Source organism: Leuciscus leuciscus (assembly GCF_965113295.1).
Source record: "Leuciscus leuciscus genome assembly, chromosome: 18".
Lineage (NCBI taxonomy): Eukaryota > Metazoa > Chordata > Actinopteri > Cypriniformes > Leuciscidae > Leuciscus > Leuciscus leuciscus.
This window is the reverse complement of record NC_138742.1, coordinates 10940451-11084629: the sequence shown is the minus strand read 5'-3', so window position 1 is coordinate 11084629 and position 144179 is coordinate 10940451. Positions and strand designations below refer to the sequence as shown.

The 144179-nt window shown below is 36.5% G+C and overlaps 5 protein-coding genes across 11 annotated transcripts; 2 read left to right on the top strand and 3 right to left on the bottom strand.

Annotated features, from left to right (window-relative positions):
- Positions 1-888: 888 nt before the first annotated feature.
- tmdd1 (transmembrane and death domain 1) lies at positions 889-17196 on the top strand. 2 transcript variants are annotated; one of them, XM_082145445.1, is made up of 5 exons: positions 889-4847; positions 6816-6992; positions 7363-7482; positions 10933-11079; positions 13692-14049. In XM_082145445.1, exons 1-5 carry the CDS (start codon positions 4700-4702, stop codon positions 13991-13993), a joined length of 894 nt encoding a protein of 297 aa, XP_082001571.1. In that variant the 5' UTR covers positions 889-4699; the 3' UTR covers positions 13994-14049. The 2 variants fall into 2 exon arrangements, with proteins under 2 accessions (XP_082001571.1, XP_082001572.1); XM_082145446.1 differs by lacking the exon at positions 13692-14049 and adding an exon at positions 17129-17196 and having other exon boundaries at positions 895-4847.
- Positions 17197-26162: 8966 nt separating this feature from the next.
- Positions 26163-34138, bottom strand: LOC309481344 (chitinase-like protein 3). 3 transcript variants are annotated; one of them, XR_014199987.1, is made up of 12 exons: positions 33934-34138; positions 33073-33118; positions 32062-32094; positions 31674-31842; positions 30288-30335; positions 29654-29819; positions 29439-29548; positions 29285-29342; positions 27399-27587; positions 27214-27294; positions 26473-27112; positions 26163-26373 (listed from the first exon to the last, which is right to left on the bottom strand). XR_014199987.1 is itself a non-coding variant. In XM_082146242.1 (11 exons), exons 2-11 carry the CDS (start codon positions 33086-33088, stop codon positions 26744-26746), a joined length of 1239 nt encoding a protein of 412 aa, XP_082002368.1. In that variant the 5' UTR covers positions 33089-33132; positions 33934-34138; the 3' UTR covers positions 26163-26743. The 3 variants fall into 3 exon arrangements, 2 of the variants coding, with proteins under 2 accessions (XP_082002368.1, XP_082002367.1); XM_082146242.1 differs by having other exon boundaries at positions 26163-27112; positions 33073-33132; XM_082146241.1 differs by having other exon boundaries at positions 26163-27112.
- An 832-nt stretch (positions 34139-34970) lies between these two features.
- On the bottom strand, positions 34971-40542 carry slc48a1a (solute carrier family 48 member 1a). The gene is made up of 3 exons (XM_082146303.1): positions 40309-40542; positions 39419-39586; positions 34971-39288 (listed from the first exon to the last, which is right to left on the bottom strand). Exons 1-3 carry the CDS (start codon positions 40436-40438, stop codon positions 39152-39154), a joined length of 435 nt encoding a protein of 144 aa, XP_082002429.1. The 5' UTR covers positions 40439-40542; the 3' UTR covers positions 34971-39151.
- Positions 40543-43246: 2704 nt separating this feature from the next.
- Positions 43247-88783, top strand: rapgef3 (Rap guanine nucleotide exchange factor (GEF) 3). 4 transcript variants are annotated; one of them, XM_082146180.1, is made up of 28 exons: positions 43247-43433; positions 50827-50897; positions 57732-57776; positions 68174-68280; positions 68506-68627; positions 68854-69034; positions 69719-69803; positions 69897-69957; positions 72490-72566; positions 72699-72845; positions 72926-73038; positions 75100-75182; positions 75478-75556; positions 78301-78451; positions 78664-78746; positions 80373-80403; positions 81727-81805; positions 81947-82084; positions 82240-82337; positions 83543-83668; positions 85065-85246; positions 86246-86336; positions 86746-86796; positions 86878-86965; positions 87063-87127; positions 87234-87288; positions 87698-87769; positions 87853-88783. In XM_082146180.1, the coding sequence occupies exons 1-28, from the start codon at positions 43403-43405 to the stop codon at positions 87969-87971; spliced, it is 2631 nt and encodes an 876-aa protein (XP_082002306.1). In that variant the 5' UTR covers positions 43247-43402; the 3' UTR covers positions 87972-88783. The 4 variants fall into 4 exon arrangements, 3 of the variants coding, with proteins under 3 accessions (XP_082002306.1, XP_082002305.1, XP_082002307.1); XM_082146179.1 differs by lacking the exon at positions 43247-43433 and adding an exon at positions 46282-47004; XM_082146181.1 differs by lacking the exons at positions 43247-43433; positions 50827-50897 and adding an exon at positions 51966-52798.
- A 151-nt stretch (positions 88784-88934) lies between these two features.
- Positions 88935-141086, bottom strand: itga5 (integrin, alpha 5 (fibronectin receptor, alpha polypeptide)). The gene is made up of 30 exons (XM_082146177.1): positions 140688-141086; positions 125331-125461; positions 119865-119965; positions 119262-119385; positions 119110-119171; positions 118960-119005; positions 118099-118227; positions 117933-117977; positions 117468-117511; positions 117222-117275; positions 116256-116308; positions 115963-116171; positions 114925-115125; positions 114788-114833; positions 114358-114471; positions 112472-112527; positions 111295-111452; positions 109972-110109; positions 106372-106439; positions 104108-104255; positions 103314-103406; positions 101558-101637; positions 100745-100825; positions 100515-100620; positions 99635-99793; positions 97557-97664; positions 93567-93680; positions 92285-92386; positions 92068-92190; positions 88935-91063 (listed from the first exon to the last, which is right to left on the bottom strand). The coding sequence occupies exons 1-30, from the start codon at positions 140882-140884 to the stop codon at positions 90983-90985; spliced, it is 3171 nt and encodes a 1056-aa protein (XP_082002303.1). The 5' UTR covers positions 140885-141086; the 3' UTR covers positions 88935-90982.
- Between the last annotated feature and the right edge of the window lie 3093 nt (positions 141087-144179).

Sequence of the window (144179 nt, the reverse complement as noted above, 5' to 3'; positions counted from 1 at the left end):
TTATAAATGTCGATCAACTGAATGCATCCTTGCTGAACAAAAGGACAAATTCAAATTAAACTTATAAGTAATTATGCTCGTAAGTGCTCGGAGACACTCACAGAGACAGTGCTGAGAGTAACACACGCAATGGAGAGATCTTATCTGACAGGATTTCAAACCTCACCCTCTGGTGTAGAGTTCCTGGGGTTAAGAAGAGACAGAAAGAGAAAGAATGGGTGGACACTGCATGCTCAGACAGCTCTGCTGACTCCTCATACAGATTCAGAATGTACAAAAATTGCCTCAGAACATCTAATGAAGTGAAATAAGTTCAATAGCTTCTATTTTCTTTGTAGAAGTGGTCGACATTAAACATGAACCTAGCTTTACTAGTAGCCAAAACAGAAAACTAATTGACATCCTGCAATACCTCAAATGTGGTGTCATACCGCATTATATAGAGTGGACTGGGTCAAACTATTGAGTGCCACATCCTCTATTTTTGCAGGCCTTTGCAAAGTGTGTCTTAGTACACTTTTTATTGACGTCACCATTTTCAGAAGCTGCCCTAATTAACTTTATCATATCATCGTATCATCTTGCATTTTTGTCAGATTACACAAGATGAGCGAGACAAAATCCTACAAAATAAACACAGCTCTCAAAATGTGCCACATGAAATCATGTTCCCAGGTGATTGTGAGAATTCGAGCTCAGGAATTCCATCAGATTTGTAATCAGTCAAACCCCCGCTGCTTCCTACCCACATGCCCATTGTCTTGTTCCGAATGCCTATAGAAATCAACAGGAGGGGTGGGGCATTCCTGCTCCTGTTCAGACTTGAGCTCATGGCACATTGTAAAAAAAAAACAAAAAAAAACATGCTGTTTTAAACACGATTTTTTGCTACAATGTGTATGGAAGTTACAGTCATAAAGACCAAAGTCTGTGGATATTTGTCATGTCAGCACAGGTAATGGTACTATTTTTTGTTTTTGTGGTCATTTTACAGAAAAAAACGATTGAATATATATGCAAAAGCCAACCATTAAACAACGAACGCAAATCGACAAATCTATTTGAGATGAATCTGCATATAAGTTGTGTGCAGTAAAATATCTATTAAGTTAAAGTATCGAACTTAAATTCTATTATAAATTAACATTACACTTAGTGAGTTAGTGGCACTAGGTGTGGTTCAGATTTATGATACGAAGGGGTGCGGTTTACCCGAAAAGGCTAATTCCCATTGGTCGCTGGCTGCTGGTGTAGCAGCGCTACCTGAAGCAGGTAGGCAAATAAAGAGACCTGAGAAAGAGGATCACACTGCTGCTCACCGCGATGGGACTCACACGCACATTGGGACCAACTAAAAAGTTCAAGTACTTCATACTAAAGGTTTAGGCCTTTTTTATTTTTGACAGAAAACAAATGTTTGTTGTTTGTTTAGCACCAAGTTGGATCTAACACCATGCACAAGGTAAGTGTGTGTTTAAAATCAAGGTGGGTAACATTTATCATTCAACATTGCCTTAAGAAACTGACTTTTGTATTGTATTATAAATATTGTGTTGAATTGTTTTTTTCAAGTTGACCTAAAGTCTTTCTACATTCTGGTTGGCTGCGATGATGTAAAAAAAAAAAACTAAAAAAGTACTTTTGAACAAAGTTTAAAATATGTATGTACATACATAAATTACAACTTCAGTAATAAGAACTGATGATTGTGTGCATGTAAGAGGGTAAATCAGTACAGATCCATATCAAAACACTTGGAAACCCCCTTATCAAGCACACAAGCATGTTCGCAGGGGGGGTGGGGGTTTAGGGTTGGGTTACACTGTGTTGGGAGTCAAAATGTACGGGGTTTTTTTTGTGGTTGGCAAAGCAAACAGGCCTCGTACCTGTATGACCTACAGGCATGAAGGGAGAGACAGGTTTGGGCTCGCTGAAGGGAGAGGCCAAGTCACAGGACACTTTCTCAATGCAACAACAGCCTTGAGCAGGGAACATCCTGAACCTGCACAACAAATAATCAGTTAGATTTAGAATTTTAAGTTTACATTTTCTAAACTTTTTGCAGTTAGAATGAGTACAGTGTTTCGAATGGTCTGTAATCCCTGTGATTGATTTATTGACAGTGTGCTTATGTTGTGTCATACTTCACACAGGTATGGAAGAGCTGCGGAAGCCGTAAAGATGTTTTATCTGCTCTGTGAATTCTATCCTTCATTCCACCGGAGTCTGTGTAGATGTCCAATCAGATTTCAGTGGTGTGAAGTGTAGGAGACATGGAAAGATCTCATCACCTTCCACAACCTGCGAAGGCCTGTCTCGTGTTAACAGGGTGGGAAAAAACAGCACAGATACGAGGCGAAACACATGTCAAGAGTACATGTAGCTTAATAAAGCATGCTAGTTTTCAGTAGTAGTATATTTTGACATGTGCTTCATGCTTGCACGGATTAATGCAGGTCATGAAAGTTATATGCTAAACGCTGTGAATGTTAAGCCCCGGCTGTCCTATTATGCAATGAACGCTTTTAAGTTCAGCATATCTAAACATCTATGTAAAGCAACGTACCTCACCCTGCCCTTTAGCGCACCGTAGCTCCGCAAAACATGGCATGTTTGTTCATCTGCTGTTGTTTAGAGAGCTGAGGCGGGCTAAGTACACACACACACACACACACACACACACACAAGCAAGATTCACAAAGCTTGCCAAGATGTATTTATGTATGCTGGTTCAGCCTTCATTCTCTCAACCCACACTAATAAACTCACTTTACAAAATGTGTTTGTGTGAATTGCTTAATCCTGACAATAAACTACTATAATAAAACAAGCCCTTACTCACTGCCCTGGCATTTGTAGTATGAATGTTGTGGTTTATGAATTTCAATTAGTCCACCAAATGTGCTCCAAATATGTGACCTGCTCTTTGCATTCATGCGGTGGAGGCTGAGATGATGTTAATCTTGGAAATGATTTCACAAAAAGCCAAGCTGAGGTGAAGCGAGTTCAAAGCAAGGCAAGTGTACTGCAAGACACCCCCATCTGTACAGAGGGCTTTAAAGTTCATCAACATGCAATGCAAAAAAAAAGAAAAAAAGAAGCTGTTTGGTTGATTCCCCTTGTCGACAGACATGTTCCTTGAAAATGAAAAATAAATGCAAAGTTAGAGTTATGCCTCAAGGTTACGCCTGTGGCTTCGCATGCACAACAAAACTGTTTTCACTGTTAAATCATGTTTTGACATGATCAAACCCTATACATGTGTCTAGATAACAGCAATGAAAATGCATGTTCAGCCAAATGTAAAGCACTAAGGATCTTCGTACAAAACAATGCTATATACATCACATATAATTGGTCATTTTCGAACATAGCTTTGCTAATAACGCCATTAAAGAGAGTTATGTAAGAGATAATGTTAGGCTGGTCATTATCACAAATTAAACCTTGATGCAAAGCAAAGAGGTCTTCCATCACACTGAAGGGGTTTATTTCGTGATAATGACAGACTGACTATATATTATACCTTACATAACACCTGCAAATCCATTTATGTGTTAAAAATAGCATAAACAAAAAAATTCCGCTTACACTGTAGAGCCCTACACTACCAATGCCAGGTTCGATTCCCAAGGAATGCATGAACTGATCAAATATATACCTTAAGTGAAATGTAAGTCGCTTTGAATAAGTGTCTGCCAAATGCATAAATGTAATAATATATAAATAAACAGATACACAGTACAAGGACATGCAATACTGATTTGGGTTTAAATTATTTTAATAATTGAGATATTTGAACACTGAATGCCACGAAAGACCAATTAAAATGAAGTATTCCAGACACCAAGCTGGGTCTGTGAGAAATGTATGAAAAGGGGGAACATTGTTATTGAATTAAAAATGTTTCTGATCACATTTTGAGGTCCTTGAAATCACAAATATATAGAAAAAAAAATCCTGTTGTAGAGGGCCGCTGTTGAAACAATCTAAGATCAATGCACAGCACTGTGCTTTCCTATTTTGCATTGATGTGAACCTTGGCAACATCACATTTTAAAAAAGCTGGAACTGCATCAAGGCAGTGTTTGAAGTACAATGACTTAATTTGCTGTGATTTTTGGTTTTTGCCTGCCAGACAGCTTGCCAAACACCACAGTTAAATAGTTCAATATCCCCATTACATGCAAACAGCCTTTTTAAACATAAAACATGCACGATTGATCTCAGATATTGTTCAAAAGAACTATATTTCACTAAAACTGCTCAAATTAACAGGAGGGTGTAGCAAGAAACAAGCCCTGTTCCACTATTCTATTCACTATTCTAAACCACTCTACAATATATTTACATATATACACAGGGTCAATTATTGAGGGGGTTTAATCACTGGACGGTTGCGGGGATGTACGTGGAAATGCTGTGAAAAATGTATCATGTCTCGAGCAAATATTAATCTTTTGGCTGAAAATATTGCTTGGTGCTAAATTCACAATCATGGTGTTTATTAATTTAAATCCTCCAGGAGAAGAAACTATGAGAATAAGGAGAAATGGAAGGCGTCCTTGTCGAGGACCTTGACTATTTCAGGCCGGGGTGATAATAGCTTCCAGCACTGGCTGTTCCTTTAGCCGAAACCGGCCAAATAGAGCCATTTGTCCACAGAACAGCACAGACTGTTTAGTTTCAAATTCCACGCATGATGACTCATGATTCCGGACGATTTGAAAATAAAGACAGACTCACAGATGTAACTGCCATCTCAAAGATTTCAGTTACAATGCAAGGATTGGTGCTCAGCTTCTTCCTCCTCCTTTTCCTCAGCCCAAGTCTTGCCGACGATACAGGTAAGTGGAGATGGCTTACAGCAGATGCAAATAATGAATAGACACAAGGTTCTGTGTGACTGATCCACCTGCTGTGCGGTATTGACATGAGAGGATGGCTTATTCACTGAAGGTGACAGTGATAGAGAGGGAAATGTGTCTCCTATCACACATCCCATTAATTGATTATACCTCTTCCCCACAATGTCACGCGTCCGCCGTTCCCGTGATTTTCACAGCTGTTCTATACATTCCTCAAAGGATGGTATCAGCTGCCATCATAACTGCTGCCATAAAGCGTGATAACTGTTACAGGTACACCTAGAATCATGGTAGAGGCACAACTGTATGTATACATTGTGTGTGTGTGTGTGTGTGTGTGTGTGTGTGTGTGTGTGTGTGTGTGTGTGTGTGTGTGTGTGTTGGAGAGAGAGAAAGGTGTTACATGATTACAAATTATTAAACTGCACCTCAAGAAATGAACTGATCCATTGAATAAAATCACGAAAACGCAGGGCAAATAAGAAACAAATCAGAAAATGGAGAACATATTAAAAAGTCATCATAAATGTCATGTTATTAATATGGCTAGTTAAAAGAATTCTTAAAAAAATAAACACTTGTGCTGTAAAATGTATTACATTTCATTCAGTTGCAATACAGCTGTGTGAGGTTTGAAGAACGTGTCTAGCGTGTGTGCTCCTCCTCCAGAGCGTTCATTACTGGTATAACCAATCACAAAATAAAAATAAAAAAGATTATAGAAATAGTCATTTTTTTAACTAAAATAAAAAAAATTACAAATGTACTACAGAAATGTCCTTAAAAAATATATATATATATATAGCAAGAATGCTTTAATTAGACTGAAAGTGACAGTAAAGACTTTTACATAGTAACAAAGATTTATAAAACGGATAGTTCCGGTCCTTGATTCTGATTGGTTGAGCCACGTTCGATTGTGACTGCATTACATTAGTATTACTGCGCAACTGCCGTTTGTGATTCTTTGTTGCTGCATGTGTTGCTTGGCAACCTCTTTGGAACAACATTGCTTGGCAAGGAAATAAATGTGTTATAACGTCATATTTTTTGTTGCTGGTGTTTATTTAACGAATAAAATAAATATTAAAATGAATAGTTTTATTGAGCAATCATTTAATAAAAGCAATAAGCCCATTGAAGCGGTGTTTTACAGTGAATTTAGAACAGCTAAGGGGCGTTGTTAGGCACGACGCGGAACGGATAAGCAATAAAGCTTATTGCTTTTATAAAATGGTTACTAAATAGAGAACACGCAAAAGCATTGAAATATATTTTTTCCTCCCATGATTTTAGATTTTTTACAACACCATGTCCCTAGGAACTACGTACTTCATCAAAGAATCATGAACAAAAGTATCACGGTCCCTACAAAAATATCAGGCAGCACAACTGTTTTCAACATTGATAATAAAAAATGTTTCTTGAGCAGCAAATCAGCATATTAGAATGATTTCTAAAGGATCATGTGACACTGAAGACTGGAGTAATGATGCTGAAAATTCAGCTTTTACATCACAGGATTTACACTTTAAAAAACAATAAAATAGAAAACAATTTAAACTGTAATAATATTTCAACATTCTACTATTTTACTGAATTTATCATAAATGCAGCTTTGAGAGACTTCTTTTAATCTTATTAAGTGACCCCAAAGTTCTGATAACATCCAACATTTCAAACAGACCACCCATTCATATTCATAACCAAGTGTAGATTAGAATATGACATATCGATTTACATATCAAAAACTTGGGGGAGGCGTAGTCACTCATTTCACACACAAAACGATTATTCAGTCACAAAAGAATAATTTACATATAGAACAGTGGTCATGTTAAACTAAATTACAACTTTCTAGTCCCAATAACCTTGACTAACTTCATAAGTGGGGGGGGAAGGAAACAAAATATTGAAATGTGTCTGTTTTTTCCTCTTCTGCCACAGTGGCCGAGGACATTGGACCTCACCAGCTGAAGCGTCTGGTGGAGCTACTGACAGATAGCGAGTGTGAGGAGTTCATCTCGGCCATGACTCAACCTGAGGACAACATCTTCACACACTTGGACCGACTATCTGCAGAAAGGAACCAGTTACTGCAGTCAAGAAGACGTAGACACACAGGTAACCGTGATAAACACAAGCGTAGTCTAAATCAGCTCTAATAAATTGATACTTATTTGTTTTATGCTAATGAAACCCAGCAGTGCGATGTGTGACGAGACACATCCGGCAGTAAATGAAGAGGTCATGAGCAACCAAATGTATTTGTTTATCTCCACTGCACACATCAATCTGCCGTTGAGTGGCCCACTCGAGAGACATCTCAACCAGACGAATTGTTGATAAAATACCTTTTCATCAGAAATGAAATCTATCGAGGTAGTGGGACATGATTGAATTGTTTAATTGCCTGAACAACTGAAGAGCTGGCTGCTTTCCTTCTGCCTGTCTGGAGCACGTTTGATATTTTGCATGTGTGTGTGATTGTCAGACCAGAAGCCCCCCTGTCGTTCGGCGCTGAAGGACTGGCTGCAGATTCACGGCAAGCAGATATACTACGACAGGCTGTCTCGTGCACTGCAACAGATCGGCAGGACTGACATCGCCATAGGTCAGCTGACAACAACACTCACACACATACATACATACATGCACTGCACCACCACACTCAGTAAACAATCAAACTGATACTACAATAATTTGTACACTATTGAGAAGAGATACACAATATATCATTACCATAATGGTTTTTGGCTGATATTAGAGATTCTTTAATTTAGCAGTATTTTTGATAATGTATGTGTGAATTGATTCATCATCTAATTTTATTTTTATTTTATATCATTTAGACTACCTTTGTTAAGTGTGTCGCACACATCCTGAAAAGTAAAGCCGAAACAATTCAAACGCCCCCTGGTGGCTGGCTGCAGTATCGGTCATAAACCCCGCCCTCTCCATGTAATCAAATGGGACGCAAGCCAAACTAAAAAATCCAATTACACTTTTCTGTCATTTTAGGTCGTTTTTAATCACACTGACGTAAGTTTGGTTTTAGTTCGTTATTAGATGCTATAAAAATGGAGTGTAACGTCATGATTGACAGCTGTGCTTGCGATTGAGCCAGTGGGAGCGGGAGTATGTGCGGGACCTTGATACCGCGGCTCCACCACAGGATCACTGCGAATACTCGGGCTCCAAATGATGTCACCGCAATGACTGTTTCTGGGATATTTTGGCTTCATTTGGTGGAAGGGAGTCGAGATGCGTTGTCCATTTTTTTTTTACATTCTATGCCTCCAACTCTCACTTAAAGTTGATAATTATAAAAAATTATAACTTAAAAACACTGAAATGTAATCTATATCAAAAGGATATCCATTTTCCATACTGATCATTATAACGGGATGCTTAAAGTCACTTGTTAAATGATTAAAATTATTGATTTTAGTTTTTAATGTTTTATGTTTTAGTGTTATATTTTTCATTTTATTTACACAAAATAGTATAGAATAGCTGAGTTGTATTGTTGTTCCTAAGTGCTCTACTATTCACTTTCCAAAATACAGAGTCGTAAATATTTCTCTACATTTTATTTTATTTTTATTTTTTTTATATATTATCAAATGCTCTACTTTGCAGAAGATAGAACAACTACCTTACTATTAATAAGCAGTTATTAGGAGTTTATTGAGGCAAAAGTTGTTGTTAATAGTGAGAATTGGACCCTAAACTAAAGTGTGACCGATTTTTCTAGTCGACTAGTAGTCGTTCATACAAGCCATTAGTCGACTAGTCGCACATTAATGATATTAATTTATTTACTTACATATCTGGGAGAGTGGCATGGGAAAATGGCTTGAGTTTCAGGGCTAAAAAAAAATATTATATGTAACATTGCTAACATTGTTCTACAATACAGAAAGAAAAATAAAACATATTAAAGAGCCTTTAACATTTAAATGAAGCGCTCAAGTGTACACATAAAGCTTACCGCAGATGCTGACTGATCGTCTCAACGGGATAGTGGATGTGCCGACTGAAATGCATGTTAATTTAAACATGTCAAGCAGTAAGCAAGGTACTAATTTAGCTTCCATACTCCACACGAACACTTGGATATGCGCCTAATTATAGCGCACAATTATCGTCAATGTTAGAGCAAGAGACCATGTGAACTTAGGCTACTACTTACATGCTTCAAATGATAAGCCATGATTGAGACCGAATAATAATAATAGGCAAACATTTGGATTTCCTACCCGACATACTATAATTACAACATGGAACAGACGTGTTAACAATCGGTAACACTTTATTTTACAGTGTCCTTGTTATTTGTAGTTACTGTAGATTATAAATCTATAAATGATGCGTAATTACATGCAACTAACCCTAAACCAACCCCTATTCCTAACCCTAGTGCGTGTAGTTAATTACTATTACTCAGTACTTAAATGTATATTTACACTATAACATGGACACCTTAAAGGAACACTCCACTTTTTTTGGAAATAGGCTCATTTTTACCGTTTGAGTTTTACCGTTTACAATTTCCAACGTGACCGGCACTAAGTTTGTGTAGTTACCTAGCTGGGGACTATTTTCAGGCGCTGCGTCATATCATTACGCCTGCTGCACTCATGGTACGGCAGCAAAGTTCCTTGATTATTACGCAGGAATGAGAGTATAGTTCCTAGCCATATCGACCTAGAAAATCGCAACTTCTCATTTTCCGTCGGTCTTAGTACACGATGTAACTACAGAAGAGTCAAGTTTTAAATAGGAAAAATATTGAAACTCTTTGGTCATTTTTTTGAGAGAGATGCTAACGGTCGAATCAGATTCAAAGATCTACGCTAAGCTATGCTAAAAGTGGTACCGCCAGACCCAAAGATCGGCTGAATGGATTCGAAAACGGTAAAACTCAACTGTTTAACTCTAGGGGAGTTAGAATGAGCCTATTTCCAAAAAAAAGTGGAGTGTTCCTTTAAAATAAAGTGTAACCTAACAATCTGTTCATTGTGGATTTAAAATGTATCGACTAATCAATCAATCGACTAATGTTTGGTTGACTACTAAAGGGCAGTCCTAATTTTAACATAGTAAAACTACATACTTCACCTTTAAGGACCCCTTCAAAGCCACATCTAACATGATATTCATTTACCAACAATAAAGTTTGTCAAAAACTTTCAAAAAAGTTTTTCCATCTCCTTTTCTTTTGTTTTTGCACGCCACTAATGCAACGAGCACCGAGCTAATTCACAGTCATTCATCTTACATGCCAAAAGATGAAACTCAGCAGACTGCATAATGTTATTTTTATACATTTCTGATAGAACGCACTTTGCACCCTGTCACTCAGGGTGATTGTGGTCCGGCGTACAGGCGACTCCACAGCCGAATGGCATCGGATATGAGAAGGTGCAAACGATTTGACAGCAGGCTCGCTAGAGCTGACACCAGATTCACTACACGCCATCTGTTCCTTTCATCATCTCCGTTAAAGGGAGAAAGGGATAAACAGAGAAGAAGAGGGGGGGAAAAAATGACAGGCTCGACAGCCCAAGAACATCCTTCAGTCAAAAGCGGTGCACTGCAGAAAATAAAGCAAACACAGAAACTGATGCGTATGGGAAATGCACAATGCCGCAATTACAAGAGCTTTAATTGGCGGGCTGTAAATGGGCTATGATGAGCAGTAACCACTCAGCGACAGCACCTTGGATAAACTGCATACTTATGTTCCGGCATGTGTGTCTTCTTCAGTTGTTCTTGCTTCATTATACTTAGTACATTTATTGGGCCCTGCACACTTAGTTAATCTCATTTCAAGACGTTCATGGAGGCTATTACTCTGTGTTTGATTTCCTAATGTGCTGCAAGAATTGCTTGTGTCTTGTACGAATATGAAATGACAAATAAACAGCTGCTAGAGCTGCCTCCAGCATAATTGTCATCAAGTAATGAAGTGAATTCATGTTAAAACCCTATGAGTAAAGGCAACGGTCACCGCTAGACAACTGGACTGGAAGTAATGCATGTGCTTTTTATCTAACAGAGGTGGGTAAGAACATCAACCAGGACAAAACTCTTGCTATACAGAGATATGTGGAAGGCTACCATGAACTTGTTAGCCAAATGGAGAAGCATCAACCAGAAGATCATGATCATCATGAGGAGGTTCTGCAGTACTCTGCAAAACAGGGTGAGATGCCTCAGAAGGTTTACAAATTATAGAAAGACTGATGTGTTTTAATTCATTTGAGTGGTATTCTTGGGTCTCTATTTCTAACCCATAAAATATGTTATTATGCAAGTACATTTTAAAGGGGTAAAGTCTTTTGTAATATTATATAACTCCTGCAGAGTTCAGCTCCAACCCCAATTAAACACACCTGAGCTATTCAAGCTCTTACTAGGCATACTAGACACTTTCAGGAAGGTGTGATGAAGCAAGTTTGAGCTAAACTCTGCAGGACAGTGGCCCTCCAGGAGCAGGTTTGGACACCTCTGGTCAAGAAGGAGCCATGTTTCTAAGCACTGATTAGGCATTGTTGTTGAATAAACATTGAGGTCATGTGTTAATATTTTGGGTCTTTGACATCAAAAACCTGACAATCTCAGAACAAGCTATTTTGTCTGCTTAGTGTCAGTTTCTGCTGAACTGGCCCCACCATTATTAAAAAAAAAAGATATATATATTATTATATGTTCATATGTTTGCGGTTGGCCACCCCGGTTTCACAGACAAGGCTTAAGACTAGTCCCAGACTAAAATGCATGTTTGAGCTGTTTTAACTGAAAGCTACTTACACTGTAAAATAAAGCGGCAACCTTCCGGTCTCTCTTTTGAATCCAACACGGAAGTGACTTAAACTGCAATTCATCGACTGTCCGCTAGAGACAGGCTCCAAATGAGAGTCAATCCCATAGTTAATATGGCCAACTTTACAGTAGGAAAAAAAATATGTTTACAGCCTGGTACAAAAAGTGGTTTTGGTCTATATAGCTAATTTTGCCCTTCATAACAACTGTGAGGGGGGTGATTTTTTTTTATAACTCATCCGTTTAAATTATATTAAGCCTTAAAGTTCTGCATAATTAAGGGGCGTGGCCACTTGAGTGACAGGTGGATTGCCGCTGCTGTCACTGCTAGCCGTTTGTCTTCTGTCTGTTAGCTGTCACGTCACCTCAGCTAATCCCGCCTCTTTGCCCATTTTCGGTTATCCGGGAATGACACACAGTGACGCACTGTCAAGATGGCGACGGCTGGCTCCGCCCACCTACGGGTGACGTCACAGACACTATGTCAATATTTTTTTATAGTCTATCCTTAAAATACGTCACTGCCTTTTTCACACCAGTAATATTTTTTCTAAGGCATGTTTATAAAAGCTATCTATATGTCCTAATTGAACTAAGGCCTAATCCTGGCTTAATATAAACCCTGTCTGTGAAACCAGGCCTTAGTGATTTGTAATTTTTTTGAAAGAAGCTTCTTATTCTAAGAAAGGCTACATTTATTTGATCAAAATACAGTGAAAACAGTAATATATTATTGTGAAATATTAGTACAATTTAAAGTAACTGATTTATATTTTAATATATCTTAAAGGGTTAGTTCACCCAAAAATGAAAATTCTGTCAGTAATTACTCACCCTCATGTTGTTCCAACCCCGTAAGACCTTCGTTCATCTTCTGAACACAAATTAAGATATTTTTTATTAAATCTGAGAGCTGGATCACTTCTCCATAGGCTTCTAAGGCATTATAACTTGCTGGCCCAGAAAATGTATTAAAGACATCGTTAATATAGTCCAAGTGACTACAGTGGCTCAATCTTAAGTTTATAAAGCGACGAGAATACTTTTTGTGCGCAAAAAAACAACAAAAATAACGACTTTATTCCACTATTCATTTCCTTCTCTCTGGGCCACGAGTTTTTTCACGTAGGATAACTGCGCAGCGCTTCTGTGTTGCACGTCACACATAGGCTCACTATTGGCCGACGCTGGTCATGTGTATGATGCGTGTGACGTACAACACAGAAGCGCTGCGCAGTTATACTACGTGAAAAAACTCGAGGCCCAGAGAGAAGGAAATGAATAGTGGAATAAAGTCGTTATTTTTGTGTTTTTTTGCGCACAAAAAGTATTCTCGTCGCTTTATAAACTTAAGATTGAGCCACTGTAGTCACTTGGACTATATTAACGATGTCTTTAATAACTTTTCTGGGCCAGCAAGTTATAATGCCTTAGAAGCCTATCGAGGAGTGATCCAGCTCTCAGATTTAATAAAAAATATCTTAATTTGTGTTCCGAAGATGAACGAAGGTCTTACAGGGTTGGAACAACATGAGGGTGAGTAATTACAGACAGAATTTTCATTTTTGGGTGAACTAACCCTTTAACATGTAATTTATTTCTGTGAAGGCAAAGCTGAATTTTCAGCATCATTACTCCAGTCTTCAGTGTCACATGATCCTTCAGAAATCATTCTAATATATGATTTACTGCTCAAGAAACATTTATTAATGTTGAAAATGCTTGTACTGCTTAACATTTTTGGTGAAACCGTAATCAATTTTGATGGATAGAAAATTAAAGAAAACAGCATTTATTTAAATATCATTTTTTGTTACAATGTAAAAGTCTTTACCGTCACTTTTGATCAGATTGCGTCAATGCGTCCTTGCTGAATAAAAGTTTTAATATCTTTAAAAAAAACTTACTAAACATATTTGTCTGTAAGCAACTGTAACTTATCTGAAAATCAATGACTCATGTTAACAACTCTTGCCACTGATTGCTTCACAGCCAGAGGGTTCACCTGGAAAGACTTGGACTTGGTGGTGAAAAGGCAACCAGTGTCACCTTATCAGCACCATCTGCTAGACAGAACATGGCCTCTACTTTACGGCCTCCTGTCTGGATTTGCCATCGCACTGCTCATGAGTGTGGCCATCTTTCTTATTAGCATATATGTATCCCATGGCAACCAAACCAAATCCAGGTCTGAGCATCAACCCTGTTGCTGTCCCCTCCTCAGTGTTGTGACATCATCAGAGAAAAGTCACCCAGAGGACACACGCAGACCGAGTAATGGATGTTCAGGATAATATTGAAGTTCATCAGTATGTTCATCAGTATGAAATTCATTATTAAACGATGGCTGATTATGACCCATGCTACTAGTCTCAAAGTGCCTTCTTATTGGATGTTATTTCATATAGTGTGCTATTTAAACTATAGTTAGACCGCCTATACAGACACCTTCAGCGCAGAGAGTTCCCACTGCCTCTCATAAAGACATTTCTGCAATAAAGCAGCTGACAGAACATAATGACAGCAATCTGTTACCTCCATCGGGACTGCTGCCATTGTCCTGTCAGTGATTTGATGGTGTGTAGGGGAGGCTGCGCTGGAATGCTGTTGCCTTGACAATCTTAGCACTTCCTGTTTCCAGTCCGCGACAGTGGCGGTGTGCTCGTCTGGCATTGAGGAAAAACTAATTATCCAGCCTGGCTTCTTCTCCCCTGAGCTTGCACATGCCCCCTGAAGCAATCCACAAGGCTAATAACAATGACAATGCCTGCAGACAATGCAGTCAGTACATCAACCTCAGAGAGACAGGATAGACTGGGAGAGTGTGGCAATGAAAACACACGGGAGAGAGCGCTGAATGGTTTGGAATGGAGTACAGAAGGAACTAATTCACCAAGATGAGCAATGCAGCAGGAAATGAGCTCACACGCAAGCAAAGTATCTCTCGCGCACACTGGGATCGTCTCTCTTATCATTTAAGTGCTTCTCTTGTTCTAAAAAAAAAACATGCCCCTTCCTCATCCTCGTCCTTTTTCTTTCCTTTTATTTCTTCTATAATTGAACTAATTACTTCATTATACAAATCCAGACTAATGTGCTCCTGGAACCACACATCATGGATTAATAGTGGTGCTAAGCAGCAATTATAGGCAATTAGTTCATAAATCAACATCTAAACAAATTATAGTGCCGGGGAGGGGAGGTGTTGTATATTCAAAACACCGCGAGGGCCAAAAGGTCACATACTCAAACTTTAAGGTCCTAATTACTCCTGGTATTAAGATGAGGGAGACACATTCCTGTTTACACCTGGTGTTTTAATCCGTCTCTTTTGTCCACTTTCAACCACTTCTGTCCTTATTTCTTCGAGGTGGGGGTCTATGGGCGGGTAAATGTATGGGCTTTTTCGGATCTTTCGAAGAAATGGATGAAATAAGCTCACGCAATTTACAGATGAACACGACCGGAGACTACGGAAAAACATACGGAGAGCAGCAGCAAAACTACGCCGAACACTGTGAGTGTGTGTTAGAAGTATCAGGAATGGTGAGAGAACATTGTGCTTGGTATGTTTTTCGTCAAACCAAACTTGGGTCTTTATCCGACAAAGTTTAAATCCCGTCTGGCTAGCGCACTTCCTAAAATGTTTATGCATTAGGTCAGTAGGAGGAGAGTAGGCGGTCTTTTGTGGCTGTTTGAACACATAAGCGTTTACAATAGGTAGTAACTGAGGCTGTCAAGACACCTTTTCATTATCGCAGCTTCGAGTTCATTGAAATATTTCAACTAACTGGTGATGATGAAGCATTCTATAAATAAATAAATAAATAAGAGTGTGAGATGAGAATTACCAATATTAAAAATTGATAAGCTAAAATGTATATAATTAGCTATTACATTATTATTTACATTGGTTAGCCATAGACAACCTACTTTGCTTTTCTTTCATACGTAGCCTATTGTTGGTCATTTGTTTTGTGTGTATATATTCATAAATTTTATGCATGGTGAATAAGCAGAGGGTAATGGCTGTTTCATGACCAGTTTGAACGAGTGAGCGAATTCAGACTGAATGTGCCAGAAGGGCTGCCGCTTTTGCATAGTTTGTGTTTGCTAATAATTATTTGAAACTTAGCAATCTGACAGCTCCAGTAGTCATGGAAACTATGTATAAACCTTAATTAAACAATTTAATAATCAATTAAAAAAAGGAATTTATACCTGTATGATATTACGCTGTAGCCACATTGGGCCAGCGGTTTGGAAAATGGATGGATGGATGTATGATTCAGCTGCAGGCGCCATCTTCTGGTCAGATTGGGGAATTCATTCGGCTAGCGTTCTCAACTCCAGTCCTCGGGACCCGCTGCCCTGCACATTTTGTATGTCTCCCTTATTTAACACACCTGAACCAGATCATCAGCTCGTCAGGAGAGACTCCATGAACTGATTTGAGTGTGTCAGATAAGAGAGACATACAAAATGTGCAGAGCAGCGGGTCCCGAGGACTGGAGTTGAGAACCACGCCGGTGATCATACACTGGCTGAATCCAAAATCGCCCCCTAAACCCTCATTCACTATTACCTACGTTAGTCCACTAATACTGTTCACTTGATAGAGTGAATGAAAACGAGTGAGCGAATTCGGACAGCTGTTTTATTGCGGTGCACTGTGGAACTGAATGAGTGCACTCGATAACACCACTACAAAAGGCTGCCCTGTCAAATACTGCCCTATTTAAGGGTATAGGGCAGGGGTAGACAAGTTCGGTCCTAGAGAGCCACTGTCCTGCAGAGTTTAGCTCCACCCCTAATCAAACACACCTGAACATGCTAATCAAAGTCTTCAGGAGTCTCAAAATATCTTCTTTTATGCCCCACAGAGAAAAATAAAACATAAGAGTGAGTAAATGATGACAATTCTCATTTTTTGTGAACTATACCTTTAAGTTTAGATGCAGTTTTTGCTCCTTTATCTGTGGTGTGTGCTTCTTTTGACTGGTGCTTTAAAAAAAATTCAGCAACCCAAATTGGTAGTTCTTATTTAAACAGCCATTAAATGGCCGCTAATGTGAAGCATGAGCCATTTTGAAATAGTTACAGAATCTGAACAAAGACCATCATCATATCACAATGAGGTTAAAAGCTCGCTGTATTTTGCAGCATTTAAGACGCAGGGTCAAGTAAAAAAACAAATGGAAACTGCGGCTCAATATTGGTTGTACAACAATGGACCAATCGGATGAATCTGGGGTGGGATAAGCATCTCTAGCGGCAGTGTATGGGAGTTAACACGCTTATAAACGTCCATTATGTTCCGTCCAGTTGTTCGTAATGCAAGAACGCATCCTGTGCAAACAAAAAATGATGTGTGACATAATGCATATCTTACATCTGACATGTCTGTCTTCCTGTTCCTCTCTGATCAGTAATGATTTGCTGATGGTGTTGAAATGCCATGACACAGCAAGCAGCCGAAAACTCATCTATCCAGCGCAATGAAGACAATGCCTTGGTGCAGCTGGGCTCTGTCAGAGAGAAACACATAACAACATGAGTATATTGCCACTCTCTCTGACAACTACTATTTTTGTTTGTCCCTCATGCACACATATAAATGTAAAAAAAATGAATTCTGTCTCTCTCACACACGCATGAAAACAGATGGAGACACATGGCACAACAGACTCGTCCATGCATTCTCACAAAGTCTCATCCAAACTTTGAATAAGATGATGCATGTAGGCATTTTTGCATTGTGTGACATGCTAACGGAGATATTTAAAGCCACACTAAGTAGAAATTGTGCTTTTGTCAAACAGCGACCCCTAGATTCGCTGTGGAATACTTGCACTGTCGTAAATATATTAGCCTATATTATAACGTTTTTACATGATTGCAGCTAAATCACAAGTAAATAGTCTATAGTCTAGGCCTACTGTATAATTTAATTTGTGTTGTTTTTATTGGAATGTAAACATTACAAAATGCCAGATAACATCAATTAAGTTAAATGTACGTCGCATTATTTCATAACATTGGCCGTTATGATGTCATTAGACATGATTATTGCAATTTATCATAATAGTTTGCAAATTGTGCTCGTTTACACTATTTACAACCTCTACGTTAGGCTTATTTATGTCCTGATAATTATGTGAGATATTGAAAGCTGTTCTCATGATAATCGCAGGAATCAACGTCAACAGCGTCGTCTGAAATCCCTCAGGACTACGTGATAAATACACCTCACAACACCTGAGTTCAGCTGGCAAACTAATTCGTGAGGCATAGCTATCTGATTTATCAAAACGATTCCATTTACACCTGGTCACATAAATGTATTTTTGCGAAACAGATTTAAATTCGATCTTCAATTCTCGCGCTATATGCAGATTTAATGGAGTGCACGTCACCGAAAGCAACAGATATGAGCTGCATTTTATAGATCATCAGCTAAAATTTCAAAATCAAAGACCGCAATAAGAGAGAGCAGTAAGCCTGGTAAGATAATTTCGTTTCTTTACTTTTAATGATGAAGATTGTGTGTTAAGCGTCTGCGACTTACTTTCACTTTGATTTGCGATAGTTTGCACGTTGGCTTGATGCAGTTGCTCATCTGCGGTGATGCGTGTTCCAGCCATAGACTGTAAAAAAATAGGTTCCAGCGCGTCGTCATATCTGGATATAACATATAGCCTATAACACGCTCTCACACGTTTTTTTTAAAGTTTTTTTTTTTACGTTTTTGGGAGGAGTACAATTTACATATGTGGTTTCAAAAACCATATGCATTTACACTTGTCCAGTTTCGTCTGGAATGCGTCTCAGATCTCCTCCTGAAGTGGTTTGAGGGATCGGATTCAAATCCGTCTCAAATGCGTTTCGGAGGGCATTTAAACCTGGACTTTTCACAATCGGATAGCTATCTGATCTGAGAAAACGCATAAAGTGGCCAGGTGTAAACAGCCCCCATGACAAAAACATATGCACGAAAGCCGAAAACAAACGCTGGTTGGCCTCTCACGTCCAAATTTGACGAAGTGGTGGGGGAAGTGACGTATGCCGTAAAGCAGTCGAATTTTGTAGTTCTTTTTGTGCTCTGGTTACTACCCGAACCCCGAAGTTACATAGTGCCAGTAAAAGCGATACAGACCCTGTCAGGCTATGGCAGACGTGTCATTCAACCTATTGTAAGTCGATGTACCATCACAAGGATCTTGGAAATATATTATGAAGGTTGAAAAGTTACATAGTGTTGCTTTAAAAAGAGAAGCATAAAAGTGTGCTTGTATACAATTATAATTCATTAGAGCCCAAAAATAGACTTAAGCATTATATTTGACACATATAAAATAATGCGTTTTGTCTGAAAAAAAATGACATATTTAAAGTTTGTTAGGTTCAACATTCATGAAATCATGAAATCAACATTCACATCGGAACAACATTGAACAGACTGTCTGTACCTCTGTCTGTCACATCATATAAAAAATATGGCATCTGCACTGACTTGAAAGCGTTTTAACAGCATGCGCTTTCCATTAGCAAACCTAATGTCAAATATGATCTCTTCAATAAAGTTCTAACAGATGGACATCAAATCAATGTTCTTCTGTCGAGAATGATTGATTGACATCCTCTTAATTCAGCTTTTTACTCAATGGTTTTTCAACCGGGGTTGAATAGACAGATATATTGACAAATGTAAGACATACAGAAATGTCTATATGCATTAAGTGTTTAAACATTTATTTCTAAATGTTGTTATTTTTTTATGTGTGATTTGTCGATATTATTAATAAAATATATTATAGTAAGTCAACAAATAAACTCTTGCCTTTTAATTTTATAGGGTTCTTGGGTTGGACAAGAGTGTATGGGTGGAGAGTTCCTTGGTTGAAAAAGGTTGTCAACACCTGGTTTAGTTGTGGTGAATATTATTTTGAATACATTTCAGATTGGAATCTTTTAAACCCATTCACCAAAAAAGATTTGTTCATTCACTGATTCATTATGAGGCCTTTCCTCTTTCTTTCATTATGCCAGTAGATCTATGGCGAAAACTGAGTGACCTTTTGTGTTATAAATGAGTCACTGAATCATTCATTCAACCTATTCGTACTCACATGACGAACAGCACGGCTGCGTCCGAAATCGCATACTTTCTTGAGTAGGTACTTATTTTGAATAAGTATTTACTTAACGTGTAAAAAAGTATGTTATACATAGTATGAGTGAGTGTAGTATGAGTGTTAACTGGACGTACTGTATCATTTTTGCCATGCTGTCATTATCATGTGACCTACCGTCAGTCATGCCATCAGTTGCATCGCTTCATTCATTGCCATCAGTTGCATCGCTTCATTGCCATTCATATCCTTTCCAGTGGCCTCATGGGACAGTAAAGTGTCCATCGTATGCACTATGCACACTTCAGAATCTCGCCGGAAGTAGTAGGTCATTCGGGTACTTTTTGCCTATTCTTTTGAGTAGGCCTACTGTGAATTCGGACATACTTATGTCACATACTGTTTTTCGCCTGCTATATAGTAGGGACGTATGAGATTTCGGATGCAGCCCAGGTCAAAGCTTTAGCAGATCCAAAGGAAACAAATGGAAATGTGTACGGATATTCAAATAACGTACCTACATCCGAGTGAGTAACTGTTGTGGAAATGAACATCATTTTGTGTGTGTGTGTCCTTTTAAAAATGTTCGCTTCGACTTTAATTGGACAAAAGGGGATTTCAAATACCTGTGCTTTAATTCTCCCCCCTCCCCTGAGTCCCCTCAGTCTTAGATCATCCCACTCCCGTGCCCAACATGCACCAAGCGATCGGGTCTCCAGGGAATGTTTAGTATCATTAGATGATTTTACCTGATTTGTGCATTTGCATCTTTGACATCTCTCGGGAACCCACTCGCATTTAACACAGACAGATCCCGTCTGTAAGCCATCTCCTACTCACGTATACTGTTGAGATTACATCTGTGATTTAAAAGCAAACTTTTTAAACCGTATGTTTCCGAAGTTGTGAGGCTTCCTTCAGAACACAAACGAGTCCCTTCATTGAAGTTTTACTCAAGCTCTCCAGGTTGACTTGACAGAACCACAGTGCCCTCCAGTGGTCCAGATAAACACTGCAGATCATATTTGATCTATTTTTTTATTTTTATTAATATTATTCTTACACTCGCTGGATTCACCAAGTAGAATTTTTATTTATTTAAATATGGTTAAAATAAGGCACAAACAAGAAAGCCTAAGATGATAAAAGAGATGTGTCACTTTTTAGAAATGTAATATTTGCTTTCATTTTATAGGCCTGCGTTTATACAATTTTTTTGCAAACTCTAAAAATGGGAGGGTGGTGTAAACACCATGTAGCCTAAAAATTACTAAAACTTTCCATTCACTTTGAATATTAATCATTTTCATATGTTCATACAAGTCATATTAATGTAATTGTTTTGACAAATATCATGAATTTTTGAGTATCAAGAAGCTTTGTTAGGGTTACTCCTTTTGACCTGTGTAAAACAATAACAATATTATAATTATATACAATATATATATATATATATATATATATATATATATATATATATATATATATATACTGTATATATATATGTATGTATATATATATGAAGAGTTCAGATGCAAAAGCCTCTAAGTGCCATCTGAAAATTTCTTCTAGAATGATCATTTTTATCAAGCTTTTATATTTAAGTTCAGTAATTTCACTTAAATGGCAATGAAAATGACCTATTAATTGTCATTTAAGTGAAATTACTGAACTTAAATATACGAGCTTGATAAAAAAATGACCATTATAGAAGAATTTTTCAGATGGCACTTAGAGGCTTTTGCATCTGAACTCTTCATATATATATATATATATATATATATATATATATATTCTGCTACTGCTGGTTCACATCACTTAACACTATAACACACAAATAACTGCCTCATTATCGGGTCTAAAGGTCAGAGAAAATGAACTTTCATTGATTACCACATGAGGTTTCTGAACAGCTAGTTTTGTGAGAATGGATTGCGAACCACAAAATCCGCCATCGTGACCTCACATGCAACTGAAATCATTTTTAAAGTAAATAGCTGCATGGCTCACTATGGTCACCTCCATTCCCTCCTGTGCTCACTGCATGCGCTCTATTGGATCCAGCCAACCACAAAATATTAGCTGAACGATATAATCAGATGGAGTTGTGATTGACAGTAAAAGTGGACACCAAATGTGTGTGCATGTGTAAGATAAGCGTGCTGCTCAGATTTGCTGATGGGGAAAACGGGCACATACACCAAAGCAGAATCACGCATCAAACAGCCATTCCACTATTTTTCAAACAAACACACAGCTATCCGCATTCATTACCCCAGTAAACTCAGTCATGAGCATGGAGCCGGTTTTTGGAGTCAGTGTAATAATGGAAATCACCCCACTACATAATCAAGCACTCAGCACATACAAGCATGTTACAATATTAACATGCATGGAGGCGACAGAGTGTGCATTGACCTCTTCATATAGTTGATAATGAGATCCCTCGGGAGCATGTTTACAGCTTTACACAGTCCGTTTAAATTTCTGTCCGGCCACTGAACAAAGCCCGGGCCACCATTTGCATTAATTAGAAGATATCTTTAACATCTGAATTTCATGAATACTGCCAATCATTTCAGCTCAACTGAAGAAAAATGACATTGGGTTCAGTTCAGAAAGACAGTGGCTCCTTGCCAGCTCTTTCTTCTCCGAAGACGAGTTCTTTTCTCAAGGATTTCTCTTAATGCTTTTCTTATGAATATGGGTTTATTACTGTTTACACAAAGGTCAACAGTGCGCATAATCAGGCAGATGGCACTTTGCAGAGAATTTTTTACGTGTATAACTATGTAAAAAGTGATCAGTTGTCTTAACTTAAAAAAATGTGAGGAAACCCATTGCCTTAAAATTAAGTAATAAACTTAATGCGTAATTGAAAAAAATAAGTTATGTGAACTAATTTTCCTCACTTTTTTAAGTTCGGTCAACTGATCTCTTTTTACAGTGAAATAATGGGGAAAAAAAGTGAGTGAAATATCAAAGTATGCTATAACTCTGAACAGTATATACCTAGATCTTAAATGTTTCCCCATTCAAGTAGATTGGAATTGTATGGTTTACTGGAAACAGTTACCTGGTGGTGTTTGACTTACCTTAAAGGGATAGTTCACCCAAAAATGAAAGTTCTGCCATTTGCCAAACCTGTATGAATTTCTTTTTTCTGCTGAACACAAAAGAAGATATTTTGAAAAATGTCGGTAACCAACAGTTGATGGACCCCATTGACTTCCATAGTAGGAAAAAAAAAATACTATGGAAGTCAATGGGATCCATCAACTGTTTGGTTACCGACATTTTTCAAAATATCTTCTTTTGTGTTCAGCAGAAAAAAGAAATTCATACAGGTTTGAAACAACTTGAGGGTGAGTAAATGATGACAGAATTTTCATTTTTGGGTGAACTATCCCTTTAAAGAGACTTTCAAACTCTTTAAAGTGTGTTTCCATGTGTTTCTGCCTTTTGAACGTGATTTCACAAATGTTCCTGGATCAACATCTTTGTTGATTCTGGAACAACATTCCAATCAACCAATCAGATTTGAGGGACACGTTTACAGTTTATATCGAAGTTTTAGCTTCCAACCAGAGTTAGGTGGTTCTACATCACGTTCATCGTTTGGGCTACAAACATGATGAAAATCATTCAGCTTAATAAGGAGAGGTGTGATTTTTGGGAGTGATTCTTATGATTTTCGACTGCTAGACAGTAAAAGAGGTGAAAAGTCTCACAGACGTACACTGAAGGAGTCTCTTTCGACCAAGTAACCCCCAAAACACCACATAACGTGATAAAACGCCACTCAGAACAGCATAGCAACTTCACATAAACAACCTGGCATAAATCCCCTTTCTCAGAGAATTTCATTTCTCATATTGGAGCAAACAGACAACATAGTTAATTGTATGCTATATGATGCATGGCCCAGTTGCTCAAGTGGACTTTAAGCAATTAAAAATCCTCTAACCAAATGCAGAGGCTTTGCAATTTTATGCCTAAATTAATTACTAATACCATTCATGGAACATTTATTTGCAATCAGACCAGTGGAGTGAGACAATGGACAACATAAATTTTAATATTAGCCAACCAGCAATGTCCAGAATCGGTTTGTAATGGCCAAGCGCTGGCCAGAGATTTATAGCACCATATTCTGTAAACAACAGATTTTGTCAGGAGAAGATCTGTACGATTAATCACACTAGTTGATCACTGTCCAAAGGTTGTTTGATTCTGTAAAAGCACTTGTGTGTCATCTCTAAGTCGGGCTAAAATGAAGTGGTTTATTTATGCTGTCAGCTGCTTGTTAGGGTGCTGCAAATTGGAATTTCCATTTTAATGAAAGGACAGAGAGGAACATATCTCAGTGCTGTTGGTTTGTTTTCAGCCTTGCGTATGAGTTTTATAGATTAATAAACTTCAAATACTCAAAGACACAATTAAATTGGGACTATACTGTATCTTTATCAAAATGGCACTGCAAAAACGGTCCCAAAAGACAATTATCTCAATTTCCACTTCTCTAATTCACTTGACATGTCAGAAAACGGACAAATGGTTGCCTGGTTTTTGCCATTTCACAGTGTCCTGGCAGGAACTATAATTTAATAGCTGCCCAAAGTGGGATATGGATCACTTGCTCACACTTGGATATTGATTAAATAATCTTGTACCTTTTTTTTAAAGACATTTTGAGTCAAATGTCATGCAGATGTGAGAAATGAGGGGAAAGAATTGACATTAAACTCTTAAAGGCATGCTGTACTGCAGGGTTATTCTCAAATATGATGACAAACATGTCACTTTTTGTTTATGAATATGTCAAGTAGTCAGGAAACTCAAAATAAATAAACATAATTTAAAACAGTTTATGAAATAATATTAAATGGTTTGACTCCAGATTGGTGGGTGGATGGATGGATGGGTGGATGGATAGATGGATGGATGGATGGATGGATGGATGGATGGATGGATGGATGGATGGATGGATGGATGGATGGATGGATGGATGGATGGATGGATGGATGGATGGATGGATGGATGGATGGATGGATGGATGGATGGATGGATGGATGGATGGATTGATTGATTGATTGATTGATTGATTGATTGATTGATTGATTGATTGATTGATTGATTGAACGAACTACGGAGCCCCTAAAGGGACATGATGAAAAATATGAAATGGGAGGAAAAAATATATTTCAATACTTTTGTTTTCCCTCGAGAAACTGCGTTTGCTCACAAAACTTTGTTGTTATTTGCGAGCAATCGGAAAGTTTCTCGGGTGAACGCAAAACATTTTGCGAGTGAACGCAAAAGCAATGACATATTATTTTTCCTACCATCTCATATTTTTTTTCTATCACTATGTCCCTTTATGGACTCGCTATTACTCATTTTGTTTTCACATGTGAAAAATAAGTGTAAGGTTTAACAAATATGCAAAAAAAGATAATATTATTCATAATTAATAATATAAACAATAAAACACTTGTCCTTTGTAGTTTTTTTGTGTGTGTTTTTTGTCAATTCTGTGATGTGTTAAAAAAAAAAAAATGTTTGGTTTGGAAAAGTAATTTTAGTAAACAAAAGATTTCTATCAAATAAAATATTTTTTTTCTTTTCTTTTTTTTTTATGATAATTTGCCTCTGTAGTGTTCCAAAATAAGAAAATAAAGAACAAAAGTTACATTAATCATGCCAAGATGCTACTAAATACATGCCATCAGTTTTTATGGGAGAAAACTGAACTGAATAAAAAAAATTGCAATGTGCATTAACACAAACACATTCTTCTCTAAAAGATGCTAAATGACAATCATCAGCCTGTGATGCAGAGATGACATTAAGGAACGTGTTCTCACACGAGAGAATGGCCTGTAATTTACACGAGTCTCCAAATGCTCCCAATTAAAGCCTGAAGCAGCAGGATCCTTGTACATACCCAATGTGCCACTGCACTTCTGAGCCACAGGCAGCCGGAGAACCAGGTGTGTGTGTGTGTGTGTGTTTGTGTGATGTACCCCAGGACGTCCAAGTAATAGCCTCATAAATCTACTCATGCATAAACTAAAGCAGATCTCACCGCCATTGGGCCAGCCATGCCTACACCTGCCGCTCCAAACGCAGAAGCCAGTCGCCCTCAAGAGGCTCGAGCTCTGGTTCATCCAAGCCTGGTTTTAATAAGCTTTTGCTGGAACCATAATTTCGGTCATATAATTATAGCTTTTGAGCTTAATGAACTCAGATGCTGAGGAACATCCACATGCACAAGCATGAATCTCTCACAGCTTTGCATTACTGTCCAAGAAAAGAATGTGAAACCTGAGACTTTTGGGCTACAATATTTATTTCATAATGCTGTATTGATCTGTTATCAAGCTTATATTATATATCAAGCTCTCTGACACACAATAACACAATATCTGTGTTTTAACACTCAAAAAAAAGCATGATTATATTGTTACGTTCTCATAATAAGCAGCGCTGGGAATGTGTGTGCGCCAAATTTCACACATAAACAAATATAGTGGGATTTTCTGCATCTATGGTTTAAAAACACAAAATATGTCCCCAACTAGGGTCATCCAATGAATCTCAGCCATTTCCACCACTGATAATAAGCAATTAGTGAAAACATGAAAACAAAAATAACAAAACAAAATTATTCTAATTACTATAATACAAAAAAACAAACAATTATATTACCATATTGCATTGACATAACTACAATCCAAACTTAACTTGCAACTTACAAACTTAAACTTGTAATGTGTAAATTTTGTATTATTAATATCATATTTGTATTATAATACATATATATTGTTTGATTATTTAAACTTACTTAAACTTGCCAAACTTAAAACACCACATTTGCATGGATTTCATTAACATACATCCTATGCAAGTTCACTCCCTGCCCTGCTGTTCTTCTCGGGTCATGTTGCTTTGAGGAGTTATTGGATGGGGGTGATGGTGATGATGATGGCGATGATGATGACCATGGTGATGATGTCCATGTCTGTGGGGATGATGTCTGCGGTGATGGTGACCAGTATCATGGCTGCCATGAGGAAGATGGGAAGAGCGATGATGGTGGTGGCTGTGGTGATGGTCCCTCCTGTGATGATGATCATCACGCCCACGATGTGAATGCATAATCACTTTTGATTCAACAATTTTCCTTTCATCTTGATTAATGTTTACACATATGGAGTTAACGAAGACGTCTAGATCTATGAAGACAACCCCTATGCCACCAAAGCCTTCCTGGAGCACCTGGACATTAATAAACGCAATATCATTTCTTGTACGTATCTTCTGATTATCTGTTTAGTAGTGTACATTATGTTACTGATTAAAAAATATACTTTACTTACCTCCTTAACAACACTATGCTCATCTGAAAGAATTGTTAAAGTAATAAACTGCTCTTGTCCACTTTTAATGACCTGACACACCTGAAAGGATAAGAGTTTCAGATCATTAAACAATTTTGCCTAAGCTCTCCCTGAGGAAGCTAATAATTAATGCTAAGCTAATGCTATCTATGGTTATAGCCTACCTGACCACCCATGTGTAAGCCCAAAACATGGATGTGATCCTTCCTTCCTTCCTCTGAATTCACGTCATCATGCGTGGGATGATGTCTATGATGAAGCCTTCGACGTGACCTCCGGAGAAAACCAGGCATGACTAGATTGAGCTTTTGCAGGTCAACTTGCTGATCCTTCCAGTGTTGGACTGATTTGTTCTATAAAGTAAAAGAAATATGAGTTAAACACAGAGTTATTATTGTGTTTATTATTGTTGTATTATTATTGTGTTTATTACAGAGTCATTATTTTTCTGAAACGTTCTAACATTTTTAATATTATATTACTTGTTTCAGAACTTTCAGGGATAATTTAAAGCAGCACTCAGTAACTTCGGGACTTCTTCGCTGTATTCTCGCTTTTTGCTCGCAGGTTTCTCTCTAGATCTCCCCCCACAGCTTTGGAATAGATATTTGACAACACTGTCGTAAAAACTCGTTGTTGATTCTCAGACACCAGAGGCTATAGATCAACGACATCAAAGCAGATGGGACATTCTTTAAAACGTCTTCTTCATTCGGGTTCGGACAGCGTGAGGGAGCGCAATAATGACAGCATTTTAGCTGATTTCTTTTGGCCGTAAAGCAATTGTTTACATTGCGAGACCTGATATCACGCGAGACTTCCTGACGCAGCGGCCGGCGGCCCGCCGGCTCAAAGTTGCAAGTGCGTATTTTCCGCTCACGGGCACCAGGGGGGTGCGAAACGACCACCATTCAACCCGAAATAAGTAATATAACCATTCCAATGACTCCGAAGCTGTTCAGTTAAGGTAAAAAAAGTTACTTAGTTCACCTTTAAAAGTAACGTTCCCATAATATTTGCAAAATTACAAAAAGGAAAGTTTCTTTAAAATTCACATAAAATGTTTTTAATACATTTTTTAAAAACTGGACATTTGAACGATTAGAAATAGCGTTTTCATATCTTAATTATGTGTTCATAACTTTCATAACTTAATAATTGTGTTTATTATTGAGTCATTATTTTTCTGAAATGTTCTAACATTTTTAATATTATATTACTTGTTTCAGAACGTTCAGAGATAATTAAAAAGTAACGTTCCCATAATATTTGCAAAATTACAAAATGGAATGTTCCTTTAAAATTCGCATAAGCCTTTGTTGTTTTTAATACATTATATAAAAACTGGACATTTTGAACGATTAGAAATAGCGTTTTCATAACTTACTGTGAACATTAGCAAAACACTCTTAGAACATATTTTTGTTAGCTGGGTAAATACTACATATGATTTACATGAATATTACAGATCTACATACTTCTTGATCCTGCAACAACATTTAGGCCCTGTTTCCACCTGGTATTAAGATGCGCTTTGGTCATTCGGATCACAAGTTCACAACGCTAAATACAGGAGGAAACGAGGTCTAAAACATTTTGAGCTTGTCCACTTTCGACCACTTCCAGAGGTAGTCAAACGCATTTGACCGCATTGCTTTCTTAGTGTAAACGCTCATGTGGTCGAACGACCACAAAAGACCGCCTCCTCTCCGCCTACTGACTTAATGCTTAAACATTATGGGAAGCGCGCAAGCCAGACGGGATTTAAAATTTGTCGGCTGAAGACCCAAGTTTGGTTTGAAGATGAAAAACATACCAAGCACAATGTTCTCTCGCCATTCCTGATTTGTAACACACACTCTCACAGCGTGTATAAACAGAGTTACAAATGCTACAAATGCTAATTTTTCCTTTTGGGAAATGGTTTTAGTGGTAGAAATGGTGTTTGACCTATTGTTCGTTTACATCACGCGGGATGCAATACAGTATATTTTAAACCCAACAAATAAATGACTGTCATAGCAAATTGTTATAAATGTGAGCAATTTACAATGTATAGTCCATCATTTTCAAGATGAGCAGGCAGAATGGAGATGAAGTCCACATACCTATAAAAAAGAGAGAAACTATTAAGTACAGAAAAAATAAATGAATAATAACTGAGCAGAAGTGAAATATGAATGGTGCATAAGAGCGAGACTCACTGTGAAAGTGTTCGTTCATCATAACTGATCGCACTGTTGTCAATGGGCTCTAGTACAGACACTGACAAAAGTAGAGGATCCGTTTCTTCTCCAAAAGTGCCTTTTAGACTCTGCAGACAACATGGAAGTTTGTGATTAAAATAAGATTTTTATATTTGTTGTTTCTAAAGTAAAACTCATTAAATGGTGATTTGTATGAAAATAGTAGTCCTTGCCTTCAGGAAATTTGAGAACAGCTCTTTGCTTCTGGTAGATGCGTCAGAAGTGAGGCCGTCCTGCCAAATCACGTCTAGACCGTCTAAACTCTTGTCCTTCAAGAATGTCAATACCGTTTGAGTGAAATTCTCAACACTGCCCTCATTAGCAGACATCAGCTCCAACCTAAACAACAGCAAATTGAGTTGGTGTCAGGTGATGCTAATGTGAACTGGGAATACTTCATCCAATTCATTTTTTTAAAACTCTCAGTAATTCTGAGATTTTCTTCATCAGTAAGTACATTTAAAGTGATCCAAAAAAACTGTTTTCAATCTTAAGGACTGTTCACACCAAGGACGATAACTATAATGATAACAATAAAGAAAGTTTTAAAATCATTTAAAAAAAAAAAAAAAAATGGATGAGTCCACCGGAACCGTAATGATAACGACAGAGAAACGATCTTGGAATCACTTTCACAATGACCTGATGAACGATAAAAACATTGAGAGCCAATCAGAATTCATCTAACTTTTAACGAGCACACACTAATTATAAACAACAATATTGTGCGCTGGCGTGGACGCTAATATAGTTACCGTTATAGTTATCATTAATGGTGTGATTTTAGTAGGTTGAAATTTTTGGTACCTTGATGATCTGACTTCCAATCCAAGCAAAATCTTCAAAGTTGGATTTCTGGGGAAAGTTATATATTTCTATGAATATACATACATACATATATATATATATATATATATTATTTGAATAAAAGTCTGTGTAAAAGACTGAAATGACATTAGCTGTGGTCAAAATGGACAACTACTGCAGAAATAAAGTTTACTGAAAACAATACATATGCAATATATATATACAGTACAAATAAAGTTTACTGAAAACAATACATGCAATATATATATACAGTACCAGTCAAAAGTTTGGAAACATTACTATTTTTAATGTTTTTGAAAGAAGTCTCTTATGCTCATCAAGCCTGCAGTTAAAAAACAAAACAAAACAAAAAACAGTAATATTATGAAATATTATTACAATTTAAAATAATGGTTCTCTTTTTTAATATATTTTAAAATGTAATTTATTTTTGTGATGCAAAGCTGAATTTTCATCAGCAAGTACTCCAGTCTTTGGTGTCTTATGATCCTTCAGAAATCATTCTAATATGATGATTTGATACTCAGTTATTATCAATGATGGAAACAGTTGTGCTGTTTAATATATTTTTTTGGAATACTTTTTTCAGGATTCATTGATGAGTAAAACGTTAACAGCATTTATTCATAAAAACAGCATTTATTCAAAATAAAAACATTTCTAACAATATAAATCGTTACCATCACATTTTTATCAATTTAACGCATCCTTGTTGAATTAAAGTACTAATTTCTTTTTAAAAAAATAGTTATTGTTCCCAAACTTTTGAACGGTAGTGTATATTGTTACAAAAGATTTCTATTCTAAATAAATACAGTTCTTTTTAACTTTTTATTCATCAAATAATCCTGAAAAAAGTATCTCAGGTTATAAAAAAAATATTAAGCAGCACAACGGTTTCCAACATTGATCATAAATCAGCATATTAGAATGATTTCTGAAGGATCATAAGACACCAAAGACTGGAGTACTTACTGATGAAAATTCAGCTTTGCATCACAAAAATAAATTACATTTTAAAGTATATTAAAAAAGAGAACCATTATTTTAAATTGTAATAATATTTCATAATATTACTGTTTTTTTTTTTTGTTGTTTTTTTTAACTGCAGGCTTGATGAGCATAAGAGACTTCTTTCAAAAACATTAAAAATAGTAACGTTTCCAAACTTTTGACTGGTACTGTATATATATATATATATATATATATATACAGTATATATAAATGGATGGATGGATGGATGGATAGATAGATATGATCATGTTGCATGTGGAATTGAACAAGTGGTTCTTTTATTGTCAATTTGTAAAAATGTCAGAACACCAGTCAAATAATGAGTCTAGAAAGAGATATCAATAATCAGACCTCTCCTTCATCTTTCCAAGAATAATGCGGTCATCTTCCGACAAGCTTTGGCGGTAAAGGTCTTCATCACTGGAGATCGAGGGGAGAATGATATGAGTGCATGGACCCTCACGTGTGCGGTGTGTTAAAACATCCAGATAACAGGTCAGTCTGTGATTCCTCTGCGCACCTGAGATGGATGAGTGAAGCAGAACTTGTTCTTATTATTATCATCACTCTGAATGCCCTCAGCAGTGGCCTAAGGTTATTATTTCAGTTAAAGCTTTTTCTGCCTTTCAAAAGTGTCCCTCTCGAGTACTCTCTAATCTAGCAGCGGTGTGCTTGTAACAAATACAACGTTCTCCTTGAGAGGTGGTTGAATGACATTTTAAACAGGTAGTGCACTTACCCACTGAAATCACCAAGCAAAGGAATGCAAAAGCTGGAAAAAACAACAACAATAGGGAAATTATTTATAACTTTTTTAAATATTTATAATTATTAATAACTTGATACATTCATCAATATTCGAGATTTTTTATGAAAGATGTTAAAAAGTAGTTCGCAACAGTTGTTTTTTTATTGCAAGTTAGAAGGCCTGTGGCTGTTCCAGTGTTCCGGATATAAAAACCACTTCCTGATGTCTGTCTGTGTGAGTGTTTTTACAGAAAATATTCAACTGCACAATTTTGTAGCAACGAATAGCAAAAAAAGATACAACATTTTAGATACAATACCTTTAAGAGGTCTTACATACTAAGCAATTTTATGTTGTTTAATAATATTTTGTGGTATGTGACATAAGAATCTGTTATTTTTTGACGGATTCAAATTCAACATCAGCAAATAGCTACTTTAGATATTAATATACTGCACTGTTCAAAATGTTGTGGTTGGTAAGAATCTTGTAGTCTCTCATTTAAAAAAATAAGCATGTATTAAAAAAATTTGTATTTGCTGTATATATTTTTACAGTAAAAAGTAATATTGTTAAATATTATTAAAATTGAACGTAACTATTTTCTATATAATATATTTTAAAATATAATTTATTCTTGTGATGGCAAAGCTGAATTTTAAGCATAATTACGCCAGTCTTCAGTGTCACATGATCCTTCAGATATCATTCTAATATGAAGATTTGCTTAAAAAACAGTGCTGGTTGTTATAATTGTTACAATTGATAAATGTAATGTATTAAATAAAAAAAAATAAAAAAATCTTACTGACCCCAAACTTTTGAACGGTATAGTGAATTTAAAATATGTTAAAAGAAAACTTTTAAGCCGCTTAGTAAAACATGAAAAACTATCATCTGCTGAAAATACTGGTTTAATAACAACATTTAAATATCAAACGCACAATGGTTTGAAGATCAAAAATAACATTTAAAATACAAAACAACGCAGAGTATACTTGCCTCTGTTGAGCTGCATTGTGCCTGAAGCAGTCAGCTGGTGTATGATCTGATAAAGACAAACTGTACATAATAAACATACAGAAACCACTTCCTGTCAACACTTGTCCCAACAGTTTCCCTTCAGCTTTTACACTTAGCTGATGACAAGCCCACATCCTGAAAACTAGTGTTGTACAACAGGCCTGTGTTGTTTCTTTCTACACATGCTACATTTATGTTAAAACAATATATTGATTGTATTTATTAAGTAAGCATTAATTTCTGCCAATTGATTTTTGATTAATTCTGTTAGGTCTGCAATCTCTTCCCATGTATACAGAGTTAATGTATTATGTGATTAAATAAAATAAAAAAACTTAAAGTGATCCACACAAACAATTTCATAACAGTTTTACAAATGTAGGCTAGGTATATTGAAATTATGGCATGATTCGATTACACTTTATTTGGTAACACTTTATTTTACAGTGTCCTTGTTACTTATGTTACATGTACTTACCATAGTAATAACAGTAAATTATGCATAATTACATGCAACTAACCCAACCAAATCCTAATCCTGCCCTAACCCTATAGTAAGTACATGTAGTTGCTTAATATTACTCAGTACTTACATAATATAATTACACTGTAACAATGACACCTTAAAATAAAGTGTAACCATTTATTTTAAGGTGTCTGTGTTACAGTGTACTGTGTAATAATGTACTTACATTAGGGTTATGATTTTGGTTTGTTTTAGGGTTAGATGCATGCAATTATGTATAATTTATAGTTATTACTACAGTAACTACATGTAACATGTGTAAAGAGGACACTGCAAAATAAAGTGTTACCCATGATTCTTTAAAGAGTACTTACATGTAGCTTCTTAAATTTAGGTCATTTCGCGTGGTTTAAGTGAGATTTCACATTCAAGGACGCCTGTTGAATCAGATGGTACAGGGTTGCCAGGTCTGCGTAACAAAACAAGCCCAATGGCAGAACAAAAACAGACCACAAGCGTCCCAACAACACAGCTCCAATTAAGGCTCCCGGTGGCGCTCCTTCACAAAACTTAACATCAGGCACAGTTTTATCTTTGGTAGAATATAAAACCTTTCAATAAAAGCATTTTAGTCGAATATAATTTATGTACTATGTCAAACCTTTAACCCGCGGCGATTCTCCCAGGACAAACGCGGGTTTGGCAACCCTGCTGATGGGCTTAAAGACTGTGATCCCCTTCTTCACTCCAGATTAAGCTTTGTGTTTTTAACCAGCTCGAAGAGCAGCATATCGCCTCCTCTTGAAAAGGAGTGAAGGTCTGTTTCAGCCTGTATACATCCTTAATTTAACAATTTGTATTTAAGGTTTACATTTGAGTCACAATGGTGAGCCAGTCCTACAGAGCTAGCCTATAGGCTACATCTGTTTAGTCAACGAGTCCGCAGATATAAGCCATAATGTAAAGGTATTTACAAGCAAATGTTCGAATGCTAAACTTTAAATGGAAAACACTTACCACAAAACACTTAATTTGTCAGGACTCATGTGGAAGCTGAAGTAAAATAATATTATGAACCAGGCTACTGCTCCCTGCTGGTAAGAAGTGTAATATGCTCAAACTTGCAAAAAAATTACAGTAACTGTAATTCAGCCCACTTTAGATATTTGACTGACTGTAAGTAACTTTGCAGCCAAGTACGTCAATTTATTCTACTAACCTTAACCTAACAGTCTACTAAGAGTTAGCTCATGTAGTTGCAAATTAGTTGACATGTAGTTATAGTTTAGTAGAATACCTAGTGGACTATTGAAATGAAGTGAACCAAAATTACTACTACAAAATGCATGGCTTCAGATCACTTTGTACATCAGGAACTCTCCAAAGTGAAAAAATGAGGCAACACATAGGATTTGTGGGAGAGAATAAAACAGTACTTTAATCCCCAATGTCCCAATGTAACATGTGCTGTGCAAAGTTTTAAACTGCAGGTAGTTTAACTGTAATCAGGGATAAATTTGCATACATCTGGATAAAAGCAAACGTGATACAAAACTGCTTCACATACATGCTATAGAGTGAAATATTGTCTGTAAAAGTTTGTTTTGAAGGTGACCTTTTCTATTTGTTCAAACAAATAATACATTTAACATTTCTATGTGACCTAGTGCAATGTGATCGTGTTTTGTTACTTTTTGGCTCTTAAAAAATTAATTGTTTTTCAAAAGAATTAAATAAAGAGTCAGTTAAAAAATTATTTACTCACTTTCATCATGTCGATCAGAACCATGTTTTTTCCTCTCATTGGACACAACAGAGAAGATTATCAGGATGACAAATTAAATGTTGGTCTGTTTCTCATACAAAGCTATATGAGGGCTGTATTGAATACTGTACTTTGGATTTGAATGACATGACAGTGAATAAATGACTGAACATTACATCTAAATGAAAACTACAACTAAATTAAAATTGACCTTTAACATCTAAAATCAGACTCAAGCATACACACTTAATATCTGCTCAAAAGACAGACAGATAAACAGAACACTCATCTTTCAAAGCACATGAATTTTAAAAAAACATAAACACATACTTGTTTTGTCTGGCAGAACATTCTAAAGAAAAGTAACATTTCAGATGACATAACACAGATATTTAGTATTCAACAATATTGTGAATTCAGCTACAATTTAGTGATTATATGTAACTAAAAACTGCAGATGCCTAAGCACCAGTTAGTCCTTCATTCAATTTCTCCATCACTCCCACTAGTGGCAAAGAGAGGAACTGCATAATAATAATAATGCATCGTGCACAACGTTCGGGAACGGAATACTAGTCATACTGCCAAATATTTACAGTACTATGCATATAGTATAGATAGTATGCGAAACAGAAGGCATGATGCAATAATCAACTTGAAATGCTACATTGTCTTACATGAGCGAGTAATAAATAATGCATAATTTTCATTTTTGCATGCCTTGCCTTTTAGTAATCTGAGTCAAGAAGTTAAAAATGTCTGAAATTCTGTGCAGCGTGTGCAGTTGTATACTGCACTTTTTAGTTAATGTTGTAGTTTGTTCAGACAGCATAGTTTACAGTACTGTTCAAAAGTATGGGGTCGGTAAGAATTTAATAAATATGTTTAAATTTTTTATAGTACTTTTAAAAACATTAAAAAAAATCTTCTTCAGCAAGGATGCATTAAAACGATCAAAAGTGATCGTAAAGTTTTTAAAATTGATACAAATGCTGTTCTTTTGAACTTTCTATTCATCAAAGAATCCTAAAAAAGGCAACAAAATCAGCATTTAAGAATGATTTCTTAAGGATCATGTGACACTGAAGACTGGAGTAATGATGCTGAAAATTCAGCTTTGCATTACAGAATTAAATTACATTTTAAAATATGTTTTACTCTTTAACTGCCTTGTTCAGCATAAGAGACTTCTTTCATAATTTTTTTAAAACATATTACCGCCCCCAAAATTTTAAATGGTAGTGTACATACTGTAGAAATAGTGGGGTAGTATGCTGTTCCGAACACAGTCACAAACAATTCTCAACTTCCAATCATAAATAAAACTAAATATAAACAACATTTAAAAAGCAATGACAAATGGCAAACAATAAAGAACACTGTCTATGTCTGGAATCTATAGCAACATTAAAGTCAATTTCACCATCGCTGACTGAAGCTCCTAGATGGCCTACAGCTCTGCAAATACAATTGTACCTTTACAGCTACAACAACTTGTCACAACAGCAGTCCCCTCAAAGCAACTTTTTAAAAATATTATATCTGCCCCAAATGGGTTCACAGTAGTACTTAAAGACTGCAAATTATTTGTGTTGTTTCCTGTGGCCAGTGTATTTTTTTTCAATTCTTTTCAATGGGAGCACTGCAAATGTAAGAAAGCCAGCAGCGTGACGAGGCGGGGGATTTTTTTCTCGTCGCAGAGATTTGAAAAATATTTGGGTAAAAAAACGTTGGGTAAAACGCATAGACATAGAAAACGCATAGCAAAATGTATACTTATATGCCACATTCGACCCATCCAAAGACACATTGATGTCCGCCATATTGGAACAGTCAACATTTCAGATGCTGTTGTCACTCACAGTAAGCAATCAAACGCTGCGTCCGAAATCGCGTACTGTCCGAGTAGGTACTACTTTTAAATTTACTTTGTGATCATTAAAGGGGTGGTATAATGCCCTTTTCACAAGATGTAAAATAAGTCTTTGATGTCCCCAGAGTGTGTATGTGACGGTTTAGCCCAAAATACCCCACAGATATTTTTATATAGCATGTTAAAAATTTCACTTTTTGAGGGTTAGCAAAAACGCACCGTTTTTGTTTCTGTTCCTTTAAATGCAAATGAGCTGCTGCTCCCTGCACAGAGGGCGGAGCTTCAACAGCTTGTGTCCTTTGACCTCACACAGACACACACTGAAAATTTCAAAAACTTTTAGTCTTTTATGTTCAAACCGAAGTCAGAAAGATGGAGAGACTCAAGAAGAAGTGACAACATGTAGAATGCAACTGGACGTTTCTGAATGGTTAGTTGAAGAATTTATGCAGCTGATGTGGAGTTATCTATCTTCTAGTCATTGATTAGGATACTCTGTCTTGATAATCTATAAATCGTGTTCCCGGGGGCGGAGTTTATGTAAATTTTAGGGTTAGTGATGTCACTAACCCGGGAGGAATGTCGTGTAGTCCCTACCAGCCGTTTGTTGTAGTCCTTAAAAAAAAGTTTTCTTCTTTCAAATCAAATAATCTTCCTTTGCTTTAAACTTTGAGCGTTGGAACTTTGCAGATGTTGTTTATGCTCAAACAGCAACCTTGCACACTAACTAAAGTTAGAAAAGTGAAATCATAATCAACCACCCCTTAAAAAAAAGGATGCTCTATATAGTATGAATATGGGTATTATGAATGAAATTTGGATGTACTACATCCGCCATGTTGTTACTGTCACGTGACCTACCAGGGTCAGTTGGGTCGCTTCACTGCCATTCATAAATTCTCTCCTGCGGCCTCACGGGATAGTAAAGTGTCCACATAAAGTGTCTACTACATATTTCCTTTTGACATAGGCCTACTGTTTTTCAGACGCAGCTAATGAGTTTTCCAAAATGCCACCGCACTGCACAGCCTTGTTGTAAAAACTGCTGAGATTAAAATTCCCGAAGAAATGGGATAACCTTTCACAGGTGAAAATGTGTTGGTTTGTGTTTTTATATGGATTATCTCAATATTACAGGTTTTTATGGTAACTTGGCAAATATTGTAACTTTTTAATGTCATGTTAGCTGACATTTGCGTCTTGTGTTTGTTTAGCAAAATCATCTGCTGTCCTTTGCAGATATAGATATTCATATATGCATATAACTACGATTGCTGACCCACAGTCAACTTTCTCTCGAGTGTTCACGGACCGACTTTGGCCATTCCAAAATGGCGGTTGGCTTACATATAGCGGCCCACAGAAACAGCCGCTAATGAGGAATCTATGTATGTGTATGGATGGACACATGAGTAATCTTCAAAGATGGCCACCGTGTGAAATGACTTGCCTTCAAGGGACTTTGCCAATAATCTGCATCCTTATTAAGGGGTAAATAAGGTACAAAGGTGTCTCTTTAAGGGTACTGACCCAGTGACAAGTTTTTGCACCCCTAAATGTACAACTTTTGCTATTTTTTTCTGACAGTGAAGGGGAGCCATCACTTCACATCTGACATTTGTAGAGAAGTTGCCCTGAGTAAAGTAACAACTACCTGTGAACACATCCTAGTGTATCCACTGCCTTCGAAACACTTTGACCCAATGTCAATATAAAACCCCCTGTTAACTCAAAAAGACAGGAAAGAAGCAGATCACAGACATTCACCAACTTCTTACTCCAGGGCCCGGATCTGAGGGGAAGGAGGGGCTGAGATTTGAGTCTTTTCTGTGAAAGCAAGGAGGCCGTTAAGACGGTATTAAAAAAGGAGAACCATCAATCCATCCTTCATCTCCACATTGGCAGGTGAAGCCACCGATTGCAACTACAAATCCTTTGCAGCTGAAGCAGCCAATCAAAAGTCACTGAGGATGCTGATGTCAGCAAACTCCTGGCGGTAACGGAAGGAGTACATGCCCAGCAGGAAGGCCCATTTAAGAGTCATGAAGCTCCACACGGCCGACAGGTAGAAGCTCTTGGGGTCAGTTAACGCTGAAGACAAAAACATACAGAACGGATTACAGACGACACTTTAATCTTGCAAATTACACTATTCCATTATTACAGATTTTGCGTGGGGGAATATTTCATTCGACAAAGCTGTCCATGTGAAGGTACTTACACTGCTTTTCTAAAACGCCTAGAGTTATGAAGGTGGCAAAAGCAGCAACAGCCAGGAGGGAGAAGACAGAACTAACAAACATGAAGAACTTGAGTCCCTTCAGCCATGTGCGCCAGTAGTCCTGAATGTACATAATGTGAGTGACCAATGCCCAGAGTGCCAGAACGCCTGTGGATTTAAACACATAACATACGCACATCATGAGATTAATAAAGTATCTACCTAGCTATCTATCAAAGGTTTATCCAGTTATAAAACGTTCAGCAATTATAATTGTTGGGACCCAAAAGACTGAGACCATTTTTTTTGTGCTATTTCCATTTTTATACATAATAAATAAATGATAAATAATATTCATATCAGCATAACAATTTGAGTGAAAATTAAAATAAAATTCAAAAAGTGAAAACAAAATCAAGCGCACAAACACTGCTCATTTGATTTGTTGGTGTGAAATATTTAAATATACATTATTAAATATTGTTGATTACTTTAATCATAACATTCACTTTTTAAACATTTTCTGTTTATTCAATGACTTTTGCAGCGCACTGCATGTACTGTTTCTTTATTCGTCTCTCTGTCTGCGTACAAATGGTAAAATATCTGCATATTTATGGGTTATTATTTCCAAACTCAATATAAGAATATAGCAGGCTGATTTTTTAAAAGAAAGAAATAATATAATCACCAGTTGTATCTATATTGGAAAGGCAAACCTTCCACAGCAGACTTATTTTACACAATGTGACAGCAGATCGTGTTAACCGCACGTCAGATCTGATCACACATCAGATTTAAAAATCATGACAGTAAAAGAAACACGATGTGAAATCTTTATATTTGACAGTGGATGTGTGAAGGCTGTGGCCTTGAGTTTATTTACAGACCTGATAATCCGCCCATCGCCGCCGTCCACGGTTGTTTATAAACCACATTCCACACGATAAACGCCGAAAACCCCACCAACATGCCGAATGTGGCATAACCTACACTAATGTAAATTCTGTTCGGACCCATTAAAGATGTATAAAGTACCGCAATAAAGCTGTAGGAAGAGGCTGGACAGAACGATTACACCATCGATGAGGGATTATGCAACTCACCGCTGCTTATTCGTAAACACGACTTTAAGACCCGGAAGAGCTCCGCCTATCACCAAAGCAACCGTCAACAACCTCGCAGTCCCGGATGTGTAGTTCAACAAAACGTTTTAGTAGATTTAAATATGCATTTAAACCAACTCAATATTTGCTATATCATATCACGGAGTCATAACTTTATGTAATACATTTAGAATTGTATATAAATAGTTCTCCTTACTCATAATTACTGTAATTTAATTTGTCAACATGCTCATTAAATAGCCTACTTATTGTTTATTTTAGATAATTACAGTAGGCTAATAGCATGGGTATGAAATGTGACAGAAGGTTGCAGAATAATATAGCCAAATAAATAGTATTGGAAAATAATAAAATATTTATGAAATGTGGTATTTTCTATTTAATTGTATGAATGCATAAGACAGCCAGTCTATAACTTTATTTTCTTTCTAGGCCTAATGCAGAATAAACAAACAAAACGTGATAATCTAAAACTGAGGAAAAGTGTGTCGAAAAATGTATTAATTTACCAATAAATGCTGCGTTAGAGCCAATAGTGTTTCTCAACCGGTGGGCAGGGAACCACTAGGGGGCTGAAGGATGACAAATTATTCAAATGATTAATTAAATTAATTTAATGAATAAATTAATAATAAAAAAAACAGTAACAGAAAATGGAGACATAATATTTCTTTATTTAATTTCCCCTCAATAACTATTGTTTCCCAGTTTCTTATTAAAAATATATATATATATATATATCATAATTGTACCAAAAATAATTTTATTTGAAAATTGTGTTGAACAATGGGCCTTTAAAGATTGAGAATCACTGCATTAGAGTCACACAGTTCTCTTGTTGTTTGTGCAGCACGGAAGATGGTGGTTTTAATCAGTTTGATCTTTGCAGTGGTTTTCATCTGAAACTCATTCTCAGAGCTTGACAGTAATCGTGCCACAAACTCAATAGCAAAAGTAGGTTATAAAACCTACTGGAAGTGATTATCATTATTCCATTGTAGAATAGAAGAAATGCTATACCCAGAATTTATGACTGCTGACATCATTCACAAATTTTCCCTTGAGACCTTCTCTCTATTGTCCGTCAATCATTCATACACAAGGAACAGAATGACATGCCTTTAGGTATTATATTTAAAATACACCGTCAATTAAAAAAGAGTAATTAAACAAAAAGTGATCATATAAAAACTGAGATTATTAATTCATTAGCAACACAGACAATATGACATATAACACAGTAGCACTTTATTTTACTGTCCTATTCCCCATGTACAGTACAGGCCAAAAGTTTTGAAACATTTCTATTTTTTTTGTTTTTGAAAGAAGTTTCTTCTGCTCATCAAGCCTGCATTTATTTGATAAAAAATACAGAAATTTTTTTATATTGTGATATATTATTACAATTTAAAATAATTGGTTTTCAATTTATTATACTTTAAATTATCATTTATTTCTGTGATGCAAAGCTGAATTTTACTTTACATTACTCCAGTCTTCAGTGTCACATGTGACATCCAGTCTATCACATGATTCCCTTAGAAATCATTCTAATATTCTGATTTATTATGAGTGTTGGAAACAGTTCTGCTGCCTAATATATTTGATGAATAAAAGGTTAAAAAGAACTGCATTTATTCAAAATAAAAAATATTTTCTAATAACATAAATCTTCTTTACTATCACTTTTTATCAATTTAACACATCCTTGCTGAATAAAAGTATTGATTTATTTCATAAAAAGAAAGAAAAAAAAGTACTGACCCCAAATTACTGACCAGTAGTGTATATTGTTGTTACAAAAGATTTCTATTTTTAAAACATTTGCTTCTCTTTTTTTTAAAATTTTTTTTATTCATCAAAGTATCCTAAAAAAGTATCACAGGTTATGAAAAAATATTAAGCAGCAGAACTGTTTCCAACTTTGATAATGAATCATCATATTATAATGATTTCTAAAGGATAATGTGATAGACTGGAGTAATGATCCTGAAAATTCAGCTTTGCATCACAGAAATAAATGATAATTTAAAGTATAATAAATTGAAAACCAATTATTTTAAATTGTAATAATATATCACAATATTACATTTTTTTCTGTATTTTTGATCAAATAAATGCAGGCTTGATGAGCAGAAGAAACTTCTTTCAAAAACATTAAAAATAGTAATGTTTCCAAACTTTTGGCCTGTACTGTACATGCTACTTATAATTATGATAACTAGGTACTAACCCTGAACTTACCCCTAAACCCAAACTTATGTTGTTTCAGTACCTTATATTACCCAATACGTTCTTAGGTATTAAATAAAGTGCAACCCAACAGTATAAACAGAACAGAAACAGAACAGTCAGATCCATTCAGATTCAAAATCTCAAGTGTTAACCACAACATTTTTGTGAAGATGCTGATGCAAACAGAAAAGTGAAAGTCCAGAACTAAATCAAGGGGTCACAGATGTACTTTGACCTCATTTCCCCCAGTCACCGTTGATAATTGAAATATTATGGCTTTTACTTCTAATTCGAGGAAATGGAAGACAACAAGTGTCACCAAGCTTCTAGACACACCTTCTTAAGTCAACCTTTGTGAAATAAACGGCAGGCCAAATTTGATGTCACCAATGAGAGTGCAGCAGGAAGCCGGTAACTCGCGTGGCTTCAGCGATTCCAGTGACATCAAAACTCAGTGGTTTCCTCTGTCTGCTTCACAGGCAACAGAGACACACAAAGATATCAAGATCAAGAGAAAGAAAAAGTCATACAGAGACAGATACAAATGAGTATTTGGCGCTCGCCTTAAAGACAAGAAAGACAAGATTGTCCAGTCTGGCATTAAAGAAAACTATTTGGAGAAATGAACACACCGCCAACATCAGATATACCAGGTAAGTGTGTTTGTGAAATATATCACTGAAAGATGCAATCACATTTACTCTGTGATTATGTGTAACTTTGCACTCTTAGATAAAGGTTCTTTATTGGCATTGATGGTTTCATGAAGAAGCTTTAACATCCCTTTTCATTCCACAAAAGGTTCTTTATAGTGGAAAAGGGTTCTTTAGATTATTAAAATGTTCTTCACACTATAGAAATTGTTCTTTTAAGAACTGAAATGTTCTTTAGGAAACCTAAAATGGTCCTTAATTGCTTTGAAAGACCCCTTTTAAGAGTGTAAGGAGATAGTCCTACCTTATTGATCCTGAAAAATGACTTTAGTTCGATAATAATTAGATCATCATATTTTCTGATTAGTGTTATATGTAAGGTTTCATTAATTACATTAGTTAACATGAACTAATAATGAACTGTACTTCTACAGCATTTATTAATTTTTAATGTTAATTTCAACATTTACTAATACATTTTTTAAATCAAAAGTTGTGTTTTTTTAACATTAGCTAATGCACCGTAAAGTAACATGAACAAACAATGAACAGCTGTATTTTTATTAACGTTAACAAAGATGAATAAATACTGTAACAAATGTATTGCTCACAGTTAGTTTGGTAACACTTTATTTTAAGGGGACAGTTACACGTTACTATATGTACTTATAGTAATAACAGTAAATTAGGCATGATTACAGGTAACTAACCCTAAACAAAACCCTTAACTCTATAGTAAGTACATGTAGTTAATTAATATTACTCCTTACTTATTTGAGTACAATGTAACTATATCGCCCTAAAATTAAAGAGTAACCGTTAGTTCATGGTAGTTAATACGTTAACAAATGAAACCTTATTGTAAAGTGTTACCAGTGTTTTTGACTAATTTCAAACACATTTAGAATAAAGTTCATTTAAAGGTGTACGCATGACACACGGGTACCTGACTACAAAATATTTTACAGTGCTGATAGAAGAAAAAAGGCAGATTTGCCTACATTTATCCTGAAACATGAAACAGGCCGCAGTCCAAAAGTAGCTGTTTTACATGTGGCTAAAATTGTGTCTCAAATTGGTTAAAATGTTTCCCGTGTATGTGCATTTAATAATCTTCAGTCCATCAGACAACTGTTGGAAATTCTGTGGGTCAGTGATTCATTGTGATGCTGGGAAAGTTGAGCGGCTTGTAGGTGACAGGTGGGCACGAGCGAGCGAGAGAGAGAGAGAGAGAGAGAGAAAGCTGTGAACTTGCAGAAGCCCCCAAATAGCTCACAGGAAGCAGCACGATGTGACCGGGGGAGAAGGTGTGCATTTAAAACATCTCTGTCTTTTCTCCATCTCCCTCCCAATGCTTTCATCGGTTCATATATCACTGGAGTTCCAATATAAACAATATTTCCTTCCTCCATGGGCGCTGAGCTGGTATGGGAAGGAAAGGCTGATTTGGAATGACAGGATTTATGAGCATGTAAAATCACACAGTGTTCTGGAACTACAGATGGGCAAGAAACTGAAACAATCTTCATGCAAATGATGTGCGAAGCTCCAGATTCCAGTGTGCAGGACATTATTGTGTGTGATTTTTGTTTCATTTTTTAAAAAGTGTGTCTACAGGGAGCTGATGACTGATTACAAAAGGCTGTGATTTGTTGCAGGAAGACCTACACCCTTTCCCATAGGAACTGTGTGCTTTTTTACTCTCTGTGATGGGAAAGGTTTTATATATAGACTAGTACTGGTCTGCCAGTTAAAACTAGCTGTATGTGTGCATTCTGGGTGGGGTGTTTTATGGAAATATAGAATACTAAGATTCTTAAGACATTCTGTAAAACATCTTCACAAAATTGGCTCCTATTTATCAAGTGTGTAAAATGTACTAGTTATAAACGCACACTAGAGGGCACACTAAGTTCTTGTTCAAGCAAGCATCACTATTGCTCATTCTTTTGGTTATTGATTTGAACGAACCCCTAACCCGCCTAATTTTTAAAACCTTTTATGCTACCAACAATAACAAAACCTCAAATTGATTATCTGGTTTAATGTTATTTTCAAATTTTCAATCACACATTAAAATATAATTTTAAAACAATATGTATTTAAATATACTTGTAATAACAATAAATATAGATTATAAATTATTAATATTAATGTAATAATTGAATAGATTATTGAAAGTTTATAATAAAATGAATATATATTAAATGTATATTTAAGATAAATAAATATACATTTCTATGGAAATAAAATTAATTTGAATTTACTAAATAAATAAATGTATTTAGTCAAATAAAATTATAAATAAAAATAGATAGCCTATATTTAACCTTTATTCACTCTTAAAAATAAAGGATCTTTATTGGCATCTATATGGTTCCATAAAGAACCTTTACCTTCCATGAACCTTTTGATAAAAAAAAATTAAAAAAATTAAAATATTACTGTTCACTGAAAGGTTAGGGAATCAAAAACGGTTCTTCTATATGCACACTAAAAAAAAATGGTTCTTCAGCGGTTCTTCAGGGGTTCTTTGCGGTGGTTAAGGTGCTATATAGCACCACTACCATTTAAAGAACCTGTTAAGCCCAGTTTGGTTCTTCAGCAGTTCTTTAGCGGTTCTTTGGGGTGGTTAAGGTGCTATATGGCACCTCTTATGGTTCTACATAGCACCATTTGACAAAGGTAGGTGCTATATGGCACTTAAAGTGGTTCCCCTATGATTACAAGCCAATGAACCACTTTTAGTGCTATTTAGCACCATTTTTGTTTAGAGTGTGGTGTTGCTGTGAAAATAATGGTTCTTTTATGGCATCGCCTTTCTGAACCTTTATATTTAAGAGTGTTTTACCAGGAAAATAAAAACTTTGATATTTAAAATGTCTTTTACAAGAGTCCTGGCCAAGACATTACAAAAAATAAGACACGATACATGAAAACAGCAAAAATGTAAATAAAATATTTAACATCACGGTCAGCTTAAACAGCGGTTTGAGACAAAATTTTTTTCCTTCTATTTCAGCCGTCCTGTCTAAGTGAACTAGTTGGGTGTTAATAGCCTATTGTCTTCAAGTACTATGTGTGAGTTGATCTAGATCTAAAATATTTTGTTCTCAACGCAGCGACTACATATTTAGAAAAGGAATCCACATCTTTACATCTTCACTGCACACAAACACATTTTGACCCTCTAAAACAATGCCAGACAAAGTGTCTCTTTCTATCTGATCTGAGTTAAAACTCTTTATCTCTCTTTAACTCTTTATCAGATACAAACTACCACGTTCAAGTGCCATGTGAGGGTCACATGCAGGAGAACTGGATTTCTGAGTCCTGTCATAGGCAACCACTGACACACACACACAAACATGCAGAAATACACTTTGAAATATGCAGAGAAATAGTCAGGCACACAGTTAAAAGGAGCGATTGTGGATCGTCTTACTTTCATTTACTGTGACCTTAGGGTTTATATAGTTGCTGTGAAGTGAGAAGTACATGGAGGATATACATGCCAGAATGTTTTCGTTCTTTAAACAGATCTTGTCTGCTAAGAAGAAAAACAGATTCGGTAAGACAAATCTGATACTGTTCTGTTGAAGTGGATGCCTGTAGAACTCATGATCAGTGTTGTGAGAGTGTGTGAACATCAGTTCACATAGCGATGAGTTTTTTACTTGAGATATGCACAAATGAGTACTTGTATCGCACTTTCCACAAACGGTACAAAATATGGCTTGACACTCAAAATAATAATACAAAAGTCATTAAATAGTCAGTAAAAGGAGGTACTTAAACCTGATTGAATCCTGATCAACAACCTGACGAGGTCAAACTAATATTATATAAGCGGCTGCATGTTTTCTTGCTTATTTATTTTATATGATGTTTGAAATTTTTACAATCATGTTGCCAAAATTCAGGACATTTAAAACCCTGATATAAAAATAAATAAATATTTCATATTTTACTAAATGTTTCAAATCTGGATGGATTTAGTTTGGGGTTTATCTATATGTCCTGTAAATTAAAGAAATGTATATATTTTTTAATAGCATAGGTAGCATGATTGAATGGTTGAGCTTGACAAATGACTTGTTGATTGACAAATGACTTAAAAAAATATAAAATGGAATGACTTGAATTTGAATGGAATGGAATTTACTTGCCTTCTGGTCATGCTGTAAATAAAAGGTCAAAATGAGGTTACTTATATTATGCAAAATCAATATTATATCCTTAAACAATTTACTTATGTAAAAATCAAGGTAGGAAGCAAAATATGGGACAATTTTAACTAAATATAAAATTTTGGTTGCACTTTTTTTTTTTTATATACTTGCACACACTTACAGTGTACTTACCTATAAAGTACTGGTTAATATAAGGTAACTAGATGGGTTTGTTTTAGGGGTAAGTTCAGGGTTAGTAACTAGTTATTACCCAGTTATTGTAATTACTATAATAAGAACATAGTATGTACATGGGGAACAGGACTGTAAAATAAAGTGCAACCTAAATTCTTGTTAATTAGTCAGTCATTATAATGTTTTATGACATTTAACATCAGTTAAACAAATTGTGTAAAAGAAACACTCTTGACATGTCCATGCAAAACATATTTAAAAAAAAAAGTACAGATATTTAATGTTTAAAACAAACCACTTTTCATGGCAGGTTAATAGAATTTGAGCCTCTAATTCTTTTTAGTCATAGAACATCAAAATGTACCATTCATGGAATATCATCCCATATTACATCTAACGCAACTTTGTCAAGCTCATGTTGAAACACTGACTGCTTTAGCTCCAGCAGTTTTGGAGAAAGATGTTGGTTTTGTGGGTCTGTTTGTGCAGTGCTGCCAGACAGAGATAATATTACTCAGGGCAACAGTTGAAAAATATTTTGAGGCCTTCGTGGAAGAAGGCAGGTGAACAGAGACAGAACAGGGACAAGCTTCCAAAAACTGTGCTAATTCAAGGAATTTTTGCAACCACTCAGTTACAACATATCACACATAATCATTCATTACTCACAGCCAGGAGTTTATCATAACACATTATCACATAATTAAAGCGATTAGTGTTAAACCAATGCTTCTTACTAATTTAGCGCAAAAAAATGTGAGACCTAATACACAACTTTTCTGTTGCTGTGTGTTTTTCTCCAAAGCTTCACATATCATTGTAATGCCCAATTAACATGCAAATGAAAAATAGCAGTAACATACTGGTATTCCACTATTTTGGATTGAGGAGTGGAACTGAAAAACTCCCAAAAACAGTTTAGTGACTCCGTGTTGTTATATTTCACTTCTCCAGGAAGGGAAGATACTCCTGAAACAATAGCCGGGGTCTAAACAAATATTATGTAATGTTCCCTGACCTCCAGCCACATGGACATTCTCAGATTGGGACAGGTTTTAAGATCGCCCTCAACGTGACCTGTGGGCATAGGGAGGACGTACAGTATTGCCCACGTTGGGATGATACCTATTGAAATGAAAGACACTCATTCCTCAAAAAAGTAATACATTTTGCATTACAGGGGTGGTATAATGCGCTTTTCACAAGATGTAAAATAAGTCTCTGATGTCCCCAGAGTGTGTAGGCCTATGTGAAGTTTTAGCTCAAAATACCCCACAGATATTTTTATATAGCGTGTTAAAATTGTCACTTTTTGAGGGTGAGCAAAAACGCACCGTTTTTGTGTCTGTCCCTTTAAATGCAAATGAGCTGCTGCTCCCGGCACAGAAGGCGGAGCTTCAAGAGCTTGTGTCCTTTTACCCAGGGCCGGCGCTAGCCATTTGGGTGCCCTAAGCACAAATGCACAAATTGGTGGTCGTAATTTGCGGGTAGGACATGTCCCCACCACTTTTGAAACATCTCGCGGCACGAATGTACCAATACAAACAAACAAAACATCTCCAGTTAACCAGCAGAGCATTCATTTCATTCGTTTTTTAAATAAGAGTCGATCTAGCGCTGAAATGTGTTGTTTTTTTAAATCAACTGATCAAAGTGCTCGTTGCCGAGCGATCAGTGGCGCGGATACTATGTTTGTTTCTGGCTCGCGCACAGCCTTCACTCAGACGCGCGTTTCAATCCGTTGTGGAGAGACTCTCTATTCGCTCCGGTACAATTAGAAAACAAAAAGCACAAAAAGTGTCCCTGCCTGATATACAACCACTAAAAAACATAATCGGTTTTGATAAAAAATAAATAAAAAAAAACGATATGAGTGCGGATTAGAACTCAGAACCTCTGACACGCTTGGCAAAAATTCTACCACTAGACCACTTAAATACACACATAATTTTCGTCGGATCAACATATAATAGGCCTCATTGAACGACCACTTAAACCCAATATTAACATGCTTTAGATATATTTTATTTGTTATTTATACTAGTACCCTATTGTGATGATTTTTCACGACCCAGATTTTTTGGTGCCCCCCCAAGCACTTGGTGCCCTATGCGCAGTGCGTGATGTGCGTGTGCGGAGCGCCGGCCTTGCTTTTACCTCACACAGAGACACACTGAAAATTTCGAAAACGTTTAGCCTTTTATGTTCAAACCGGAGTCAGACAAAGATGGAGAGACTCAAGAGGAAGTGACATAATGTAGACAACATTTCTGAATCGTTAGTCGGGGAATTTCTATAAATCACGTTCCCGGGGGCGGGGTTTATGTACATTTTAGAGTTAGTGATGTCACTAACCCGGGGGGAATGTTGTGTAGTCCCTACCAGCCATTTGTTGTAGTCCTTAAAAAAACTATTTCTTTAAAAGAAAATATCTTCCTTTGCTTTGAAATTTGAGTGTTGGAACTTTGGAGATGTTGTTTATGCTCAAACAGAAACATTACACACTAACTAAAGTTAAAAAAGTTAAATCATAATCAACCACCCCTTTAATACAAATCTTTAGTATTGGACACCTGGTTTAGTATAAGTGCTGTTTCAATCCTTATGTGAGCTGGTCACCTATGCAGAATATTTGGGCATTGCTCCAAATAGTATATATATATATATATAGTTATTTTTGTAATGCATTTTACATAAGGAATGTTATTATTTGGGATGCATGTGTCAGGGTGTTGCTGCACATGCAGTTACTGTATGATGTTTCTTTTCAGTTAGGATGCAGTTGCTAGACAGTGCACTAGATTTTGGAACAGAGCTAGAGTTTCTATATTTGGGAACAACTTACAATAAACAGTAAGCAAATACTTTCCATCAGAGTTCACAATATCCATCCACTGGGTTTAGTGGGAGTCATGAGATCTCACAAATCATAAGCCTGAGATATAACATGATGTAACAGTAAAAGGAGAGCAGATTGAATCAAACAAGCACTGACTTCCTTTCTTTCTTTACTTTTGTCTCCTCAGAGGCTCCAGCAGCAGTCATGTGTTCGGCAGACACAATCTTCCGGTCGTCTCTGCGCTCGTCCCTGGAACAGGTACAGAATAAAGATTGCTAACTTAGTATATGTGTCTTATGTGGGGTCAGAGTATCTTTATAAGAGTATCTTTTTTACTTTGCATTGGGATAATTCATGGTTATCTCATGCACCAACTCTAAATCAAACACAGCAACCCCATTTTGCTACATTGTAAACATTCAAAACTCATTGAAAAGGGGGAAGTGTGTTCAAATTTCAAAAGGATTTTAAGCAAAGCTGGGAAAATGTGTCCTATTCAAAGCTCAAAAGGATTTTAATCCAGTCTAGTGCTACAGTTTACTTTTAATTTACTGTTTCACTCCAACCTTGGCACCTGCATCAGTAAGTAAGGTGGGTTATGGACACGCCCCCTGATCCTCAACCCCTCAAGGTTTATCATGCAGCTGGAACACACAGATAAGAGAGCTGAAGGAGAGACGGAGTGTGTTATTGAGTCAAACGCATAATTTTTCCTGCTCTAGCGTTTCTTTTACTGCTTGATGCAGAGGTCTGTAATGCTAAGTTCTACATATCTGGATGCAGACGGAATAATCCTTCAGTCTATGAGACTATGTAAATGGGAAGCTTTGTTTTGTTCCACTTCATACCTACCCTTCTTTTCTGTCTCTTAAAATGTGTATTGCTATAATGTCCAGACATTTTATTATGCTTAAGAGATTATTCATTCATGCACATTCAAATGTTTAGATATGTATATTTTAATGTACAGTCTGTACAATATGAAAAATATGAAAGCTGTCACAGCCTTTGTACCTTATTTAACCCTTAAGGGTACATATTAGTACCTTTTGAAAGGGTGCTGCCCAAGTGACAGCTTTTGTACCCTATATAGTTCACATTCATATTTTAATGTAGGTATTACTGATCTGTTAAGCATTATATGCAAGAGTACAGTTTCCATGTTTTAAATATCATATTTTAACTGATTCAGTCACTGTAACGACTATGGTACAACCATATTCAATACATTGTTATTTTAGCATCATTTTGTAAAAAAAAAATAATTAGTATTTTGATTTGGGTTTTATTTTATTTTAATTTAATTTTAGTTAAAGTTGTAGTAATTTGTTGTGTTTTTGAAATTTTTATTAGTTTGTGTTTTTATCCCTATATATAGAATTTTTTATTATTTTAGTACATAATCTACATGAAAACAAGAAATGTTGCCATGGAAACTAGCTGAAATAAAATAAGTTTATATTTCATTATTTCAAAGTTAACATTAGGCCTACATTTATTTCATGTAACAAAATGTATTTAATGGTTTTAGTTAAACAAGTTTTTGTGTTTTTAGTATGAATTTGTTAACCTTACTGTTATCTATAAGCTAGTGTGCTCCAAAACAATGACAAAATTCGCATTTAGAAGTGTACCCACATTTCCCACGAAGTGAATGTCATTAGGAACTTTTTACATGATTATTTCAACCAAAGAATAAAAACACCAAGCGAAAACAAAAGGCTATATATATAGCCTACGATAGTAAAGTTCGTTAGATACATTTTGAGGTAAACAAACACCTGCGGAAATCAAAGCGGACGCTGATTAGTTTAGTGAAGTATGAGGCGCGCGCCCTCAGGGGCGGGAGCGGGAGCGGGAGCGCGCAGGCTCGTCTCTGACAGCGAACAGCAGGTTTTTTAATGGCATTCGCAGCCTGGACTCACACGCACGTAGGAATGCAGCGTGCAGGTCGGGTTGTCTTTAAGCAGGGACTGTCAGATCCTTATTGGAGATGTAGTTTTCGCCATGTGTTGCTGCAACAGATGATCTCTAAGTAAAATAATTTGTGAGACATCGGACTTGACTGAAACATGCATCTCTTTCGGAGTTGTAATTACCGAATCTTTCCCGACCGCTGTTCCAATGAAAAAACACCTCAGATCCGGGGAATCAGCTGGGTAAGTGGGCATATGATAAATAATAATAAACATGCAGAATTGCTATTCAAGAGAGAGAGGTTATGAAAACTTCTATGCTATTATCTGGTTATTCAACTAAATATGTGCTTGTTTGAAACAATTTGAAACATTCTTTCAAATAATTTTTTAGTTGTTGAAATGTTGAAATGTTAATCAATTATAGTGTGTGAATATGTTGCTTTAAAAACCTTTCAATTTTGATTTAAAATGCCAAAAGTTATCGCCATGGAGAAAGACTATGGAAAACATTTTTGTTTACTTATTTAAAAAAAAAAGTTTATAATACATTAGAAAATATTAGGTGTCTGCTTTCATCGTTTACACATGGCACCCTTTTCTTGAAATAACTGAAAAAATATTTTCTATTTTTGAATGTTATGGTGCAATTTTCTCATAACACTATATTAACTGTGTACTATAGCTAATAAAGTGCATTAGTTTGTGTCAGGATGTGTGTTGATGCCAAATGATGTAAATCCAGAGACACTTAGAGTCCCCCAGACATTGAACATGACCCCAAACAGCCGGAGCTTTGAATTTTTGTTGTATATGTTTTTGTGTTTACATGTTGTTAAAGGGTTAATCAAGGATGAGTTATTTATAGCGTATTGTTCATTGTCCATCTTAAGGTTTGTTCCCTTACGGTTTGGAAAAGAATGTGCACAGGAAGACCCACACCACTATAGACCTTAGTGAACAATAGTGAACTTTAGTGAACTACAGAGTAAATCTCATATAATGAGCATGTTTTCCCAAAATGAAGATCTCTTTTAGATTACATTCATTTCTGGTTTTGATCATTTGGCTTTCATGTCAATATCAAAAAGAAAATACTCAAAACACGAGATCAGGAAACATTAGGGCACTGTGTAAACCTTGCGGGTGATTTCCCATTTCCATATTAAACACTATTAACTTAAACATACACTTTCATACTTATTCAAATGCACTTTAAATAGATGCTCCAATCAGGAAACTGTTTCTGCACTGATGATTGTTAGTTGTCGTGGAGCAATGGTCTTTTATGTCGAGACCCAAATGTCCCTGTCCTATACATTCCAGCAATAAGGGTCGTGACTCAGGATGAAATACCTCACATTGCACAAGAACCCCCTAAGAAAGAGATAAAGAGGCTCATTTAAAGAGAATGTGTTATGTCAATGTGCCACGGTCTGCACTCCATCAGGGTTGGAATGGTTTTTTTTGTCCTGCCTGAAATTTTTGTAGTATATTTGGTCCCAGAGTTTAATTGAAAACCACCGAACCTCAGCCCGAAACATCTGTCTAAGACCATCCTGCATTCATCATACTATAATATATTTGTGTCGACCACATTAAGTAGGATTCTTATAAGAGTTTCTAAGATAAATGGCAAGTCGTATATTTAATTTATTTATGATTTGTTTTTACTGCCATGAAGCTTGAGATGCAGTAATTTTATCTAAATCTTAAAAGACTTTGAATAATGTAAAGCAAATTAAATGCATGTTTGACAGCAATGATACACCCAAAAAAATGCAGGGTTGTTTTAACCCAAATTTGGGTCAAATATGGACAAACCCAGCCGTTGGGTTACATTTTTAAATGACATTTTTAACTTGACATTTTGGTTTGTCCATATTTAACCCACATTTGGGTTAAAACAACCCTGCATTTTTTATCTATCTATCTATCTATCTATCTATCTATCTATCTATCTATCTATCTATCTATCTATCTATCTATCTATCTATCTATCTATCTATCTATCTATCTATCTATCTATCTATCTATCTATCTAAGAAGTGAAGGCACTTGTCAATAGGATTTGACGATCAGGTGATCTCAGACACTTCCCAGCACCGTCATTAGACTTAGAGTCAATATCTTTGTGTAATTTCCCTCTCGTACCGGAGCATGTGATCATACCGGCTGTAGTTTCACTCTACACAGTTTACTCAGTCAACAGAGCCACAGGGTGGAGAGATCTCCACGCTGGCTAACCTTATACAAAGGTAAATCAAGCATGAGGATGCAGTGAACCTGACCACCTGAGGATCATCCAACCATTTTTACTGTCTATTGCTGCAGTTGAAAGGGAAACCAAGCAGGGAAAATGCTGAGGGAAAAAAACCTCATAAGATCTTTTTGAGAAATGATACATCGGCCTTAAATGTTGGCACTGTTGACTCAAAGCTGATGCGTTTTCTGTAGGCGTCTGCTGTATTACCTCCCTGCGTGGTGTGGTGTAGTGTAGTGCTTATAAGAGTAGTAAAAAATCATTTACTCACCCGCATGTCGTTCCAAACCCGCATGGATGACTTTCCTCTGTGGAACACCAAAGGTGATGTTTAGCTCAAACTGGTCTCGTTTAGTGGAATCCTATTGGTTTTGAATGACATTAGCGTTACTAAATCATGATAGAACTATCCTGAACAGAGCAAGAAAGGAGAACGCCTTAAGTAGTATCATAATAACCATGAGCCATTGTAATTGTAAGCGACCTTTCAAGCAGGAGAAAGCAAAAAGATTAGTTTTCACAAAACCTATAAAGAAACATTATCAGGGCAAGCCCATAAAGAGCAGGATATGCTTCTTAATGCTTCACAGAATTAGTCAGCTGATGCTGAGTAACACCTGCCATGGGAACAGAGGCTGACAATGCCTCATAAAAACGGAGTTATGGACTCTCTGCCATATGAGATGAAGGGAATCAGGTGGAATTTGGGCAGTTCAAGACTGTGGAGATTTTCTCTTTGTCTGAAGTCTAATGCTAGCAGCATCTCAACTGGTAGTTCAAGTCGGTTCACCTGGACATCATGGTAATGCCCCCTTTAGCTATTTTCTTGTCTCACAAGTACAGCTCGCGTCTGTTTGTATAAGACTGAAATCTCCAAGCTTGCATTTCAGTAACATTTCAAATCAGAGATAAAATCTGACAATAATGGTATCATAAAATAACCAGGCTAAAACGGCTTTCATTCGTGATTCTTTTTCTCCCCTTTTTTTTTCTGTAATAATTGCATTGGTTATTTATGGTATATGATTTGGTTCTTTCCAAATGTGTCAAGGTTTTAGGCAGATAGTAAAATTTTTCCATACAATACTAAACATATGCAATAGTGAGGTTTTGACAGTTAAACAGAGATGAGAATACTACACTCTGGTTGATCGCTGATAGCAAAATAAAATTGTTTGGCCGGAATATTTAATAAACTTGCATGGAAAGTGCATGAGGTGTTTATGGCATTGTGAATGACATGCCAATTCTGTGGCACGCAGAATCCGTGTGGTCCTGGTTATCCACCTGTACAATGAAATATGATATGATGCATTGTCCAGAGATAACCCTATAGGTCAGATCATTTCTGAATCAATAGCTAAAATGCTTTTTTGCCATCTAAATCACTAGTGGTTAACAGCTTACCAATAAATATTTAAACGCAGTTCATCCATAATTCTCTCTTCAGTATTGATGCTCTAATTTCATCATGTAAGGAGAGAGACAATTTCTTGCCTCTTGATTGCAGACAGAGATCAGAGCTGATGGCGATTGTTGTTAGTTAATAGCTGGACAGAGAACCAAAAACTTGAGTGCCTCTTGAGCAGGAATCCCATCAGATATGCATGATTACAACCTGTTCACTCTCAAGTATGTGGTCCAGTTCAGCTGGTTGAAATCACTCGAATGTGTCCGTCCTCTTTTTAAAGTGTCATTTCAGTGACTTGTATTTTCAATGACATAATGGGCATTAAAGGAACAGTTCTTGTAGAAATGAAAATTGTCATTATGAGTCTTGTATAGCAGCATTGTCATTGTCATTGTCGTTTGTCTGACAGTCCAAAAGTAATACATTATTGACCAGACATTACACAGTTCTGATGAATACACACTGATATTATATATATATATAAATTGAGACATTTAGTTATTAATATATGTGACTCAGGACCACAAAACCAGTCACATGGGTCAGTTTGTTGAAATTGAGATTTATATATCATCTGAAAGCTGAATAAATAAGCTTTCCATTGATTTATGGTTTGTTAGGATAGGACCATATTTGGCCGAAATATCGTCTTTAAAGTTGCCCATTTGCTGCATTCACTCACAAAAATAAATGTTTTATATATTTACGGTATGAAATATACAAAATATCTTCATGGAACATGATCTTTACTTAATATCCTAATGAAAAATCTATAATTTTGACCCATGCAATGTATTGTTGGCTATTGCCAAAAATATACCCGTGCGACATGTGACTGCTTTTGTGATCCAGGGTCACATATACATAATAGGCTATTATTTTTATATTACTTGCAAACATTGTATTATAAAATATTTGTATTTAATTTTTAAATGTTTAATATTTCCACAAAAGGCAAATTAGCCGTATTTAATTAGTCTTCTGTAGTGTAAAATAATGCCCTTATCTACCCCATTGTTTAATGTTTTGCATTTTGCACAGCACAAGCAAGTTGTATTGTAAAGACAAAGGCTCAACTTCTGTCCTTCCTCCACATCACAAACTTATAGAGCCAAACATTCCTCTTGAATTCTTGTGTGAACCCTAATTACATTATTGCTGTTAATTAGTCTTGCTGAGAGGGAGGCAGGTGGCAAAGATCATGTGCAGGGCTAGTGTCAAATACCATACATGACGGCATTAGTATGGCATGTCTTCTGACATTCTTTAGCTTTCTGTGCCTTTGTTGTGTTGTGTTTTAATATTTTTGACGCTGTACATGATGGGCAAAATGGCATTTTGCCAGTGACAGATTGATTTAATCTAAAATAAAACTTTGAAACTAGATTTTGACATGTTGTGACTGGTGCTTGTCTGTGCAAAATAGGCCGCCGCAATGCTGTAGTCTGCAGTGTCAATTCTTATCTTTAACACTTATTCTCTCTCTGTTTTTCTCCTCACAGACACCTCTGCCAGAAGCTGTGGATACACAAGACACCATCAAACAGGTATGACGGTCTTTGAACAGCGGCCTGGGTTTAGTATATGTTAACAAGCCTTAAAGGGAGAGCTCACCCAAAAATAATTATTTTGTCATCACTTGGGGGCCGTTTACACGACACTGTTTTCAACTAGTAAAAACTGAAAACATTTTATGGCCATTCATTTATACAACAACACCCTTTTGGGGGCCAAATGCAAACTTTTGAAAAGGTCTTTCAAAGTGCAAGTTTTTGAAAATGATATGGTTATTGTCTCAGTGTAAACTGCAAAAACGTGAATTTGTGAAAACGGTGACTTCGAAAATAATGCTCAATCTCGATTATCGAATCAAAAAATGGAATCGTCGATGCTGCCACGCCCCCATGTCACGGCAGCTCAGCTTGCCTGTAATAGGTAAAACTCCTTTTCTCGAGAATATTGAAGCCTTTATTTTAAAACACATTGCAGCTGCACAGCGAGAGCATCATATCTCGTCTGAGCGAGCTGATTGTCTGTGCTGCGGCAACTGCACGAACCTATGGCAAGTTAGCAGTGGCGTATGGTCCAATGGGAGCGCATGGTGCCCTGCCAACCTCGAGCGTGCCAATTTGGACGCGGCTGGAGAGTGTAATTCACAAAAAACTCGCCAAAGGATTTTAGGTTTAAATCGACTGAAGCGAAGTACCTGATATGAGCGAAATAGCACGGCAAGGCAAAGCAGTACTCGTTCCCTTATCTCTAAGGGAACCGAGGTTACGCAAGTAACCAAGTAGCCTACGTTCCCTTACGAGAACGTTCTCTCGTACTGCGTTGCAAACGCTGTGGGAACCCAATTTAAAACGCCGTGCTATTCGCCTGTGACTGCTCTGAGGAGTCCAGGGAGCCCCGGGACTATAATAGCCAGGTAATAGGTTATATTGTTTAAGTTTCCAATTGACTGAAGATATAAGTTATTGTTACATTATGTTGTTAATAAACGTTTTAAATTTGACAATGTAGTGTGTGGTATTGCGAACAAAGGTCAGATATTATTATATTGCATAAAAGTCTTAAAATGGCATAGCTTGTGCTTTCAATTTTTTTTTTTTAAATCGAGAATCGAATCGAACCGTGACTTTAGAATCGAAAATGTAATCGAATCAAGGATTTGGAGAATCGTGACACCCTTAGTATTACGTGTTCAGTCTATTCATGGATTTCATCCGGTCCTTTTCCACAGGTGTATTAATCAAGCACAATGCAGTCTGCATTCATAATCTAGGTGCTTGATTTTATACACCTGTGGTAGGGATGGGCGATATGGCCTAAAAAATTTATCACGATAATTTCAGGTATTTATTGCGGTAACGATACACATGACGATAAATTATTTTCTTCTGTAAAATATCAGATTGTTATGTTTAAGTTGTGTTGTGTTTTGTTTTATTCCATTTTTCTCTTTATTTTTTTCAATTTCTTTATTTAAATTTCGTTTTTATTTATTTAAATTTCGTTTTTTTTATTTATTTAAATTTAGTTTTTATTTATTTAAATTTAGTTTTTATTTATTTAAATCTACCCTTTACTGTGTCAGTAATTTGTTAGTCAGAAAAATATTAGACTACCTTTTTAAAAGTATTGCTTAAGTTAACAGACCTGTGTGTGTGTGTGTGTGTGTGTGTGTGTGTGTGTGTGTGTGTGTGTGTGTGTGTGTGTGTGTTTTATATCACTAGTGCAGTGTCCGTGCAGTGTCCGTTCTCGGAGCATATAAGCCCTGCTCGCGTGAGGTGAGCAGACACACTCGGTCTCTCTCGCGCGCAGACACACTCGGTCTCTCTCGCGCACTTTCGCTCGCGCGCGCAGACACACTCGGTCTCTCTCGCGCACTGTCGCTCGCGCGTGCAGACACACTCGGTCTCTCTCGCGCACTTTCGCTCGCGCGCGCAGACACACTCGGTCTCTCTCGCGCACTGTCGCTCGCTCGCGCAGTTCATTTCGCTTTTGTCCAGTCCGGCGCCTCATATGCCGCTTCCCGCTTTCTGATTTTCTGTAACCAAACCAGTTCCAAATTGTGGAGGTAGCTCCTCGCTTAACAACAAGCTTCTCCTCAGCCTCACGTCCGCCTTCCGCCATGCTTCACTCCGCACGTGAACAGTGAATCGGGCACGCACAAAACTACGTCATCAACTAGACTTATCGTTATTATCGCGAGGAGACACATTTTTATCGTGGGGAGAATTTTCAGCGGTATATCGCAAACGATAAGATATCGCCCATCCCTAACCTGTGGAAAGGGACCGGATGAAACCCATGAATAGGCACGTAGTGTTTCTTTTCAAATTGACTTTGATAACTACTGGCCTGACAGCATAATACAGCGTTTTTAATAGTTTTCGCTGATCTGTGTGAACGGAGTTCGTTTCGACAACGTTGTCGCCTGTACGCAAATGCAAATTTTTCCATTTTTAAGTACATTGCTGTCATGTAAATGTACCCTTAGTCACCCTCATGTCGTTCCAAACTATTTGACTTTCTTCTGTGGAACACAAACGGATCATTTCAAAACATTTTTCATGCATTTACAATAAATGGAGAGTGGAGACTGAAACTTCAAAGAGTAGACAAAAGCACCACAAAAGTATCGTAAAAGCAGCCCATATAACTCATTCACTATAATCCAAGTCTTCTGAAGCCAAATGATAGCTTTGTGAGGAACATTGAAGTTGCATTAGTCATATGGATCATTTTTAAAATACTTTTAGACTTACACAGAGCTAAATGGTAATGGAATTATTAGGTGATCTATCTCTTTAAATAAGCTCTACTATGTTCCAGTGTGTTCATAGGGATGTGTGGCATCGCATACTATATCTCTTTAACAGAAAGCATGCTTTTATCTTCACACCTCTGACCTCTGTGTGTTTATAATATCATGCTCACAGAGATTGTAGAGGGTGGCGCTCTGTACAATTTTGTTAAGGCTATAAAAGGGCTGATGAAACTCTAAATATGGTTTTAAACACAACATGCACAATATATTAAACATCTTGTGGAGCAATTTTTCCTTCCCTACTCACCCATATGTCACAGCATTCCTCCAGAATGTGTGAGGCCACAATAAATAGATAAAATAGTTTAATTTTAAACACATTTTGTTGCTGTTTTACTCCTATGATAGTGAGAAAACACAGGTCTGTCATTTCATATCAAGTGTCATTTCAAGTGGACTGCAAATGGAATCCCTGTTTCAAGCCTTAATTTGCAATATTTTGTGAAATTATAATGCATATGTAATGTATGATTGCATACATATTTTACTGATCCTTCACAGCTATTTCATTACCCTAGACGGTTCTAGTAATGCAGTGTCACTTCTCTCTGCTCATATGATACATGTCCCTTCAGTATCATCATGTGAGGCCCTGAGGGAGGAAGCCACTGTAAATATGTTGTTGTACTGGCTCTGCCTATCTCAAATACAGTACATCTTCAAAATCTTGATAAACTAGGTCAGTAGCTCAGTATCAACTTCATGTGAGTATCAGCTTTGTCCTGTTTTTCATAGGAGATATATAAAACCAAATCAAACGGTTGTTGAGAGCTCAGATGATTTTTATCGTTTGAAGAATTTGATGAGAAATGTTTGAGTTCTAATTAAATCCTTTGACTTTTGTTTGCAGACTTTGATATCTTAACAAATCTGAGCATATTTTCTGACATTTTTGAGATCTCAAACAAATTCCATGTAAGGTCCAGAGGCTAAACCCTTCTTTACGCTACACCCAAACCCTACCTTAGTTCATTCGGGCTTATCTAAGATTCCTTAAAGTATAGCCAGTGATAAGTGAGACTTATTTGAGGGTACATCTGGAAAGCTATTGTTTTTATGCAGCTTATCTTATGAGCAGCTGCCTAACCCATTTTAACCCTCAAATGAGTCTGTTTTGTGACTTGAAAGCATGCACTTAATTACCATAAACACCAATTTTCTTTGCGCACACCTTTCTGTTCTTCACTTGTGTGATTCTGTATTGAACACAAAAGGGGAAAAATGTATAAACCTGAGCTTGCCGTTTTGTTTTTCAGTTGATGATTTTAAGCAGACATCTGGGCTTGGATATTTTGGGTATTGGTTGTGTCCAATGGGAGAAAAGGCAATATTGCCAAGGATTTGAATGTGGTTTATCAGGGCTCTGGAAGGACGTTTCATCTGTGGAATGCTCTCAGGTCCTGGAGTGTTTTTTTTGTTTTGTTTTGTGGGCACAAGTGATTCCTGGAGTGTGTTTCTCTGAACAGAAAGAGAACAAGGAAAGCTGTATTCATCTGAGCCCTCTGATCTTTTCTGTTATTAGTTGGGCTTTTTAAGGCAAGCATCGCTGTTATTATCGTTCATACTTAGGACAATAAGTAGGGTTTTCTAAATGAGGGTTTATTGTAGATTTACACTAAATAAGGAGGAACCTGAGACATCTCTGAAGACCAGAATGTAAGAGGTTTGAGGTTGGGTTTCTTTTGACTTGGGCCTGTAAGCAGACCACCTTAGCAACCAGATAACAATGTGTGCGTCTCAATAAGCTCCCTAGCTTCCAAGGTGGAGAATCAGTATATAGTGTTCACGAATTCGAGCACTGGTAAGGACCGTAAGGACCCTGGCTCACCACAAATTGGGTCATGGCTTTATTTCCAATGACATGGAAATGTCCTCATGGTACAACATAACTATTGGTATTTATGAACAACAGCAGAATTGATATCTTTCTTCTTTTTTTTATGTTATCCATAGTATATTATGATAAATACTTTGCTTGTTTCATGTGCAACATTTCAGCCGTAAAGAAATTATGAATCCTAGCTAGGTTATGTTCATTACCTGTCTAGAGATGCATGTTTATCCTGAAATATAATTAAATAATGGTTTGTTTTTTGTTGTATTTTGTTGTTCACTTGCCTTAAATATTGTTTGAACTTTATTAGTTAGGCAAGTCTTTTTTCCGGTGGTATCGAAGTACTTAATACTTAATCGGAGCATTAAGAAATGTTACCCCCCCACCCCCAAAATATTATATTTTTTCTTGCTGATCCGAAAAACGGTCTGATCCGTGACTCAAAACCCGTAATATGATTAGAACCGTGAGTTTTGTGATCCGTTGAACCACTACAATTTAGGCTTATTTTATTTCCATTAGTTTTTATATATTACTTATTAACTTAAATCAACTTAAACTAAATAAATCATTTAAAATTATTCTTTGGCAACTAAATAAAATAAGTTTTTCATCTAATATTTGTATTTGATTTGATTTCAATTAACACTTTTTTTTTTTTTTTTTTTTTTTTTAGTTAATGCTAACATTCCTGATATGTTCATAACCATAATGCATCCTGAGCGGCCTCACTGTTTCTGATATGATTCCTGCCCACCTCTATTGTGAGTGCAGTGTGTATTGTACGGAATGGCTCACCAAGGTCACACCATCACGACTGCCTCCGCTGTTACCGTCACCCACAGATGGAAAACACAGCCTGTTTCCTTCCCACACAACAGAGGTGGACGGGTCTGCGCTGCTGCTACTTCAAAAACCCAAAGTATGTGGGTGACTAACACTTGTATACAAAGGAAGCACCAAAAAAACTTTATAGATGAGGTATTGTGTTAAAGGGTTTGCAAAGCTTAGTAGGGTGAGGCTCTGCTGTGTTGTTGAACAGCTATTCATATTCATACAAACAGGGCTGAACAATGCATATTTTTTCCAGCAGTTCAGGTGGTGTACTGTACAGTAGTTGTGGTGTACAGTATTTTTGTCACATTAACTGACCTAGAACTACTTGAACCCTGGTTTGAGGACGTTTCATTAGGAAAGTTCACACTGTGTTTAGAAACCTTTGTGGTGAAACATTATTACACATCTATATTGTACAGTAAGTACTATCATGTTGCCTTTCTACATTGTTTTTGGAGACTGTTTGTATAGCAATCTGACAGTGCCACCCTCTCCCTCCGGACAAACCCTTACTCACGTGGAGATGTTACATTAGCAGTGTTCAGTATTGTTTGGTTGGAGCTTTCCTGGGATCCTTAGGCACACCTGAGAGAATCAGAAAAGCAAGTATATATATGTAAATATTGCAGAAACACATTTTGTAAGCCAGATATTTTGCAAGGTGAAATAATAGATAAATCCAAAAATAAGACTTGTTTGCACACTTTCAGGTTGTCAAACATCAGTGGAACATGTCCAAAGTTAATGTGCTGAACATGTATACTACCTTTCAAGAGTCAGTAAGAATTATTAATTTTTTTTTATCCTTTCTTTCAGCAAGGATACGTTAAAATGATCAAATCTGACAGTGAAGACTTTTATATTGCTACAAAATATATATTTTTTTTAAATGCTGACTTTCTAGTCATCAAAGAATCTTGAATCATGATTTCCACACAAATATTAAGCAGCGCTGTTTTCAACATTGATAATAATAAGAAATGTTTCTTGAGCACCAAATCAGCATACTAGAATGATTTCTAAAGGGTCATGTGACACTGAAGACTAAGAGTAATGATGCTTTTTTATGTTCCATGAATAAATTACATTTAAAATATATTACAATAGAATATGGTTGTAATAATATTTCACAATATTAGTTTTTACTGTGTTTGTGATTAAATAAATGTAGTCTTGGTGAGCATGAGAGGCTTCTACAGACCCCAAACTTTATAGTGTATCCACTAAAGTGACCTAAGAAATTGAAGTTAATATGATATTTAGGAGATTGACTCAAGTGTAGCTCTTTGTTGTCACAGGTGTTCTATGATCCATGTATTCCCAGGTGTTCAGCAGAGTAGTCAGTGTCAGTGCTCCACAGTGAAGTAATTATTCCCAAGGAGACTGTAGAATGCTGGGAAAAGGCTGCCAGTTCCCATCTATACCCTCATCTCCAGGGACAGAATCACGAAGCAGAGATGACAGGGGAGAGATTTACATGCTTAGGGTCTGCAGACACAGTGTCTGGGCACACGCTGTGTAAAGTGAGCTAGATGGAGAGCTCTGCGCTGTGTAAGTCTCGGAGGATACAGGCTAGATGGAGGTTGACCACATGCACTTTGCTGCTTAGTTGGCTTAACTTGAATACTAATTATCAAATGAGTTACATTAACAGGCATCCGGAGAATTATAGCTCTGAAATCACCCCTGGATAATGTGGAGCGGAGAGTAAGCACATGTTGTATACAGCACTGTTCTTGTGCAGCGTTTAGTGAAGTGGACTTGTGAGAACAGCACTGTAGATGTGGCCTCCTTTTGGACTGAAAAGACGGGTCAGCCGATCCCTCACGGGTCAGAAGCCAATAACATCACCGTGACTGAGCGACCAGGCCAGGGGCCTCCAAGAAGAGGCACACGTCACCGCCCTCAGCAACAACCACAACAAATAAAGTGTGAGAAATGAAGGCGATTCAAGTTTAAGACCTCATACTGGGACTAACTGTTCTGCAGAGGATACAGAACAAACAAATAAAGGTTCAAACTTTCCAGAAAATCACATGAAGAATGCTAGGGTGGAGCAGAAGCGTGTGTCTCGAATCACATACTATCCATCCTAAATAAGTGTTTTTGGATATTGCTTGTATATTTCCTGAAGATTTTTAAGGTGCTCATGCTTTTTGGGCTAATATTGCCCACAATGAGTTTGTGACTGTTCTCTTTTGACTTTTCAGTTGTAGAGAAATTGCTAGCAAGGCAACTCTGAGTGCCACAGTGGTTGGATATATGATTATTTTTAAATATTAATCCAAATTTAGTAATCATAAGATAAATGAATTTAGCTAGATGTTAAGACAAAATGCTAGTACGTATCACTACTTGATATACTGTACTGCTCACTAAAAATACACTATCTTTTAAAAGGTTGGGTCAATACATTTTTTTTAAAGAAATTAATACTTTTATTCAACAAAGATGTATTAAATTGATCAAAAGTGACGGTAACGGCATTTACAATGTTACTAAAGATTTCTGTTTAAATGATTTGCTGTAAACTTTCTATTCAGCAAAAAAATTGATCACAGTTTCCTCAAGAATATTAAACAGCACAACATTGATAATAATAAGAAATATTTCTTAAACACCAAATCAGAATATCAGAATGATTTCTGAAGGATCATGTGACACTGAAGACTGGAGTAATGATGCTGAAAATTCAGCTTTGCCATCACAGGAATAAAATTACATTTAAAAATATACTAAAATAGAAAACATACATTTTGTAGAAATGTAGAAATATTTAACAACACAATTCTTTTTTTTTTTTTTATATATAAATGCATAAAAACATACTGACCCCAATCTTTTGAACAGTAGTGTATGTACTTTTAATTTTGGACCAAAGCAACCACACAGAACACCTTAGCAACCACATAGCAATGCCCTAGCAACCGCTCACAGCCACACAACACCCTAACATCATGACAGCTAGTTGTGTGGCCATCACAACTCTCATTTTCTTCAGTAAATGCACAGTTATCAGATTTACTTTGGATTCAATGCTGTTTTCGGCTTCATGCAACAGCTTGAGGCGTTTGGCTTTGAACTTGCAGCTTTTGATGTTCTGAAGCATAAATGTAAAAATTAGGTGTATTTTGGTGTGTGTGATCTCTACTAAAACCACTTCAATCACTTACATAGTGAAAAGACCAGGATATGTTGCGTTTTGGATGCCGGTGTCCCTAAAATATTCTTAACTAGCTAAACCAGCAAGCCTCCTTTCGTTGTGCACACACCAGCACTAAAACCAGCTTGGAACTTGATGCCTTTTTAGCATGAAAATATATAACTTCTAATGCAATGCTTGCCATCCCTACTCGTTTGTCTCCTGTGTTTGACTCCACTTCGACAGTTTTTACATTGTCAATGCGCCAAACCAGTTTTATCATAATGTGAGTTGGTCTTGGCAGGCATGCAGAAAAAAAAAACCGAAGGCTGCGTAGCAACAACGGTGTCATGCTTCAATAAACCGTAGCCTCAATCAATGAGGTCGAGTTCTTAGACTCCAGTTTTCTCAGTCTGTTTGGGAGTTGGAGCGGGACGCGCCATCTGCGGGGGTCCAACAGAGCTAAGGGTTGGAAAGGAGGAGACGTGGAATGAAAACAGAAGTCCTGAAAGGGAGGGATGGATGAAAACAGAGCAAGTTATTAGAAGGAAAACAGACGAGCAGAGAAACAGCTTTCATACGGGGGAGGAGTGTGAACGGTAGCGATCTTTGGTTTGGTCAATTCAACTCGGCGGAGGAGGAGGTGTTGGAAAAGATGTGGCACATTCTCACCCGCCACTCACCTGTTCAGTAAAACACCCAACTCGACTGTGTTTCTATACAGCTTAAATAATCGTAAAGGAATTTTTATGTATGAATGCAGACAAGAGTAAACTTTCCCAGTCTTCCTATGGAAATGAGCAAACTGTCATCCAATTCAAAGACAACATGAAACCGCAATTGCACTGCATCTAATTATTTCCCGGAATTTTCTGGGCTTCCTTGTTTTCACTGTTGTACTGTACGTTAAGGAGCACTATTATGCAACTTCAGAAAGAGTACTGAATCTTCTGATCAAAACACATGCGAAATCATATGGAAGGACATGCATATGTAAAACAACGCGATTATCAACATTAGACCACATATAAATCAAAACTGCCATAATGTTACTGAATGAAATGTCGACCCAGGACGAGCTATAGGACTGTGCAAGCATTAGGGGTGTTGATGGACTCGATCTACTCCATCTATGTTTTGATCATCGTTCTGAATCTGATCCATAGTCTTTGATAAAAATGTTGTTTTCACATTCAAGTGTTAAAAGAATGCATGAAAGAATAAAACATAAGAATAAAAAGCAGAGGGTCTGTTCTTTCTTTTGATATATTGCATGCTCAGGTATTCATACAACAAAGTATTCTGGGGGCTATGAAGTTTTTTTTTTTTTAATGGTCAAAAACGCTGGTAGTGGTTAGCAACTTTTTAAAAAATTAATAAAAAATAAACACTGGTGGGGAAAGAGTTAACTTGCATGATGTGGCATATTTCTGAATATTCAGTGGGAAATAATTATTGCAGGTTTTTGGGTTTAGGTTTTGATGAGACTGTTTGGTTGATTCGGTTGATATTGTTTAATAGGATCAAATAATATAATTATAATTATCGAGTCATTAAGAAGGTCATTAAGAAGGTAAATGGTGTCAATTTTCATTTCACATGTCTTTAAATAGTATTCAAAGACATTCAAAACATATTTGAAACATTTCTAAAACCTTAAGAAAGTGAAAGGTGCCAATTTTAAATAGTTAAATAGTATAAAAAGAGACATGTAAAACATTTAAAAAAGTGTCACCAATCAAAATTACAAAATAATGACAGTAAAAATGTTCATTGCCTTTTTGCTTTTTCTCTCTGTCAGTTTTTGTCCGAACGAATCCTGAAGGCTGCACGGGTGGTTTACATCACTCTGTTGGAGCGTAATCCAGGCTTGATAAGAGACAGAAAACACCATCTTAAGACCTACAGGTGCAGCTTTCACTCCGTATGTCATGTGCTTGAGCCAAACTTGTTATACTTCTGATTGTGACGGAAATGCATCTAAGCATTCCCACTCAGCATCCTTTGGAGAAACAAATAAATCAACTTACATGATTCAATCAACCACAAAGACATGCAGATAAAAACATGTAACACTTTAAAGTCACTACTCAGCTTTTTGACAGCTTAATGGTTCTCCGGTGTGTCCCACAGACAGTGCAGCAGTGGGAAGGAACTTGTGGATTGGCTTATGAAACTCAATGATTGTTTCCAGTTACGGAGTCAGGCAGTCGGAATGTGGCAAGTTTTGGTGGATGAGGGCATTCTGGTTCATGGTGAGTATTAACAACAATTTCTTTAGATGTCTATACATGTTTGTGTGCAAAAAATAATAATAAAAAAATGGTACAGTGATGTATCAGGAGGTAATACTGTAGCACTTTGATTTACCATAGTGATTACATCATTCATGTAAGTTGTATTTACCACATGTCATGGTAGTACCATGAATTCTGAATATATTGACTAACTGACAACCAATGTCTCTGTCAAAATGAACAGTGAAACAGGAGTTAAACTTCCATGACAAAGACACACAGTTTTACCGCTTTATGGAGGCCGACTTTGACCTTAACCACACAACTAATGAGAAAGACTCCAAAGACGATGAACTCCAAGAGAGTTTATCGCTACTTGTCCAAATGGGTCCAGATGCTCTTCTGACTATGATACTGCGTAAATGGTAAGACACGAGAAATTGTGCTAAAACAGCCTAAAAAATAACATTCATAAACACAGTTTATATTTGTTTGCTGATTAGAAAGTATTATTACAATTGTTTAGTTTAATTCAAATTTAAATACCCAAGATGCATTTAAGGTTACACTTTATTTTGATGGTCCTCTTTAGACACTCTACTAACTATATGTAACTTTGCAATTACATGTCAATTAACCCTTAGTTTGCTGTTAGTAGGCCGTTAGTTTTAAGTGTTAGGGTTCGAGTTAGTGGAAAAAATTTACATGTAGTTGCAAAGTTACTTATAGTTTGTAGAATGTCTGTTGGGGAACCATCAAAATACAGTGTTACCAGATATTAGGAGGACAGTCTACTAATACTCTAGTTATTTGTTATTTGACATGTAGTTGCAAAGTTACTTATACAGTAGTTAGTAGAATGTCTAAAGTGGACCATTTAAATAAAGTGTTATATAAAGTGTCCGTTAGCTTAGCAACATGCTAATGTCAGACTCCTTTAAAAATCAATAGCAAATTAAGTTTCCCATGCCAAATTTTTATGACAGTTATAGTTGTTTCTACATATTACGCTGGGATAGGAGAATTGTATTAGACACACTTCACGTTTAATCTCTATTATAAACAGCATAAAATTTATGTGTGTAATAATTTGTGTGTCCATGTCTTAGCCCGAACCAGAGAACCCCTGATGATCTGGAAGTTATTTACGAAGAACTTCTGCACATCAAAGCTGTGGCCCACTTATCTACATCTGTGAGTTAACACTCGCTGACACCCGTCAAGTGTGTTTGTGCAAAAGATCTTCATTCATCCCTCGTTTCTTTTATCCTTCACTCTTTCCCGTAGGTTCGGAAGGAGCTGGCAGCAGTGCTGGTTTTTGAAAGCCATGCCAAGGCAGGAACAGTCTGTGAGTGTGAAAGCAATGATGACATTTCATTAATGGTGGGCGGGATGAAGGAACGTTGCTTATATTGAATTAGCGCATAGCCAGAGTAAAAATGAGCAGCAAACTTTCTGGTTAGGCACCATAGCAAACAGCATGTGAATGAGATGATTAAATCATTTTATTGTGTAATTCCCTTGTTACGTGATGAATTGGATGATTGACATCATAATATCAGCAAACTGAGAGACAAAGGAAAAACGGGAAAGCATTTACAGCACGTCTGGCGTGTCTTTCATGCATAGTGAATAGCTCGAGTAGGAAGCAGAGACACTGATGAATATCTAAAAGGGTAGTTTATTCTCACTTTTAAAATCTGTCAAGTTTCATAAACTCAAATTATTTTATTTGGATTCATTTTTTATTTTTTAAAGCATATTAATGCTGCATGTTTTATTCTGATATTAAGATTAAATTACTTTTAAATCGATCCAGTGGACCCTTTCAGTGTTAGTATTAATTGGTTTTATGAAACATAAAACCACATTTTCTCAGTGAAACAGGATATTGAACCAGATAAAAAAAATTTAGGATGAGTCTTGATTTTATCTACTGGAATTTCCAACTTCGAAACGATACCTTGAAAAATATCGATTTTTCGATACCACAGGGAAAACTGCTATATATACTGCCATGCAGATATTTGTTATTGTCTCATAATCTTGATACTTTGGGTAATTTTGTTGCAACACACAGCTTACACACATTACAGGGAGGCTTTATTTGAATCATTGAACTAAATTGACAAAAAAAAGACAAGTAAACAGACAGTAATAAAATACGAAAAATCAACAAATCGCAAATGATAGGACAAATAAATACAGTAGAATCAAGAGACAAATGAAATAAACACATCTTTAAGTTTTTCAGGTGAGTCTAACAGTAGTATTCATGTAAGAAATACTACAGAAATTAAAGTAATTAAATGTGAAATAACACTAGGTAGTCTTCATTGTAAAAATTAAATACAGATTAATGCTTACAATTAAAGTTACAAAAGTTATTCAGTCAAGACAAAAGAGTGACTTTCTCTTTGTCTTTTGTTCTCTGATTAACAGGACAGACAGCAGCAGGATTATTAGGCTGCTGTCACTTTAAGAGCTTAAGCACGGATCCAATGTAATGTTACACCAATGTTGTTTTCGTCAACGATGACGATAACGAAATGATTTCGTTGACGCACCTTTTTTTTTATGACGATAACGTGACGATGACTAGCTAAAAATGGCTCTAAGGTGACTAAAACATGACGAGACGTTTTCGAGTTTTCGTTGACGAGACGAGACGGAACGAAAATGATTATAAGTCTGACGTTCACAATGCATGTCATTTCTGCCTATTTTGCGTGAAATCTGTCTGTTTTGAGCTAAAAAGGTATCAGCAATGCTGCCGCTTCCTATCCTTGTTTTGGGTACGCCCACCACCCGGCTGCCGCCATGCCGCGCACCAGATTCCACACAACAACAACACACCTGCGGCTGCGGCTAGTCGCTCGCCACACATCTTCGATATGAGGCGCCGGACTGGACAAAAGCGAAACGAACTGCGCGAGCGAGCGACAGTGCGCGGGAGAGACCGAGTGTGTCTGCGCGCGAGAGAGACCAAGTGTACGCGAGAGAGACCGAGTGTGTCCGAGCATTAGTTTAGTAGGCTAATTGGTACAAAGTAATATATAATTATTATATAACTTAGATTATAACATTAATTATTATTTAACTAATTATATAATAAAGCCACAATTGCCAAAGTAAGAATGTTTTTATTCCTGGCTTTTTTGGAGTAAAACAGTGATTCCACTGTTACCACTTTATCTGTGTATAATGTTGTAGTAGCTCAAATTGAATTGAGTTACAACACTCGAATTGCAACACTTGCTACAACCTGTCAAACCTAAGCCCATTTCCAATACTTTTTAACCTAAATTAATTTGTTAAAGACTACTTTTTTTTTTTTTTTTTACTAAAATTGACTAAAACTTGACTAAAACCTTTTTGTGTTTTCGTCGACTAAAACTTGACTAAAACTATGAAGTTTATAAGTGACTAAAATGTGACTAAAACTAAAAAGCATTTTCATCCAAAAGACTAAGACTAAAACTAAAAGGGCTGCCAAAAACAACACTGTGTTACACAGAACATGCGTTTTCTTTCTCTACTACGCTACAAACCGACTGTATTTACCTGAATACTCGGCAAGACGGGCATTTTGACATAATGAATGTATTTGACCGTTTAAGCGCATTAAGCCATGAAAAAGAAGTCAATTTGATACTCGTGAGCTGTTTGAGAGACAGCTGTATGTGAGCGCCACTAATATAGTTAATTGGTGCGCGTGCTTTTGGTGTGAGCACGAAACCTGCGGGAATTATTTAATCGGAGCGAGTGACAGTGCGTCATTCCTATGGAATGAACTGAAAACGCTCGCTCTGCTGCAATTTTGGATAAGATTGTGTTTATTATAAGAATACACAATGTAATGTGTTTGTGTTTATGTCAGTGTTCAGTCAGGGGGACAAAGGGACTTCCTGGTACATCATCTGGAGAGGCTCTGTTAATGTCATCACGCACGGCAAGGTAGAACCATTTAACTTCAGCTGAGTGACCTTAAGAAGTCACTGAGTTTAAATATAGATACTTACATTGTTTGAAGGTTATTCATACTGTTCCACTTAAGGAAAGATGATCTTGTGAATGTGTGTCACACAGGGCTTGGTGACCACGCTCCATGAGGGAGAAGACTTTGGGCAGTTGGCCTTGGTGAACGACGCCCCTCGTTCTGCCACCATCATCCTAAGAGAGGACAACTGCCACTTCCTGCGGGTGGACAAGCAGGACTTTATACGTATCCTTAAGGTAGGTTTTGTGTACATAGCCTAGCATCTGCATGTGCGGATGTGTGTCTATGGTAATCTATAACCTGAATGTAACTGCAGGATGTCGAGGCCAACACCGTCCGCCTGGAGGAACATGGTAAAGTGGTTCTGGTCCTTGAGAAGAGCTCGGCGCAGGAGTCCACCTATCAGGGAGGATCAGCAAGCAGCAACAAGTAAATGATTCTGTCAAATTATGTACTAAATTGCTCAATGATTAAAATTGTATGTAAAAACTATTTGAGCATAAAAAAATTATACACTTCATTTTTTATTCTTATTATTACAGCATACACTAACATTCAAAAGTTTGATGGCGGTATGATTTAAAAAAAAAAAAAGTTTTTCAACTTTAAGAAGTCTCTTATGCTCATCAAGGCTGCATTTATTTGATCAAAATACAGTAAAAAAATAATATTGTGAAGTATTAAAATGTCATTTATTCCTGTGATGGCAAAGCTGTCACATGATCCTTAAGAAATTATCATTATCAATATCAATGTTAAGTGCTGATTAATATTTTTGTTTCAGGATTTTTTGATGAATAAAGTCCAAAAGAACAGCATTTATTTGAAATATATCTTTTGTAACATTATACGTGTCTTTACTGTCACTTTTGGTCATTTTAATGCATCCTTGCTGAATAAAAGTATTAATCTTACTGACCCCAAACTTTTTAACAATAGTTCATAAAACTAGTGTCCATGTTTTAGCCCAAGCCAGAGGCCCTTTCAACTTAAAAAAATAACAGATTTTAGCTCGCACAGATGATTTAATAAAAACAATTACTTACTAATTTGAACTGCATTTATTTAATTTATGATAATATCTACTCACAGCATTAAAGGTAGGGTAGGTAATCATTTTTCTAAAAAAAAAACATTCCAAATTTGTTTAAACTGTCTTTATATACCAATACATAATTAAAATGTAAGTACTCTGAAAAAGAAAATTTAAAAATCGAGTGACTGTAGACCTTTTAATCTGCAGTAAACACAGCTCATTATTTCCATTCACTCCACCCCCTCCCTTCTGAGCTCCTTCCAAAGCCACGCCCCCAAAACACATGAACGCGCGACGCCAAACGCTCGGCTGGAACAAGACGCATTTATTACCTGAGACGAGTGGAGAGGAAGGAGCGCAGTACATACAGTGACATCATGTCAGAATCACATGTAATAAAATACCTAACTTTATCACTATGAATATAAACAAATAAGATTTCTTTTAGTACTCACTATCAAGCTAGCATATCGATAATGGTAAAGTTTCATTCGGTAACGAGCTATATTTATAAGGCAAAACTAAAAACAGGTTGCATTGATACACGTTTTTCCATTACCATCAGTTACACTGTGATGAAGATGAATTTCGTGTAAGATTCATAACATATACGGTGTTTTGCATGTAAGAGTTTCCATGATGAAAACATTGTTGACTCTAATGAAGACTAACGTACACTCCGAGTCTGGAGACAAGTACCGCATCGTCGGCTCGAGGACAGGTCCGGGGTTGAGGGCGAAGCAGAGGAGGTCGTTCAAGAGCGCGGGCAGGGTCCGAGGAAGTAGTTTTTGCCTTGTTTGCCTTCGCTGACTGCATATGCAGGTGCTTTGAGCTGAATATTTCCGGGAACAGTGACATGTGATGAGTGCACGCAGGGCAGCGCGCGCAGTGGGGCTCGGGGCGGGCACGAGACATGAAGGCATCTGATTGGTTCTTTACATTCGCACCGAATGGCAGTGATTGGTCAGAGTTTTTACTGTCCTGCAGCTGCTACAGAGGTCTGATTTTTTTCATTCCTTTTTCTAAACACATAATGTATTGACTACTATCAGGATGGAAGGACCATTTCACCCAGTATAAAAAAAAGTGTTTCTGAACAGGATCACCTACCCTACCTTTAAGCCCATTTTAGCATGCACGTGAGTAAATTAAATCAGCCAATTCAAATGCATCTTCATAAACCATTTATAGAAAATCAGCAAGTAAAACGAGCCCTGAATAATAAATATCCAGATTAGGTAAAGCAGTTCATTTTTAAAAACGTCTGCAGTGAAAGTGCACCCACTGTAGGTGATTCATGCAAATACTTCACCTACAGAAGTGCTATTGTACAATGAAATGCTAGCTAAATCATTAGTCATCACTATTATTTGATTTCAAGTGCATTAAACCAATTATGAATGATGGAAATGGAGGACACCTAATCATCGATTTGAATTATCCACCTCTCGCAGGTACACAGTAATGTCAGGAACGCCAGAGAAGATCCTAGAACACATGCTGGAGACGATTAAACTGGAAACCAGTGATTTTATAGGTATGGCAGATCTATGGTTTGTAACCTGTGTAACATTTAAGCTAAATAAAACTTAACAAAAAATACTTTAGAAATCTAGTATTTGTTTGTTTGAGTTCAGTTATGTACCCCAGGCGCACTGCAGAAGAACGGACTGAGGGAGAGACCAAAACATTCCTGTTCATTTGGTGTTTACGCATCCATTTAAAACCAGCAGTCAGATGATTCAGATTGTTCTGGGTTTCTCAGCACAGCTCTGCCAAGTAAACAAGTCCTTGTTAATGAAGTTTATGAGTCTGTTTTGTGCTTCTTACAGATCCCAGTGTAAGTGACTTCCTCCTAACGCATCCAGTCTTCATGCCCTACAGTCAGCTCTGTGCGGCCCTCCAGCATCAATATCCTTCTACTACAGGAAACACTGATAATCTGCTACATTTTGATATTTCTGTTTTATCAAATTAAAATTTTTGGTCAAATTTCACTCCTTTTTATTATATATATTTTTATTTTACCTTTATTTTGCCAGGAAGTCTCATTGAGATCAAAAATCTCTTTTACAAAAGGGACCTGGCCAAGGTAGCAGCCATACATAAACACAACATAGTAAAAAAAATACTGCTGTACAAACATACATACATACATACAATCATGCAAAAATCATTCAAATACAAGGACCTCTCAAGAAAAACAACTACATGTCTCCTTTACCATATTTTTTATGATGGTCTTAAATTTATAAATTGATATACACATTTCTAAAGATCACAGATCTTTTTGCAAATTATTCCATGCCCATGGTGCATAGTATGAAAATGCAGTTTTCCCCAAATCTGTCCAAACCCTGGGTACATTAAAAAGCAACCACTTGGAGGAGCGTAGCTGATAACTAGCAGAATTGAGACAGAGGAGGGTACAGAGGTAAGCTGGAAGTTTACCTAGCATGGCTTTATATACAGTGGGTAAGGAAAGTATTCAGACCCCCTTAAATTTTTCACTCTTTGTTATATTGCAGCCATTTAAGTTAGTTTTTTTCCTCATTATTGTACACACAGCACCCCATATTGACAGAAAAATACAGAATTGTTGACATTTTTGCACATTTATTAAAAAGGAAAAACTAAAATATAACATGGTCCTAAGTATTCAGACCCTTTGCTCAGTATTTAGTAGAAGCACCCTTTTGATCTAATACAGCCATGAGTCTTTTTGGGAAAGATGCAACAAGTTTTTCACACCTGGATTTGGGTATCCTCTGCCATTCCTCCTTCCAGATCCTCTCCAGTTCTGTCAGGTTGGATGGTAAACGTCAGTGGACAGCCATTTTCGGGTCTCTCCAGAGATGCTCAATTGGGTTTAAGTCAGGGCTCTGGCTGGGCCATTCAAGAACAGTCACGGAGTTGTTGTGAAGCCACTCCTTCATTATTTTAGCTGTGTGCTTAGGGTCATTGTCTTGTTGGAAGGTGAACCTTCGGCCCAGTCTGAGGTCCAGAGCACTCTGGAGAAGGTTTTCGTCCAGGATATCCCTGTACTTGGCCGCATTCATCTTTCCCTCGATTGCAACCAGTCGTCCTGTCCCTGCAGCTGAAAAACACCCTCACAGCATGATGCTGCCACCACCATGCTTCACTGTTGAGACTGTATTGGACAGGTGATGAGCAGTGCCTGGTTTTCTCCACACATACCGCTTAGAATTAAGGCCAAAAAGTTCTATCTTGGTCTCATCAGACCAGAGAATCTTATTTATCACCATCTTGGAGTCCTTCAGGTGTGCTTTCATGTGTCTTGCACTGAGGAGAGGCTTCCGCCGGGCCACTCTGCCATAAAGCCCCGACTGGTGGATGGCTGCAGTGATGGTTGACTTACTACAACTTTCTCCCATCTCCCGACTGCATCTCTGGAGCTCAGCCACAGTGATCTTTGGGCTCTTCTCCCCCGATAGCTCAGTTTGGCCGGACGGCCAGCTCTAGGAAGGGTTCTGGTCGTCCCAAACGTCTTCCATTTATGGATTATGGAGGCCACTGTACTCTTAGGAACCTTAAGTGCAGCAGAAATTTTTTTGTAACCTTGGCCAGATCTGTGCCTTGCCACAATTCTGTCTCTGAGCTCTTCAGACAGTTCCTTTGACCTCATGATTCTCATTTGCTCTGACATGCTCTTTGAGCTGTAAGGTCTTATATAGACAGGTGTGTGGCTTTCCTAATCAAGTCCAATCAGTATAATCAAACACAGCTGGACTCAAATGAAGGTGTAGAACCATCTTAACGATGATCAGAAGAAATGGACAGCACCTGAGTTAAATATATGAGTGTCACAGCAAAGGGTCTGAATACTAAGGACCATGTGATCTTTTTTAATAAATGTGCAAAAATGTCAACAATTCTGTGTTTTTCTGTCAATATGGGGTGCTGTGTGTACAATAATGAGGAAAAAAATGAACTTAAATGATTTTAGCAAATGGCTGCAATATAACAAAGAGTGAAAAATTGAAGGGGGGTCTGAATACTTTCCGTACCCACTGTATAAAAATATACCAATGCTGTTTTCTGCGGGTGGTCAGTGCTGTCCAACCCACCAGATCATAAAGAATGCAATGGTGAGTGAGGGACTTTGCATTTGTAATAAAGCGTAGAGGCTCCGTAAGATGGAGGAGGCTGCATGCATATATAAAATGTCACCATAATCAATCACAGACAGAAAAGTAGCTTCCACAAGTTTTTTTTTGGCATTAAAAGTAAAGCTAGATTTATTTCTAAAATAAAAGCCAATCTTTACTTTGAGCTTCCTAACTAGATTAGCAATATGTACATTAAATAAAAGTTTGTCATCTATCCATATACCCAAGTACTTGTAGGTGGGTACCCTTTCAATGGATTTACCATCAGACGTAAATAAGCTAAGCTCATCAAGCAACTGTAGGCGAGTTTTTGAAAAGACCATAAACTTCGTTTTCTGAGGATTTAAAACCAATTTTAAATTGAGCTGAAATGCAGTCTGAAGCTCTTGCACAGCCTGTGCTATGGAAGGAGCATATGTATAAATGACAGTGTCATCAGCATAAAAGTGTACTTTTGCTTGAACATCCTTACCTAAATAATTTATTAAAATAGAGAACAGAATAATCCTTAACCTGCATTTGCACCTACCAAGCGGAGCCATCAGAAGGCTCAGACCTGGAGAAGGCAGCGTATGCTCTCAACACCAAGCAAAAGGTTGTGAAACTGGTGGGTCATTGGGTGGCTCTGTATGGTTTCTTACTGAGGGACAATCCTGTGGCCTTTGAATTCCTAGAGGTAAAAATGTGTTAAATGCTGTAGTACCATTTTTCATGTCTTTTACGTTTCACAAGTTTAGATTTTGATAGCACGGTACTTCATTAAAAAAAATTTGCCTCTGAAATGGCTTTTCTGGTAACATAATGCTGGAAAAATATGAATCAACAATGTCATAACCTTAAATGTTGATCCTGAAGTGAAATAGCTCCATCTTTATGACTTTATGATAGAAATTCAGGGAGGGGGTGATGGCTGACTCAAGACTTTCCAGCATGCTCAAAGAACAGCTGAGGGAAAGAAGGAAGACAAAAATGTAAGTAAAACATTTGCCAATGTAGCCTACATTTGTACACCTGCACATATACAGTTCTGTCATGAAACTCTAAATGGTGCAGGCTTCTTGCAATCACATCAATCTCTATAGGGAACAGCTGTATCAGTAGCCATCCTTCTCCCGCTCAACCTTCAAATGCTTAGGCTGCGTTTACACTGGCACAAAAAATCCGATCTTTTACTCACATCTGACACAGATCGGAATTTGTTGCACACGTGTAAACACAAAAATCCGCTCGAGATCCGATTTTTCCGCATCTGATCTGAGCCACTTCCTAATGTGGTTTTAAATCAGATACATATCCGATATCTGTACATCCGACCTACGTCTAAACACGCATATCCAATTCCCCTTTGAATTCCAATTCCACAAGGCGAGGACGACACGTTTATTCACAAAGAAAAGAAATTGCGCGAATGCAGAAACATTCAGGAGCTGGTTTTCAACCTCTGCCTGTGACTTAAAATAAAACAGCTTCACTACTGAAATAAAACAGCTTCACTACTGAAAGCTACATATTCTCAGCAATGACCAACAAGCTTCACTATTACTGTAGGTTTCTCACTCGCACGCTCTCTCTCTCTCGCTCTCTGGTTAATTCATTCGAATCCCTAAAAAAAAAAATGACAGGGCTACTTTATTTCACTTCAGAATTCTGAGCTGTAGATAAATGAAAATGATTTCGTTTTTATTGACTATATATCTGTTCCGTCAGATTTTGCGCTGCAAAACATTCATGAGTCATGACAGCTGTTATCTTGTCCATGCTGGAAAATAATCATGACCACCCGACATGAATTATATAAATAATTTTAATTTCACAGCCATTCAAAACCAGGAATGTAACTCTGTGGAGAGTAAAACGATCACCGAAAATCAAATTGGGCTGGAATTAATGTAAACACAGCTATCGGATACCAGTCTCTGTGTAAAGTGAGTGTAAACAGGCGGGCCAAAAATAAGATATGGTCAAAAGATCGGATAAGACTTGCAGTGTAAATGCAGCCTTGGTCAGCATTTGCTGTAGCAGTGCAGCACGCTTTCAGAAACCCTCCACCTTCCCCAGCTCCACCTGTATATACTGTGGGTAATTCATGTTTGCTATTTTGTACAGCATCAGCGTCTCTTACTTGCTCACAGCAGCGTGTCATGTATGTATTGCAAGTAGCAAGTCGAGTATTGGCTCTGCAGCGGCAATAACCAGCAGCAGCAAATCTATTCCGCCAAGACCAAACATATCAACATTGTCATATCCATTACCATGCCAAACACTCCAAGAGTTGTCATGACAGAAATATATTTAGTCAAAATGACCATAATCAGGTCTCTTACATTATGATTTGACCTCTGACAGACGATTATGGTTCGACTGTGCTTCAAAGTCAAGTAATTCAAGTAAAAAGTTATTTTTCCAGTGTTTGAATAATTACTGCACTTCACAGTTTGAAGTTGATGTCATCAAATAATGAAATAAATACCATACTTAATCTTTATTTGACCTGCTTTTTTAAAGTCCACACCTTTACTCTTGAGTCTTCTACTGTATGTCATCAAACCTCTACTTAATCCTACATTTATAGCTACTCCCTATTATACTCCTTACAGAACCGAGAATGGATGTCACACTCTGACGAAGGTAAGAGGCACTGGTTTCTTAGTCTAATGTGAAACTTGCAGCGATAAGAGACCAACCAATAAATCCTACTTACTTTATGACACAGCATAATAAACAGACTCTCCAGTGGAAAAGTCAACATCTCTGTGGCCAGAGGTCTTTAGACAAATTCAGAGAACTAAACAAAAGTAAATCCCTTTCTGACAGAGCATTGAATTGTACACTAAAAGTAGGTCAGCTGTATCCATGGTCACATAAAACCCAGCCATCCGTTATATAGTTTGCACTGTATTAGGGAACAGGTGTTTAAATAACAATTACATATATGTACAACAATACATATAGTGCAACACTGTTTCCTGCACTGCTTTTCCCCACTGCTTACACTTAAAAAAAAAACAGCATTAAGAAAAATAAAATTGCATATTACCTTAGTTGTGAATGTGAGTTGCAATGTTATGCAAAGGAAAGCACTTAAAAATTCGAAGTTTAAGTAAGCTGAACTTGCGCATTTTAATTGCTCTTAACATGAAATATTTGAGTAAGCTAATTCATTTATTCATTTAACTTAAAATGATATAATCTCAACTTATTTTTAGTAGAGGAAACTTGTCTATGTTTAAATAGCTAATTCAGTAGATGTTAAAATCCCAGCCCAGTTTCAGTTAACTTTAATTTTGTCTAAATTAAAATAAACACGTTCATAATACTCAAAACAATTAAACAGTTCAGATTACTTGAAATGTGTCAGTTTTGTGAAAAAAAAAAGAAAAAAAAAGAAAAATTTTAATTTGTTTGAACTAATTTGTTTAATTTAAGGTTACCCTACTCAAACCAAGCGTTGAGCGTTAGGGTTTACAGCATTTTTTTGTTCCTGAGCGAATAAATAAATCTCTTTTGAGCGAATTATTGATTAAATCACTTACTTTGCTAAATGAATCATCATTTTTAAACGCATCAGTTTCATCATTAAGACTTACTTAGCACCACCTGTGTGATGTGGTGTGTTTATATATAGTGTGTGTATGTAAAACAATTCTGTAGGAAACACTGTAGAGCTGGACAGTAAAACATACTAGTGGGAACTAGTAGGTTGGCATCCTAACAAATAGTTTTAAAATGCCATATTGACCATACTTCACTGATACCTGATCTTGTGTATGATTCCTCACATTCTTGGAATAAGAACCGCACTTATTTTCTCAGGCACAGAAAATCCATCATACCCGAGATCATCAATGCTATCCATGTACTTCAGACACAAAGTCTTTCTACACATGTTGAAAACTGCCTTTTGAAGCCCTGCGAGCTCTAATATCCAATATCATCATCTGTTTGTTTCAGCTAAACCAAAAGTTTGATTGGTTTTCTGCTTACGAAGAGCCAGTGGGAAAATTAAGGTCGATTAAAGCTCAAGATAAAGGTTTGTAAAAGTACAAACCCATGATACAAATACATTTTACAAAGAGCAGATACAACAAGGATAATATCCATGTGAAATTGCTTGCATTATTAATCAAAATGGAATTTACCTAATAAAATTTGTTCAATTGTCCATTTGCAGTCTTGTATGAGATTCTTAAACCGAATCATCAGGCTGTCACTGTGATGCTGCCAGTCGATGCTTCAGTGAATGACATCTTGACTACATTAGTGGATCCTGAGAGAAACTATGTGCTGGTCAAGATGAATTCCTCGGGAGGTAAGCTATGAGATTCAGATGATTTGGCTTCAGAGTTTCCTCTGACCGTGCCAGAACTGTTACCGTTTCAGATTGAATTCAATATTAGTTTTTGTCCTACCTAAGAGATCAGAATTTTCATGTGATCAAAGTTTCCTCTGCTTTGCTTCTTGCAGACAGAGTCCAGCTCAAGCTGGAGACCACGGCAGTGTCTGCCTCTTTAGGAGTGAACGAGAGGCTTTTCCTCTGCTCTGCCAGCCAAGTGGAACAACTGGTGAGAGATGCCAGCAGAATTATTGCTGATTCACAGTAAAAGATCCTCACTACAGTCATACAAGTCAGCTGTAAATATACATAAACTGTGACAAATGTATTGTTCTGTACACATTTACATAGTTTGAAACTCTGCAAAACTAGTTATAAAATGTTTTTTTTTATTTTTTTATTTTTATATTTAAATAATTAGTTAATCCAAAGGAACTTTTTTTTTCATGTAATATTTGTTTATGATATGCAATTATAATGAGTGGGGACTAAACCTTTTCAAATCGGCATGAAACGCAAGTTGTGATAGTCTTTTATTCCCTATTGTGGCATATATCCAAGTGAAACTGCTTCGTAAACAAGAAAAAATGTAGGGCGGGACTTGATTTGGTCCACCGGGAATTGATAAAATAGTTGGATTGTTGTGATTTGCTATTGGTCGATCTCATGTCATGGTCTCGCCCTCACACCAGTAAACCTCATCAGAGAAGAGATGTTGCTGCAATAGAGAGGGGAAGTTATTTTGATTCAAGATTATGAGGGTACATGAATAAAAAACAAAACAAAATGATGTGCACAGATAAATCTTTACTTGACTTCAAGCTTCAAAAATGACACAAAAGCACCATAAACATATTATAAAAGTGGTCTATACTCCATACCATTATATATTGACTTCTAAAAATAGTGTTCCATTAACTAATTTTTCCATAATAATGTAATGTCTTCAAATTATATAATTTTTTGGGGGGGAGGGGGGATGCTTTTCTCAGCTAATGTTGATTTATGCAATTTGACTTGATTAATTCATCAATATATTATGTAATTACTGAGCAAGACAAAATTCTAAAATACAAATTTCAGTTTTAGATTTTTAAAGTTCCAAAGTGTGAAATGTTTGTGTGTATGAGTGTGTGTGTGTGGCCTAGTAAGCCCTACATTATGGGGACAATATGTCCCCACAAAGATGGCAATATCCAAAATCCTTGTCCTTGTGAGGACATGTTTTGGTCCCCATGAGGAAAACAGCTTATAAATCATACTAAGTGATGTTTTTTGAAAATATAAAAGTGCAGAAAGTTTTCTGTGATGGGTAGGTTTAGTGTAAGGGGATCGAATATACAGTTTGTACAGTATTAAATCTATGGAAAGTCCCCATAAAACATGAAAACACAACATAAGTGTGTGTGTTTGTGTGTGTTTTACCCCTTACAGACCCCCGTGAGCGAGCAGCTGGTGCCAGAGAAGAGCACCATGGACACTCTGGAGCAGATGTGCTCCAAGGACATGGCCAGTCAGCACACCAGCTACGACTGGGAGCTCTTCATGGCCATGCATGAGGTAACAGCCAAACCAACACACAAATTCGTCACCGGCACAACAAAATTCATCACATTCTTTCATGGCAGTTACCAGATAAAGAAGGAACATTGAACAACATGACTAAATACTAATACTAAAATCTAATCAGCAGCATTGCTAATCACAGTTAGAGCATCACATCACACATGCTTCTATGACATAATGCTGTAAAAATCAGTGTGTACTTGGCATCTCACACAGACACATTTGTCCACGGTATCTGTTCGAGAATCAAACATGTCAGAGAGAACGAGTCATTGAAACATTTTACAGCCGAGCCGTCTGAATCACACGCCTGACTTACACCTGCTGGGTAAACAAATATCTCACGTCTGCATAAGTGCATATCAGATGAATGCAAGAAGGAAGTGAAGTGTCATTTCAATGACTATTTGTTTTACATTCAGAACAATCAAAAACATCCAAAGTTCACCTGAAACAAGCACAGAGCAGATAAAAGCAACTCTCATCTTGTAGAGTTATACTAATAGTTTATTTAAAGAACAAATAGTTTATGAATGGGGAAAAAAGACAATTATTGATCTGTTTTGTTTACATTTCTTGTTAAATATATTACTAGCGTTCAAAAGTTTGGGGTCAGTAAGATTTTATTTTTGTTTTTGAAAAAACATAAAGTAAAAGTATCTAATGCTTATCAAGGCTGCATTTTATTTGATCAAAAATACAGTAAAAACAATAATATTGTGTAATATTATTACACTTAATCTTTTTTTTGTTATGTTTTTTTCTTCAGTGTCACATGATCATTCAGAAAACAGTCTATATGCTGACTTGGTGCTCAATAAATATTTATTATTATGAATATCAATTATGAAAACAGTTGTGCTGCTTAATATTTTTGTGGAAACCGTGACAAATCTTTTCAAGATTCATTGATGAATAGAAAGAACAGCATTTATTTAAAATATATTTTTTTGTAACAATCTAAAATTACTGTCACTTTTGATCAATTTAATGCATCCTTGCTGAATAAATATATTAACATAATATATATACTATATATATATACATATACATATATATATATATATATATATATATATATATATATTCGTAATATATTTACATATGATATTATAAAACTAGGCACAACACAACGTGAAAAAATTGGTTGGAACAGTAATACAAAGTTAATTAAAAAGTTATCAATTAAATGAAAATATATATTTTTATACATTTTAATAATATGAATAAACAGTGGTTGCCAAGCGAAGTCTCAACTTGCCACATACAAATATAGAATATGTTTATCGACATACTATGTACTACTCGAAATAAAAAAAAAATTAAATCATTAAATTGGATATTTTAATTTAATAAGGGTTGATAGTAAAGATAGTTTGCTGTACCACAGGTGGAACTGGTCTACTACGTTTTCGGACGGGAAAAGTTCCCGGGAGCCACTACGGCTAACCTGGAACGGTTTGTCCGTCGCTTCAACGAGGTTCAGTACTGGGTGGTGACTGAGCTGTGTCTCTGTGAGGACCTGCTCAAGAGAGCCATACTACTGAAGAAGTTCATCAAGATGGCTGTTGTGTGAGTACAAAAGACGGTCAGCTGCCATACAGTACAGCATACACACACTAGTGGAGGATATTCCACATCTGTCAGTGGTTTAATCATTAATGCCATTACAATAGTCTCTCTTTACGTCATAGTCATACTATTGCATAAGTTCAGCTTCACAACATCAATTTGACTCACTCTATCCACTGTATCCATTAATTCACACAATCTTTAAACAAACTTTTTGTGTTCATTTTGTGTTTTGCAGCTCTACAGCTAAAGCACTTGTAGAAGAGAATGTACAAATTACACCAATATATGTTAGTAATAAATGCTACAAAAAGAATTTGTATACAATATGCAGCATAAATTACGTTTTTTTTTTCTTTACAACGATTGGCCTAAAAAATGACTCCAAATTCTGAATACATTATATTTATTTGTACAAACAAAACAAAAACTAGTGTTAAAGTCATTCATGAAACTGAAGTTGCAATAGTCTTTCCTTCCATATTGTTATGAATATCCGAGAATATTCTGCTTCTAGAACAAGAAAAAAAATGTAGGGCTGGACTTGATTTGATGGTTGTGTTCTATTGCTGTGATGTCATGTGAGTGACAGATGCCCCGCCCTCACGCCAGTAAACGCATCATCAGAGAAGAGAAGATATGATGATGATGCAAGAGGGAGGGGAAGTTATTTTGATTAGATTATTAGGGTACATAAATAAAAAAAATAATGTGTGTTGTGTGCACAGATGAATCATTAATAATAAATACTACAATATTCCATTAATTTTTTTTTTTCCATTTTAAGGTGACTTTAATTAATGGAAAATCATGACCATTTTTATAGTGCATGCCCATTTGTGACTACTAGGTGAAGCCAAAATATTCGACTGTTCCAGCCGTTCACATGACTTATTCACAAATAACGAGTTTTATAATATCATACCACCAATAATTTACAGTGAAACAAACACATTTGGGGGAGTATGAGCTCATGGCATCTGATTTGATCTATTTCAGTTTAAAAGAGCAGAAGAACCTGAACTCATTTTTTGCAGTGATGTTCGGCCTCAGTAACAGTGCAGTACAGAGGCTCAATAAGACATGGGAGGTAAGGACAAGTATGTTCTCTTAGTCTTGATAAATAATCTTTTGTTGTTTTATTTCTGTGTAAAATACCAGCATAATTTTTTTTTTCATCACTAACACATATCATTTAATTGCATTCACAAATGTAACTATACTATATTATCACCCAGCTCTTGAATATGTATGTCCAACTTTATCCACATACATATGCCAATATAGCAAATCTCAACTTGATTGTATCGTTGCAAAATGTAAACTATATAATCAACCAGCTCTAATCTGCTAATTTGTGGCTAGAAGATAGACATGAAGATATTATGAGCATTAACATCACGATTTTCCGTAATGCTGCTTTGAAACAGTGTGTAAAGCTCTATGCAAATCAATTACTTGACTTAAAATATTGCTGTTTATTTTATCTTAATGATCAGAGACTCCCAAACAAAACCAAGAGGGTCTACTGTGCATATGAAAGACTGATGGTAAGAGCAAATGTTTACATGGTTTTGTCAAGATATGTCTATGTATGTACTATTTGAAAAGTAATCATCTATGTGTTGTAGGATCCATCTCGTAACCACAGGGCCTACAGGCTGGCTGTAGCCAAACTCAGCCCTCCATACATTCCCTTCATGCCTCTGCTGCTTAAAGGTACTGAATCTCATTCACATTACTTACTATGTATGTCATGACTATTTGGTGGATAGCAGTCAACTTAATCATCAACTTAATCTACCTCCCTGTACAGATATGACGTTTATCCATGAGGGAAACCAGAACTACACTGATAAACTGGTCAATTTTGAGAAAATGGTGAGTTTGTGGTGAGAGTATTGCATTTAATTGAAATGATGCTTTAAATTTAAACTCCATGCCTTAGAGAAAACCTTTTAACATGTGCTTTCTACCTTATTTTCAGCGCATGATAGCCAGGACATTGAAGATGATTCGAGAGTGTCGAAGCCAGCCTTACGGTACGGCTCCCCCTAGTGGAGTGGATCACAGGACGCCACAGTTTAAAGAGATAGTTCACCTAAAAATGAAAATTTTGTCATAACTTGCTCGGCCTCAAGTTGTTCCAAACCTGTACGAGTTTCTTCTGTTGAACGCAAAAGAAGATACTTTGAAGAGTGCCAGTGATCAAATAGTTGACGGTAGCCATTGGAAAAGTCAACTGTCTGGTTATTAACATTCTTTAAAATATCTACTTTGGTATTCAACACCTCATACAGGTTTGGAACAACATGAGGGAGAGTATATGATGACAGAATTTACATTTTTGGGTGGACTATCCCTTTAACTCCCTCATGTCGTTTAACAAATAATTCTTCTCTGAACTCTGCAACTAAGAGATATTCTGTCTTTATTTTTGTGCTTTTGCAGTGCCTTCATCTCCACAGAAAGGCTTGACCGAGAGAATGTTCTTGGATGCCCAAGCTATACGAATATCAACATGTATGTTGTTTACTTTTCCTCAAAAATGATTTCAAAAACAAGATCAGCATTTAAATTTGATTTCCCCCTCTCATATCTTGTAGATTCAGAGCAGTCCTTGACCCTCCGCAATGCAACCAATGTAAGACTGTACATCCAGAACCTTAAAGTGATCGACAATCAGAAGAAACTAACTCAGCTCTCCAGAGCCATAGAGCGCTGACACACCGCAAAGACTGCTTTTCTTCAGTCCGTCCTGCTCCATATTGGAGAAAAAATGACTGAGGGAATCCATGATCACTGTGTGGTTAATTGGTGTAAATTATCACACACTTTGTCAAGTCAGTGCTGCGTGGACTGTGATAAGCCGTACATTGGCTGGGAAAACGCTGACATTTCCTTTTGATGCCTTACCAGAAGTTTTCTGATCTGACTGTTGTGACCGTTTGGGCCGTATCTGACACATTATACTGCTGGCATTAACTGTTATTTATTAATATATATATATATATATATATATATAGTATGACCATGTTGATTCTGACTACTTCTCTTCGCCACATTCTTTCCAAACTAGCAACACCGGCTTAGGCTGTGTTGTAGATGCATAAAATGGTGTAAATAAGTTGTTTCAGGGACAAAACCCTGAAAAATGTCTTGTAAATAATCATTATATAGACATTTATATGCGCTAACTGTGGTGTAAGCGTAATAATAGACTAAACCAATGGATCATAGATTATGAATGCACATAAATCCATTGATTTTCAATAAATCTGTGGTCTGTCAGCACTCATTCCCTATGTAACAGTATTATGGCCTGTTTTGAATATTAACCTTTGAATTTCATAGCAAGCAAGCACTGGCGAACAGAATGTACAGATTATCACTAGCTGTTGTATATAAAAGCCAAATAACACCAAAATACTATGAAGAGAGCACAAACAGTTTTGTAGACATTATATATGAAAATATATATCTTATGCATTTTTTCTAATGAAGTGTTTATTTTTTATAAATAAATTATTGAACATTTGTGTTGCTATTTCTTTTTTTGGTTTAAAATATATTGTGCGTTTATGCACCAAGTATTCACTATCAAAACCCACATACAAATTATTTTCCCCATCATGCCAAATCATAAAAAAAAAATAAAAAATAAAAAAAAATTCAATGAGAAGTTGTTAAAAAAAACAAAAAACTGAAAGATTTATTTAAAATGCAAACTGTAAATACAAATAATTACTTGAACATCCCTCTGATTCTCCCCAATATGGGGCGATGAAATACGTCAAATCAGTATCAGCTGAAAATTAAAATAATCTCCTCACCAAACATATTTACAACTCAAAAAAACACAAACGGGGTTTGGGGCAGTTTTTAAAAAATAGAAAACAAAAAATGAAGACATACCCAGTGTTTCCTCCCGCCTAAAATACAAAAACCTCAAGGCTAAAATCAAACTTTTGGAGGAATAAATAATTTTTGAAAATGTACAAAAAGATATTCAAAAACATAATGAAGGATTCAAGTGGTGTCTGTGTCAGTTTTTGGTTGTGTACCAATTCAAACAACTATATTTTGCTTGCTAAAACCTGCATATACAATAAATGCACTTTAAATTTGACAAAAGACTGAATTTTTCACATTTTACCAATAAAATCGAGACCTTTTTGGCAATTAAATCATGCTTCTGTATCTTTAGACTACATCATTACACTGTTTTTTAAACATCTGGGCTAATTTCAACCCTCGAACTGGGTGTTGTCTTCAAATAATCCTTATTTCTGAGAACTTTACTAAAATATAGTATTATCATACACGACAAAACAATTTGAAATGAACTTGAAAAAAAAATAAAAAATACAACAATATTGCACTTCCATACAGATTTCCTACGCATCCCACAGTTCCAGCTGCTTTCCCTTTCTAGGTGGCTCGCTGAAACAGGAGATTCACGATGGGTGATTGCAGTTACTTCCTGTCCGATTCCGCCACTTCAGCACCATGATGTACGGAGGCATTGTGGCGCTCCACAAAAATCTCTCATATCCTCGCATCCATACGCGCACAAAACGGACAAAACAAAAAGGTATACAGGTGTATTTCAACATTCAGTCCCTGGATGAGGCCTGCTGCCTTGGAAGAGGTTTGCACCAACATTTGCGGAAATCTCCGTTCAAGTCCACAGTGGTTCTCCGTTCACCCACAGAAGTTAGGAGGGACGACCCTTCCGCTCTTTGGCCCAAGAGTCTGTTAGAGTAATGGCAAAGCACAGCTCTGCTTCAAGGCATTGGTGAGGTTTCACAGGCTCGGTGCGGATCCAGTTGTGTCCCAGATGACTTTTAAGGCGACGTTGCCACTCGCTGCCACCGAGATAACGGGACAGAAACGGCTGACATTCAGTAGGGAAGAACGGACGCCTTCCGCGACGGATCCTGACGATATTTTCCCGCGGAAATGCGTCACTCGATCACCATCACCTGAGAGTGAAACCAGCTTGGCTTTGTTTTCTTTGGAAGATACAGAGGTGACTGAGCTGAAAACATCTCATTCGAAGTGAAAACCCATTCCAATAGAAATCACATGACAAAACATAAAAACATTTAAAATGTCTTCATAAAAAAAGAAAAAAAAGAAATAAAAGACAGCAGGTAAATGGAGATGAGGGTTCATTCTCACTTTCAAAACACAATAAATGAAGAAAACCTGTATCAGTATCTTTGGTTGATTGTGAAATACTGCATAGACCTTTTTTTGGTTTAAACGTGTGTGTGTGTGTTTAGTGAAATAACACGCTAAAAATGAAAAATGCTACACTGCAGATTTAAAACTAAGTGAAATTGTTAAAAACTGAAACATACTCGTAATGTTAGTGCAGGTTGTGTCTGTCTTGAGCATTTGCTGCCGGGCAAGGCAAGTGAACCTGAGCTTTGGTTAAGATCAACCCAAACTGTTTGTAAGTGGTTGGCTATAAGTGGTGGTTAAAAATCGAAACCCACATCAAGGAAATTCAATAAGATAAAATAAACTATGTCAACATTCATTTGGCTTTAAGTCCTCAGGGTCTCGTCATCTAGTGCAGTACAGTGAAGATCCAGTGATCTTTCCTCCATATTCCTCTACTGCAGTCTAGTCTTTGTCTTTGTCAAACAGCAAGTAATCTTCTCTTTGGATGAGCTCTGGTTAAGAACATTCTTTTGGGACGTGTTCTCCGAATGCTCTTGGGTAAGTTTAGGCCTCGGACGCAGCCTGAGGTTTGAGCTGGGCTTTTTCCATGGCGGTGCCGTACGGAGTTCTCTTGAAGAAGCCGAGCTACAGGAATCAAGAAGAGGAGAAAATGATTTATGATTGGCTATATTGAGTGCTGTCAAATCAATTAATCACGATAAATCGCATCTAACATAAAATTTGTAAATCTATAATATTTGTAAAATATATATAGTTAAATTATATTCCTATTGCGAAGAATAAGAAATAATTTACAACTAGTTATTAGCTGGCCCAACAAAGCAGCATTTTTTTTTTAAATAATTGAGATACTATTGTAGTTTTTATTAATATTTTGAATCCGTTTTCATTTTAATATTTTCCATTTTCATTTAATTTTAGATAGATTTTGTTGTGTATTTTTGTCATTTTTAATAGTTTTTGTTTTTTTAAATGTCTATGTAGTTTTTTATTCATTTTTATTTTAGTTTTAGTTATTTTAGTAAAATTTATTTTTATACATTTCATTTTATTTCAGTTAACGCGTTTACTTTATTTCAAGTAAGTATAAAAGATTAATAGTCTGACTACAATAGATTAGTTCACAAGCTAGTTTAGCTATGGTTGACACAATTTAGTTTATGGTTAGCCACAAGTTAGTTATGAAAGATAGGGATTTATTTACAATTAGTCAATTCGACTGTGAAGAATAGGTTCACGATTAGTTAAAAGATAGTCTGACTAAGAATAAGATTTACATTATGATTAGTTACAAGTGTTTCTTAATGTATAGGATAATATTTAACTTATAATTAGTGACTAACTTGCCTAACTACAAAGATTAAGATGTGTTCATGATTGTCAACTAGTCTGGCAACAATTGATACAAATTATTTTACAATTAGTAACAATCTACTTCTAGGATGAAGGATAAGATTTATTTTAGAATTAGCTACAAGTTAGTCCCTAAAAGTTACATGTTCATTTATGAATAGTAGTAAGTTTTAAAATGACTTTACTATTGGTTGCAAACCTGTCTGACTGCAAAGGAAAATAATTTGTTTATGATTAGCCATCTTGAACTGGAAATCAAAATGGCAGACACTGACCTTGTAGAGGACGTAGATCAGCAGTGCGAGCAGCAGAAGGCCGGCTAGAATAGCCAGAATGATGATCCACAGAGGAACAGCGTATGTACTGTCTGGCTTATTCCAGACCAAAGGAGTCACCAACTAGTTAACAGAGAAAAGATGACCATCACTGGATGAGAACTACATAGATTATGTCTGGTGATGAACATGAATGAGATTAGATGAGAAAGTTTACCTTTTTAGCACCGCTAGGAGTCACCTTGGGCAAAATGGCATACGGCATCTTTTCCACTTTGTAACTAGCAAGGCACTCCAGAATAACGTTTTTATAAGGATTCTGCAAATAAAAGCACAAAAACTACATTTGTAACCTCAATATGCGAAACAAATCGAAAATTAAAGTCTAGGTTTTACAGAAAATAAATAAACATTATGGATAATATCAGTAATCTCTATGTTTTTGAAATAAGATAAGAAAATAATGATAATGATGATATTATTAATAATAACAATATTTTGTTTTGTACATTGTATAACTGTAATTTAGTATTTTTACTGTTTTTTATATAATTTTTTTAATTCTCAATAGTTTTAAAAAATAAATATGTAAACATTACGATTTAAGAGAAAATAAATAAATAAATAAAAAATATATATATATATATGCACACACACACACACACACACACACACACACACACACACACACACACAAACAACATTTGTAACACCAATATGGGAAAGAAATTTTTAAAAAGCCTACGTTTTATAGAAAATAAATATACATTTTGGATAATATCAGTAATCTTAATTATGTTTTGAAATAAGAAGATAATAATAACAATGTTTTATTTTGTATATTGTACAACTATAATAGCGTATTTTTTACTATAATATAATCTTTTTATTTAAATTTAATTCACTACAGTTTTTAAAAGCAAATATGTAAACATTACAATTTAAGAGAAAATACAACTTCAAATTACACACACACAAATTGGTAACCATGTAAAGCTGTCTGTGCATTAATTTGAATGTGCCTTGTTGCATTTATGTATCAATCCCACTTGCATCCAGATGGGGGCGGTATTGCTTCACTGAATCCCAGTGTTTCTAGCTTTGGTTCTCACAAAACCCCTCTGACATTCCAATCCGCTGAGCTCTCAGGATTTCTCCTAATGTATTTTCAATGCACTCACTTATAAGCTTTGTATTGGCTAGAACTGCAGAGAGCATGTAAGGCGTCTCTCAAAAGAGCTCCTGTTTGGAGACATCATCTGACTCTCTTTAACATTCATGAACAGACACTCGCACAGGAAGCAGTCACACTTTACATTAAAAAACTATAAAGTATAATCAATTGAACCGGTATAATCATGGGACAGACTTTGAGAGGTATACAAGCTCTTATATGAGTCTAAAATAAGAATAATAAGCTTGTACATGCCTTTATTTTATTAGTAATAATCTAGAGAGACGACAGCTTTGGACTGCTTGCACCAAGGTTTTCCGCTCACCTCCATAAATGTTTCTGCCCAGATTCGCGAGCGAACATGCAGTATGGCACTCGTCCCTCGCTCCAACAGGCCAACGTTACACGTAAGAGTCCAGCAATCCACACTGGAGCAAGACTAGCACATCAGAAAAACAGAGAGTTAATAATCAGTTTATGGAAGTTTACAGAACTATTTCATCACAGTGCATTTTAGCTCATGTCATAACTCATTACAAACCCTTCATAACTGCAGATATTCAAATAAACATTTGGCACTGAATTGTAATGATGCTATAAAAGACGTGCCCTTTAAACAAACACAGACCATGCAAGTTAAATTTCCTGCCATAAATAAATAAAATCACCATAAAAGCATGCCTGGCTGTCATTTGAGACACGAGCATTAATTAAAAACCCAACAATAATTATGAATGTGAAGATCCGGATGGAGAGATGGGACCATGGGAAAGACATTAGCGTCACGAGCCAACGGCAGTGACAAAGGACCTAATGTTAGAGTCTTGTGCATCGACTGCTTTAAATTAGTGGGAAATCACTAGAAGAGTCACAGGACTGTAAAATCCTGCCTACAGTTGCCTGAAGTCAAATTCCAACCCACAGATGCAATAACATGTAACTCAATGGTTTTTACAAGCTGTGCATTACCACGTTCATCAACGGGTCCTTGTAACATCAAATTTGTTTCATTAGGAGGGTGGGGGGAAAATTATCACAGAACATACATATTTTCCTATAGTGGTACCACCCCAACTTTACATGGGGCCCACCAGCTCTTGTACTGCATATAATATTTATACTATATATATATCTTTATATTACAAATAGTTAAGAAAAATATACTTGATCAAAAAAAAAAAACTGTAAAAAAAATATATATATATATAAAAAAAAAGAAAAAGAAATTATATATATATATATATATATATATATATATATATATATATATATAGATAGTATAATTATAACGTTTATTTCTATTTATTTTAAATCATTATGTTCATTCATTATTTAAGTTAATTAATGGTTAAAACAAGAAAAACTATTTGCCAATAAGATCAAGAAAAAATACTAAAGAATTAAGAAAAAAAAATTATGTAGAGTACAATTATAAAAAAAAGTATAATATATTTGTGTGTGTGTGTGTGTGTGTGTGTGTGTGTGTGTGTGTGTGTGTGTGTGTGTGTGTGTGTGTGTGTGTGTGTGTGTATAAATACTTGGTGTAAATATATTCACTTATTATTTTTATATATTAGTTTTTTTTATGTACATTAATTATTTAAGTTAATTAATGGTTAAAACAAGAAAAACTATTTTTTTAAAGCCAATAAGAAAAGAAAAATATAATATAATATAATATAATATAATATAATATAATATAATATAATATAATATAATATAATATATGCAAAATGGGCAAGTACATTTATCTTTTTCAATATGTGTATGTCTATTTGGTAACACTTTACAATAAGTTTCCATAAGTTAACATTAGTTAATGCATTAACTAATATTAACTAACAATAAGCAATTCATGTTTCGGTATTTATTCATCTTTGTTAAGGTTAGTAAGTAAAAGTATAACTATTCATTGTTAGTTCCATGTAAATTCAGGTCCATTACATAATATGAACAAGTACAACTTTTGATTTTAAAAACGTATAAGTTAATGTTTAAATTAAGTAAGATTAATAAATGCTTTTTTTCATTGATAGTTCATGTTAACTAATGTTAACAAATGCAGCCTTATTGTAAAGTGTTGCCGTCTATTAACACCTCATCCTAGTCGAGACATGTCAAACCTAGGTTGGACCTTTTGAGTCCTGTAACACATCTCCACTGTTCACTAACAGAACATGTCAACAGAGACTCCTGCTCTCCCTCAACAAAATTAGCAGAAGGGAACAGGCGAAGAAATAAATAGCCCTCTAGGAGCACTTCATCAAGCAAGAGATGATAAATGTGGGCGATTGAGCGCAACAGGCGACAAAGCCCTCTTTCATTTGGTCAGGTACAGCTACCTACAGCTGGACTACACAGCCAGCTGCTGTCTGAGAGAGCTGGTAGCTGGAGCGGTTAATGACGCAGAGAACAACGGGGAATTAGAGGGTAGAGCGAGGACATTTCGGCAGACCCATCACTCTGGAGAGTAATGAGGTCATTAATGGTCACGCACATACGCAAGCACACAAATACGCACACATGCACCTAGACCGACCAAGCAAAACATCTTTAATGGCGGCCAATCAGTCAGAGTAGATCTTTGACCCTGTATGACTTGACCTTCTTCTGAGTTACTACACTAGTGAACGAAAGGTCTCGCTGCATTCTCATGACCTCAGACGCCATATTGGATGTGTTTGTTCAACATTTGCATTTCTCAGTGAAGGTAATCCCGAATGCATGCATCCAAAATGGTGGTAAAATATTGAGATAAATTGAGAAAACGCTAAAGTTTTGTGAGTGAACGCAAAAGGCATTGAAACAATTTTTCCTCCCATTTAATTTTTTTCATCACTGTCACTTTGGGATCTCCGTACATTTAATACTGAAAAGCACTGATTAAAAAAAGTTTATTTTAATTAAAAAAATTTACCATTTTACCCAATATATGTGTGGGTTATGTATTTTTTTTCCAAATTAGAGTAGAATCCCAGCTGAAAAGACCCAACCATGTTCGGCGGAGACCATTGCCACCGATGTTCTCTACCATCAACTTAGCTCACGATGCTTTTGGGAAATGCAGCCCTGGTTTGTTGTTCTTAGCTGCTGTAACCTTTAAAATGCATGAATGTTTCGCCAATCGTTTTGACATATTCGGGTCTTTAGCGACCCGGATCTATATCTCACACGGATGGATCTCAACCTGTCGCGATAATATAAAACTTTTCTGATATTATTTATACAAGCATATTTTGTTACCTTTTGGAGCTTGGAAGGGTCAGTTTGAGCAGATGTTTTATACCATCATCACTGTCCTCGTCAGAGCTCATTTCCCAGTACATTCAGCATCTGGCTCATATTAGTGATCATATTCTCAAAACTATCATTTTCAACATCTTCAAAATCAATATTTTGAGCTTTTTCACCAGATCCACCAAGTGACAGTAACACTAATATTTGTTTGTGTTCAGTACTTGCTCTCCAGTAAATCACTGAGCCATTAAAAGTTTTGCTGATGATACTTCCTACTCTTTTGTTTTCTGCCTGCGATAACTATAAGTGAAACGTCACTTCATCATTGTGTATGAGACATTGCAACCTTGTGTAAATAAAGGTGAATTGCTCTTATTTAGTCATCAAAGATTGAATTATTGTTGAGCAGAAAAAAAAATATTTACACTGTTACAAACCTCGGGTCGCTAGCGACCCAATTAAATTTTTACCCCAAAAAATGTACAGGAAAACATTTTTTTTTTTTTTTTTTTTTGACATAAACATTGTTTATAATAAATTGATTGAGGAATACTAAGAAGGTTGAAGTCTAACTTTAAAAAATGAATGAGGAGGAGGGTAGTGAATGACATCCCGGGTCACTAAAGACCCGAGGTATGCGTTTAAGGGTTAAGAAGGTCTCTCAGCATGGCTGAGCTGGTGTTTAGCTAGTCTCCCAGCCTGACCAGCTGAAAAGTTTCCAAAACCCACTCCAAAATCAGCCAACAGACCAGCCTGACAAGGCTAGGAGACCAACTAAGACCAGCAAGCCAGTTCATGATGGTATAAGATGTCTTTTCAGCAGGGAAGTCATTAGCTTACTAACTACTGGAATCAATTGCAAGAAGTGCTAATTGGGTTATTTGAGTTGCTGACACTGCAGAGTGTTTCAAATGACTCACTTATGAGGTTCTGGTTCAGTTAGGATGTTGTCTTATTAGGCAGCTCCCTATTTAGGCAGCTCTCTAAGTTTCTGAACAGAGCTAATGTTTCACTCGCTTTCTTTGTGTTTTGCCTTTTTTATAAACTTTTTTCCCTCTTCACATTGAAGAAATCTCACCAGATTGGTCAGCTGAGACAGCTCGCCCTTGTGTGTTTCCCTCTTCTCGATGTGGTGTTCCCGTGCCGCGTCTCGCAAAGGAGGCTGTTCAGTAGAAGACTGCTGGAGCTAAAGACAGAGTGAGAAAAAGGGAACAGAACATTGAAAGGAAACTCGCCACCCTTTTGGACATTGTGGACTCTGACATCACGGTTCAATCTGTACTGACGCCCTCTGACTCAACACTGACATTCAGCCGTGAGCTCAACGGGAGGGACACAACGTGCAGGAAACAAGGGGTATTTTGCAACAGATGTCTGAATTTTCCTCAACTTCTCCATTGTGTGGACTCATACTCTCCTCAAAAACCAAGAAAACACCCTAAAACAGCATGAGAAACTGAACAAACAACCACTTCGTAGAGGAGTTCTGCACAATCCCAGATGTAACAGCAGTTTTGTGTTACGAATCATCCATACGCCCATCAGATTGGACAGAATAGAGAGACGGGTGTAGAAACGTATAACTTGTAAATAGAAATATGTCCCCAACTTGTTGGGAAATAATCATTACATTTATGGAGATTCAAATTCCTTTTTTTAACGCGAGATCCCTCATTTGTTCAGATCATTTGTGAGCTCTTGGAGAGGGAAGAGTTGTTGAGGGGTCTTTCATAAGAAGCTCTGATTAAGCTGATGGCTGTGTTTATATAGACAGCAGTGGGACGTGAAGAACGAAGGGAAGCAGATTGAGATGAGAGTATGGCAGGAGGATCAAAGGCTGCTTTAATGCCCTTGGGTGGGGCTGTTCGAGGGACAGGGTGGACATATTAGGAAATATGGATGGATGGGTGGTGTGTTTAAGTGTTTGGCATATGTATTTGAGACTGTATTGGGACATACTGGGTGTTACTGACAGCGGATGTCCCTTGAGTTTAAATTGAGCTTTTCATGAACAAGCTCTGTCCCCTTTAAAGGGTTAGTTCACCCAAAAAAGAAAATCCTGTCAGTAATTACTCACCCTCATGTTGTTCCAACCCAGTAAGACTTTCGTTCATCTTCAGAACACAAATTAAGATATTTTTTGATGAAATCTGAAACGTAGGCTCACTATTGGCCAGCATCACACACATGACCAGCGTCGGCCAATAGTGAGCCTACGTTCTGTTACACTATGTGAACTCACTCAGAGGCCCACACAGAAGAAAATTAATAGTTGAATAAAGTCGTTATTTTTGTGTTTTTTTGCGCACAAAAAGTATTCTCGACACTTGATAAACTTAAGGTTGAGCCACTGTAGTCACTTGGACTATTTTAACGATGTCTTTACTAACTTTTCTGGGGTGGAAGATATCGAGAAGCGTATGGAGGAGTGAGACAGCTCTAAGATTTCATCAAAAATATCTTAATTTGTGTTCCAAAGATGAACGAAAGTCTTACAGGGTTGGAACAACATGAGGGTGAGTAATTACTGACAGAATTTTCATTTTTTGGTGAACTAACCCTTTAAGAGCTTCTGTTCTCTCCTCACATAACTGCATGTGAGTCTCCTGTCTAATATCTTTACAGCATAAATTGCTACAGATTAACATCTTAAGAAAATCTCAAAAAAAATTATATATATATATATATATATATATATATATATATATATATATATATATATATATATATATATATATATATATATATATAAAACATTTTCATGAGGAAAATTAAACATTTGATTTCAACTTAATTTTTACATGACTATTTTCATTACAATTTTGCACAATTTTTCTAACTTTTTTTTCTTTCTTTTTTTTCATATTATAATAATGAGAATGACATTTTTCCATTGCGATAATGAGAAATCTCATGAAAATAATGTATTCAAGCCTAAGGGTCTACAAATAGGCTTCATCTTTCATTTTGGGTGATATATGACCCAGACACGTTCCTGATAAGTTTCATTTGATTCTCACGTAAACAGTGCTTTAAAAGAAAAGCCTGATAGATCAAAGTCATGCACATAATGACAGACAGCACTCCAGTATCATTTACTTCATCAGGTGAACCCTGATCAAATCTCTAACCTGCAGTTAACCCTGGGCGTCTTACCTTGAGGTTCAAGGGGTTGACTATGTTGTGGGTGGTGCAGTTAACAGGCCCCTCCGTCATTACCTCCAGAGGGTAAATGAACCTGTTACTTTGAAGATTCATGGGGCATCTGAGCTGAAGTTGAGTGTGACTGATGCGGCTCGGCCCGTTGTTCACCAACTGAGAGAGAGAGAGAGAGAGAGAGAGAAAGAGAGATGAGTCAAATGTATGTTGTCATAATAAACCCTCTCAACCGCATTGGTTTAACATCAAGGTTGCGGCTTTGTTATTTTCATGAACACACGTACGCCATCACAACCACAGATTAAAGTCGTGCTCCACAGGTGTTTCTGTACTCTCTGGTCATCATAAAAGGATGACTTGATGCCTTGTGCTATTTCAGGACCTATGTGTAACTGTTGGAGATTCTCCATGACAACTTCTCCATGTACAAGTTGTTTGCATGACTCATCTGCAGAATCCTGGCAGAAAGTATGTATAAGGAAACCAAACTGCAAGCAGCAATTACAGCGGCACTCACTGACATAAAAAAAAAAGGATATATATGAAATGGACTTAAAATGAAATCCAATAAAAAAAATATAAGTTAAATTTATATTATTTTTTAATATTAAATAAAATAACCTAAAATAAAAAATAAAATTATCTGTATATACTGTATATATTCGGTTCATGAAAAGAAATTATGAAATTAAGTCTTAAGGTAAAAAAAAGTAGAAGGGCAGACATTTTAAATCCTGCAAATGTAACTGCTAGTTTCTAGGCAGCCATACATCCCAAAATTGTACCATAGTGATTTATAGCCATTACTCTGGATTCCTATCAATGACAGGCAACTCTGGCTTCAAGTCCAACTGAAGGACTCAGACAAGGTCTTTACCTCGTAAGTGTGCTGGATGGAGGGTCCAACATCCTGTTCAACCATTACATTCTTGGTCAACTTCCAGTTAGGTGGGGGAAAGAAGACCTTGTCTGGTCTGGAAACACTGTAAAATGAGAGATAAAGAGAAAATGAGAAGGTGAGGGAACAGGGAGAGCTTCCTAGTGAGAGTTCCAGAAGAGCTATGGTCTTGTGAAGCACTTCTAAATGGGTTCTGCATGTGAACTCACCCCTGCAGAATAACATCAGACTGGACCACCACCTCCAGCTTGTAGGGGACGACTTCACTCTGGGAGTTATTCTCATTCTTACTGCAGATGGACAGATGGAGAGCTTAATAAAGAGCATATTTAAGGGCATGTGCAACTAACCTGACCGTATATTACAGATGCATGATATATCAGTGACCATAACAGTCTGATTTATTTTTTTAATAATAGTAAAAAAAAAAACATATTATGGCCAGTATTTATTGTATTTTTAAATAAATCATTACATTAATTTATTTAAGGTTGTCAATCATATATTTTTAAAATATTAATAAAAATGTGCATTTATTTTATTCCTTAACTATATACATGCATGTGTGTGTGGATTCATATATACAAAATAACTATACACAGTCCACACAAACTTTTATTTTGGATGCTATTAATCGTGATTAATCATTTCACAGCCCTAATATGAAGAGTTCAGATGCAAAAGCCTCTATGTGCCATCTGAAATTTTCTTCGAGAATGATCAGTTTTATCAAGCTCGTATATTTAAGTTCAGTAATTTCACTTAAATGGCAATGAAAATTATTGCCATTTAAGTGAAATTACTGAACTTAAATATACGAGCTTGATAAAAATGATCTGAACTGCATCTGAACTCTTCATATTATATACACACATACATACACACACACGTATACATTATATATTATCCATGCTTGCTACTGTATAGATTTTATTTACTGTACAGTATAATGTGAATGTTTATTTTCGATAAATAAATAAAAATAAGCTGTGTTTATTTGTGTATATTCTCAAGTTTCATACCTACGGATCTGTAGGTCAAACTGCACAAATTTGTGTGTGTCCTTGAGACGTGGTACTGTGAATCGCAGTCCGGCCCATAGCTGCAAAAATTTAAACAAAATACATTTCTAAATCATATTATCCCATAAGGTAATGTGAACTTTAATCCATACACGTACATTTCATTCATCAGAAAATTTGAGCTAAAACGACCAAATAATTTGAGAAAACACAAGCAATTTATCATAAAGGAGCCAACAATATTTGCAATGTCACAATACTGAATTGCAGCTGTCCACGGATTACCCCAGAGAATTCTCTACAGCACACAGAACATACAAATCACCCATAATGCACTGTCTACCATAGCAACAGACTGGATGTTGATGTTGGTGGAATGTTTCTTTCCTGTACTCCATCCAAAAAACACAAGTGGAAACACTAAAATGTATCCTCTCTCATTCATCTTAGTGATGTCATGTTTAGCTGCACTGTCAAAAGCACTCCAGTTAGTTACTACCCTCATCCCTAAAGTGCTGAAGTCACCTACACAACCCCAGACTGCATGGGAGTTCCAGCCTCCCTTTTATAATTGTGGTTTTATGCTCCCACCGCACGCACACAAACTCTGGCAATAAGACCCTATACGAGCGGCTCTAGTTTTCACTCATCTCCATGCGTGAGAACTTGCGTGTGGGTGTCCGTGCGTGTGGGGGTAGGTGTGATTTCAGAATATCTCATTAAATAAGATACGATTACAGAGACAGGCCAGTTGTTGCGAGGAACCTCTTTGGTGGTCCTGGAATCTAAAAATAATGACCCAAAATAACGTTAATAATAAAATTGCTGAATAAACCACCCAGATAACCTGCCTTGAACTAATGAGAGCAGTGTTGCTGCGCTGACTGAAACATACAGAGGCGTCTGGAAACACATATTGACATGGAGCAGTTTGAACAATCACCCAATTATACTCCATCTCTGCAGACACATTAAAAAGCCCAAAATCCCTCCATCTTCACACAGTGGCATTTTGGAAAGGGGAACTCCACTCTCTAAGAGGGTAGGGCCTAAATGACTGTCACTTCCTGCATCGCTAGTGGGAACTTCCTGCCTGTCCGAACATGTTCCAACACAGCCCTTAACAAGACCCCCGGACAGCACTACGAGCTGACTAACAGGTTAGGTGACTAATAAAGGTTACATGACTAACAGGACACACAATTATGGTTGCTGGAGGTCTGGATTTTATTTGGTAGAATGCTAGTTGTCAGTAATCAGAATTGCCGCTTTTCCAGATGTTTTTGATTACTGGATAAGGATAACTGGATTGTTAAAAAAATAATTTTATAGAAATTGCACACACAAAAAGCAGTTTCTGGCCAAGGAAAAAAATTATAGTTGAGAATAAATATAACTATAAATATAGAGATATATAGAGAGACAATAGAGATATATAGATTGATACATAGAGATAGAGACGATAGCTGTAGATAGATATAGAGACAATATATATGAGAGAGAGAGACGATGGATGTAGAGATAGACGTAAAGACATACGTGCAGACAGACAGATAGATATTCTCTATAGAAATGTATTTTCCATGACATCATAAGATTCTACACATTTCCATGACTGTCAAAATATTTTTTTTTACTATTTTCAGACAACACTGGGAGATTAGTATGATTCAATCGCATTTGATAAAAGGTGCTTTTTCAATAACAATGTGAAACCTCAAGTCACAAACAGAAAGAAGAGTGTAAGTGTGCTTACGCTGGTGCCTGATTTCATGGGGTTCCCCAGGTCACAGCTGAGGTAACGGGTCTGATTCTCCGTCTCATAACTGCAGGTCAGCTGGGTCAGACTCTGTCCAGAGAAATAGAGAAAAAGACCAGTCAATTTCGGAAAACACACACACACACACACACACACCCCATACTCCTGACTCATGTCTTGACTGTTTAGACCAGTTCTGGTACTACTGTTGAATGTTACATGTTTGCTCTAAATTATCCTTAGGGATGAAAATATGTTCAAGTAATTCATTAAAACTGGTGTTAGCCCTTTTTGATGCCCATGATCCTCTTGTGAGAGACACTCTTTCCTTGAATAGTCATCTATATATATACAGTATATATATATATATATATATATTCATGTATAAAGACCCATTTATACTGTAAGAAAATAATAGTTTTATATTAGAAAGACATGTTGTTTACCAAATCTAATAATTGATAACTTCATTGTCATTGTACTAAAGCAAAAATAATTATTCAAATTGTTACAATATTTTATTTGAACATTTGAATTTATTACATTTGATCATTTCCCTAACCACCAGTTTGAAACATTAAAACACCGACCGCTGTCGAGTTTTGCCTCACTACGGGATTTCTCATCACATGTCTCCATTAATAAAAAACACATCTTTTCTTGAGTATCAAAGTAACAGAACAAAGGTCTTTCTCAGCTGAAATGCTGAACACATGTAGGAGTTAACGGACGGGATCTGGCACACGTCCCTGTAATAGGCAGCACCTGGAGGGAGGGTCTCCATATCTCACCTCATTATTGCGGGCTATTCCGCTGTAGTCGGCCTCTGGTGGCAAGACCACATACAGCTCGGCCTCATAAGCTCCGCCTCCATCGTTCTTCGCGTTGAAAGTCAGGGTCAGAGAGTTGTCATCGCCCATGTACACTTCCTTCCTGTCCCTGCAGTACCCAAAACATGAACAAAACATTCAACTCTTGCCTTGGCAGCTAATTTACCTTCTATAGGGTCTGGGTCTTCTATAGAGTTTATCAAGTGCTGATTTAATCTTAGAGCAATAGTACAAACGTTGTGGGAGGAGTTATTGGCCAATGTTTATTTATAAAGGTAGACGTTCAAATCTCTAACCCAGAATATAAGCAATAGCTTTAGTATGTTAACAAGCACTACTAATTAATCAATAAAAAAGTAGATAGATATACACCTACATTTTGAAATTTTGTTGTAAAGTATAAACCATAGAGGAAATTACCATTCAAAAGTTTGGGGTCGGTATGATTAAAAAAATAATGTTTTTGAAATAAGTTTCTTATGCTCACCAAGGCTGCATTTATTTGATCAAAAATACAGTAAAAGATGTAGAATATTATTGCATCTAAAATATTTCTATAGTTTTCTATTTGAATATATTTTAAAATGTAATTTATTCCAGTGACGGCAAAGCTGAATTTTCAGCATCATTACTCCAGTCTTCAGTGTCACATGATCCTTCAGAAATCATTCTGATATGCTGATTTGGTGCACAAAAAACATGTCTTATTATTATTATCAATGTAAAAAAAAAAAAAAAAAAAAATTTTGTGAAACCATGATACATTTTCTTCAGGATTTTTTTAATGAACAAAGTTCAAAAGAACAGTATTTATTTGAAACAGAAATCTCCTGTAACATTATAAATGTGTTATTTTTGATCAATCCGTGCTGAATAAAAGCATTAATTTCTTTCAAAAAAGAAAGTGTAATTCTGCTGATCTAGCGGTGAAAAATCACCCAGATCTTTCCAACAGGAAGCCCTTCCTCCTGCATTACACACACATTTCCTATTAAAAACCCCTAATTTCCATTGTAGCAATAAAGTTCAACATGCAACGACAAAGACTGTGAAACATTCCGCAAAGTTCCCTTTTTCTATTCCTACATGTCCCCCCCCCCCCTTTCTTTTCTCTCTACATCTCAGACACAATGAGAAATTCCATGCGAGGGCCACACAGACGCTTCCAATTACCGCCTGGCCTCGTAAAGCCATGCTGGGGAAGCGGCACATACTGAATTCAAACACTGGCACTCGGCTGGTGGGAGACTCCAACCTACATGGAAGCCGTCGCTTGCTGCACTTTCATAACAAACCCCTTTAGATGGCACATATGAGGTTAGGGTCATGTCACAAGAAGGTCAAGATTTAACATTCAATTGCTAATCAAAATAAATATCACGATCCTCACAACAAATTAACACCAGTGAGCTCTAATAATCACATGGAAGTGATTCAGTACAAAAAGTTAATTTGAGTGAAACGGAGAACTTGGCTGGGTTTCCTCAACATGGACCTGGGAAGCAGATGCTGACAGTGGTACCAAAGATAAGCCATGTTGTCCCAGGCATTCTCTGGGAAGCCGTCTAGATGTAGTTTCACATTTTCTCCTAAAGAATAACCCCTCCAGTGAATTTCCAAGTCGTATTATTCCCTCTGCTTGTTGAATGTCAAGATAATCCAAATCACTCTGCGGAGAGAATTAATGCCCTACGCAGTTTCGTAAATATGTGACCTAAGACAAATGCAACAAATCTGTAACGTTTTTGGTAAGGCGCATTTTTTGCGGTCGAAGAATTACAGCAAATGCAAACAAATCGATGTATAAAAGACAGAGAAAATACCCACAGATTTCACAAATCAACTGCAGGGAGAAATTTTCCAAACTTATCCATTTCATCTATCCAGTTTTTTGTTTTGTTTGTTTTAAAGCTAAGTCAGCCAATCCCAGCACCTGTTGCTTAGCCCTCCTTCCTGTTTTTTTTCCAGTGTGTATCTGTGCATTTGTGTGTGTGTCACTATTCTCACCTGGAAAAACTCTATCCATTACTGAGACTTTCTAAAAGCTGTGACTCATCACATATATTTATCTAAATATCTCATCTTAACAGTAGCTTGAATAGCAATTACTCATTTCTCGAGCCTAAAATGTTTCAACTTTTTATGCGTTTCTGCAAACTTTGCAACAAGCAAACTAAACCCCAGGCCTTTATTTATTTTTTTGCATTTCTTGCTAATCATCTTACCCGTGCACGGAGAGTTTCAGGTCAGGGACGCAAATGTTGTCCTCTCCACAGTCCAATAAAATCTGGGCCTAGAGCAGAAGCCAGAAAAAAAGTTAAGGTCAGTTACTTAATGTCAGAGAGAGATTATTGTATTGTCAATTTGCAACGCATTTTACTTTTGTAATGCGACTTGAAACAGGGTATTACATGAGAAAAAGGACCTGATTTGGTCTTTCAGAAATTGTTTGGATGATGAATATTTGGCAACCAGAATGAAGCCAGGCTGCAGGGTTGCCAGGTCTGCGTAACAAAACTAGTCCAAAGTTTAATCAAAGTAGCCCAAAACTAGCCCAATGACCCTTCCCCAAATATCAAAACTCAAAATATGCCACTCCCATACCTAGAATGCATATTTTACAAGTCACTGTATGCGTTATACACAATTCAACTTGAAAATCACTTTATAGCAGTAATCAAACGCCGTTTTAAGTCTGTTAAAAGTTAAAAGTCTGTTTTAATAAAGGAGCTCCCTATCAGTGCCCTTCCTCACAAAACTCATCATCTAGCACAGTTGTATCATTGTTAGAATGTAAAATGGGTAAAATATCTCAATACAAGCATTTCAGTCAAATAAATCTTAATTAAATAAAAAAATAAAATAAAAATCATCAACCCGCGGCAAGTTTAAAAGTAGCCTAATTCCGCAGAAAAACAGTAGACATGGCTACCCTGCCAGGCAAATCTATAGTCATATGCAAATACAGAACAAATGTAAGCTTTTATTTTTGTTTATTATTAATTATTTTGTTTATTATTGTAATTACAAATGTATTCAAAAATACATAAAAAGCTATTCATGCCATATATAAAAAAATATTATTTTTTGCCAACTTTGAATTTGGCATAATCTTTATTATTATAACTATTATTATTGTAGAATTTTTTTTTAATAATCAATACATAGGGTCCATGTTGACTTTAAAGTTAAAAGTAGAAACTTTTTCATTCATTTACTAAGATTGTGATCCCAAAAAAAAAAAAGAAAAAAAAAAGATTCTCAATCTCGATTTTTTCCCTCATCGGACACAGAATGACTCCAATGTCATTCAAATAGGCATATAATACAATTCCTATAACCAATAATGCAATTAAACATCTTTGGGCTCTTTACACATAAAAAAAAAAAAAAAAAAAAAAAACAATAAACCTTTACAAACTCCTATTAAACAACTGCAGATATTTTCAAAAATCCAAGCAAAGTACTCATGAGATATTTGTAAACAACATCCCGCAGCAGCGAGCTTCATCATAAACAGTCCGTTCAGTTGGGTCAAGTATTAGCGCACGTCAGAGGATAGTGCCGCCTAAAATACATTACCATTTGCATTGGTAAACATCACTTCTCAGCCGCCTGAAATAACAAGTTTTAGAATAGTAAACAACGCTGAATGAATTCTGGGCTGAAGAGCAGATGTGTATTGGCTTCAAAAAATGTATAGAGCTTATTTAAAGGATTAAAGAGCTATGGCTGTTCTATCTGCCACTAACATCCACATCAGAGGCTGCCACCCCTAAACCGCATGCTAGCTGCACGCGACACCACCCAACTCTCACCACACACACAAATACATCCCAAAGCGCACACACACACACACATTAATGAGAGAGAATCCATATCCATATACAATGTATGAATGAATCTAAAACATCAAGAAAAGGGGAAAGTCGTGCCACGGCTAATTGCTACCACCTGATGCCGTATTTCCAACATGTGCGAGGATGACGCAACATGACGATGAGGATAAAAAAATAGAATGGGAGATTAGAAAGGGCGAAGTGGCTTCCCTGTAATCAGCAATCGCTGAGCTCTAATTACAACCCACCCCTTTCCACAACTCTGAACCTCCTGGAGAGGGTTGTTTAGGTTCACTGCAGCAACCAAACAATTCGAAGACCAAGAGGAGATACAAGAGAAGGTCACATGTGCATATGTCCAAGCCGACCCTCAGCCAAAACCACCATCAAGTGTTTACGGAAGTGTCAGGGTCTGCAAACAGCATGACTGGGTCAGCAAACTGGAGGGCGCCAAGCGAGATCACTCATAACATTTATCAAAGGAGGTCCAAAACATCTCTCATCAAAAGGCAAGACGAATATGGAGCCTCAGATTGATGGTCCCATGCAAATAAAAACCACATACAAGCTTTTTGTCAGATCTATTCATTTATTCCATCAATTCTTGAAAAGAAAAGACTTAGAAGTTCGGCATAATCTCTTATTTTTTACTAGGAAAATATATTATTTAATAAAGAAGTATTTTATCATGTTGTATAAATGTAATTAATTACTCTATTATATAAATATCCATAATGTTTTAGAGTAATTAATATTAATAATATTGTTGTTACCACAATATATTTTTATAGAGTATAAATATTGTAAATAGGTTACCAACAATATTTGTACTTATACTCTATAAAAATATATTGTGGTAACAACAACAACAACCAACAATATTATTATTGTGGATATTTATATAATGTTTATACTCTATAAAAAATGATTGCAGTAACAACAACAATAATAATAATAATAATGATAATTATATTTTTTACTATATAATTATATCCACATTATTTTAAAGTAAATAAAAATAAAATGAGTAGTAGTAGTAATAGTATTACCCTTTCATTATTAATATTGCATATATTTTACACACACGTACAGTACATATGCAATATTCATAATGAAAGGGTAATACTATTACTACTACTACTCATTTTATTTATATATATATATATATATATATATATATATATATATATATATATATAAAATTATAATTATATAGTAAAAAATATAATTATTATTATTATTATTATTGTTGTTGTTGTTACTGCAATCATTTTTATAGAGTATAAACATTATATAAATATTATTAATAGTACTCCTAATAATAATTAATATAAATAATAATAAATTATTACAAAATGATATTTTTAGCGTAATCAAATTTTAAATTGAAAATAGTTTAACAGTTTATGTTTATTTTAATTTTAATTTTTTTAATCATATGAAACCAACATGAACAAGAATTTTCCTTTTGATTATAATGGATACACTCGTTTATCATGAATGAAAGAGCTTCCACTTGGCCCGAATAAGCGAAAGTTTTAGAAGATCGCTCCATCTGCAATGTTTCCAAGATCTCTGATTAGAATGACCAAATGCAGAAACACAGCGGCCCATGTGTTCGGCACTGTCTCAATGACTACCGAGAGAAAACTGCCACCCAAAACGTTCAACCTAAACAGACGGCATATGGCCTGTGAGGGCCCGCCCGGAAAAAAACACAAATCTATTAACCCTTTATACACACAAACACCTCTACGGTGGAGTTTCCACAATGCCCAGAGAGCTTCTCCTGGTGGGACAGTGAAAAGTTATCCGCTGTACACGCTACACATTTCCTCCGGCTCTCAAATGGCTTTCCAGACAATCTGGAGAACATCCCAGATGTATGTTTTGATAATCTCGTTATGAAGGGGGAGAAGAACACACCGCACCATGCAATACTCCTGCAAAGCATTGTGGGATATCTGCAGCAGCAAATGTACGTACTTTCTGTTCGATGAGCTCCGCCGTCTGGTAGTTGAGGATGGGCCGCAGGCCGTGTCTGTCTGCCGCGGATTGAGGGTTCAGGCTGAAGTTGAGCGCAACGAAGATGGGAGACAACTTATCCCTGAAGTCCTTCTCATCCTACACTCCGGGGAAAACAGAGTGGGAGTTTGTGAGAAAGGTCAGAAAGCAGGATGAAATGACACTCTTAATCCCTCGCAGCATTTATTTGTGTGTTGCCACACTTATCTTCACTTAACACTTATCTTTTACTAATAAATGGAAAAAAATCACTTCAATGGTGTAGGTAATTTTTCCACAGCAAATTTCCATTGGTTAACCCCGCCTACTCTTAATTCTCATTGGCTCACAATCCCCTTGCTTGTAAAATGTACATTAAACAACAACTATCTTCTGAATGCCACATTAGGACATGATTACATGCCTAAATGTAATAGATTAGCAATAGTAATACCTCGGAGTGTCACAACAAATCGCAATGCAAAATGCAACAATATATATCGTGGATGAAAACAATATGCATCATGTATAGAAATTAAAGATTTTATTTAGCATCAAATATGGTAATCCCAGAAGGTCACACAATTAACTTCCATGTGTATTCATTATTATTAATAAATTAAAATACATTATTTAATAATGTAAATGCATGTAGTCAGGGACAGAGTGCAAACATATATGTCTATCAAAATTATAATTATGAATATTTCTATGCTGTCACCACCATTGCCCTGTTCAAGTCTATTCCTGATGTAATACCAAATTTAGCATTTTAATGAACTAATTTTTTTAAAACCGTTTATCATGGCTTATTTGTTTGATTTGTTTGAAGTATAAAAGGTATTAAAGGGATAGTTCACCCAAAAATGAAAATTCTGTCATCATTTACTCACCCTCAAGTTGTTTCAAACCTGAATGAATTTCTTTGCTCTGCTGAACACAAAGGAAGATATTTGGAAGAATGTTTGTTGCCAAACAGATCTCGCCCCCCATTAACTTCCATAGCAGAAAAAAAAAAATTATAAAAAAAATAAATAATTGGTAATCAATGAGGGGCGAGATCTGCTTTCCATTCTTCCAAATATCTTCCATTGTGTTCAGCAGAACAAAGAAATTCATTCAGTATACATTGGAACAACTTGAGGGAGAGTAAATGATGACAGAACTATCCCTTTAAGTTGTTGAGAGTATTGTATCGTGAGATCAGTATTGTGTATCGAACCGCAACATGACATAAGTGTATTGTTATATTTCTAGTAATACCAGTAATCTCCCAGTTTTCAAGGTTTTGTAGGTAAAACTCACCCGCAAGTAGATCTTAGTGTCGCTGCAGACTCTGCCTCCATTTGGCACAGTCATAGTCCTCTTCTGTGTGGGAAGATGGGTGTCTAAAAACAGAGCTCTCCGTATGGACCCCTTCTGCTGCTGCTTCAGACGGTCCAGCTGAACTTCAACGTTAAACTCTACAACACAGGCCCATTAACAGATATATTTAGAAGTCTTTTGGGCACAGCGCTTTTAAGCATTGGCTCCACACACAGGTGCAGGACGGCGCCATGCTGACACGGCACTAAATCTCAAAGCCAATTGGTCAGATCAGAACTTTTTGCTTTGGCAAGAGTGGAAAGTTCTCCCAAACATTTAGGTTTTATCATCATCCAAAACCTGAAGAGAAAGACTCTAAGAAAAGCCATAATGCTTTTGATGGGCATGAAGGAATGTGCATGCCATTCAGATGTATGTTGGGCACCTGTGCTCAGTTATCTGAGCGTGTGTAGTAGGTGTTATTCTTCACACATAGTCTAGGCCTCTAATGCCAGGGCATATGGTGGTGTCATTAGCCCGGGGGGAATAGAGGTATGGAAGGCATTTTCTGCCAATTTTAAATAAACCAATTAAAACCAAAACTAAAACCAGATTAACTATTTAATTATAGAAAACTGCATGCAAAATATGTGACAAAATCGAAAGTTAAATTAAATGATTTTTTTTTAAGGTGACAATGCATCATCCCTGTCAAATTGAAAAATAAAACACACCTGGTGATTTGACAGGGATGATGCATTGTCACTGTGAAAATGAAATTTTCAATTTTGTCACATATTTTGCGTACAGTTTTCTATAACAAAATTGTTAATCTGGTTTAAGTTTTAATTTTTATTATTTAATTGATTTATTTAAAATTGGCATAAGATGCCTTCCATATAGAGGGAAGTAATTACTGAATAAATGCATTGTAAAGGTTGCGTATGGACAAAGATATGCTTATGGATGGGATGGGAAACAGAAATATTAAGCAAAGCTCTGCAAAAAACATTTATTTTAGGTTGTGAAGAAATTAAGCAAAAAATTAAACCTAGAATAACATTCCACTGCAATGCTTGGGTGTTGCAGGTGGTTGCTTATCTAAAAAGGAATATTATTAAGATCTCTTTGCAAAGGGGATCCTACAGGTCTGTAAACGGGAGCAGATGTGGCTTACCGAGATCATTTGGTAGGTGCTTCCCATTGGCTGTTAGGCAAAAGCTCAGGTTGACACTGTAAGAAGCACAGCAGACAAATGATGAGAGGTGAAGTGGACTTATTACAATGAGGCACATTGTTTGCATCGCTTTGGCTATGAAATATTTGCTATCATCGTTTCCTCAGGCCAAATGGCTTGACAGCTTGAAGAAAGGAAGGAAGGAAAGGTGATTTAACTGACGTAATGTACCCTTCAAAAGTTTGGAGTCGGTACGATTTTTTCATGTTTTTGAAAAAAGTCACTTATGCTCACTAAGTGTGCATTTAATTGATCAAAAATACAGTAAAAAAAAAAACTATAATATTGTGAAATATTATTAAATTTAAATTGATTAAATATTTCAATTCATTCCAGCATTTTTCCACATCATTACTCCAGTCTTCAGTGTCACATGATCCTTCAGAAATCATTTTAATATGCTGATTTGCTGCTCAAGAAACATTTCTATTTATTGAGCTGCTTAATATTTTTGCGGAAACTGTGATACATTTTTGTCAGGATTCTTTGATGAATAGTTATTTATTTGAAATAGAAATCTTTTGTAATATTATAAATGTCTTTAGTTTTACTTTTGATCAATTGAATACATCCTTGCTAAATAAAAGTATTCATTTAAAAAAAAACTGACCCCAAAGAATAGATGATTATCTAATTAAGTTATTAGAAATGTATCCATCTATTTGAGAGTAATAAATGATGGTGCAACTGAAAGCAAGCAAGAAAGAGAAAAATGATTTTTTTTTTTAACGACAGTTCAATGAAAGAATGAAAACCTTTTAAAAAAGGATTGAAAAAGTTAACAAGTTTAAAAAAGGTCTGAAAAAGTTTAAAAGTCAAGTTTCCCAAAAAAAGAGAGAAGTAGTAACAAAGGAAAGAATACTATAATAATACTATAACAAAGGAAAGGATACTATAATACCATAACAAAGGAAAGGATACTATAATAAAGATATAAGAATAAAAAGGATACACAAAACAAAGAACACAAAAGAAACAAGATACAGAAGGGTGAAAAGAGTGAAAGAGTGAAGAAAAAAAGAAAAATCACAATCCAGCCTACTTCTGACCTGTGCAATGAACGCAGTGTGTTCCCATGTGTGTTTCTAAGCCTCAGTGTATGTGTGTGCGCACGTGTGTGTGTGTGTGTGTGTGTGTGTGTGTGTGTGTGTGTGTGTGTGTGCAGCTCAGTGCGTCCTGATGTTTCCCAGCTGTTCCACCACTTAACAATATCTCATTCAAAGCCACTGCTAGACCTCTCTCTCTCTCGCTCTCTAAATTCTCCCAAAAGCCTCTGTGTCTAGGCAACGACTTGTAATCATGACATACGCATACAAACTTTCCCTGTATAAAACAGAACAGGCGGAGACACAGACGTTTTACGTCAGATGGAGACCAGCCCCGTGGAGTTTCCTTTCCTTCCACAGATAGGATGCATATTTCAAAAACGCACATAATGGAGGTGGGAAAGGGCAATTTTTTATGCTTCTCGCCACCTTCCTGGCTCGTTCTCAACCAGCATAGCGTGTCCAAACCATTTGGAAAGGCATCTGCCGACAGCATAACTACACCTTTCCATATGCTCAGCCGGACACACGAAGCCCGACTGTGGACGTAATGAAGTAACCTTCATTTACTAAATTAGATTTGTAAAATTCCTACATAAGTGCACTTCATTGCCGCTTAACTGATGTTAAATGTGAAAGATCATGATGTTATATCATATTATTGCTTGTTGAATGCTCACAATTTATAATGCCTGACAATTTAAAGTTTATCCAAATCCTATTTACTGCAGTGAACCAGGAATACAACAAATTCTGGCCGAAACAAGATGGCAGACATACCAGGACACATGCAGGGTCTCGTTCCCACGGCTTATGGGGCAAACTTTCTCCTCAGGATTAATCATAGTTGGGTAGACAGTCAAGGTGGCACTGGTGTTCACAATAGGACGAGACCTGGAAATGACATAACATCAGTATTTAGCATTTTAAACAGTTTTATGATTCAAATTTAAATAGCTTTCCATATCTACACTACCATTCAAAAGTTTATGGAAGTAGTCTCTTCTGCTCACAGATGCTGTATTTATTTAATCATAAATACAGTAAAAACAATTATATTGTGAAATATTATTAAAATTTTCTCACGATTCTCAATGTTGAAAACTGTTGTGCTGCTTAATTTTTGTTGAAACTGACATACATTTTTAGGATTCTTTGATGAATAGAAATATAATTTAAATGTAAAATATAAAAAATGTGTTTGACTGACCGGTAAAGAAAAGCTGTGTCCTGACCAAATGCACCAACAATGAGATCTGCAACAACAAAAACATGATATCAGACTAGATTTCAAAAGTAATGGTGGTGGTTTATGGTAGCTCAACAGAGCTCGACAAGCTTTCTCACCTGGGTAGCCATTGTTATCCAGGTCTTTGCCTCCACGAAGGGCGTAACCAAAACTTGCAGGTAGAGCTGACGGTGTGGCAGAAGCCCATTGGCCAGCGATCACCTGAGAGGGCTTTTCCCTGAGTCCTCCAGCATGTCCGTTATAGATGAGCACCAATCCTTGTTTATTTTCCCCACCAAACGGACAGCTGATGGCCACATCTGTTAAGAGCAGATTGCAGAATTAGGAGTGCACTGATGTTACATTTCTGGCTAATAATGTGTGATCATGATAAATGATAAACAACAGATATTAAAGCATCCATAACATCATGATAAACAACAGATATTAAAATTCCATATTATTTTGTCTAAAGAAATTATTATTATTATTTTTAATTTTTTTAAGTAATAATTTTAATTGAACCGATAAATGACAGACATTAAAATTCCATATTATAATATAATATTCTCTAAATAAATTTAAAATAAAACACTAAAAACTAAAAGCAACAAGCGATAAATGACAGATGTTAAAATTGAATATAATTTTGTCTAAAGTTAAAAATGAAACACACAAAAAAATATATAATTATTTAAAATTAACCGATAAGTGACAGATATTAAAATTCTAAATAAGTCAAAAATAAAACAAAATTAAATTAAATAATTATTTAAAATTAACCGATAAGTGACCGATATTAAATCAAATAACATATCTAAATAAATTCAAAACTAAACACTTAATTAAATGTAAGTAAATTTAGGCATCATAACATTATAATGTACAATATGAATGATATTCATTTTGAGATTTGCTAAATATTACATTTCACAGTGTTCTATTTAAAAAAAATTAACTTAAATGAGTGTTAGATGACTACAAATGTATTCTAAATGTAAACATTAGACAAATAAGCATGCCCAATTAAATATTGTCCGATATAGATCTAATAACAACCAAAACTGATAAAGAAACTCCAATATCGGCCAATAACCGATATGGTTATTTAAAGACCGACAGATTAACAAATGCAAAAATCTGGACAAATCTCTCACCGTTGTAACCATCTTGGTTGAGATCTCCAAGAGGGGTAATGGAGCTGCCAAACCGGCCGAACGTCTGTGTGCCGGTGAGGTGAGGTAGCTGAGGTGTGAGATCCAGAGGTCCATTCTGCAAGTACACGTAGACCCGACCCAACTCCTCTAACCTCCCATCAGAGTCACGAACCATGAACATGGGAGCGCCAACTAGCAGGTCTGTCATTCTGAAGGTGATACGAACCACAAACTTAAACACTGATAACATTCCTGTGGCACATTCTTGTCTAAACCTGGTTATGATTACCTACCCGTCGTTGTTGATGTCAGTAACAGCCACCGAGTAGCCATAGTAGGAGCCCATCTGAAAAATTTGGGAGCATCTGGTGAATTAAAATCTATAAACTGTAATTGATCTGAATTGATCTACACATTTTTACACTGTACATGCAAACAGCATGTAGGATCTTATGAATGTCACATGAACAATTACTTTTCGCCTAAAGGCCTTCATTGACATTTACTCCAGTTTGTGGTGTGAGTCCATGAAAAGAGCTCTTTGATGATTCAGATGTGGCTCTTTTTCTAGCCCCCCTGAGGTGGGCACACACACAAATGCTTTTTGATTGTATTTACTCAGCTGAGGCAATCAGAGCAGTTAAAGGCCTCCAACAATTTCCATTTGCAAAACTGTGGCGCTAGTTTAGGAAAATTGCCCGTAAGCTCTCGCCTCACATAATCCGTTCTTTACTGCCTACCACAGAGCACTCTAGCCCAGTTTAAAGAGACTTGTTAAAGGAAATTATTTTTGCTTATATCATCAGTGTGCAACAGTTTGAATATCATGGTGGGATGAAGCTTTGCAAAGCAGTAAGAATGACATAACTTCTGTTTAAATGCCACGTCCAAAAATAGCTGCAGTCATATATTATTAGTATTGCACCACAAAAGCCAATAGAACAAATTAGAAACTAGATTTGAAAATATCAGTGGTGCATGCCCATACAAAACTTGTTGATGATAAGATGCTCTGTATGGTTACTATGCATCCCTATACGGTTGCTAAAATGTTCAAGTTTACTAGGTGGTTTCTTACTGGCCACAATAATCCATAACTAAGCCTCTCTGATAATTAAACATCAATGCACCAATGCATATTTCACCTTAGACCGTGTGGAATATGGTATGTACCAAAAGTTTAATACTACTATAATCCGAATGTTGCACTTGTTTAATGTTTGTCATACTGGAAAATAAATAAATGGGATCAAACTTACTTGCTCTCCAGTAAAAGTCTTCAGCAAATCCAGAGAGCCATTGAGAATGGAAACCTGAAAAGAAAAGGCAACACACTATAATTTTAGTTCCATTAAGTACCATCATATCAATCTCTGGGTTACTTTAGGGGATGTGTAAGGGATTTTGTCACATGAATCACACTGAAAAGTTGCTGTAACCCCCAATTTGAGCAAAAAGTTCTGTGGCTAAATGGCACAGTTGATAACGTTACTGCTTCTTCTCACCTGTCCATGGAGTCTGACTCCCCTGGGAACTCCAGTCACAAAGTCTGAGAGCAGGCAAGCCAAAAAAATAAAATTAAAAAAAAGGAGGAAAGAGAGAAAGATTTAGTAGTGGAAACATGGAAATGTGTTGGTTCCTCAGGAACTCGGAGAATTCTGGTGATCAGAGCCACTCCAAGTGCTCTGTTTTCAAGTTTGTTTAAGTGAAATGGATATAATAGGGTATAATCATAACACTTCCTTTGAAAGGTTCTACATACAGTGCTCCGATTGAATGCTTCTGTCTATGGTTATTCAAACAGCAGATGATGATGTTAAATCATTATCTGTGGCAAAACACTGTCACCGTCATTCTATTTCCATTTTTAATGGGTAAATAAAAAATGACACCAAAATAATCTAGTGAAACTGTAACCGAATTGAGCAATATAATGTAGAGGTTTTATTTTTTAGAGTTACGACACCCACCTTCATTATCATCACCACTGAACTCGCCCACAGCCAATGAGTAACCTGTTAAACAAATGAATGTGGAAAAAAGAAAATATGTAAGGTGACAAACAGGAAACACCCTGTGATAAGGCAATAATAAAAACTACTCGACAACTAATAAAAGGGGGATGGAAAGACGCACCCATGTAGTTGTCATCAAATGTGATCTCTTTTTTCTGTTTGGTCTGAAATTGGCCATCCACTGATGTCAAGAAGTATCCCGGGTAATAGGCCTTGACGATTTCTTGTTTAACTGCAGTGATCAATTGGCCTAGAGATCGTAAGGAGAAATTGATCTTTTAATTGCACTTGCATTGAGCTAAAGGTCACAGTCGATGCAAATAATAAATGTAAATATTCACATTTTGAGAACGGAAAATGATCAAAAATTACAACAAAATTGAGAAAAATGCAATCATTTTTTAAATAAAGCATAAGAAAAGCATCTGATCATGGCACCGTGGATGAGCTCTGCAATTCGGCACTAGTAAAGTCACGTCACGTTCATTTATTACTCCAGTGTGTTCATGTTTTTGCTCACGGATGTCCAACCTGGACGGACTTAACTAGAGGAAATGAACCAGAAAAGATTTCCAAGTGAAAGAAGGCGGAACATCTGCGCACACATACCGATTGCGTAATCGCCACGGACCAATGGTAGTACAAAGGTGTTTACCAGCCGAGGCAAACTTTTCCGGAAAGTTCGCTTTGGCAAGCTGTTTTGAACTCCAAACGAAGCTCGTTTTGGCCTGATTTTGTTCGAAATTACATCAAATCAGTTCATTCTTCTTCCTTTATACATTTCTTTTACTGTCACCTTTGATTTAATACATCCTTACCTGGATAAAAAGATCCTCTCCATGAAGAAGAAAAAAAAAGAATCTTACTGACCCCAAATTTTTCAATTAAAGTGGTCATACCATACTTAATATAAATGCCACATACTGATGAGCTTTTAAAAGACTGTATTCTCAAACTAGTGTTTAAATGTTGAAAGCCAAACCTTGCCAGAAGTAACTGCCAGGTCCTCCAAGCACCACCTTTCCTTCCTGTAACATAACAACAGTATCAAGGTGAGATCAGAAGAAGAAAACAGAAGATATGCATTACATTTTGAAATGATATGTTCTATTCAGTTCTAACAATGTCTCACCTGAGTAAAATCAGCACTGAATCCACCTTGACAGTAGCCTTGTCCTTTTCTTCCATCAAATTCTGCAACGGACAACAAGTTATGTTACTCTCACTTCAAAACGACTTATATTGGACAGTGCCTTAACAAATCATCACTGACTTCAAGCCCACCTGTGCGACACGGAGCGTATTCCACAAACTTGGTGAAGTTTTCGACGGCCAGAAAACATGAGCCAGTAGTATCAGCACGAGGTATGTCCGCCACGGTTCTCCATGAGTAAAGGGGGGCACAAGCCTATGGAATGGATAATGCTAGAAGTTAAAAGTCAACTCTATAAACACAAAACCCACATGCTAGCAGAGTGCAGAGAAGACACTAAGAGAGGTCAACAGTAGTTCTGGAGTAAAGCAACCATGACCATAAATCCAGGTCACTGTTTGATAATCCATGAAGAACAGCACCTGGGCTTTTGATGTTACAGACAGTAATCCCGCATTATCCACAAGCCAAAGTTCGAATTCAGAAAGAAAACGAAGGAATTATAAGGAATAAATAGAGCTGGATCTGATCGGTTTATAATTTGAAACTTACACAGACATTTTACGAGCATTTTTAGACTTGAGTCACCAACCATTATTTCTTCTAGAACATGTGTGATTGAAGGCAATGTAATGCGTTCAATCACAATTTTTTTAAATTTTTTTATGAGTCCAAACTGAATATTATACTGACTATTTTTCACACAGTCAAAAATAAAAGTAAAAAGATCTTACCAGCACACTATCTTCATGCACTCGTACTGTTGCTCCAAACCACTGATGGGATTTGAACTCTCCTTGATGCACTGTTCCATTTACAGTCACGTTTAGATCTCCTACAGCAAGAAAAAAATATATAAAAATATACATATTAATATATAATATAATATTAATATACATGATACAAATGAATATGATGATGATGATGATGATGATGATACTACCACTTATGAACAATAGAATGAAAGGATAAATAAATAAAATAAATGATCAATTAATTTTGTTGCTCAGTTTATTTACAAAAACACAAATGTAATAAATGTGAATGTTGTTATTGTTCACAATCCATCATTAATTGTCATTATAAAGAAAGAATATGTTATAATAATAATAATAATAATAATAATGTTTCATCAATTTATAAACCTCCTCTGAAACAAAAATAAAAAAAATAATTAACTATGAATATCAAATCACATTTCACAATTCTGTTGCACTCAGAAATGTCACATCACTGAAGTTAAATGTGTTGTGAATGCAGTTCCATGTTGATTTTAAATGCATTAAGACCCATAATAAAAAGTCCAAGGTGAAAAAAAAGAACAGACTGTACAAAGCAGGCTCAGGTGTCCACTGAGGTTAAAGGTCATACCACGAAGAAGGCACAAGAAGGAGAAAAGACAGATGGTCACATATGGGCTGAAATCAAAACAAAGGTGACATGTCCTGACCAATGAGAGGGGTGGGGATTCAACAATAAGATCACTAGACCAAGACCATCAGAGCTCAGGTTCAACTGCCAGAGGAGTCACTAGGCCAGAACATCCAAACGCCTTCAAAACACTCCGTTCCCATCCTTGACTGCCAAACTGAACTGGGCCACAGACATTTCTCCAGTTGCACCATAATTACAAGCATGATGCAACAGGGTTCTGTGGTGTGATGGAGGGGAAGGGGGAACGAGAGATTGAGGAAGAGGAGAAATGAGTGAAAGGTACAACTGGCGGTAACACAATTCTCAGCTGGCTCTGAAGAGGGGCTGGTCTCATTCGGAGAGAAGAAACTGTGCCAGGAACCTTCATCCAAACAAAACAGGAGCTCAAGTTGTGTGGGTTAATATTGTGAAAACTGTCAAGAAATGTCTGGATCATAGTGCAGCCCCAAATCAAAAGAAGAACAGGACATTGTATTTTGCATAAAGAAAACCAAGTCTATAATTAAATTAGCCAAAATATTATTTTCATAATTAGGTATAATCATTAAATTTTTTCATATAACAGTAATGAAAAAAAAAAAATGCATAGTTGTCATTAAAATAATGTCATAATAAAAAAAAATTTAAAATGGTACTTAAATAGGCCTAATAAAATCTTTATGCAAAAATCATTTTCAATTCTAGGGTGAAATATAACCCAAACATTGCTTTGCGTGATTCATCCAGTTGGTAAGACCCAATTTTACGGTCTAAAGGACTTTGTCTCATTCTGAGCGAGGAAACACTGTGCCAGGAATCCTCATCCAAGCAAAACAGGAGCTCAAGCTATCTGTCAGATACACTCCTACAGATACAAACACACACACACTCTCTCTCTCAGACTCTCTCTCTCCGTCTTTCAGTTAATAGCACCCCTCACCTTCCTCTTCCCTTTCTCAAAGTCTGTCATCCCTTTCTAGGAATTCTACTTCATTATTTTCTCTGTTTAAGTCACCAACTCCCACTCATTCTTTTACTATCTTGTATGGTTTCTTTATCTCCCTCTACTTGTCATCTCTGTAGACTTGTCCTATTCCTTTTCCAAACCACCCCTTAACCCAGATAAACACACACACACATACACACACACACCTCCTTTTCCCCAGACATCTTTTGTTTCCTTCTCTCAAGGATGTTTGGTACCCCAGTAGCAAAGCAGTGGGGATTAGAGCCCTCTAATAACATTAGAGGATATATGCCTTATGGTCACCTCCAGGGTGATGGTTTTCTCTTTCTTTTCCTCCCCGTCTTTCCCTCTCTCACTGCCAAAGTAAAGAAAACCAGCAGTCCTGCCCCTGTGAGATTCCTTACAACTGAAAACTCAAGTGTGTGTACTGCGCTCCAAGACACGGTATATGGAAGACGCCGTGTCCTCCTGGTGCGCAGTTGGGGAGGACAGTTTGTGGGACGAGAATCAGTCAACGTCAATGGAAGTGGACCGTTAAAACTAACAATTATCTCACTTTCCACATCATGGGTGAGGTGGGAAGATAAAGCTCAGTGGGGAAGGTGGGGGAAATGGTGTTGTTTGGTTACAGTTAGGGGAGAACTACCCAAAACTGGATGAGATTTGTGTCAGAACGACGACCATGATTATTTAAGACTTGGATGCAAGATACCAAAGAGTTACAGCAGTTGGGGATTGAATCTAGGCATTTTTCACATGTTTTACACACAAAAATTGAATGATGTTTGAAAACTAAAAGTTCTTGTGCAGCAATGAGTGCTTCTGTGAAAGAATTAGTACCTGGATTTGGTTAATGATTCATTGAACTGAATCTTTGACAGATATTCAAGCATTTTAATTGTGGAAATTAAACCAGACATTCTGTTTTGCTCAAGGCTAAATCCAATTCCATCTTAAATGTCACATAAAACGTTACATGTCTGAGTGGGTGGTTCTTGGCCAGAATATTCTGCAATTTAGACCAGACTTTAGTCTGGTAACATGAGACAAATTCTGATGTAACCAAGAGGATTAAAGAGGAAGTATTCCAACAATTAAGGCACCTTAAGAGACACCTCTGCTGTGATATACAGCCATTTTAATCAAAATTCCCCCGATTGCTAATCCTATGAGTGCTCTCAGATCCTGGAGTCAGGCCGAGATGACCTGGCCGACTCTCTCGTGGGATAGTGGAGGTGAGGAGGTCACACACACACACCTCTCTCTTTCAGCGATGAGAGAACCGCCCCATTAGTGGAGTATCTAGATCTGTGTAAGAGAAAGGGAGGGTCAGGAAGGGGTAGCGGAAGGCACGAGCCACATGGCTAAATTCAGTCATCACATCAAGCGTCTCTGGGGAGACGCCGAGAGACAGGGAAATGAGAATAGACAAGAGTCAACGCTCTCTCTCCTCCGATTCCCACCCACTCTCTTTACTCGTTTTCTCATTATTCTCTGTTATTTTCTTATCAGGGAGGAAGAGGAAAGGGGTCAGATCTGCAGACACGATTAGCTAATACTCTCTCTGATTGAGGGATGTTAGGCAGGAGGAAGGACAGTACTATGGCTTTTCTAAGTGGCCCACAAGAGGGTCACAATGACGCATCAGTGGCCGCAGGGTCAAGCCCAGATTTAAGTGGTGAGATCTTTATTTGATATACAGTATTTGCAGTGACTAAATGGCCGTAAACTAAATGGGTAAACTGTTAATAGAGTACAACAGTCATTTATTTTCTCCATAGCAAATTAGATTTTTAACAATAACATATAAACCTAGAAAGACCTAACATGAGCTCTTAAACAATGACATATGCTTTCAACAGTAAATAAATAAATAAATAAATAAAGGAAAACAAACCAAAACAAAACAGGAAAATAAAGGGAAAATTAACCTAGTCTCCTAACTTCTGAGACTAGAAAGACCTAACACAACCTATAAAAAAAAATCAAAATAAAATAAAAAATAAAAAAATAAAAAATAAAAAAAAATAAAATAAAAAAAATAATAAAATAAAATAAAATAAAATAAAATAAAATAAAATAAAATAAAATAAAATAAAATAAAATAAAATAAAATAAAATAAAATAAAATAAAATAAAATAAAATAAAATAAAATAAAATAAAATAAAATAAAATAAAATAAATACTTCCGGAACCAAGGGTGCTCAAAAAGGTGGTTATTGTCATACTTTATTTCAGGTTATTGTCTGACTGCTGAGACTAAAGAAAATTGCATAAAAACCACTTGTCAAAATATCAACCATTTCGGATCTGTCAGGATGTATTGACATCTAATTGAATGATCATTGGATAAGCATTAACCTCTAGGGCTAAACCAGCCCCTGCCATGCATCACACGTCACAGGGTATTAGCGTAACTCAATTATGCTCTTCTGCTAAGGCTATTGAGTTAAACCAAAACAAAATTATGTTTTAATTAAAGTCAAACGTAATAAAAAGAAGAGCATGACGTTTTACGTGACTCATAAGCACACAGCATGCTTGCAGCCCTACATAGCAAAATCTGCTATATGATGACGTCGCTGGCATATGCAGTGCATCATGAGAGAAAAATAATTATAAAAATGAATTTGTAAAAAGTTTTTGCTGGAACATTTCTCCCTTTGTTTGAGTAATATGCAGTAAATCACAGCTTGGATGTTCAGAGGAGACTGATTCCGCAGGAAGGAAGCCAAGAGTCTCTCACTGAGATTGTGAACATTTCATTGTCCCTTGACATGTGTTCTACATACTCAGCGACTTGGATCAGCTATTAAAACTCTGTCTGATTCAAGCAAGAGACAATTCACAATTGATATGTTTGTGAATTGAGTGTTTGTTGTGGTCTCTGCTTATTCTTTTTCCTGGTTGCTACAGTGCACAGAAATCTGAACCCTAATAAAAAGCATTTTTTATGTTTTACGTCACCGCCACAACATAAATTATTCTGGCATGGTGAGTAGCTCAACGACCAACAATGCGAGCAATGTCAACATGCAGGCACTAACAAGACAGCCACAAAACAGACAGTTCATATCAAGATCGAATATTTACAATTTTAAATTCTTCCTGTGACATTTTTTTCTTCCTGTAGGTAGTTTTTTTTTTTTTTTTTTGGACCAATAACATCAGATTTTTTCAGTCACGTGACACCATTCCAGATATATTTTTGCTCTAGATGTGAATATATGACTTCCAGAAACAAATGACATAAAACCATCTCTATTTACCCATTTAGTGTTGAGTGTTTAGCCTTCCATGTTGAGAAAAATCAAACATTTTAAGAAAATCTGAGCCTGCATATACATCAGGAAGTCTGCTTGAGCACTTGTCTGCTTTCTCTTCCTCTTCCATCACCCTCTCAGAGCAAAGTCTACACAAAGAAAGGCAGAGAGCTGTGCACCCAAAAAGTTGATAGCTTTAGGTGAAGCCACATAATGGAATGAGAAGATATCAATCAACACAGGGATTGTTTTGGAGAGGATGTAGAAACTTAAGTCAAAATACTGGATCCACTTTAAGTTCTGGTAAACCATTAGCAGGGCACATTGTGCACTAATTTAGCTGCGCAAGCTTGAAAAACTTGATTTGAGGAACAAAACCATAGTATGTATTCTAGTGATGCACCAATATTTTGACAAATTTCACAAAAAATTCAATTTGGTGCATCTAATTTAGTCTCAATACATCTTTTAGTGAACCCACATCACATGTGCAATATTGGTGTTTAAAAGGTTTCATTGTTTAAATGGAGCACAGCAACTGGTTAGTAAGACTTACCCTGTCTATCGAACTCTATGCTGCTGCATTGTGATTGGCCGAGGCTCCATGGACAGTAGAAGACTGATCCTCCTTCTCTGATGTTGGGCTGACTGGTGTTGGCTTTGGGTGCTCCAACTATAATACTCACACTGTTCAAGGAGGAAAAAAAGATGAAGGAAGATGTTAGCATACTAATAAGACTGATGAATATTTATAAGAGTAGGAAGTACAACAGTGTCCCAATTCACAAAAAGTCTATGGGACAATTTGTCAAAAGGTTTTGGATTCAAACATTAGAGCTGTAAAGAAACAATCCTTCTATGTTAAAGAAGAAAGATAAAAACATCAGTGTTGAGAAGCCATTTTATAACAGTGGCTTGTTTAAGCTACAGTCAAAATTGAAGATCTAAACTGAACCAAACAGAATTCATTGAAAACATGTTATGCTACATCGCTATGAAAATTTGCTTGTTATTGGAGAAGTTACAATATTATACATTATTAAAATTTAGTTATATTCGTAGAATTATGACTTTTAGTTAGCTTAGTTTGCCTAGAATTAAAAAAAGCTTGATATTACTCACATTTTCAGATTTTATTTAAGGGATAGTTCACCCAAAAATGAAAATTCTGTCATAATTTACTCACTCAAGTTGTTCCAAACCTGTATGAATTTCTTTCTTCTGCTGAATACAAAAGAAGATATTCTGAAGAATGTCGGTAACCAAACAGTTGATGGGTATGGAAAGAAATACTATGGAAGTCAATGGGGTCCATCAACTGTTTGGTTACTGACATTCTTCAGAATATCTTCTTTTGTATTCAGCAGAAGAAAGAAATTCATACAGGTTTGGCAAATGGTAGAACTTTCATTTTTGGGTGAACTATCCTTTTAAAATTAAAATATAATCTTTGAGGAAATGGACTGTCTCCTACCATACAGAGAGAAATTATGTAACAGTGTGGCCATGTGCAATGGTTAATAACTTGTTTGGCGACATGTGACCACCAACACACAACCACACACACCAATCCCACTGGGTAACAAGTCAATGAGAAAACAAGAGCCAAGCCTGCTAAAGTCGAGTTAGCTCTGCTCCTACAGCTGTTTTTCCCCCAGGGTTATTATAAACACATGAGCTGCAAATATCTGAACCCATAGAGACAAACAGCCACACATCTAAAAGCATGTTCTCTAATTAATGTACATGTTAAAACTTCACAAACTAAAACTTCTAAACAGAGAGAATAAACAATTGTAGTTGGAAAGGACGAGAGAAAGGAGGCGGAACAGCTGTTTAAAACTGCATTTTTACATTCTCTGAAGAAAATGTGAGCGCCAGGACATCGCTATGTGGTTTCTAAGGTGTTCTGATTGGTCTTTAGCAGGTTGCTATGTGGTTGCAAGGCGGTTGTATGTCTGTATGATATTCCGGTCTCTAAATATGGCTAAATTCCCTCCTTTTATGTACACTACCATTGAAAAGTTTGGGGTCAATAAAAACTTTTATTGCAAGGATGCATCAAATTCATCAAAAGTTATGTTAAAGAAATGTATAATGTTTAAAATTTTAAAAGAATGCTGTTCTTTTGAAAGGTCTCTTTAAAGAAAATTATCACGTTTCCACAAAAATATTAAGCAGCACACAACTGTTTTCGAAATCTTGAGCTGAAGGATCATGTGACATTGAAGACTGGAGTAATGATGCATAAAATTCAGCTTTGCCGTCACAGGAATAAATTACATTTGAAATATATTCAAACAGAAAACACTCATTTTAAACACTCAACAATTTCACTGTTTTTACTGTATTTTTGATCAAATAAATGCAGTCTTGGTGAGCAGTCTTTTGAACGGTAGTGTAAATCTATGGGATTTTTTCCACCCATTCTTATATCTACTGGGTGAAAACTGTAAGAATGATCATTTAGAAAGGTAATAACACATGGCATCTTGAGATTTGACATTTGAAACAAGCTCTCTGAAAAGTACCCAACAGTTAGACAGCCACTCCCACAGTCCCTGCTCTTCTAATCTGTGTCTAATTTTCCAAGAGCCGGCATGGATTGGTGCAGTGCCGCCATGACCTCATTGTCTGTAAACTTACTATCATCTTTCCTGTCATTAAGGCCGGTCCATTGAGAGATGGGGGATGGGGGTGTGGTGGAGGTGTTTGTGAGAGGGCAGTGAGGGCATCTCCAGGGGGGGTTAAGGTACAGGAAGAGAACACCCTTTCCTGCCCCCTGGGCCGGTCTCAGTGACGCGGAACAGAGGACTTCCTTACAAAGGCTGTATTCAGAAAACCCTCCGGTCAGCCATGGAGACTCAAGCCCACTTTAGATGGACTGTCGAGATAGAGTCATATAGGTAGGACCAGATGACCATTTAGGTCAAAAACAGCAGAGCAAACAGAAGACAGACAGTTGACCGCATCCTAAATGAGAGGGCTGGATTTTCTCAGCTGTTATTTCCAAAAAAACAATGTGTCTGGAGTCAAAGAGTTGAACAAAGTTGAGTACATCATCATCAAGGTCTATAGCTTCGTGGCCATCCTGTACTATGGAAATATATGATGTTTTGTAGCTCTTAAAAATCATTGTCATTAATTGAAAGCTGGAAATAAATTTATATTGAAATATTAAATGGAAAAAAAATTAACTGTAAAAAAAAAACTTGCTAAGTATTTGAAATAAATAGATTTAAGTTAAACTACAAAAAAGCACAACTAAAACTAATAATTTTAAAAATAAAATAATAATAATAATAATAATAATAAAAAGGACAAGCATTACTAAGAAAATAACACATTTACAAAAAAAAAAAAATGAAAACTGTAAATATAAAATTAAAAGGTCTATATAATCACTTTTTATTTTTGCTGTTTTTGCTTTGCCTTTGGAGTCATGGACAGTTTCCAAATTCTGCACTGAGAGGAACACCAGACAAAAAGGAAAAGGCCTGAACAATTGACTGACGGATAAATAGGCAGGACATTAAATGTGGAAATGTTTGTTAGGGTCTGTTTGTTTCAAGGCCACTACAAGTGGAGCAAAAACACACACATAAAAAAAGCAGACGTTCCATTTGTTTTTATAAAGGGGAAACCAAAACAAAGACCTCTTCCGGCTTGGAGAGAGTATCCAGTTTTTCCGCCATATGTGTGTATGGACAGAGGGAGAGTCCCAGAGGTGTTACAGAGCACTAGCTGAGGTGTAATGTCAATCCCAGATTCCCACAATGGCTTTCTCCAGGGAATTTAGAATTAAATGGTACATCTTGCAATATTCCTACTCTAGATATCATCGCTAATACCTTAGGGATGTCTAAAACTAAAATGTGAACAGAACAGGCTGGTCCACCACCTCATTTGAACCCAAGGACACTATGAATGAACTCAAGTGCACTAGTCTGATGAAATGTTATGTTGCTATGATGCATGTGAAGTGCGTCTAACAGCTGCAAATTCACTAAATTTCCCAAGCACTTTCACTCTTTTCCTCGAGTTCCTGGAATGCTGTACACTTACACTACCGCTTTGGCTGACTGCTCACAAGTGTACAGTTACAGTAAAGCTACAAACGTTCCACTTTTGTTATGATAAATTACACAAATTCAGTCTCACTATAGTTGAGTTTTATTATGAATGCCATTGGTAGTTTCCAAGCAATGCAAAACCAGTGCAAGTTAATGTTTTACATATTCATTCTTTAAAAAAGAAAACTAGAAACAAGGTTACCGTTTAAGCATAAACAAGTAACCGCCTTCACTTGCAAAACAAAAAGCTAATTACATGGCACACATTATGTTCGGTACATTAAGACATAAATATACAGTCAAATGTGCCACTTAAATTGATGTAAAATTATAATATACAAAACTCACCATCAAACACATAAAAGGAATTTTAGAAACACAAAATTGCTTTCATCAACAAGTGGAAATAACTGTGCCTAACACTCTAGCTAATGTAGCCTAAACCGTGCCATTTTGATAATGATCTGAAAGAACTGTAAATAAGAAACAATTAGCATGTAATGGGGGTTTATCTTATGGGGGGGATCTCATCTCTCCTAAACGTCCTTCTTTTCTCCATGCACTGAATGCTTAAACGTTGGGTTAACATTAGCATAATGATAAGAGCCAGATTGCTCTTGGCTAAGATGCTAGCTTTTTGTAACGGCTCCACATAAAATGAGAAAGACTTCAGGAGGCCTTCCAGCAGAGGGATTGCCAAAGTGAAGCTCACTTTAATTAAAACAATCTGGCCTTGTAAGAGAACAACAGAATGTTGTTTCAATGCAGTTATATGGAGAACAAATTTGGCTTTAACTGTTATTAGCATCTGTAAGTAGTTGGTGATCAGAATTATTTCGTAGGTCAGGTTATTGTCTTTGGAGGCTGTTGTCTTAAAGGGATATTTCAGCCAAAACTGAACCAATTCGGTCACCATTTACTCACACTCATGACATTGCAAACCTGTATGGCTTGCCTTCTTCTGCGGAACACAAAAGACTATATTTCGAAATTCGTCTCCGTTTTGTTTCTGTTCATCAATGACAAAAATAGGGCTTGGTTTTGTTTTGGGCCCATTTCACTTTTATATACATAAAAAAAAACACTTTGAAACATTCAAAATAGATTTTTTGAAAGGCATTTCAGAAGCGAAACACCAAAGAATCATTCACTCGATGCAAGGAATATGCAGTAAATAGAGTTAGTTTGATTTTACATTGATTTTTAAGAGTAAAAACAACATTAACAATCTTTGTGGTATCTCAAAAACAGACAACCGCTGACTCTAACCAAGATGCAAACTCCATTCTCAGTGTGGCTCTAATTAAGCTAATTGAGTTAGTCTGAAAATCAGGCTTGAATGTGTTACCACTAAAATGCTAAGCTTGCTAGATAGTCACCACTGAGGCAAAGTACGTCTTAACATTTAACCCATCACTTTTGAGGTTTGGTAATCAGACCAGAATTAAAGCTATAAAAATAAATTGGTGTGCCACATGTCATCTACTTAAGTTGTGGCAAGAAAATACTGGGTGAAAGACGCTGATAGCGCAAAACTAATGGCACGTATGGTTAGAGGCCATTAGATGGCAAATGCCTTAATTTCCAACATCTTCTGCTTAAAACATTCTCCCAGCCATTTCACACTTCATTATCATCCAGCTGTTTAACTTATGTCACTTGAACGCTGGTATAAAAGCTTGAGCTTGCCAAGAAACCACAATGGTTGCTAATGAAGGTGCAAGAAATTCACAATCAGACAAAACACACAAATCCGCCATCTGCCTCCATTATGAATGGCACAGAAATCTGCATGTGTTAAAAGCACACAAAAAATCCAGAAACAGGGAATTTTCTGGGAAACTTTATATACAACATTAGAAGTTACATGTCTACAGTTGCAAAAAGTTTGGGGTCAGTAAGATTTTTTAATACTTTAAGATTAATACTTCTATTCCGCAATGATGTATTGAATTTATCAAAAGTAACAGTAACACCTTTTATATATAAAACATGCATTTAAAATAAATGATGTTCTTTTGAACTTTCTTATCATCAAAACATCAAAAAATATTGATGTTTTCAACACTGACAATAATAAGAAATGTGTCTTGATTAACAAATCAGCATATTAGATTGATTTCTGAAGGATCATGTGACACTGAAGACTGGAGTGATGATGCTGAAAATTCATCTTTGTCATCACAGACATAAATAAAAATGTATACATATTAAATATACTTTAAATGTAATAATATTTCACAATATTACTATTTTTGCTGAATTTCATTCAAATAAACGCAGCCTTGGTGAGCTTAAAGGTATAGCGGAGGATCTTTCCAAATTTTAGATAAGACCCGCCCTCTCCACTTTTTGAAAAGTTTGATTGATTCACCAGAATGATTGACAATTAGGAGGACCAATAGTATAGGTTACCCACCAGGAAGTAAAACATCCTCTGCTATACCTTTAAGAAAGCTTAAAAAAAGATTGTACAACAAAAACAACAAAATAAATCAAGCTAACTGCAACTCAAAGTGTGCGCCAAGAACAATTCATTACCATCATTCACTTCTGTAAGTAACTTTATTTGTGATTATCCCACTTTTCCCGTGCCAAACAGATGTATATTAACTGATTGCAGTTTGTGGCCTTAGAAACATTTCTAAAAATCTATGCAAACAAAGTCGAACAATTATCCGGCTATTCAGAGGCATGTTGTTATTAGCAAAAAACGGTTACAGTGATAGCATGCCACGTCCTCCCAGAAGATGTGGAATGGATCCAAAACAAAGCATTCACTGTTGCAACTCTTGCATCTCAATGATCTCAATGAACTAACATTCTCAAAATCAAAGAAAAGCCAAAGTGAAATTCAAGGCCCGGACGGTTCGGTTTTGGGTCTTTTGCTCTTTGTGCGACGCCAGCGAGCTTTAACTGGGATGCCAGCCTGTCTCTGGATCGTTAAGCAGCTAAGCGGTTGCGATGGAAGCAGCTAATAATGAGACGGATAAAAGTGGGCCGAAGAAGCTCTGTCTGCGGCCCCTCGTCTGCTCGGTAGACCTGATCTGCACGTGCTCTATTCTGCTGTCTGGGAGCTGTGGCCCAAAGATGATGAGCAAAGCAGTGACCGCTGGGTCAGCTGGCACTGAGGGACGACAGCTCACTCACACAGCTGCCGCGCCAAGAGCCCTGAGGAGAACTGCATAGTAATGGAGGAAGACAACAGAAAGCGGTCACTAAATCTTATATTAATACAAAAATGAAACCGGCTCACATGATATAATGCAAGAAAATGAAACACACTCAGACTGTTGATGTAAATTACAACAATTAACTGATTCATTCACAGTCAAACTGTTTGAAATTTTTGCAAAATGCATTCAAGATGCGACAACCATCTACAGTTCCAACAGTAAAACATCACGGCCTTGTAAAAAAGTGCACTCGTGCAAAGTCTGCTGAAGTGTCGTGCTGGTCTGGAATAACCGTTAAATCTGCACACATGCCCTCGACTGTTGATCTGATAAACACCCCACCCCGTTTTACACAGGCAGATTTTAAATGTCATCACAAAAACATTTCCTCTCAAAGGATATGGTTTAAATTAACATAATATACCAGGTGCTGAGATTACAGCCAGATATAGAGCACTTGGCTTGACTCGCAAAGACCCAGCTCTGCATTACCTGCTATTAGGCCTGGGCGATATGGCAAAAAAATAAAGATTTTCAGATTGATTGACCGAATCACGATTTCGATTTCCGATGTTTAACTAGTCAACTTAAAAACATAACAATATGATTCAAGTAACATTATCTTTTAAAAAATGATATTCCAAGTGCACCACACCTGAAGTGATCGACATTTACACAATGTAAAACAAACAACTTTGTTAAATTTTGTTAAATATCTTTGCAGAAAATATGCATGAAATATGAAGGCAAATATTGTACAAACTTATCTTAAACATATCCTATACATACCTATATTTTTTATCCAAATAGTATTAGCAATAAATATCACCAGTAAGAGGCTATTATTAAAAGCAAATGCTTTGTAAAAACAGAAAATAACAGCACCTTTCAGCCTGTCACCATCATGCAAACATGAAATATCAAACATACAGTAGTAGGCCTAGTTCTTTACAGGTTTTTGTATTCCATTGTGCTATTTTTCCTATTGTTTTTATGTTTGGCAGACGTGTTTGGCTGTTGCACTCATGTCTCGCGTCTTTTGCACCGTCTCCCCATGAAACGGCATTCTAAAAACGTGGTGCTCAAGTTAAAATAAATTAAAGTCACGTCTAATAACTTTGCTATTTTTTTTTTTATTCCACTGCCTGTGTCTGGGTTTTTTCAACGCATCATATGGTCGGATCATTTTCTTGTCTTAACTGTTATCATTGCTGAATTGTCAACATGTCTAATTGTAATGTACATTTGCTAAAAAAAAAATTATTAAAAACGTGATTTCTCAATTATTAAAACATAATAAAATCATGGCAAAACATTCAATTCAAATTAATTGAAAAAAAAAAAATCCCCCTACCAGCCCTACCTGCTATGCTACTTAATGTACTAGCTATGAAACCAGAAAGTTATCTGGACGTACTACATTCACCATGTTATCATTGTCACGTGATCTACATCGTCAGTTGAGTCGCTTCACTACCATTCACAAATCCCCTATAGGATTGTAAAGTATCCATTGGATACACAGTTCAGAATCTTGGCGAAATCCAGGTAGGTCATCCAGGTACTTTTTTCGTCTACTGTTTTATGAATACTGTAAATTCAGACATACTACTCTTTTTCTTTTTTTTTTACAATATTTTTCACCTACTATTTAATATGGATGTATGTGACTTCGGATGCAGGCATTAAGCAGATTCTAAGCAGGGATTTGATGTCCCCACATTAACAATGGACAAAAGTTCTCATTTTAAAGAACAAACTACACCTCTTTTAGGAGAAATCAGTCTGTAAAATGAATCTAAGAAAGCACAAGCCTTGTCATTCAACGGCACACCACATTTTGTATGTGACACGACAACATTTAAAGCACCCCATGACATTTACATAAACACAGAGTGTGGTTTTACCTCTTAAATCTCTTGATACCAAATTGTAACCCCAGCCCCCAAAGAGCTATAATTCACACATTCACACAGACCAAAAAACATCCCATAGCGAGTTGCAACTGTTGGCCATCGACACCTCCGAGGGAGCTTTCTCAGCATGGAGTCCCATCTTCACACTTGAAAAGAGTAAAAGGGGCCATCATCAGGTCCAAACAATTAGCATCAATCGCTCACCTTTGCATGCTATGCCTCACGTCCTTTGTTTGTAATCCTGCAGGCAATAAACAGGCCATCTAAATGCCGGATGATTGGACATTCATTGTCGTTGCCAGCCCAGCAGGGGCCTGGTAAACCAGAACAGAACAGATCAAGATGATAATGATCTACCCAAAATGTTCATCAAGAACAATGGAGATCTGCAGTACTCCAGGCGGTAACCCAAGGCAATTGTGGAGCCCAATGGCTAAATGTCTGCAAAGTTGACTGGGGCATTTGTTCTACCGTGATCGAACACATGCCTGTTTTTCCACCAGAGCACATGTACACCATTGCACACAAGAGCCTATTATACGGGCCTGCCAGGTCCCATGAGGTCATAAAAAGCAGACAACTTGTCAATGGTAAAGACAACCTAACCCACAGTCCCAATCAGCTAAGGTTGCACCCATTAACCTGCAAAATAAAGGACTATAATTTTACAACAGGCCAATCTGATTGACACCACCATCGGAGCCAAATGTCATGAAGCCAAAAGAGCTAAACAAGGCTTTATCATGAAGCAAACGAGCCCAAAACATGAATAAATAAATAGAGATTTAAGTCACATGGAAAAGTTTTGCTACTGAAAACAGCAAACCTTTCAACCAATGCACAAAGACCTCTATTGTACCGACTCCATGGAAAACACTAGTCGTCGTAGGGAGAACCTGGGTGAAGAATAGCTTGGCAGCCAATGTACACACACCCATATCCAGCTGGATGCAAGACTATGGACAACAGACAGCCTAATCCAAGGAGGAAGAGTAGAAATGATAAACAGCAGACGAAACCCTGGTTTAGCTAAAGTGGGTCCTCTGTATTTAGCAAAGGCAAACTGAGCTCAAGGTCTGAGGTAAATATTGATCTATCAATGACCTTCTTAGAGAGGGTAAACTTTGTGAGAATGATGACCACAGCTGAGGACGACCTACTGTACTCTATATCACGGCCAAACCATCTTGCAATTCCAATATGCTGTTCTATACAAGACCAGGGACAGATTCATGAAACATTCTTAAGAACAAGATTCTTCTTAACTTTAATTACTTTCTAATTTTTTAACACAAAGATAAGTGTATTACCCAAAATACTACTTAAAGGATTAGTTCACTTTAAAATGTAGATTAGCCCATGATTTACTCACCCTCAAGCCATCCTATATGACTTTCTTCTTTCAGATGACTACAATCGGAGTTATATAACAAAAATATCCTGGCTCTTCCAAGTTTTATAATGGCAGTGGATTGCAACCAACAGACTGAAGCTCAAAAACATGCATCCATCCATTGAAACGAACTCCAAACAGCTTATGTGGGTTAATAAAGGCCTTCTTAAGCAAAATTACGAGTTTGTGTAAGAAAAATATTCATATTTAACACGTTACAAAGTAAAATTCTAGCTAGTTCCGGCCAAACGGTCATACGCAGTCTACTTCCCCCTAATGCGCAACTTATGAAATTTATGACATTAGAAGTAGCGTAGTGCGTCATGGCGTAGCGTAAATATCAGAAATATGTTGCATTACTCGCATAAGTTACGCTTTACACTTAAGTGGAATCCGAATGTTCGTTTGGCCAGAAGCTAGTTATTTTCCTTTATAAAGTTTTAAATATTACCATTTTTCTTACAGAAACTCATTGTTTTTCTCCAGAAGGCCCTTATTAACCCCCCGGAGCCGTTTGGAGTTTGTTTACGATGGATGGATGGATGCACAAGCTTTAATCTGTTGGTTGCAATCCACTGCCATTATAAAACTAGGAAGAGTGAGTCATGGGCTAATTTTCATTTGAAAGTGAACTAATCCTTTAAGAATGTTCTTATCTTTCTCCTTAAGTTTGTTCTTAAGACTAAATTTCAGAAGAATTCAAATTCTTGAAAGGAATGCTCTTAAAATAATCGTAAATAACTTTAGGTTCGGATAACCTTCAACTTGTCTTAAATCCTCAAAGGCAAGATGTTTAATTAATTGATTGGGTTGTTTCAAATATTAAGAATGTCAGCATAACACTAGCTACATATAAAACACATTACTACAACAAAATTAAAAAGAAACAAAAGATTGTGAGGTGATTGCTATTTAAAGGTTAATAGATGGACAAATATATTGTTCAAACTTACCAGTGTAAAGTTTCGAATTTGTTGTATTAGACAAGGCAATCTCACAAATAAGATGGTATACAATCAGGACTTTAGAATTTTTTTCAAGAATTACACTTAGGGATATTCTTAATTATTATAATTTTTTTTTAAAACTTATCTCAAGAACTTACTTTCTTTTTCCCCCTCACTATCAGAGAAAACCCTGTGGTTTTGATAGCCAACGCAACTTGGTAAACCTCAACTTTGTGAATCTTTGGGTAATAAAATACACTGAGGCAGGTGAGAAAGTTTTTTATGTTTTTACAGTAATATTCCTGCCATTGTGGCTGTAAATTTGTTGCCTTTGGCTGCTAATGCAGACAGTCCAGCTCCTTGGATTCAACCACAAGCTTCAAACGCTCGCCAACAATCATCAAACACCAAAAACATATTTTTGAACATCATAAACACAAAAGGAATTTATGCATAGTCACACATTATTCTCTGAAAACAACACTCATCATCCGGAGCCACGCAAATCCCAGCAGGAACAGAGAGGGTGGTATTCGGTTTCTATTGTTTCTGCAATATAAACATTTCAAATAAAGCTATTTAGATTTCTGACATTCAACCCTACATCCAGACCCTGATCTTTGCCCTTTCACAGTACAGAGGATCATCTTCTTATCCAAAGGTAAAGAATACAGAGACTGAGGAATGTGGTGCACATCACCATTTGTGGTGGTAGAAGAGTTTTAACTTCACTGACATAGAAACTGTTGGATCTCTGATGAGAACATATACAAGGAGACACGTTGCAATAATCAACCAGAAGACATTTCAATTCAGCTCAAATCTAGTGAACAAGTGGGACTTTTAACAGAGTCACAATTCTTCAGGACAAATTAGGTTTATATACCAGACCAACCGGAGGAGGCCCCAACATAGGACTTGTGCTGTTCTTCTCTCAACGTTCAAGAACCATAAATTTCTCTTCCATGTATATAGCTGTAGAGCCCCCTGACACCAAGATCGTGAACCCTGTCCTCGGGCAGTTCTCTGTGGTGGTCTGCACACTAGCTAATTCTATTAGTGCGTGCCAAGGAGTGCTATTCTCCTCAGACCTATACATGCCCCTTTGAGGCCAGACTATCAGGGAGTCTGTGAACGAAGCGAGGAGTGAATGTTTTGTCAGAAAGGAAGATATAGAGAGCAAGAGAATGAGAGAGAACATGCAAGACAGAGAGTTTATTCCTGACACCAGATTCTTTTTTTTTAGACAAAGCTGTAGACAAGCTTTTTTTTGCCCCAATTTGACAATGATTTTACCAAAATACACGTTAATCAAACCACTACTTTTTGAAACACACAATAATATGGATGCACTTCAGGACTGCGTTTCCAAAAAACATAGTTAGTCTAAATAGATTGTAGAAACCATATATTTGGCACCAATCTGTTTAATAATTCTTACTGCATAGACGATCTGAAGTCTTGTAGACTAATTGTCTTGTATTAGTGAATTTGGTGAAATTGTTACAAAAGATGCATTTGATAGCAGTGGTGCTTTAAATTGGATAAAATAATATGACTCACTTATTATTTTTAATTAAATAAAAATGTCTCTGGTAAAAATTTAAGCTAAAAAAAAAAAAAAAAAATCTGGATCAGTTAGTCATTTTCAATAGCCCATAGACAGCTATTGGGCAGAATGGCCGACTAGTCAACCATCTATCACATACAGCACCGGAAAACTTAGAAATACACATTCTATCAAACGCCTGGGAAGAAAACTCTTGATATTGTGCATTCTTTCACCCCTTCACTCAGCCTCCACTTTGAGGCCCATCCATCCTCCTCCACAACGACATCTCAGGAGTGAAAAGTTCAGATGAAGTCATTGCTGAGAGAGCTTCCTCTTGCCATGACTTCACAGTTCATAAGAATTAGGCCAATATACTGCGTATAGGAGTGGGTGGGGGTGGGGGTGGGGGGGGTGTACAGTCTAGAGTATTAGACTGGAATAGAGGGTGAGGAGTTTAAATACCATGCCGAATTACATCATCAGAGACCCACACGCTTATAGGTGCACACACACTCCTCTGACTCATTCAACCATGCGTCATGCTCTAAATCATCCGCTGCTTCTGAAATTCATCTATGCCAGACAGACACCCTATGGCAGGCTAAAACAAAAGCTGGAGGGTCTGCTTTAGAGAAGGTGAGCAATGTTAGAGGAAAGGAAAGGGCTCCCTGAAAACAACGCCCCCGAGAAACCAGAGCCAGCGTGAGCCCACTCTGACTAAAGCCCCTCTACAGCTGTGCACGGCCAGACACAGTCCAGCAGACAAACACAGATGGAGATGGCTGATTGTGGCATGTTCTAGTCAGGGCATGAGTGAGTTGATTATTACTGCAATCATACCTCCGAGTCCGAACAGTGCTGCGCAGCTGTCTACAGCTTGAAAAGAGAGTAATGCAGCCAAAGGGCAGGGAAACCCAACAGATCAGCAGTGTGATTGAATGGCATGCCTCATACTCTGTGATTTCCCCTTGGATTTATCACCTCATATGCCAAGATAATATCTATGGGTTGAAGGTAATCATATGGTCTTTCAATCACAGCTAGATTATATTTACGATTACTGCTGCTCCATTCAACAAAATTCTCCATTCAAAACTGTGCCGAAGGCAGACTGCCGGTATTTGGGGGGTACATTTAAAGCACCTTATACCTCATACTGACTTCTAGGGTAATATTACTAATCAGTAAGCACTTAAGGGATAGTTCTGATGAATCTGTTATTTACTCATGGGACTTCATTTCCTCTGTGGATAACAAAAAAAGATATTATGAAAAATGTGTGTGTACTTTCCATATATTAAAAGTAAATGGGGCCCAATGTTATTTTTGGATGCCTTTATCATATAGGCAAAAACAGTTAAAACATTCTTCGAAATATCTTATTTTGTGTTCTACTGAAGAAATAAAGTCATCCATATTTTTGCCAACATGAGTAAATTACAGAATTTTTAAAACTATTCCTTTATCATGAAAGATATCACCCAGACTCAGTTAATCAGGATATTAGCTGAGTAATGAAGCATCACTTTAAATTTGTCTTTGAAACTCTAAAAGTGAGTGGTGTGACTTAAAAAAAAAAAAAAAAAAAAAAAAAAGTTTAAAACGAACACATAGCAGATGACTAGACTACAGATCAGAGATCTGAACTTTTGGCTTTTTCCCCCACATAATCTAGCAAAGGTCATCTTTGAATGGTTGGAGATTCTCATGCTAGATTATGCAGAAGACTTTAAGTGACCATAACACGTGCAATCAGAGATAATTATGGGGGGCAATCTTTGCATTCCTTTTGAGAAGAGCTGGTACCTTACTGTGACTTCATCATAATAACCACTAGTGACGTCCTATAAATGGAAAAACCACCAGCGATGCCACTGACAGGTACATGTGTTGTCATCCGCTCACATGTAAGCATGCACAAACACTTCAGGCTTGCACTACACAAACACTAAACCACACTTTTAGGACTGTCGCTCCCCAACTGTGGTAATGTGCTTTGATGTAGCCTAAATGGCAGTGCACAGACTGGGTTGGGATTGTAAACAACAGTTGGGGGATACCCCTGGTTTCATTGCCCCTTGGACTGGTCAGTGTTAACACTGAGCTCTAGAAGACTGTAGTACATGATGTAAGAGAAACACACTGAATCAATGAATGAAGTAGGTTAAATTTAGGACAATGGTTTTCAACCTTCACAGACCCAGACCACCAACCCAAACTCTCAGCCAACCCAGGGACCAAATTCATTTATTCTTCTTCTTATGGACATTAGCTAACATTACTATAATAAATATATCAAAAAACATTGGTTAGAAAGTTATAAATCAATTAACTGTTAAAAATATCCATCTATGACATACTATATCTTCTCTATGGACCCATAGAGTAGGCTACATTCAGAGACCATTGGTTGAAAGCCTAGGCTTTTTCATCACATTGATAAATAAGACAGTAGGCTACATTTCTTGGATTTGAATGACAATAACCCTTCATACTATGGTATTGTACTTCATACTGTGGTAAAACCCTCTGTTCTGACGACACAAAGGTGTCACTACATTATCATTTCTAATTCCCATTCTAATTCTTTAAGATAAAAGTGCATATGAGTCAAAAATGACATACATACAGTAATATCAGGATGTACAGCAGCAATATCAGGGAGGACAAAACACCTATCAATAGTGATGTTTGGCATTTAAAGTTATTTAATAGCATTAAAATGGTAATACATTTCGTATATTAAACAGCTCTATGGTGGGCAATGATCAGTGAACTTGGTCTAGTTGTAATTTTCTTTGAATGCACGCCAAACCTCTTCAAATGCAATATGTGAAATCAAAGAAGGAAACCTACCTTGACCCAGTCATATAAAAGTCCACCGAGTACCCGAAGTAACTACCGTTGGGTCCGTTATACACCGCTGGGTTCTCCACATCCAAGTTGAAGGCAACAGACAAAGGTAGAAGAATCAAGAGTGAAAGTCCCATTGGAGAGCATTTCGGGTTGTGAGAAGACGCTGAAATCTTTGAACGGTGCCTCTTGGAGCCCATTGTAATCGTTATGTCACAATCCACTTCTTTAATAAACTTATTTTAGAACAAAAGGGGGCACTTGAACGGAATCCTCCTGAAGATGCTGCCTCACGCAAATCTCATGCCTCGGATGAAGTGTATCAGCTTGATCCTTATTTTTCCAAGCGCTCTATACGCGCCTCCGTCTATCTGTCCCCTTCTCTCCTTTCTGCGTCCTCCCTCAAGCTTAATTGAAGGGGTATTAGGAGGAGGAGGTTCAGTTCTTCCACTCGTGACAAACTCCCATAAGAGGTGGAGCTAAGCACAATTCACAAAGTGGGGAAACAGAGCGGTACAATATTGAGATTGATAACTTCATCAAATGAAGGGAAATACATTGCAAAAGCAGCAGGATAAAATGGCTATAGGCTACAGCAAAGAGACAAATAGTGAACTATACAAACGCATTACACCTTATAACTTAACGTATTAACCTTTTAGGGCTCATTTCTCGAAATAAATGCATTTTACAAAAGCTGATTTATTTTTTTATTTTTTTTATTAGGGTAGGCCTATTTATGGTTTTGTAAATATATATATTGTATATAATATACTGTAAATATATTTACTTGTGTAGCCTACTTTTTAATACTGATACAATATCATGTTCACTAAAATAAAATAAAAATAAATTAGCCTAAATAAAAATTATTTTACAAATAAAATAAAAAGAATACTAAACAAGAAACGGAGAAAAGTGAGACTTGTGACATGTTCCACAGTTCATCTGTCCACTTGAAGGACTATTTGCATAGTTGTTAAAGATAGCCAAATAAATGATTAACCCTTTAAACAACGAAAGAGCTGTTTGCAAAGTCCGTTATCCTCCAAAAAACGATCTCCAAACTTGTTGCCTTCAACATGAACCTTCTCGGCATCGAGTTTATAGACGCTTTATGCTGATAAAGCTTGTCAAGCCATCACAGAAGTATTGAAGCAATAGCCTACTAGAAATTCCGCATGTGAGTCTGTGTTTTAATTTGGAGAAATGATGTTTATAATATACAAGCGTGTACACTGAGCAATCTCCATTTATAGATCTGACACCGTCAGGACACACGGAGCTGGGAAATTTCGCGAGCTGTAAAAAGCCACTTCAGACTGGAATTAGAATGTTGTTTTAGTTGATTCAGCCTCTGCCCAAGGGATTGAAATGGGGAGCCAAATTTGGCTGTATGGCTACAGGGAACTCGCCGTGAGAAGCTTTCTATTTGGGAAAGTAGGGTGTGAAGGGGGAGCTCACAGCTGTTGGACCGCAGCAACACTTTCAAACAATTTCTTTCTCTTGCTCAAACTGTTGCTGCAATAATCTGTATTTCAAGAAATAATTGTCCATTTCTTTAAACGATGCCCGATTCGAGAACTCAAAGAACTTTCAAATAACCAGTTCACTAAACGAATCTCAACAATTCGTTCACGAGAGCGATGCTCGAGTCAACTCACTGAATCAATGAATCTCTTTCAAACCTATCCGATTATGCACAAAACCTTGAGTTATCAACATACATACGAAACAGATGTGGTTTCAATAAATAATATTTTATTAAAAACTTGAAAAGCTTTTTTTTTAATTTTTTTAATTTTTTTTTAATTAAAAATCCCTTAAAGGGATAATTCACTTTGAAATAAAATTTTGGTATGTTTTAGCTTACCCCAAGGGCATCCAAGATGTAGGTGTCTTTTTTTTCCGCAGTAGTTTCAATTTTGATATTTTTAGGTCAAACCGTTTAGGATGCGCGCGCGCCCTCAGATCACTTGGACGTGGCTGTGTTCAAGAGGTAAAAACGATAAAAATACTGTTCGTTTTCTCACACAAACCACTCGTTTCGTGTCTTAGGCCATCAATGTGTACTTACGATGGGGGAATTGTTTAATTTGGACGATGGGGAATTGTTTTAATTTGGACTCTGTGCATGCTCTTTGAAATAGTGACCATAGACCTGCATTATATGACTGACAGACAAGAACGGTTTGACCTAAAAATATCAAAATTGAAACTACTGCGGAAAAAAAGACACCTACATCTTGGATGCCCTTGAGGTAAGCTAAAACATACCAAAATTTAATTTCAAAGTGAACTATCCCTTTAATGCTTTATGTTTAGATCATGTATGCTGATAGGGATCACGTAATTGCGTCATGGCCTTGTTTTACAGTCTATGGTCATGGTCCAAACAACAACTGAATCTTCTTTTTTTTCTATTTGTTGTAGTCTATATTTGTTTAATATTTTTACACTATATGTTGGATTATTGTCATGTTTATTATTTGTATGTGACTGACATTCAATAAAATAAAATAAAAATAAACACTGAATCATTATATGAAACGGTTCTTTCTGAAGAACTCATTCGTGGAAATTATTCCCATCCCATCACCGATTTGAGTGGTTCTCAAACTACACTGCGCAATGCTGTAACAACCTTAACCACACAATGTAGTTATAGCAACCCATGTTGTTAAAACGTTATTAGAAGGTTGGGTAAGTTGTGCCAACGTTCTGTGTTTGCTGGGAGTAATAGTTAATTAGCTTTTAAAGTCCCCATGAAATCAAAATGTAAGTTTTTTTTGGCTTTTATGTTAGCGTTACTTTTATCTATAAGCTAGTGTGCTCCAAAACAATGACAAAATTTGCATAAAGTATGAGCATCCAAAACTCAGTCTCTCACTTTTGTCAATATGGATCAATAATTTTGATGACATCATGCTGCACTTCAGCTTCTCATCAGATTTTCTGTCCAATCAAATGCTCTCTAGAATCTAAAGTGTCCCGCCCCCTACATTATAAACAGACACTGAACTTGCGGATAAAATCGGTCACTTGTTCAAACAATCACTATTTTCTACATGGTGAATGGCAGATAGTGCACTATTTAGGGGATAGGGAACGATTCAGACAGTGTAAACATGATTATTGGGGTGAATGAAGTCTGGTTTCACCTTAGTGTCACACAAACTGCCGCAGTGCTCACACAGTCTGCTCTGGTCCAGAGACATGATAGCACAGAGCGGATCATATGCGCGAGTCGGCACAGACCAGAAAACGTATCAAACCCATTGAATTCTGCATAGAATGCTATATTTTAAAGTGATGGAGGACATTAGGAGGAGAAACGATTAGAGATTAGGAGGAAACTGCGGCTTTACCGAGCTCAATGGCTCTGGCTGAGCTGTGATATAAACAAAACGCTATTGGCTATTTTTAAAAGGGGGAGGAGCTGATTGATATGTCCCGCCCTGTCTTCCTGCTTTAAATTACGTCAACACATTGAAT

Bases quoted from the DNA above. Each gene is read 5' to 3' on its own strand.
- tmdd1 (XM_082145445.1), top strand. From the start codon at position 4,700: ATGATGACTCATGATTCCGGACGATTTGAAAATAAAGACAGACTCACA. The intron at 4,848-6,815 runs GTAAGTGGAGAT...CTTCTGCCACAG, and splicing joins AAGTCTTGCCGACGATACAG to TGGCCGAGGACATTGGACCT. The intron at 11,080-13,691 runs GTGAGATGCCTC...ATTGCTTCACAG, and splicing joins GCAGTACTCTGCAAAACAGG to CCAGAGGGTTCACCTGGAAA.
- LOC309481344 (XM_082146242.1), bottom strand. The intron at 27,295-27,398 runs GTAGGCTATAAC...TTATCCTTTCAG, and splicing joins GCTTACACATGGGTGGTCAG to GTGTGTCAGGTCATTAAAAG. The intron at 27,113-27,213 runs GTAAGTAAAGTA...ATTAATGTCCAG, and splicing joins AGCATAGTGTTGTTAAGGAG to GTGCTCCAGGAAGGCTTTGG.
- slc48a1a (XM_082146303.1), bottom strand. From the start codon at position 40,438: ATGGGTCCGAACAGAATTTACATTAGTGTAGGTTATGCCACATTCGGC. The intron at 39,587-40,308 runs GTCTGTAAATAA...TTAAATCCACAG, and splicing joins GGCGATGGGCGGATTATCAG to GCGTTCTGGCACTCTGGGCA. The intron at 39,289-39,418 runs GTAAGTACCTTC...TTTTGTCTTCAG, and splicing joins AGGCGTTTTAGAAAAGCAGT to CGTTAACTGACCCCAAGAGC.
- rapgef3 (XM_082146179.1), top strand. From the start codon at position 46,932: ATGGAGGATATACATGCCAGAATGTTTTCGTTCTTTAAACAGATCTTG. The intron at 69,804-69,896 runs GTGAGTTAACAC...TCTTTCCCGTAG, and splicing joins TGGCCCACTTATCTACATCT to GTTCGGAAGGAGCTGGCAGC. The intron at 87,289-87,697 runs GTACGGCTCCCC...GTGCTTTTGCAG, and splicing joins GTGTCGAAGCCAGCCTTACG to TGCCTTCATCTCCACAGAAA.
- itga5 (XM_082146177.1), bottom strand. From the start codon at position 140,884: ATGGGCTCCAAGAGGCACCGTTCAAAGATTTCAGCGTCTTCTCACAAC. The intron at 116,309-117,221 runs GTAAGTTTGATC...CAAATTTTTCAG, and splicing joins AGACTTTTACTGGAGAGCAA to ATGGGCTCCTACTATGGCTA. The intron at 91,064-92,067 runs GTCAGTGTCTGC...TGATTCCTGTAG, and splicing joins TGATCTACGTCCTCTACAAG to CTCGGCTTCTTCAAGAGAAC.